The 144,179-nt window shown below is 40.6% G+C and overlaps 4 protein-coding genes across 12 annotated transcripts in view; 1 reads left to right on the top strand and 3 right to left on the bottom strand.

Moving 5' to 3' along the window:
- The window catches only part of plekha1b (pleckstrin homology domain containing, family A (phosphoinositide binding specific) member 1b), a 54,286-nt gene extending 34,481 nt beyond the window's left edge, over positions 1-19,805 (bottom strand). For 6 of the 7 annotated variants that reach the window (XM_036573175.1, XM_036573176.1, XM_036573174.1 and 3 more), the window contains exons 1-2: positions 19,681-19,805; positions 2,412-2,572 (exon numbers count right to left, since the gene is read on the bottom strand). In XM_036573175.1, coding sequence (XP_036429068.1) covers positions 2,412-2,552 — 141 coding nt within the window. In that variant the 5' untranslated portion in view covers positions 2,553-2,572; positions 19,681-19,805. Of the gene's footprint in view, positions 1-2,411; positions 2,573-19,432; positions 19,646-19,680 lie in introns of those variants that run through there. The other variant, XM_036573172.1, reaches the window with a different exon arrangement.
- A 9,132-nt stretch (positions 19,806-28,937) lies between these two features.
- On the bottom strand, positions 28,938-54,526 carry btbd16 (BTB (POZ) domain containing 16). Its single transcript, XM_036571647.1, has 15 exons — positions 54,337-54,526; positions 49,999-50,083; positions 48,786-48,859; positions 48,559-48,687; positions 43,016-43,174; positions 41,213-41,324; positions 39,542-39,611; positions 38,627-38,757; positions 37,686-37,805; positions 36,832-36,917; positions 32,730-32,812; positions 31,271-31,504; positions 31,040-31,141; positions 29,926-30,114; positions 28,938-29,020 (listed from the first exon to the last, which is right to left on the bottom strand). Exons 1-15 carry the CDS (start codon positions 54,524-54,526, stop codon positions 28,952-28,954), a joined length of 1,833 nt encoding a protein of 610 aa, XP_036427540.1. The 3' UTR covers positions 28,938-28,951.
- A 1,604-nt stretch (positions 54,527-56,130) lies between these two features.
- Positions 56,131-115,156, top strand: waplb (WAPL cohesin release factor b). 3 transcript variants are annotated; one of them, XM_036573169.1, is made up of 20 exons: positions 56,131-56,184; positions 58,154-58,650; positions 67,492-68,176; positions 72,233-72,561; positions 74,295-74,413; positions 82,916-83,011; positions 85,492-85,656; positions 87,775-87,911; positions 88,505-88,616; positions 89,298-89,525; positions 91,644-91,755; positions 94,749-94,846; positions 97,109-97,185; positions 103,530-103,696; positions 105,667-105,782; positions 107,264-107,428; positions 108,670-108,877; positions 109,081-109,169; positions 113,055-113,150; positions 113,245-115,156. In XM_036573169.1, the coding sequence occupies exons 2-20, from the start codon at positions 58,176-58,178 to the stop codon at positions 113,308-113,310; spliced, it is 3,540 nt and encodes a 1,179-aa protein (XP_036429062.1). In that variant the 5' UTR covers positions 56,131-56,184; positions 58,154-58,175; the 3' UTR covers positions 113,311-115,156. The 3 variants fall into 3 exon arrangements, with proteins under 3 accessions (XP_036429062.1, XP_036429063.1, XP_036429061.1); XM_036573170.1 differs by having other exon boundaries at positions 72,230-72,537; XM_036573168.1 differs by having other exon boundaries at positions 72,230-72,561.
- A 131-nt stretch (positions 115,157-115,287) lies between these two features.
- On the bottom strand, positions 115,288-124,207 carry atoh1c (atonal bHLH transcription factor 1c). The gene is made up of 3 exons (XM_036571646.1): positions 124,140-124,207; positions 116,154-116,219; positions 115,288-116,030 (listed from the first exon to the last, which is right to left on the bottom strand). The coding sequence occupies exons 1-3, from the start codon at positions 124,205-124,207 to the stop codon at positions 115,370-115,372; spliced, it is 795 nt and encodes a 264-aa protein (XP_036427539.1). The 3' UTR covers positions 115,288-115,369.
- Positions 124,208-144,179: the final 19,972 nt, after the last annotated feature.

Raw genomic sequence — 144,179 nt, 5'->3', positions numbered from 1 at the left:
TAGGTGGTGTATTCATAACCGGAATGAAGGGTCTATCTGCAGAGTGTTCCCCCCATGCAAAACCTCATTCTACTTTCTAGTTCCTCAGAACAGAGTAAGCCAATTGGATCAAGTAATAAAAGTGCAGGCTAAAGATATACATCTAACTCACTAGTGAATCATAATATAAAGACTAAACCCACAGCTCTATGTAAAAGATAGTGATGCACAATGCACCATAGATGAGTAGAAGCACAGATCAGTCTGATTGTTGCTCAGTAAACCATATGCAGCCCACTTCAACCCTGGGCTGTTAAAGACCATCAGAGCTTATTTAGTCTGGCTCAAGCAAGAGACAGATCTATTATCTCCACAACTATGACATCACCAACACAGCCGAGGCCTCCCTGTCTATCCATTATGGCACCAATTATCCTCTATACGCACAGAGATGAGTGGCTTGCCCTGCTCAACGCTGCACACTCACAAACCTGTGGCATGTGATAGCAAATGTTTTGACTCCTGCAGATGTCATAAATTTCCGACGACTGTCTGCCAAAAATGTAGACAAACATGATGAGCTTCTTCCAGCAAACAAAGTTCACCCGTTCAATCCAAAACAACACACCTCAGAACACAATTCCATGATGGCTAATGGCCTGTGTGTTTAACATGACCACTGAGCACTTTCAGAGAGATCTGCCAGCGGAATTTTAAAGCAGCTCTTGACTCCATACTGCAGCACCACATTTGCCCAGCTGGCTCTTCCAGTGTACTGTGGCTGTGTGAGCCAATGAGATCTGCGAGTATTCTTTCAGAATTCCCTAAAAATATCACTGACGTAATTAAACAAATAATATACAAATATTTACAAACATGGTTCAGTTAACTCTTGGAAGTCACAGTTAGTGCTTGGAAACTGGCTTTACATAGTGAAACTTTGCGAGTTGCATGCAACACATTTGATTACTATGCTATTTAGTAAAATTAGCAGCTCATTTTTTTTCAACACATTGTATCACTCGCTATACAGACTCACTTTTGATGTGTTATTTATGTTGGTGTATTTACAGCATTTTTATCATTTTTGTATAATTTTTCCAGACATCATTAGCATACTTTTTTCTATATTTATAGAGGGTACTTTATATTTGAGTTTTTAAGTTGCTCTATGCATGTTAACCTTTTGAAAATGAATGTTTATGTTGTCATTATGGTAGTACTTGATGCCTCACTCTTCTTGTCCCAGAAGCACTCCAAGTTCCTCAACAACTGCATCTTGGTCTCCTGATCTGTAATAATTTTATTTTGAATAATTCTTGAAGAACCGTTTATACAGCTGTTGCCTTTAAGCCAGCTAGTTAAGCAAGCTGTTTACAGAAATGTTAGCTTTGCAAAACTCCTGTTTGTTTGTTGTTATGGCTCAGGAAACTGGGAAAATGAAAACTACCAACTATGGGAGGGTAATATGACGATATTTTTTACTGTTAGCATAATAAATTATGCACAATACGCTTCTCTGAGCATTTTGCGAATATCGTCAGTGCTTAAAGAACACTAACTGACTTTTTCATTGTATAGTGAGCATAATTAGGCTGAACTGGATGCTAAATTGGATTTAATACAGTTCAGTTTGGAAAACATTGAATAAAAATCACTGTAGGTTTATTTTTATTATTATTACTATTATTATTATTACTATTATTATTATTATAGTATTTTTATATGTTGCACTACAGGTTCTATCATGTCTGTAGCAACTTACTAAAACTTACGAAAACTCCAGGTCTGGATGCATACTGTGTATTGTGAAAATGTCTTAAAGTTTTCTGAATACTTTTGCCATATCGCCCACCCTAGTACTATCTTGTATAAAGTCGATTTTCAATCGTCCAATAAACAATCACCTCGCATTTCTCATCCAGTGATATCAAGTGGTTGAAAGTCTATCATGCAACATAATCACATGATGCATTATCTGCATGTTGACTGGCTTATCTGACAAAGTTGAGACGATTTCGGTTTCAAGCAAGTTGTGAGAAGCTTTGCATTATGCAATTCACAGAAAACTTAGTTTCATAGAAGTTTCAAGCAAGCTGCATGCAAGTTTCTTTCGTGCAACATGATCACAATGCGTTATCTGCATTTTGACTGGCTTATTTGACCACGTCGAGACACTTTCAGTTTCAATCGAGTTGCGACAGGCTTTGCATTACGCAACTCAAGTGAAACTAAGTTTCACAGAGGTTTCAAGTAAGTTGCTCTTAGTTTAGCTTAGTCTCTTAGCTCTGAAAGAAGCTTGTGAAGTATGAAACGAGTGATGTTTTGACTCTAAGTCAACTTGACAGCAGAGCCAAAGCCCTTAGCCCTTAGCGCTTGCCGAGGCAGGTAGGGTGAGATTGTTGAGCTGTTTGCCCTCGAGGGTGAGCTACCTGAGGGTTGTCCATGTACCAGACGAGACTGCCCTCCAGTGTGTCCAGGATAAAGTAGCGGCGCAGGAACTTGCCGCTGTTCTCATTCTCCTCGATGTCCAGGAAGCCACAGATCCGGTTCTGCCGATCCACGTAAGGCATCGCTGGGCCTGGGCATCACACTGAGACAGAGAGAGGAGAGAGAGAAGAAAGGTGAGGAGAAAATTACAGTAAGCAGAAAAAGAAGTCTGCAAGTTTTATGTTAACATCAGCCAAGCATATACTTATACCAGTGGTCTCCAACCTTGGCCCTGGAGAGCTACCTTTCTGCGGAGTTTAGCTCCAACCTGTATCCAGTAAGCTGCCCCTCCCCTTTCTATACTGTAATACATCTGATCCACCCAATCAGGACTTGGGACGAGGTCGATTAGTTGGAGCAGGTGTGGCAAACTGTGGCTGGAGCTAGCCTCTACAGGACAAGAGCGCTAGAGACCACTGGCTTATACAGCCCCAATTTCCTACAACACCAAGAGCTACATATACAAAGTGACCACCACTCTCACACACTGTATACCGTACAATTGGGGTGGCCAATCCTGGTCCTGGAGATCTACCTGCGGAGTTTAGGTCCAGCCCTAACTAACACATCCACGTAATGAAGGCCTTCAGGAGCATTTCAATATTAGAACCAGGTGGTAGATCTCCAGGCCCAGATTTGAGCACCTATGCAGTGCAAACTGTGATACTGATGATTTCAACACAGTATCACAAAAAATGCAAAAAAAAAGCTAAAAAAAAATGTTTTGTCGGGTTCAATTTTCACTTTTGGGTTCTCACAGCCCACCTCTTACTTTTAACGCTCACTGTCCATTTTATCAGCTCCACTTACTATATAGGTGCACTTTGCAGTTCTACAATTACAGACTGTAGTCCATCTGTTTCTCTGCATACTTTGTTAGCCCCCTTTTACCCTGTTCTTCAGTGGTCAGGACCTCCATGGACCCTCACAGAGCAGGTACTATTTGCGTGGTGGATCATTCTCAGCACTGCAGTAACACTGATGTGGTGGTGGTGTGTTAGTGTGTGTTGTGCTGGTACGAGTGGATCAGACACAGCAGTGCTGTGGGAGTTTTTAAACACCTCAGCGTCACTGCCGGACTGAGAATAGTCCACCAACTAAAAATATCAAGCCAACAGCGTCCTGTGGGCAGCATCCTGTGACCACTGATGAAGGACTCGAGGATGACCAACACAAACTGTGCAGCAGCAGATGAGCGATCGTCTCTGACTTTACATCTACAAGGTGGACTGACAAGGTAGGAGTGTCTAATAGAGTGGACAGTGAGTGGACACAGTGTTTAAAAACTTCAGCAGCACTGCTGTGTCTGATCCTCTCAGATACAGTAAGTGGAGCTGATAAAATGGACAATGAGCGTAGAAATAAGGAGGTGGTCATAATGTTATGATCGGTGTATAATCTCTCTGTACTTCAGTTACCTTAAAACCCCCGGACCCATACACTCATGCTACTGACAGAATTCAGCACAGAAATCTAGGAAGCCTAAGCTCATGAGAAAACAGACGTGAGGTAAATAAAACAGCAAATAGATTCAGGAGAGAACAGCCAAAAGGACATTTATGTTTCATTTGTTTGAATGTTCAATCTGTCCCATACATCTGAGATGCTGTTGGTAAGCACTGCCTGATGAATATATCTGTAGCATTTGTTATTTATCTGTGATCTACTAGTGACTGTTATTGTCAGTACACAATCATTTAAGTAGCACTACCATTAAAAACATGAGGTTCTGTACTTTGGGTGGTGATGGGTCAGTCCAGGTCAATTTTGGACAGAACTGTGCTCATGTCCGCGCTCAAATGACTGAAGTCACTTCATAATAAGTCAGTTCTCCACACTCTGGGTCACATACACTCTGTCCTGCCAGCACTTCACACACAGACACACACATCAGTACAAACACAGAGATACACAATGGCACACATACTACCATTAAAATGCTTGGAACCAATGTTTTTTCATAAAATCAAACCAATACAGCTGCAGCTATGTGTATACAACGATTCAAATGAGCTTCTAGTGTTTTATAGCTCCACGTTTCATATAATTAGTAGGAAGCTGATTTGCTCAGAATGATAAAAAGAGCTGGAGATGATTCCATAATGACTGCAAAAGATGTAGAGCAACGAGAATAAACAAAATTAAGAACCAAAATATCCAGAATGACACTGAACTTCTGTATTGTTCATATCTAGAATAAAGCTTGAATACAATTTGGTCCCACTTTACAACAAGACTTCCTTTTAAAGGTTTATGAATGGTTTAGAATTAGTTCATTAACAGTTACTAATTAAGTCTTAAAAAGTCATTAATAAGCTGTTATAACACAAATAAAAAGGGAAACGGTGACCTGTTGCTTGCCAAATAGTGAGCCCTATTCAGCTTACTGCCTTCTCCATCAGCCAGAATTAAACCTCTCAGCTTCATCACATATTCATATTCACAGCTCACTGTTATATCTGCTTATTACTATTTTTAAGGTGTTTATGACCTAATTAGTTCTATTAATGAGCCAATTTTTAACATTCCAAAACCTTTTATAAGTGATACTTAAAACTATGTTGAAATAAAATTAATATCAAGAATGAACTTAAAATAAAATGTATATCCAGAATGACAGTACAATAAATTTACTAACAACACCTTGACAAAAAGGCCTAAAACTTGATTAAAAATGACTTTAAATAGATGATTTTTGTATATTATTTATCATTTAATAACTTGATGTGTCCAACAGGCTTGAAATGTTATATTTTACATATTTAATCATTTTCAATCTACACTGTAAAAGATATTGCTACATTAATTACGTATTTAACAAAGTGATTCCAAAGTTTCTTTGAGCGGCAGTGCAAGCTTAACACAGCTTCACATTAACAATTCATGCGAAACCTCTTTAACTTGTCTCAGCACTTCTGCTATAGTTAACCCACAGTCGGGAGAAGACCAACCCTGGGCTACGTAATCTTCTCCAAATGGGGCTTCATTAATTATAAAGGCAGACGGGAAGAAAGCAGGTCATGAGAATGTCACTGTGGAAGCATTCACTCCTATTACCACTACCATTACCCACCCAACCCCTTTAACAACAAGGCTGCGAGTCATGAGGCCGGCTCTTCAATACGGCTGTCTTTGTGTAAAACGCTTTGTGTAAAAAGGTAGCTGTGGTTGGGTGGATCAAGCCGGCCGGTCAGCCCTATTTGCCTGAACCACAACAGCTATTACATCCAGCATGTTCATGAGTCACAATTTCTGCCTAGCATGTTACAGTCTTTTCTACTTTTCACCATCGTTCTTCTCACTGAGCACAATTTTCTGTCATCGAGTGCGTTTACATGCACCCAATAATCCGATCATAATCGGATTTCTGCAGTTATCTGATTATTCACATGGTCATGTAAACAGCATACTCCAATTTCTTAAATCGGAGTAAGGTCTAGATATCCTATCGGGAAATCTGATAAAGAGAGCTGGATTTTAGCTCAGTAATCAGATTTCTCAGTGCATGTGAACTCTTACTCTGATTTCTTTCGGATTTCTCAGTCTGCGCATGTGCGAAAACAGACTGCGGCACCAGAAATAAGCAAGCAGCGCCGCCGCGAGATGCAGCAAAACACTTTGGAAGTGACTCTGAAACCGACAACATGCTTGACGAAATAAAGGATTTAAATATTCTTCATTTTCTAGATGATGTATGTTCATATTTTCAGGTAAAGTGCGGGGATTTTTTTAATGCCACTGTATGAAGTTTGAGTTTTACATTACATTTATGTCACGTCTTCTTCTGTGAGTTTATTGGCTGGATGTAAAGCAGAAAACTGATTACTGCCTGACATGTAGACGCAGAGTTTCCCCATTATCTGATTACTCAAGCACATACAAACGTGTTGATCGGATTACTGACAAAATCTGATTGTCTGCAGTTCTTGGATTCTTATTTGCACATAAACGCATTCATTGTAATATATTCAGTAGATGTTTAACAATTCCAGGTGCCAGTATTTGAATACTGAAATCACTATTCAGGCATTTATTGCAATTAAAATCACAGAGATGTTATTAAATATGAATAATATTAAGTGTTAAGTGCAACAGTTTCACTAACTATATTACACTTTTCTATGAGACATAGGCTTTACCGTAAGCATGTTTCAAAGCTTGTTATTAATCAAATCAACCAATCATTATTTAAAAGTTATCTTACTGGGTTTTTTAATAGATTTTTTTATTTATATCTACTTAAAAACTTGCTTCTGTTGAAAACCATTTCTGTTTTAAAATACTTAATATTGGATTTTTTTTAACCTTTTTTATTTTATCCTTTTGCTTTATTTCCCTTTGTTACACATTAGTACAGAAAGATATTTACTCTTCAATTTTTAGCTTTTGTATAATACTTGGCTACATTGTTAATGAGGGTCACCAAGTTTAAATAAAGGTGGACGAATCGATTGAATAACTGAGCCATCACCATCTACACTGCACCAGTTAGCTCTGGTGTTAGCTCATTGCTACACTGAAGGCAGCCTCTGTTACTCCAGCACAGCGAGCAAAGAATTTCTGAGTAATCATCCATGAGCTGCCATCATCCATTAGCTCACTAGCACGAGTGCACCAGTTTGTCATATTTATGTATTATGACACATAACAGCCTTTTTTTCCATTCCCTGCAACCAAATACACTTTTGCATACAACTTTTATGGACTATCAAATATCAAAATTGCTTAGGATGCACATTCCTATTTTTGATCACACCACATAGCTTATTTTGATTATATGTAACTCATAATTTTCATTAAACGTTCATCAAGCCAATTTCATTCACTTCTGCATACTAAAAATTGCCGGTCAATGACCCCCTCCCCCCATGGGAGCAGCTGAGGAGGAGGAAGACCTATCACTCTCCACTACCTGCCACGGGGAGGTGAACAGGCTTGCTCCTGTTGTTCCAGAACTTGTGCTAAACAGGTGGTCCTCTGCTTGTCCACATGAAATATGTAGCAGCAAGGGCTCTCTGTCACCACCTCATCCATCTGAGACAGGAATGCTCCTGCCCATCCAGCACTTAACCTCTGACTTTAATGGACGTGTAAAGAAACAAACATAAAGGTGGCAGCTTAACTGCTTCAGACGTGCACTTGTATATTCTCCATAGAAACAAACTGACCAACAGAACAGGACGCTCTGAGGCAGCCACACATGAGTCTAAGGTCACCAAGCCCAATGCCAAGCATGGACTAGAGAGGTATGCAGCAGTGGAACTGTGTTCTCCGGAGCTCACATTATACAACCAAATATTCAGGTAATCCGTAGAAAACTTTGTGCACAACTGAATGCCAGTGACCTTTGATCCCCTAGATTAAGAGGCATGCTTCTGTGATGGACATCATCACATGAGCTCAGGAAAACTTAAACACTGGTTGTTGCTGCCTCTACAAATGCTACCAAAGTACAATTAAGACTGGACTGAACACAGCAGAAGCCACAAGTCAACAATGTCCAGAAACGCCTCTGACTTCTCTGGGCTCAAATTTATCTGAAATGAACTGACGCACAGTGGAAATGTGTACCCTGGTCAGACGAGTCAACCTTCCAGATTGTTTTTTTAGAAATAATGGATGTTGTGTTCTTCAGGCCATAGAAGAAATCTTCCAGATTGTTACCGGTGTAAAGTTCCAAAGCCAGGGTCTCTGTCACATTAGTGGGTAACTTACAGATTTGTGAAGGCACCTTGAACACTGTATGATATGTACACCTGTCTCCCACTGAAAAACAAAGTTTAATTATGATGTATATATATATGCATATGTATATATCATTGCTGTCGAAATAAAACCTTGTACCTCTGAAATGGCAACTTTACAGAAAAAAGACAAAACTTACTTTACTTTTAATGTAAGTCAATGGAACCAGACTTTTTTCCAAGTAATTTTGGACCATTTCTTTTTATCCATTCATCATGAAATTTACACACAAGGCAAAGGGCAACATGCATTTTCAAATTATTAAACTAAACTTCTTTCTGTATTTATTTGTATTTCACATACTGTCCTTGGAATTAAGGTTTGCATTTCACTACTGGACTAATCACAGTCCCTGCCCTTCTGCTGCCTCACGCTAACAGCTGCATTCAGCAGCATGTGTCCCACAGCTCAGATCTGATCCCACGGGTGTGTTTGTCTGTCTGGGGTGGGGGAGGAGGGGTGTTCGGGCGGGTGCGCCTGAGGAGGAAATGTGCAGCAATGTATGTGTGAGCGCAGAAGGAACCGAGAGTGCAGGCTCGGCTTGAGGTTGAGCACAGGTGTAGGGAGTGTACAGTGCGTGGGTGCAGCCGTGTCTACCGCTGCAGGAGCCCTCGGCCGCTCTGCCCGTTCCAGCACAGCAAAGGAAGGAAGCGCCGCTCCGTTTGTCCCATCAGAGTCATTTCAAAACTCCTTTAAGCAAAACGCTCGTCAGCAAGAGCGCGAAAGTGTCCTACTGTCACTCGGACCTAATGGAAGACACTCCCTTCAACCTTCAACCTAAAACATGCTTTCAAAGCATGTCACAATGCTTTCATTTTTACTTTTCTAACAATGAAGGCATCACTGATTCATCGGTTTATAAAGACAAAACCAGTTTTATAAGTTTAGCTAGATCGTTTATGTAAACACATCATCTCAGCACACAATTCCTTACAGGCTTAGATGGAGAAAGCAGCCTGTACTGATCATCAGCAAGCATACGATTTAACATGAGACGGTCTACATTTCCAAAAAAGGTCTTAAGCAACTACTAAACAGGATTTTTTTTAAAGAATTCTTCATAATTACATCATTAAGATTTAAACAAAGTAGTCACTCAGGGTGGTCCGATGTGAAATGCTCTGTTTTGCAGAAACTTACCAAGTCCCTCCCTGAATGGTGGTGATAGAAACCAGACATCCACCTCTAAAAGCTCCCTCACAGCAAGTTATTACATGAAATAGTTACGGATGCACTGCATTGTGCTTGAGACGCTGTTTTATAATAGTTTTTGCCCTAAAACATGCAGTTTTCGAACACATTCATGGTGGAGGGATACATGCAAGGCATTCTAAGGCAAAATAATCCCCAAAGAAAACTTAGTTTTTCAGATTTAATACTATTTCATCATCGTCAACATTCCATATAAACACATTCAGACACGCGTAGGTTCACTGGTGGTTTTGAAATAAAATCTGTATTTGTGTTGTAGTCATGGTGACCTCTGGTTCCATTCACGACCGCTGTAAAGAAATCTGAGACTCTACAACGAACCATTTCTCATCAAATGTCTCAATGGCTATATAGAAGTTCTGAAAAATCAATCAAATTCCCTTTAAATGAAATGTAAAAACTAGTTAAAGCTAACTTGCACAAACTGGCAGTTCCTCCACCAGACCTTCTACAATCATTAAAAAAATCCCCAAAGTCAAAAACACAAAAATCAAACTGAACATCTCTAAATTCACAAACTACTTCAACAAATGCTCTTACTGCAAAACATGCTACCTTATAGGAGGTAGAAATAAATAACTTGGCGGTATGTGCTGTGAGGATCTGCACCAACAGACATCCACACCCACCTCCTTTATTAAAGCAACAAGTGCCTTGACGCATGACGCCTTCGGTCACTATAAATCTTTGTCCAATCCACTCTTACCCTCAATGCAATTTCACCTGTACAACACCGGCATACTACAGTCATCCCTCTCCAGCAAGCTGACCGCAGGTTTTTTTTTTACACAGTAAAAGAAATTTGCATATTTTCCACAAAGCAGAGGCCTGGAATTTCTGTGAATTAAAGAAAACAGTAGTTCAATAGCTCTTTTTTATTTTATACAATCATCATGCTTGTATTTAAACACTACAAGTATTGTAGTACGACTCATTCCACTGTCTGGTTGGTAACAAAAGTGTTAAAATCTACAAATAAGCCATGAAAAATGATCCAATCAGGACTGTTTTCTCTGTGGTATCTAGGTAGATACACTCATTTGAGTTGTCCTATTGGTTAGAACTACAGGAGCTGAACTGAAGGCCTTGCACGTTAGATTAGCTACCAACATAGTTAGGAAATGACAGAGGAATCAAATGACTGGGATCAAATTCAAGTAAAAGAAGTCAACTCAAGCTCCTAACGTACTAAAGCGACAACTTGACCAAAACTCAAATTGTGATACAGAGGTTCAAAGAGACAGATGGGGATCAAAACTATGAAATGTACTTTACTTACAACTGTACAGAAGCGCTTTTCTGATGTGGAACAAAGCAGCGCCACTTGATCCAAGGTAACTAATGTGGCATTGCTAGCTAATGTATTTCGTTTAAAATCAGATAGATTTGAATAATTTCAAATGAATAATTTCAAATTATTACATTGCTCTCATTTAAACTAACAACCACTTTCTAAGTAGCTTGCTCACTTTGTACTCATGCTAAAACTCGGTCTAAAAAAAAAGATACTGATATCATTTTATACAGTGTGGATGGCTGTGCCACTCGGGAACCCTGACCCTCAACAAATTTAAAAATGTGCACCCATTTCTGTCTTGTGCCCAGAGGCCCAGAGCCCTAAATCCACCCCTGACCACAGTTTAAGTCTAATGTTCATTTAAGTAATCCCTTATAGATTAGCATTCTGCTAACTGCACTCTGACACTGTATGGTACACTGGCAACCATAAAGATGGACAAAAGTCCATATTGAACATCGACCTTACGATTATCAGCATAAATATTCAGCTGCAATTGTGTTTGTACTCAGAAGCTGCCACCACAGTCGTGACTCAGCCATCGTCTCCCAAATCTCACCACGGCATCAGCACACGTCCTGCACGCAGCAGGCCTGGCTTTCTTCTCCGTCAGAGCGAGGGAACAAAGGGGACAGAGGCAGAGGAGTGGAACGAGATGGTATACAAGACCTTTCACACTGTTCTATGTGGTTAACTAAGTGCTGTATGACGTCTCCGTTGCCACCGCTGCTCTTTGCATTCAGGTGGCAGTTACAGAGCTGTCATACATCTAAAACCACATTAGCTTCCCTTAGTAAAAACTTACTTGTGATAAATCTGTGCAGCAACGTTGCCTGTGCATCAGCTATAAACGGTAACTTTTGTCCCCACTATAAAGATAACAAAATCATTTAAAAGGTATTAATAGCAAACCTTAAAGGGCCCATATCCTTTATTATTTATGTGGTTTTAAGTACCAACTGCAGTCGTAATTCATTGTTGACCCTGAGCTCTGTTCTGATTGGCTGCCCTGTGTAGTGCCTCAGTCAAAAAGTATTACAGGCTGAAACAAGCCTTACAACTGGAGCTAAACTGCTAGAGGCTGAATGGTTTGAGAGGTGTAAACGTGGCTGACATCACAAAATAACTGATTCAAAATGGGTTTGTTTCCATTCGTAGACTCCATGGGCTGGAAAGTAAGTGGTACATTAGCATAGCTTAATGAATTGGGATTCCATGACTGAGCAGCTACAAACAAGCCTAAGATCACCATGCACAATGCCAAGCGTCGGCTGGAGTGGTGTACAGCACGCCGCCACTGGACTCTAGAGCGCTACCTACCAGAAGGCATCATGCAATGGGTAAAGTTTGGTGGAGGAGGGATAATGGCTGGGGCTGTTTTGGACCCCTTAGTTCAAGTGAAGGGTGGTGTTAATGCCACGGCATACAAAGAGTGCGTTTACATGCACTCAGTAATCGGATAACTACAGAAAATCCGATTTTGTCAGTAACCCGATCAACACGTTTACATGCGCTTGAGTAATCACATAATGGGAAACTCTGCGGCTACATGAGTCAGGCAATAATCGGATTTCTGCTTTGCAACCAGCCAATAAACTCACAGAAGAAGACGTGACGTAAACATAATGTAAAACTCAAACTTCATACCGTGGCTTTTTTTTAAACATCGCGCAACTTTACCTGAAAATATGAACTTACATCATCTAGAAGATGAAGAATATTGAAATCCTTTATTTCGTGTTTGGTTTCAGTGCCACTCCAACAACAGTGTTTTGCTGCCATCTCGCGACATCCACCATCTGTTCTCGTGCATACACAGACTGAGAAATCCGAAAGAAATCAGAGTAAGAGTTCACATGCACTGAGAAATCTGATTGCTCAGCTAAAATCCAGCCTCTTTATCGGATTTCTTAATCGAATTTCTAGATTGGAGTATGGTGTTTACATGACCATGTGAATAATCAGATAACTGCAGAAATCAGATCAGATTATTGAGTGCATGTAAATGCACTCAAAGGTATTTTAGACAATTATTCAATTAGACAACTATATTCCAACTTGCGGCAGCGGTTTGGAGAAGGCCCTTTCCTGTTCCAGCATGACTGCACAAAGCAAGATTTGACGAGTCTGGTGTGGAGGAACTCTAGTGGCCTGCACGGAGCCCTGACCTCAACCCCACCGAACACTTTTGGGATGAACTGGAATGTTGATTGTGAGTGCCTGACCTCACAAATGCTCTTCTGACTGACAACGCAAATTCCCACAGACACTCCAAAAATCTGGAAAAGCTTTCCAGAAGAGCGGAGGCTGTTACAGCCACAAAGGCGGCGCAATTCCATATTAATGCCCATAGTTTCCGAATGGGATGGCCAACAGGCTCATATAGGAATATGCCATATAGTTTATATACACACACTGTTATGTAGGGATGGACGATATGTATTAAAAATAAATATCACAATATATTCAGGATAGTTTCAGGAAACATATGATATTTTGATGCACTAAATCCAATTAACCAGGATTAATCATGCTCTCTTTGTAGTGAAACATGTACTTGGTCAGTACTGATGATATCCATGATGTGCTCAGAAAAGCATGACCCTTATTATTCTCACAAAGGGGAAATTTCACCTCCGCATTTTGACCCATCCGTGCAGTGAAACACCACACTACACGCAATTGAACACACACACTAGGGGTAATGAGCACACTTGCCCAGAGTGGTGGGCAGCCCTATCCATGGTGCCCGGGGAGCAGTTGGAGGTTAGGTGCCTTGCTCACTTCAGTCACGTACCATCGGCTCTGGGGATCGAACCGGTGACCTTCCGGGCACAGGGCTGTTTCCCTAACCTCCAGCCCATGACTGCCATATTTCAAATATTATAATACAATTTTTTGGCCACACCACCCATTTATTTCTTGCTGTTACAAAAGATAATTTAGAATCTCCAATGACCATTTTCGGAGTAGTTTAGGGGTATTTTTGTCCACTATAATCTCCATTCTACGTTCATTTGAATAAGCTTGCACACTGCAGTCACTGCAGTCACAAAGCACTGACTGTACGAATGAACCAATTTTTCAAAGACAGGTCAAACTGCACATCTCGTTAAAGTGAGATCACTTTGTTTACACACATCACAGCACTACTCAGGACACGTCAAGACACACCACTGTCTAAACAGCTCTAGGCCAGCAGACGTTACGGCTGTTTTGACAGTGCAGATTCAAATCTAATTAGTCACTCAAAGGTAACAAGACAAATGTCACCAAGGCACTATCAGTGCCAACCACAGCACGAAGGACCTCGCACAGCATTCAAAGCATTACTCTGTATTAAGCAGCAACATCTGCTTAAGAGCAGCAGTATTCCCAAAATCCAGACCCAGATTTAGCCTAAGCCTAGACGGTGAACAATTTCCAATGGTGATTCACAACAAGGCCAGGCTTAGTGTTTGGAAAGAAACCAAGTTTTATACACAAACTCACATACACATACATATAGGGCTGCACAATAGATCAATTTTGTATCATTATCGCGATAAAAAACATTATTAGAGCGGCGATGACGGAACAGATCTAATTAACTCATACACGCAGCACCAGAGAGACGTTTTTACTTTACCACTTTACCGGACGCCACAATATTTAATAACTAAACAAAAAAAAAGAAACATAACATTATGACCACCCCTTGCTTCTATGCTTAATGTCCATTTTATCAGCTCCACTTACTATATAGGAGCACTTTGTAGTTCTACAGTTACAGACTGTAGTCCATCTGTTTCTCTGCATACTTTGTTAGCCCCCTTTTACCCTGTTCTTCAGTGGTCAGGACCCCCATGGACCCCCACAGACCAGGTACTATTTGGGTCGTGGATCATTCTCAGCACTACAGTCACACTGACGTGACACAGCAGTGCTGCTGGAGTTTTTAAACACTGTGTCCACTCACTGTCCACTCTATTAGACACTCCTACCTTGCCAGTCCACCTTGTTGGTGTAAAGTCAGAGACGATAGCTCATCTGCTGCTGCACAGTTTGTGTTGGTCATCCTCGAGTCCTTCATCAGTGGTCACAGGATGCTGCCCACAGGACGCTGTTGGCTGGATATTTTTGGTTGGTGGACTATTCTCAGTCCAGCAGTGACACTGAGGTGTTTAAAAATACTAGCAGCACTGCTGTGTGATCTACTCAGACCAGCACAACACACAATAACACACCACCACTACGTCAGTGTTACTGCAGTGCTGAGAATGATCCACCACTCAAATAGTACCTGCTGTGTGAGGGTCCATGGGGGTCCTGACCACTGAAGAACAGGTTTAAAATGGGCTAACAAAGTATGCAGAGAAACAGATGGACTACAGTCTGTAACTGTAGAACTACAAAGTGCACCTATATAGTAAGTGGAGCTGATAAAATGGACAATGAGCGTAGAAACAAGGAGGTGGTCATAATGTTATGCCTGATCAGTGCGTGTTTATGCAGTGAAAAAGTGGCTGGGGAATAGCCTTTCTGCACCTGCACCTCTGCGCTACTGCACATCGCTCCCTAAGAGACCGGCGTGACTACCTGTGTATGTGGAACTTTGAGAAGTGGAACAGCTTGCATGACTTAATGCATACAGTACAGAGCAAAGAGGAGACAACTGCAACACCAGTGACCCATCAAACTAGAACAGCTCAATCTAGACTAAACTGGACTGGATGTAGTTGTAGATATTAGCATAGAGATTATCTGCCTGCACTGCCACCTGATCAATACAGGAATCTAGATGTATCGTCTATGCCGTGATACTGACACACTGGGATACTGCTTTTTAGTTTTAGTGATACATTCATTGCTGGAGCCTAACCCAGCGTTCATTGGGTGGAGGCCACTAGTCCATCGCAGGGCAGACACACAGACATACACTTACACTCACACTTATCTCCAATTGGCTGACTGCATGTCTTTTGTACTGTGGGAGGAAACCCACACAGACACGGGGATAACATGCAAACTCCACATAGAAAGGTCTGCTCTGGTCGCCCGGCCGGGGAATCGAACCCAGGCCCTTCTTGCTGTGCGGCAATAATAATGTATAGTCCACAAAACAGCTAAGCAAGTTGCCAAGCAATTCGTTTTCCTGCTTTACAAGTTATTTTTCTGCTTTACTCGTGGTGTCCAGCAATGTAAAGTATTGTGCAAAAGTCAGAGACCCCTCTCCTTTCATTTGCTTCATTATTTAATTTCCAGTCAAAATGATTATTTAGTACAAGTTATTAGTCTTTTTTCTATTTACTTTTCTCAGTGAGGTTCTTCTTGGCAGCTACACATCCTTTCAGACCCATAGCGCTGAGTCGTCTTCTCACAGTGGAAGGATGGACAGAAACACCTGTGGATGTTTTCAGATCTGAAGCAGCTTGATTTTCTCCTCTCTCTCAGAGATGAAAGCTTTAAGTGCTGTTTATCTGATGGGGGCAGTTCTGGTGTCTACCAGGTCTTTCGGGTGGTTGTTAGGAGCCCCATTTTCTCTGGAGCTTTTAATTAGTTTTTGAACTTCAGGTTTGGAAACCTTTTCACTTATTTTCCTTTGGTTTTCTCCTTTCTTATACAAATGGAATAAATTACAAATAATCTCCACACAAACATCTCTTGAAAAATGACTAGCATTGCAGAACTGTTTCGACTGGAAATTAAATAAAGGTTGCTCTTTGACTTTTGCATGTTGTATCTCATTTGCTGGATGCGAAACAATTCAAAACACATAAAAGTGAAAAATAAAAAGTAAGTTTCCAATTAAACCCAAGTTATTTTCTGTAAATGTGGTTTTTGTAGTGATTGATATGAACAATACTTTGGAAGATTGGATTTGGCGTCTTTTAAGAGAAGCAGAACAAAACGGTCCAATTAAAACATCATGAATATCATCTAGGGATGCACGGGTATATAACATTTCATGTACATATTTGTGGATGCCGATACATAGATTTGTATGTAATAATATGTAATAATTAGAATCAAGTCTACCTAAATTGATTTCTATGAGTTTACAAATACAGTAAAATGATTAAAGCATGGATATTTTACTACGGTAACTCTAGTGTAGTAAAATTAATATGCCAACAAATATTAGTTTACAATATCTGTCAAATCTAAGCATCTGTCTGATGGCAATAATACCAATATCCTCATGCATCCCTAATATCTTAAATATAATCAAATACCATGACACTGTTGGGGCTGAAAGATTTTTTATCAAAATCGCAATTTGGAAGAGTGAAATTTTCAAATTGTAACAGCTATTTTAATATAATACTGATTATAGCCTACACTATGAACAAAATTGTCATGTTTAAGTTAGTGAAGCGCCTGTAGATGAGTTAGACCAATCAGAAACAACCAAACACATCCATGTGTTCAGCGTTCAAGTCTAAAAAAGACTAAAAAAGTGGCTACTCTGACCTTAATTTGTAGAAAATAATCACAGTTTAAAACGCAGTCACAATTAAAGGTGGGTGATATGGAAAAAACAGCAACACAAAGAAATTTTCACGATGCATGATATGCATCATGATAATCTGGCAGACAAAATAATATAATTAAAATAATTAAACAGGACTATGCTCTCTTTCTGATCAAAAATACAGTTGGTCAGTGCTCTTTTAAGTACTGACGATGTCCATGATATGATCAGAAAGGCATACTGTGTATCACGATAAACAAATTATTATGATACCAATAAAATATCACCATATTGCCCATAACTAGTCACAATACTGGTCTGCAAAATTCAAATGACATATTTTCCCCCAAACATTCAGCCCTAGATACAGTGGTACATTTGGTCTTCCAGGAAAACCCCAACAATTTTTCAAAATTTCTACCAAATTAAACGGTTAAGATGTGGACCAAGTCATTCAGTTTGGTTTTTTGTGAAATGCTCCATTCCAGAGAAACCTCCTGGGTCAGAACTGTTCACAGTGGTGGTGATAGGAACCAGACGTCCACCTCTAAAAGGTCACAGGTATTACCATCATCAACATTACACACAAAAACTCAGAAGACTCGTGTAGGTTCACTGGTGCTTTTGGATGGTAATAAAATGGCTATATTTGTGTTGCAGTCATGGTGACTCCTGGTTCCAATCACCACCACTGTAAAGACATCTGACTCTCTACAATGAATCATTTCATGAATGACTCTGTTTACATCTCAACGATGGAATCATGCTAACATTTAGGAAAATTGGTGGAATTCCCCTTTAATACTGCCCAGCACTGCCAACCAAATCAACACGTCAATACTAACATTCCTGAGTGAGCTGACCAATTGATTCATCTGCCAAAGAGCAACCAAACAGCAGATCAGCCTGAAAGTATGCTGACCGTCAACAGAGCTGGACATCAGACAGGACGAGCAGCATATTAGAAAGAACAGCATTAGACAAACGCAACCACACAGAGCTGTATCACTCTTGAAAAAGATGGTTCTTTAGTAAAGGCATATAGAACCTCTCCATGCTTAAATGTATATGGTTCTAGATAGTGCCAAAAAGGGTTCTGATATTTTTTACAAGCTTGAAAACAGCAGAACTCTTTTTGGTGCTACCTAGAACCATATACATTTAAGCATGAAGAGGTTCTATATAGATCAGCTAGAACCAACTTATTTTCAAAAAGGTTCTAAATAGAACAGCAGAGGCCTGCTGGTGATATACCATATAAATAATAATAATGCATGAACATGACTTGGTAAAACATGGGAATGAGATAATTAAGTTGTGGCCATGACTTAGTAAGGCGTGGGAATGAGATTCTAATGTATGACCATGGCTTAGTAAGACGTGGGAATGAGATAATTAAGCCTTAGTCACAGCTTAATAAGGCATGATCCTGTTCCCACGCCCTACTAAGTGGTGGCCACAACTTAATTATCTCATTCTCATGCTCCCAAGTTGTGGCCATGCATTATTGTTATTTATACAGTATATCTCCAGCAGGGCTCCGTAGTTCTATATAGAACATTTCTGAAAATGGTTCTGTATAGACCCAAAAAGGGTTCTGATATTTTTACAAGCTTAAAAAAAGCAGAACCCGTTTTGGTGCTATCTAGAACCATATATATTTAAGCATGAAGAGGTTCTATATAGATCAGCAAGAACCAACTAATTTTCAAAAAGGTTCTATATAGAACCGCAGAGCCCCGCAGATGACATCCTGTATAAACAATAATAATACACCGACACGACTTAGTAAAGCAAGGGAATGAGATAGTTAAGGTGTGTCCACGACTTAGTAAGGTGTGGGAATAAGATAATTAAGCCTTAGCTACAGCTTAATAAGGCATGACCATGTTCCCATGCCCTACTAAGTGGTGGCCATGACTTAATTATCTCATTCCCAGGCTTTATACGGTATGTCTCCAGCTGGGCTCCACAGTTCTATACAGACCCAAAAGGTTTTGGTGCTATCTAGAACCATATATATTTAAGTCACCAGCAGGGCTCCGTATAGAACCATAGACAACACATTCTCCATCAATCTAAAGAACCATTTCACCATGCAAAGAACCAGGTAAGCATGCAAAAGATTCTATATAGAAGTCCTGGTTCTAAAGTTATATCAGTCACAGTTCTATATTACTGACTAGTGACTAGTATTATATCATATCTATATAGTATTATTTCAATATCAGATCAATATATCGAACTAGTCCCACCTTCTCTCACTTGTAATCAGTCTTCCACACTCATGCCAGACACCCCCGCGCCTCTCCTGGCTTTACTGAATCATAACCCTGAAACTCCGCAGCAGCGGACCGAGTCCGGCGGCCAGGCCGAGTCAGAGGCGTTTTAGTCCGGCCACACAGACCCGCAGCGCCGTGCTGCTGCCGCCCCCCACCCACACACCCAGAGCACGGTCAGCGGAGAAGCTCAGCTCTCCCCACTGCCAAACTGAAGCACTTACAGAGGCAAACTCGGTGCGAACGCTGGTCCTCTCCCTCTCCACCCTCTCAGCCCATCTCCCTCAAAACTTCCTCACAACAGCTCTCTCTGGGCGGAGCGCAGAGGCCCCGGATGTAGCCGCGCACAGTACCATGGTAAATGTAGTACTGTGGAAGTCTACTCTTAAACAGCCTTCCCAATGGGATGGGATGGCGTCATGATGCACAGTGGAAACGTGTATCGAGGTCTTTCTAGTCAACCTTTCAGAGTGTTTAATGATTGTTTAATGTTTAATGACGAGGAAAAGGACCATCCAGATTGATACCTGCATAAAAAGTTCAAAAGCCAGTGTTTGTCATGGTGTGGGGGGTCATTCAAATTCTAACCCTGACCACTCATAACATTAAACCCACCTCCTTGTTTCTACACTCTTTGTCCAGCTCCACTTACAGCAAAGGAGCACTTTGTAGTTCTACAGTTACAGACTGTAGTCCATCTGTTTCTCTGCATGCTTTGTTAGCCCCTTTTACCCTGTTCTTAAGTGGCCAGGACCCCCACAGGACCACCACAGAGCAGGTACTATTTGGGTGGTGGGTCATTCTCAACACTGCAGTAACACTGACGTTGTGGTGGTGTGTTAGTGTGTGTTGCGCTGGTACAAGTGGATCAGACACAGCAGTGCTGTGGGAGTTTTTAAACACCTCAGTGTCACTGCCGGACTGAGAATAGTCCACCAACCAAAAATATCAAGCCAACAGCGTCCTGTGGGCAGCGTCCTGTGACCACTGTTGAAGGACTCAAGGATGACCAACACAAACTGTGCAGCAGCAGATGAGCTATCGTCTCTGACTTTACATCTACAAGGTGGACTGACAAGGTAGGAGTGTCTGATAGAGTGGACAGTGAGTGGACACAGTGTTTAAAAAATCCAGCAGCACTGCTGTGTCTGATCCACTCGCACCAGCACAACACACACTAACACACCACCGCCACATCAGTGTCACTGCAGTGCTGAGAATGGTGGTCTCATGGGGGTCCTGACCGTTGAAGAACAGGGTAACAAAGTATGCAGAGAAACAGATTTAATTGTAGAGCTATAAGTGCTCCTATATGGTCAGTGGAGCTGATAAAATGGACAATGAGTGAAACAAGGAGGTGATTTTAATGTTATCACTGATTAGTATATATTTACAAGGCATTTCACAAAGTAAAACATCAAATATCTTCTTTTTGTACTGTTTCAATTTGAATGCAGGTCAAACAGAGCAACTAATCACTGCTTTCTGTTTTAGCATTTCACATTCTGTCCCAACATTTTTGGAATTGAGGTTTGTAGAAGGCGAGTTGTCCTCTGTCATTTGTCATCTGTCATGGCATGAGACGTCTGCTACCTTCATTTGCTCTCAATCATTTGCTCCCTTTGCTGAAAACTTGTTAGCAAGCTAACTAAACCAGCTTTGCTGGATGAAAAGGATACCCACCAAGCCTTCTCACGGAAACTTGTTGCTTAGCTAACTTGTACTACAAATACATAATTAAAATGTAACTTTATCCAGCATTATCTGAAAGCAATTTGATCTTGCACTATCTTTCAACGTGCCATCTGTTTCATTTCCTCTGCGTAAGGTGTACTTGGTGGGACGCAGGGGCAGGAAAACCACAAATGTGTGACTATGATCAGATAAATAGTGCACCACATAGTGCATCAGCTATCTTGCAGCTGTGTTTCAATTGTGTATTACTTATCTTCCCTATATACAACATACAGGGTGATTAAAAAAAATTCATCAGATTTCAAAATGTTTTTTTTCATTTGTAAATCATTACAGAACAATGCAGTAAACTGTAAATGGTTTAAGTGAGCAGAATGTTTATTATGTAATTTTACAAGTGCTTAATATGAACCTCCTCCACGGACAACATCAACGCCATAGTCAAATTCATCCTGTACTCGATTGAGCGTGTTGAGTGTTGCTGCACTCACAGCTCTTTCAGTGTGATTTCGGAGATCCTCCACTCTGAGCTGTTGGAGGTTCACCTCCGACGAAAACAAACGTTGCACAGTTATGACGGATTCACTCTTATTGAAGTGGAGAATGCAAAGCGCTTTCTGCTCAGGGGCCTCCATCTCCTCACAGACTGAAGGGAGCCATCTTCCACTGACAGTCAGAAACTCTATGACCCCCTCTTTCAATTGGATTGTGATTGGTTCCTCGGTGCCTCACAGTTGTAAAAATATGTTGCTTTGAAATAGGATGAATCTTTTTGAATCACTCTCAGTATTTAGATGGCCCAATGCCAAGCATTGGCTAGGGGGGTATAACCCCCCTGCCCCCAGCATGGGCTTTGGAGCAGTGGAACTGTGTTCTCTGGAGTGATGGGGCTCCATCCAATACCTTTTCGATGAGTTGGAGTGATCCGGAACTGATCAGTACCTGACCTCACTAATGCTCAATCAAATCCTCACAACAATGTTTCAACATCTAGCATAAAGCCTTCCCAGAAGAGTAGAAGCTAATACTGCAGTGAAAGATGGACAATTTCAGAAAACTCTGGTTTCAGATACAGGTCAGCACTCAAAATGTTTGAACCTATGACTGAATAGGGTTTACCCCTGATTTTACCACATAAAAAGATTTATGACTAAGATATAGATGTTCTCCACCATGTACAGTCAGCCGTTGCGTCCACTGCGGCACCAAAACAAGGAAACAACCACCAAAGTACGGCCTACAAAAATGACAAAAGGAAATAACCGTGGCTGTACTGTATCATTTGAGAGCCTGGGGAAATTCCCAGACTCGCAGTCAAACTCCCCCTCATGGCCATTCTCTCTGAGACAGCATTTCCCTGTCAGAGCCTGTGAAAGCTCTTTGTGCTGAGTTCAGTGACCTTGGGTGAGCCAGCAAAGTCACTGAAGAGAATGGACCACCGCAAAGCCCATGACCTGAAAGTTGGCTAGTGCTGAAATGAGGAGACGTCAAGGAGAAGTCAGAGCGAGTGATGGCGGTCAGCCCGGTCACTTCTGTGACTGATACTTACTGTTATTTTTAGCAGCTATCCTGTTTTAGTGAGTGTCTGTGCTCATCAGGAAGCTTCCACTTGAGTTCCATTTTTCCTGAGGCAGTTTTCCTCGTTTGGGATATGGTGTAACTGTCCCTCTCAGTGGAGACCAAGAGTTAGAGCCATAAAACACTGGCATTATGTAGCATCTGCACAGCTTCTTTTCTTAGGCCACTGTCCTTCTAAATAAAGAACAGTCCTACTTCCTTGTTCTGAACTTGGAAATATGGAGATATGCAATTTAATGCACATATATTACAGTATAGTATAGAGGGGGTGTACAGAATAACTTACTAATACTAAATAACACCCCTTTTAGCAGATATTGCAGCTGGAAAATCCTTTTTAGGGCCAGCTTGGAGTCTTCCTGTTCCTGTTTTAGGAATTTTCATGCATTCTTTCTTGCAGGGCACTTCTAGTTCTGCAAAATTCTTGGGCTGTCTTGCATGCACAGCATGTTTAACATCTAACTGCAAATTTTCAATAATGTTTAACTCTGTGAGGACTGTGAGGGCCATTCCAGAAGCCTTACAGTTCATGGAAGTAGTTCTTGGGGGATTTTGAGATGTGTTTCAGCTTCATTTTCTTGACTTTGTCACATGTGTCACCAGAATTGGGCCAATTTAATGGAAACTCTTCTTCTATCTAATCATGCTGTGCCACTGGCTGCCACACGACCCAAAGCAAAACAGATCCTCCTCATGATTTACAGTTAGCACAGTGTTCCTTTCATCAAATGCTGCCACTTTTTTTTTCCAAACTACCTTTGGTGATTGTTGCAGGTTCTATTTTTACTTCATCAGATAGTCTATCTGAATGTTTTTCTACACTTCAGATGTTGACCTTTATGATGAATATGCAGGTAAGGTTTCCTTCTGATGACTCTTCCTTACAGATCATGTTTGTGCAAGCAACACTTCATGGTAGAATGGTGCACCACCATTCCTGTGTCAGCTGAAACTCCTTGTAGGTCCTTTGCTGTCATATGGGGGTTTTGCTTTGCCTTTCCAGCAAGCATACAAGCAGGTCTAGTTGAGAGTTTTTATTGGTCTTCCAGATCTTACCTTGACTTCGACTGTTCCTCTCAACGGCCATTTCTTAATAGCGTTTCATACAGAGGAAATTGTAAGACGGAAGCACTTTGATATATTTTTATAGCCTTTCCTGCTTTGTAGGCATCATTTAACTTCATTGTCAGATCTTCAGCCTGATGCTTAGAGAACCATGACCATATATGAACTGTATGAACTGGGGAGTGAATAGCATGTTTTGAAACAATGTTTATATACATGAAATTGTTTTATCTAAGAAAGTGAAGTGGTTAAAAAGTGAAGTGGTTTTCCATGATACAGGCATTTTTTACTTTATTTATATGCTTTATAACTGTATACAACTTAAGTATCTATAACGTATTGTATACAGCAGCCATTGCACATCATAAATGTCAACTATCACATGATACTACCTAGCGGGGAGGATGAAGGCACTTGTTTTTTCTGAAACACATGAAGGGCCACCACATCTTTTCAAACTGCCACTAATGCAATGTCATTGGACAGCTCAGCAAGCTTGGTGGGGAGCGTTAAGCGCTAATTTTGTTACGTTAGCTAACTGACACCTGTATTGGCTAGCATTGTGGTGAGTGATAGGAGAAGAGGGAGGGTCATTACCCACCCAGAGAGAGGGAGGTCAGTTCTGTTCTCATAGACTCCACGGATGGTTGTGTCATCACCAGGGATCGAACTTACAATCTCCTGATGGCATGGCCAACTGTAATGGTCATGATTTGATATGATGTAGTTGCCCCTCAGGCATCAAAAAGTGATGGACACACCTGATTTTCACACAGTGACCACTGAACCAGTTTAACCACCTACATATCTCCTGCTTTATGAATGCCAGGATCAGGAACAGGAATGAAGAAAGCGCTCCTGGACCTCTAAACTGGGTCAGGGGTTCTGCATATCTCGACTGTACCGGGACAGTCCAGTCTGAGGGTTGATGTGAAGCTTCCTCAGTGGCAGGCTGCCCGTGTGAAAACACACAACACAGAGTAAAAAAAAAGCGTGTTTCCTTTCCCCTCAAATTGAAAACAATGGGGATGTGGCGTAGTTAAAAAGAGGGGGAAGCAGGGCCCAGGCCTGCTGAGCCAAAGGACGTCAGAGAGCGTTTTGAAGTGGCCATCAGGCGCGCGGCTTGGATCAGGAAGGAGTTAATGTAGTGTACACCAATTACATGAACAAACAATGGTCAGGGGTTTATAATCTCATGGGTTTTTTCCACAAAGAGAAGGAGTCATATGCAATGATAACATGCTGAAACTTCCATATAAAAGTCTGTTGCAATGCTAAATGGGGAAAATCATGGTTACATTATATATTAGGAAACTCCCTAATAACAGTTTGACTGCTGTTACAGAAGCTGATATACACATGCAGACAGACCTCCTGCTAACTTCCTCAAAACGAATCTAGAAGCTGACCGTGAAAGCCACATCCAGAGAGTTTAGAAGTGTCTGGTCTGTTTGGTCTGTCTCAGGATCACAGCTGGGTCTTTCCACATCAGCTGGGGCCTGACAGGTCACCTTATTAAAAATGCAAGTTCTATTTAATTTTAAAATTTCAAACCTTCAAATATTTTAATTATGAATTTTAAACACTTGTTGTAAATCATTAAAATCATTGTTGTAAATTGTTGCAAAACATTTGTAAATTTAAAAATTTGTTGTAAAAAAATGAATCGCTAACAAATCGTTAAAAAATGAACAACACTAAAACAACATTTAAAATTATGTGAATATATAACAACAATTAGAACAATGATATATTTTAAATAAACTAGTTTCATGTTAGTATGTTCACACAACTGGTTAATTTATTGGTATAAAATAAGGAGAGTTGAAGTGGAATGACCCAGAGTGGGCAAGTATGTGGCCAACAGGGTGATGAGACAACTGCTGTGATGGCCAACACAGACATCTCAGTCAGCTTTCACTTCTTTATCTCATAGATTATTAACAACTTCCTTAGAGTTGCATTATTAATATGCACACGGTGTAATTCTTTTGCTTTGTATGATGGATCTCATTACTAACAACCTGCAGAATCTGAGAGAGGAGTCAGTCTGCTGTTATAGTTCAGTGAAAAGTCACGTTTACCGTACTTAGTTATGCTTATGTCCACATTTACAGATAACAGTGCACAATACAGTTTCAAGTCTATTAGAGACTACAACTCCACACGGTTTGAGGTGTGTGATAATTTACGCATGAGTATAAACTTTCATTACTTGTTAGCTACTTATGATGTAACAGTACAATGTATCATATTGAACTGTATTACACACTGCAACCAATGATCTTTTGGCAGATGAAATCATCTTAAATCTAGCCTAAATATCTAATATTTTTCATGTTGACATTGTTGTGAGATTATTCAACTCATTTCCAGACGTTTTAAATGGTTTAATCAGTTATTTCAAGAAATACTGCAGACAGTTTTGCTTTTTTTTATGAAAATTAAACCTCAAGTATCTGGATTGTAGATATTCTAACTAGATTTTAGATTTCACTTGCCAAGATATCATGTTTTGCATCAAAATAGCTTGTGGCTAATGTATTAACTTGAGACTGCCGTATTAGCATGTGTCTAGAGCATTAGATCAGGACACTATAAAGCTCAAATTTTAACATATTAGCATAAGCAGTGTGTAGAATACCCCTGGGATTCAGTCCCATGCTGGAGTAGCCAGCCAACATAGCTGGCTGCTAATGTACTCGCTATAACGACGCTAATGCTAGCTTCAATGGCAACAAAATGTCTGGTTTAAAAATTCTTCTTGTGGAAGTGATCTTTTCTAATTCAGTAATGCCCTCTTCCACACATTTACTCAGATCTTACACATCTTCTCTTTTGTCTTCAGTTTGAGTAATGATTCACTCTATTCACCAAACTCTTGGGGAATTGGGGACATTTTCAGGTTTGCAAATATGCTGCAACACATTGTAAATTTTTTCAGAGGTATCCCAGGCATCCCAGGCAGGTTACAGTTGCTAATCCCTGAAGGACCACATGGGTGAACCAATTTGCTACAGCACCACCCTGAGGCTGGCCAGTGCTGCACCTCTAGTTAGTTAAGAATATTAAAAACAGAAGCTCACTGATTGTAGGTGAAGCAGGTTAAACAAGCCCAGATCATCCAATGGGTATTATGGGCCACTAGGGGGCCACTGCGAGCAAATATGAGAAAATTTAGACAGTTGTTTTGACTCATAATGGGAACTTTACTAACTTCACACCAGTTAAACTTAAACTAACACAATGTCCTAACAACAAGCGATGCAAGAAACAAAACAGCAACAAAACCAAAACACCTCCTTTGCCATCAATAAAGATGGCTACACCAGTTGCGAGCAGCAGAGAGCTATGCAATGACACATCATGTCGCTCTGCAATTCCACATTAAATTGGACAAGAAGAAAGTCTTCCATGAAGTGGAAAAGAGGGGGATCTCTATGACCCTTCCAGTAAACAATTTAAAGAGATACAGCCAGAGTGCTGAAAGTTTGAGGTGAAAACCGTTTGTTTTGTGTTAGATAACTAGCTAGGTTAGCTAAGTAGAGAGTAGCTAGTAGATACCAGCATAACTGAGCTGCGGTAAAATGCTACTTAACCTGTGTTATTTTGACTACTCATGTTAAATGTGGGGATTAAACATAAACCGTTACAAAATCTATTAAAATGTCCCCTGAACCACAACTGCACAAATGTGTCAGTAAATCTTTTGAGAGTTTTGTGGTTTGTTTACATTTTAAAATGACACGCACTTGAACTTTCTGCTGTAGACATCCTGCAGGCCTCACAACGCAATGCAATACTACATTTGAACAGCAGTTTGCTGTTAGGACACAGCATAATTTTGCGTTACGGCTCTCCACGTCTTTCCTAAATGTCAGGTTATTTTTCTCCTCCAGTCACTGCTTAGTAACAGTTACACTGTCCTTCATTATCTTGCTCAAGCTTTCAGGTTTTTAGCAGTGAGCTAGCATTCCTGTGAATGTACTTTGACAATGAAGCTCCAGGTATTTAAAACATGTGCCCGAGGAATCTGTAAAAGCAAGACCTGAAACTTCGACAGAGTAGAAGATGCCTGTTTCCAAAGCCAAATACATAAATGTCAACCCCCAGAGTTGAAAAGTTGATTTGTCCTTGTCGGCAGTGATCTGCGTCATCAGAGGTAAGATATAAATGGAAAAAACTTTCCATGCCTGCTGCGGCAGGCTAGGCTGCTTGACAGTGTGGGGTTTTATGCCCATTTCAGCTGTCCGTAATTGTAAATTGTAAATTGTAATTTATATAATCTTCATTGGCGTTAATGATCTGCTTGTCAAGAACCGATGCATGCTTTATAGGAAAATCTTGCACTAGTTGTTGGGTTTATGTTAACCTGTGTTCTCATTAATGTGGTGCTGCATAGGCCTTTTTTATCTTGATGTGATATCATAACAAATTACTGACCACCCAAAAAAGATAGCCCACCAAACATTTGTGCCCAGGGGCCCATAGCTTGATAATCTGGGGATGAGGTTAAACAATGACCTTTCCCTCAATTTGTATCTGAGCGTCTGTTTTCCCAAACAGACAGCATAACGTCATAATAACTTTGTTTGCAGGGACCCCCAGAATTTTGATTTTGAGACATTCAGGGGGTCCAAAAGGTTAACTGGGTGTATTTCACACCTTCAGTGTAAGGTACATTTCCAGCCCCTCTTTGTATCGAATGTATCAAATTGAGAGACCACTGTATCTTACTGTACCAAACTGAACAATGAACTTTATGAATTGATTGGCCTCGTAGCTTTAAACATGTCTTGGCTGATCGACTACATTCATAGTAAGGGGGGGTGCTGTGTAAACTGGCTGAAATGACCCTGTAATGCTGTATAAATTCCTGAGCATAAGGTCATGTGAAGGCGTCGCTCGCACTGCTTAGATTGTCAGGTCATACTGTTTGTGAGTGGAGCATAAACAGAACACCTGAATAACTCAGTGACCCTGTGTGAGACACTCACATGCAGCAGACGGTCAGACTCTCTCAGTAAGTGGAGTTTCTTGGTTTTGTGATTATGCAATAAGCATTTTAATAAGGATGCGTAATTCATTATTTGCTAGACATGAAAACAATGGCTGTGTTTTATTATTTGAACAAGCAGGGAGGGTGCGGTCACATCGTCATGGCGATGGGAAGGCCAGAGCAAATGTCACATACAGCGGTGTGGAGAGTCCATCAACTGGAAACACCTGAAAGAAGAATTCAGCTATCAGTGCTGGGTGTGTGTGTGTGTGTGTGTGTGTGTGTGTGTGTGTGTTTGTGTGTTTTATATCCAAAATAAAATTAACATCCAGAATGAAGTTCTTATACAATGAATGTCCAAAATAAAATTATAATAAAATGAATATCTTGAATGGAATTCTAATAAAAATTAATGTCCGGAACAAAATTCTAATAGAATTAATATCTAGAATGAAATTCAAAAACAATTGCCATCCAGAATGAAATTAAAATAAAATTCAAATTCAGAATGAAATTCTAATAAAATTAATATCTAGAAAGAAACTCTAATAAAATTCTAAATTCTAATAAAATTAATATACAGAAGTTATAAAAAAATGCCCAGAATGAAATTCTAACAAAATTACTATCCAGACTGAAATTCTAATAAAAATAATGTCCAATTCCAATAAAAATTTACATCTAGAAAGAAATTCTAATAAAATTAATATTCAGAAGTTATAGTAAAATTAATGTGCAGAATGAAATTGTAACAAAATTACCATCCAGAATGAAATTGTAATAAAAATAATGCCCAGAATGAAATCATAATATAATTAATATCTAGATTTAAAACATAATATGATTAATATATAGAACAAAATTATAATACAATTCATATCTAGAATGAAATTACAATTAATATCTAGAATGAAGTTATAAAAATCATATCCTGAAAAAAAGTATAATAGAATTTATCATGAGACTTAAATTTTAGATTTAAATATTATAAGCTAGACCACAAAAAGTACTTTTAGATTGCATTCAATATTTCGGGAAAAACAGTAGGTACTAATCAACGGTGTATTCATCATTCTGGACACATCTAATCAGTTTATTCAGTTATATTCTACTGTATGTGTTTAAAGCGCACCTTGCTCCTGCAGCAGCGCTTGCTGAGGCCGAACACTTGGCTGACCACTCCGCTGCACTTCTGCTGCCATTCTCCTCTCACACAGCTCTGCACTCTGACCTGATAACACACACATCGCTCCGTCCTCACGCTGAATGGCTGAGTGGTCCTACAGCTCTCCGTCAGTGCAGGGTCCCAGTGCCTTAACCTCTACATTGGAGGGGGGGCATGTAAGGTAAGCAAATTAGGCAAATTACAAGAACTCCCGACTAACTAGACAGTGTAACATGGAGACACCTGGTGGATGCAGCTGGAACATCTGCAGCAATGCTACAATGAAGATGGAACAGCTGTATGCATTATCTTAAGCCAGTAGGCTCCAGCAGTGTAGCCAGGAACTAATGAATGTGGTTTCTTTAAAGGGCAATTCCACCAATTTTTCAAAATTTCTGCATAATTTAGTGGTTGAGATGCAAATAAAGTCATTCTGAGTGGTTTGGTGCGAAATGGCTCGTTGTAGAGTCAGTGGTGGTGATAGGAGCCAGGGGTCACCATGACTACAATACAAGCATAGTCATGTTATTTACTATCCAAAGCCACCAGTGAACCTACAAGTCTCTTCTGAATTTTTATATGTAATGATGATGATGGTAAAATAGTGGAAAACCTGAAAAAAAATGTTTTTCAGGGGACTATTTTGCCTTACAACTCCTTGCATGTACCCCTCCACCATGATTGGATTTAAGAAGTATGTCTTAGGCCAAAAACCTTCTCAAAACAATCTCAACATGAGGCAGCATTTAACCATTTCATGTAACAACGTTCACTAAGGACGCTTTTAGAGGTGGACGTCTGGTTCCTATCACCACCGCTGTGAACAATTTCGACTCTAGAAGCTCTCTAGATACACCAAACCACTCTGAATTACTTTGTTTACATCTTAACCACTGATTTGCACATTATGCGCCTGATGCCTGACCCAACCTATCAAAACAACTCTACATTTCACAGTCCATGTCCTGGACAATAGGACTGCATTCATTTGGAGGTGGAAGGCCTTCAGCCTGGCTTTGTACATGTGACATTGGTTAATATGGCGGCTGATGAAAGTGAATGAGGCTGGTAGCACACTAACCTCCATAGAGAAGTCAAACGCATCCGATTGTCCAACTCTAGAAGCCTTGAGGAGGAAGTAGAAGCCATAGAGACCAACAGCTCGAGTGTAGTGCTGCAGTCCCTATAGCACAACACATATATGCACACATGCCACTACCATCACACTTCTGCATTTTATAGGTATTTCATTGTTTCTTACGGCAAATTTCCCACGAGTGCGAATAAATCCTAATCAAAGCTGTCTGTCTGCCATGCTGTCTGCAGTTTGACAAATTAAAATAAGTTCATAGAAGCCCTGGGACTGGCCGTAAGACTGGGTGAAAGACAGGCTAAACACTTGGGTCACTTTTAGCAATATAAATGCAAATCTGGTTTGGAAAATGAAAGCAGAAAAGACAGAATACTGCACCCCCTCCACTATCATTCCGAAACGGATGCTGTGCTTGGAAAAGTCAGTCATGTGCATGTCACCCCCGCTGTGGATCTACGGGAAAAAGGAGGAAGCTGGAGTTGTGGAACTGGAATCCATGTGTTGTTTTAACAGCAGCAACATACCGACAACGATTCAGTTATGATTCGGCACAGTTACTGATTCATTACCACAGCACAGCTTAAAGGAGTCACCAATTCAGTACCACAGCACAGTTGAAATGTGTTATACTGTTAATGAATCAGTTATGATTCTGCACAGGTACTGATACATTACCACAGCCCAGTTAAAATGAGTCACTGATTCAGTACCACAGCACAGTGGAAATAAGTCATACTGACAATGATGCAATTATGATTTAGCACAGTTAAAATGAGTCACTGATTCAGTACCACAGAACAATTAAAATGAGTCACTGATTCAGTACCACAGCCCAGTTAAAATGAGTCACTGATTCAGTACCACAGCACAGTAAAAATTAGTCATACTGACAATGATGCAATTATGATTTAGCACAGTTAAAATGAGTCACCGATTCAGTACCACAGCACACTTAAAATGAGTCACTGATTCATTAACATAGTACATGACTAATTGATTCATTACCAAATGAGTCATACTGACAATGATTCAGTTAAGATTCAGCACAATACTATTCATTGCCACAACACAGTTAAAATGACTCACTGATTCAGTACCACAGCACAGTTAAAATGCATCAGTGATTCATTTACACAGTACAGTTAAAATGAGTCATACTGAAAATGAGAATCAATTATGATTCAGCACAGTTAAAACAAGTCAGTGATTTAGTACCAGAGCAGTTAAAATGACTCACTGATTCATTACCACAGCACAGTCAAAACGAGTCATACTGACACAGATTCATTACCACAGCACAATTTAAACAAGTAACTGAATCATAATCACAGCACAGTTAAAATGAATCATAATGACACTGATTCAGTATTTGGCTTAAGTGAGCCAAACTGACACTGATTATGAGTCACTGATTTATTCCCACAGTTGCACTGATACTGATTCATTACTATAGCACATTTGAAATGAGTCATACTGAGACTGATTCAGTTCCACAGCACAGTTTAAATGAGTCATACTGAGACTGATTCATGACCACAGCACAATTCAAACAGTTTCAGCACCTCAGTACAGTTAAAATGAATCATAGTGATGATACCCCAACACCCCCTTTATTTCCTCGCTAAGATTAGCCTCAATACTTTAGTAAAGCAGGCACAGATTAGCTGTGGAGACTCACAGAGTAGTAGTGGTTGGAGAAAGTGAGGAGAAGCCATGAGGGAGGAAACACATTGATCTTCTGTATCTCCTTAACGTGGTTTCCTGAATAACACAAAGAGAAACAACATTGAAGGAGCATTCTGGTACAAAACTGGTATTCAAGTGAAGTTTTTGCACCCTTCAATATTCACTCATTTCCACCATCAACATGCATTAAAACCAATACATCATACAACCACTTAGAGGCCCTGGCATCATCAACCAATCAACTAGTTCCTTATTTTGGCCGTTAAGAGACTAGTAGTGATGTAGCAATGCTAGAAGATAGCAGTGCTAATGATGAGCACTGGACTGAGCTTTGAGGTGCTGCAGGGTTTCAGCACTCTGGCAGAAGTGATGGTTAATAATCAGAGGCAGGGGCATCACTGGAGACTTATGGATGGGGGCTACGCCTTTACTAAGGGGGTCTGCAGGGAGCAACCCCAAGGAAGATGTTTTCAATGGCCCAAAAATGTTTGCTTATCATGAAACACAGAAGATCCGTTCCCTCATAGCATATTAAGAACAGATGTTTCTCGACTTAAACACTACTAATATCTGTTCTAGCTAATACTGGTGTGATTGTTTTGAAATACTTAATAGAAACATGATAAATAATCTGTGAAATTTCTCAAAATTCTTAAAACAGTTGGCTCTTCAGCTAGCTAATGTTCATGCTTTATGGCCTAACAACTTTTCTTTACCTCATGCTAACTTGAAGTTAGCTTGCTAACAAGCAACTGGCTAAAAACATGATAGCCAGCTATACTGACCACAGCCAGACTGTATATTATATATTTTGAAAAAGGCCTAATCTTTATTTTAGTATGATTTTAACTAAAACTCTGTCACAACGTTAGCGGCTGCCGACTGATGTTACTTAGCAGAGTGAGTAGGACAAGAGCCCCTCCCCCAGGTCTGATAGGATTGGCTTACAACTTACAAGGTCTGATATGATTGGCTTACAGCTTACATGGATTGATATGATTGGCTGAGCCAGTGTTCGACTTTTTCCCAACGCTAAACAGCAGAGGATCGCTGTTTAGGTTGGACAAGCCTTACTTGCGCTCAATCAATTGTCTGCAAAATAATGACTGACACTCCCCTCAGCCAATCACTATCAGCTCTAAGTGCTACTACCCACGTCAAGCTAATGGAAAACTCTGACAAAGGCCCTCGCAACAAACCTGCAGTGAGAATGGCGGTGGTTTGATTTATTAGACTAAGAAATGGTGGAAAAGTGTCCTGATGGAGGGTGGGACTGTTTTTATTTCATTCCTGAAGCTGAAAAGGTTTAGAAATAAACTCTGAGGAAGACCAAACTTACATCTCAATGACAAAAGTATTATACAGCGGAGGATCGCTGTATCCCGTTGTTATGTTAGTAAATCTCTGGTAGCACCACCCGGTTCGATCCCTGCTATCACAGTATATTGTAAGTTGAGAGATGCAATGGCACAGCTGAGTAATGAAGAACAAATCCAAAATACTGTTGATGATTTAAAGTGATAATGTACATACATTTGGGGGGGCTTGTTAATATTTAGAGGAGGCTAAAGCTACCCTAAAACTGATTTAGCGATGCCCCTGATCAGAGGAGTTGAATCAGGACTGTGATCTGTGCAGTGCTCAGGCTTCCCAGCCAGAAAGAGAAAGCAAGGGGGACAGAGGACTGGACACAGGATGTGTCACTCTGCCTTTCCCCAGAATCACTCCGCTTCCAAGAACACCACGTCACTCTGCATGTGTCCAAACGCACGTACAAAACCCTCCAAAAAAAACAAAACACAAAAAAAGGTCAGTGAGAGTGTGCGCACATGCTCTGGAGTGTGTGTTTTTATTAGCTGACAGTGTTATCAGTGTTTTACTGTGAGAGGGGAGTGTTTGCATCATTACCCACACACAGTTCAGGAGGGGGAAGACCTGGAAGATACACAGCTGTATTCACAGTAACAGTGGAAATCCATCTGTAATAAATAGTGTGCGGCCTTTGAAAGCTGTTCTAAAACTGTGGAAAAACGCTCTTCTAATGGACCTGTCTAAGTTCCGCCCACTTGTTTCATAGCTACTGTTGCTAGGTTGGACAAGCCTTACTCGCGCACAATCAATCGTCTGCAAAATAACGCCTGACACTCTCCTCAGCCAATCACAATCAGCTCTAAGTGCTACTCCTTTTGTCAAGCAAACGGAAAACTCTGACAAAGGTCCTCGCAACAAACCTGCAGTGAGAATGGCGGTGGTGAAAGACCCACATGAAGATGTACCTGAATAACCATCCACTTCAAGCATTTCGAGCAGAAGTACAAGCACAGAAAGATTTCAGAACTTCTTGGCTTCAGGAATTTGCGTGACTCAGATATGGCAACCACAAAGCAGACTATACCGTGAATTCTGTCCGAAAGCCGCCAAAGATGTAGCTGGAAAAATTGGATTTCTTAAATTCAGCACAGATTACATTATAGCACGTAAACAACTACCCTTCACCAAAGTCATCTGCCAAATCTTGTGAATGAAAAATAGCGGACTGGATGTGTCAAGAATCAGGCACGGGTGAAGGCAGAGATACTTAAAGGGGAATTCCACTGATTTTTCAAAAATTTAGAGTCATGTCTTTACAGTGAAACCAAGACTGATGTCTACAGTGCAAACATAGCCATTTTATTTACTATCCAAAACCACCAGAGAACCTACACAAGTTTTTATGTAATGCTGTTGATGGTAAAACAGTCTTAAATCTGAAAATTCTTTGGGGACTATTTTACCTTAGAATACCCTTCATGTATCCCTCCACCATGAATGGATTAAAATTAATTGATTAAAATACATTTAAACCAAAACTTTATCACAAAGTTGCTGTAAAACAATGTCTCGGACATCAGGCAGTTTATTTATAAGCATTGCACATAATAACTTTCTGGGAGGAAGCTTTTAGGGACATTTAACTCCTTGGATGTCTGATTCCTATCATCACTGTGAACAATCCTGACTCTGTAAGTCTCTCTAGACACAAAGCATTTCATACCAAACCACTCTGCACACAACACAATCCAAAAGGGGTCAGGCAAAAACAGGTGAGTCAAAATACAGAGGATAAGTCAAAACCAGAAAACACAACACAGGAAATAAACACTCAGTAGCTCTAGAAAGAAGCAATACCTCGCACTGAACTGTTCTAAAAGCCCGGGCTTTATACTAAAGCTAATGAGAGGTCACAGGTGTAGCAGATCAGAACTCAGGAGAGAGAGATCTGTGATAGGAGCATGGTGGAGGGTCAGGAGTCATGTGATCTCCCAGAGGATTCTGGGAGATGGAGTCCAGGGAAACCTCTGAGCCATAGGGATGCGTGACACTTACATACAGAGATTTCTCTTTACTGATTCTTTACCACAGCACAGCTTAAAGGAGAGCATCTTTTAATGATATTATGTACCGTAGATGATGAAAAACAAAAGTTCTTTGCTATTTTACATTGAGAAATGTTATTCTTGAATTGTTGCACTATTTGATCGTGCAGTCTTTCACAGAGTGGTGAACCCTCCTCATCTTCACTTCTGAAAGACTCCGCCTCTCTGAGATGCTCTTCAGCCACCAGGTGTTTTTGTAGCATTACACAACTTTACCAGCCTTTTGTTGCCCCCGTCCCAACTTTTTTGGAACGTGTTGTTGGCATCAAATTCAAAATGGGCAAATATTTTTCCAAAAACAATAAAATTTCTCAGTTTCAGCATTTCATATCTTGTCTTTGTACTATTACGAATGAAATATAGGGTTTAAATGATTTCCACATCATTGCATTTTGTTTTTATTTACATTTTGCATTTTGTGTCCCAACTTTTTGGAAATGAGGTTGTACTTATGACAGTTGTAAGGTTAACAGTTGGACCTTAAAACCACTGTTGTACCGTTGAAGGAAAATTCACATTGTTTGTACCTTAATGAATGAAAAACATCCCTGCACAGAACCTTTATTACTAACAGTGTAGAGTGAAAAAGACACTGAACTGGGGTGATGTGGTTTATTATCACGATAGTGTGTTTGAACAGTGCAGTATGCCTTTCTGTGGAATGTGAGTGTGACTCACGCTCGGTGATGCCATGCAGACGAAGGGCCTGGAAGAGAGGAAGGTACATTTGGCCCACAGGCTGCTCCAGAAACACCCCTGCAGGCCTGAGAGAGAGAGAGCAAACAATCATCTCATCAGTACCACCATATTCTTATAAGAAAGCATACAGTACAGTGCAGAAGTCACTTTTTTCAACATCAGAAAAAGAGCAGAAAACATATTTAACAGTAAATTACACAGAAGCCTCAACAGCTAAATATGTATTTAATGTGTATTTAAGTATTTAATGTGTCCACTCTTTATTCTTTTCAGGAGTCTTGTTTTCATTTCTCAAAGAAATCTGCAGCGATATTTTTCCACACCTAGCATTTTCTGCGTCCTATATTTAGTGATGTTGAGGTCTGGACTCTGGGGTGGTCAGTCCATTGTTCAGCTGCTTTGTTTGATGTCTCCTTTTCTCAGTGAGGTTCTTCTTGAACAGCTACACATCCTTTCAGACCCATAGCGCTGAGTCGTCTTCTCACAGTGGAAGCATGGACAGAAACACCTGTGGATGTTTTCAGATCTGAAGCAGCTTGATTTTCTCCTCTCTCTCAAAGATGAAAGCTTTAAGTGCTGTTTATCTGATGGGGGCAGTTTTGGTGTCTACCAGGTCTTCCAGGTGGTTGTTAGGAATCCAGTTTTCTCTGAAGCTTCCAGTTTTGGAAGCTTATGTTCTCAAAACTCATCTCCTCAGAAATATCTCCTGACAAATGAATAACTTGGACTTGTTGGCTGTTTTTACTGGAAGATAAATTCATAAAGGATGGTCTGAGACTTGTGAAGGACTGGGCGTACTGGTGTGAATGTTGAAGGTGCAGTGAGGTGTATACCTGCAGAAGAAGCTGCTGACTGCACTATGTGAAGGTGGAGTCTGTTCTGTGGTGTTTAACTGCAGGTACGTCCAGTTCAGGACCGTCTTCAGTAGATCGTATTCATTGACCGCAAACACTCTACGCAGAGAAATGGACCTGATTCTCAAAGCGCAAACTACAGCTTAATAATCCATTCCTAATGTTTTAACTTTAATTATGTACTGCTTTATTCTATCAGTCAAAAGTTTGGACAACATCTGATTGTACACTACTGTTCAAACAGCCATGTCATTTTATTTGATATATTTTTAAATGTATGTACAATGATAACATAAATAACATACATTTAATTATAATATATTAGACACCAAAAAGTATTTTTGTTGACAGAACCAACATATTAGATTTATTTTATACATTTTATCTGCAGATTGGTGTATTATTACTGACGTTTGACCAAATGTTTGAACAGTAGTGTATTTTTATAACGCTAAAGAATTTAAATAGCAAAATTGACACATGAACCAATTTCCAACACAAACTAAAGGTTTTTTACTATAGAACTTTTACTTTAGAACTGAAATTCTGAATCATTCCATATCTATCTATCTATCTATCTCTGTGCATATATATGTGCATGTATATATGCACATGTAATATATTTATATTTGTATATATATATATATATATATATATAGAGAGAGAGAGAGAGAGAGAGAGAGGGAGAGAGAGAGAGAGAGAGAGAGAGAGAGATCCTTTACACTGTAAGTTAAAAAAAGTTTTTTTAAGGGTTTTTAATAGTACAAATCAGGAGAAATCTTTCTATGAGGAGGTGCGTCTAAACTTTTGACTGGTACTATATACATTTCGGTACTGTAGCTATATTAGCAGCAGTCAATAACCGATCATTAATCATATTAATGCAGTTAGGCACGATAGCACTCGTACACTGAGCTGACCTGGGGCATCGCAGGGTTTTGAGCAGGAGGTCAAAGGGCAAGTCCCTGAGGCCAATCTGATGTGAAAGTTCAGTGACCAGAAACAGCTCCAGCCAGCGCTCACACGCACTCTGGAGAGTCGTCTGATTGTGCTAACACACACACACACACACACACACACACACACAGAGGTTTGTTTTTATACATACGTCCCATGTTCATTATATACATGTATACCTACATGCAATAATAAAATTTCCCATTTGTATTATATTTTGTCACTGTCAGAACAAACTATCTAAACAAATACTTTACAGGATGAAGAAAACATGTTCTTAACTGTCAGTGTCAATGAAACAAGATTTTAACTTCTATAATGGTGGAGCTTTTCTGTTGGCCAGTTCGTCATGAAATTTGTCTTTGCAAAATTTATAAAAATGAAAAAACACAAATGGCGATACGAGGTTTTGCTCAACAGCGACAATATGCTAATGGCTATGCATGATATGTCTTATATGCATTATGTAAGTACTTATATGAAATGATGATATTCACATATATATTTCGTTGCTGTCAGAGCAAAACCTAGTACCTCTGTTTTTGTTGTTTTTTAGTGTGACATAATTTGAAAATATCTTCTGTCCTTTATATTGTGTGTAAATCTCATGAGAAATGGACCAAAATAAGTTGACTTACATTAAAAGTATGCTTTTAAAGTATGCTCCCCCCCCCCCCAACACACACACACACACAGATGAAAAGAGAGAGAGAGTGATGCAATCCAGGCGGGAAATGAGAGAACTGCTTCCCCCTGCTGGTCATTTGGGGAAATGACTCCCAACATTAATGTGTGTTTGTGATGTGGGTGAGATTTCAGTCATAGTGGTCAGATCAGTGTGGGGTTACGTTAGGTTGTTATACTCTCGTGTGTCTTACCTTGCAAGCAACTCGATGGAAGTCACACACCGTCGAAGAAGTGATATTAACCATCATCTCATTCAAACACCTGCCAATCAAAATGCATCTGTCAGTAACTCAAGACAGAAAGCCATTATTTCCTTTGTGACCAAAAATGGGAGCAACTGTTCCTGCAAAAGAGCTTAAATATTCATCTCTGGTGCGTTGACTTCAAGTGAAATGATAAGAATCAAGTAAAGAGGAATCTGAACTCATAGATCAGGATTTATTTCTCACATTTAGCAACGGGCAAGATCACAAAGAGTTGACAAAATTTTCACCCGCCTGGCCATTGATTGCACCGGTTGTACCTTCCTGTTATACTTCTGTAGCAATTCTACCTCCCCCCCACTAGGGGCAATATACAGGTAATACATCTGATTGCCAATAAAACATACTAATATAGAATACAGTCTACAATTATTTCAACCTCATTTGAACCTCCTACTTGTGTCTGATGTTTCCATACAGAGATAGTAAACTATTTATTGACAAATAAAGTGAGTCAGGCCTTACAATGACGGCGGCTACTGTTTTTAGCTACGCAATGTACTTTTGTCCACGTTTATAGATAACAGTGTGTCATACAGTGTCAGAAACCACATGATCAAGTCTAGTAGAGATTACTGAACATCTCCACATGATTTGATGCAAGCTTGTGATGATTTAGGATCATTGGTTGGCTTTAAGCTTCCATTACTTATTAGCAACATTAGCCTGGTAGCTCCAAACCAGAAACAAACCTCAGACACCGAACAGGTCTTGGCTGCTCCACTACATTTGGGGAAACCGTGCAAATCTGATTTTTGGCCCTGCCGTAACTTTAAGGGCAGTGAAAAATGTCAATGTATTTGTGCTTTAGTTTTACAGGCCGAACCCAGCTGGGTGGACCGCTGAAGACGTCAATCACGATGAGTTCACAGAACAGACAAGCTTACGACACATTTCGTGACTGAATGTAGAGAACTGAGGCCAAAACCGCTCCCCAAGCCCACCTAGGCAGGACTCTGTGAGTCAGCGTGTGGGACTGGACTGCACTCTGTTCTCGTGAGACCCAGGCGTGGACTTAATGAAGCAGGGGCGTTGGTTAGTTAACATGATGTAGTTAACACGCACACACACGCACGCACACACACACACACACACATATATATATATATGTATATATATATACATATATATATATGTATACACATATATATATATATATATATATATATATATATATGTATGTGTGTGTGTGTTTGTGTGTGTGTGTGTGTGTGTTGTATATTTACATAATAGTACTTGTGAGGAGCTAAATTCTTAATTAGATCAATTTAATCATTGGTGTGATCCAGACGTGCTTAACTCTAAGCATTCTCTGACCCCATGCCTAAACCTGGCCTAAATCAAAATCACCCCACAATTATTACTGTGACATTACAGATTCACACTGGATTTAAATCACTTGATATTTATGACTGTCAGACTGTGGAAATTACACACACTGCAGATTCATACTGGATTAAAATCGCTCCACAATTATTACTGTCAGACTGTAAACACTACATTCATACTGGAACATACATAAAACTAAGCAACACCAGGGCTTCAGATGAGGAGCTGATCCTTGATGAGAGCATAAGGCAGCACTGTCTGTGCACTCACCTCTGGTAGAGCTGTGACATGCCCAGCATGGTGGCAACAGAGAGCAAGGCCCCCTCCCACCGCTCCGGACACTCCGCTGGCCTATATAGGGTCCGCAGGGCAAAGGACAGAGCTGGGCCAGAGGGCAGGGAGAACAAAAGAAGCAAGGAGAGTGAGGGTCACTGCTCCCATGCAAATACAACATCTTGACCTTAAACTAGTTTCACAAAAATGTTTTGGCCTAAAACATATTTTAAATCCATTCATGGTGGAGGAGAACATGCAGGCAAAATAGTTTCAGATTTTCCACTATTTTACCATCATCAACATTCCATATAAAACTCAGGAGACGCGTGTAGGTTCACTGGTGGTTTTGGATAGCAAATAAAATGTCTATATTTGTGTTGTAGTCATGGCGACCCCTGGTTCCTATCAGCACCACTGTAAAGAAATCTGAGTCTGTAAGTTTCTCTACAATGAACCATTTCACATCAAATCTGAGTTGCTTTATTTACATGACAATGATTAAATTTTGCAGATGCTTTGAAAGTTATTGGATTATTCCCTTTTAACGTGGCCATCTTCTGAATGCTGAGCTATGCATCCCGCTTAGTGTCTTGATTGTATCCATTGCATCTGTGTTTATAGCAGGACACAGTTACAATGGCTTTTTGTACAAGAAAAATAACCAAGAATGAGTCTCACATGAACATAAGGTGCAAAAACAAGCACATTTCAATCATAGAAATGTGCGATTGCCATTAACTCCTATATAACATCGTCGCTGTCCAATGAAAAACATGCATCTCCATTTTTGCGCTTTTTACTTTTCTGCATCATTTGAGCTCAGCAGCTGTCCTTTACATTATGTAAAAATTCATGATGATTGGACCAATAGAAATGCTCCAAAATTGCTTAGAATAACACCTCTTTCCATTGACTTACATTGAAAGCAAAGAATATTTTTGCCCTCTACTGTAAGTTTAGACTTTTGGGGATACTTGTTTTCCTTTGGACAGTGATGATATATTAGTTCCACCTGATAAAACCAGATAGTTCTGGTTCTAAAATCTGATTGGCTGAGCTGCATTCAAAGCCATTGTAAAATCCACAATATACGCACACCTACGACTGCCTCACAACAACTGAATTGTATATTACTAGGCCACGGCATGAAAAACCCTTGTGTTGTTAATGGAATACTCTAAGACTTTCATGGACCACAGAGTATAGTGATGAAGTAAGTACATTTTCTGTTTATACTGAGGGGCTGGCGACTTATGTTCTTAACTAGAACTAGGCTAAACAACCCAATCATTAATAACTCAAACTTGAATTACAGTACTTATGATACGATTAACTGTAAAACGGCAGTATAAAAGATATAAAAAATATCACTTGAATGTCTCACATGCTTCACATGTTCGCATTTCAGTCAGAAGTCGTGTCAAACCCAGGCTGAATCCCAAATGGCTCTGTACTCCCTAAATATTGTTCTAGCTATGAAAGTTTAGATATTCTAGCCTCTCCAGCCAAATAGTGCATCATTTATCGAGTGTGGATGTGTCTGAATCCCAAATGACTGTTTATTAGCTGTATTTTGCTCTGTTGGGCTGCAGGATCCAGTATTTTAATACCTATGTAGTGCACTATGTAGGGAGCAGGGAGCCATTTGAGATTCAGTCCCAGTAGTAACACACAACCAACTGGCATATTGCTTTATTTGATACTGAGTCTAAAAATTAATAACGGATCCATAAGCTTAGGGTTCAATAGATGAATAGTGTATAAATTCAGTATCATAGTGGTGGATCTGAATGTTACCCTCTTTAGTGATGGAGGGGTCGCGTACAGGCAGCTGGAGCAGGATGGGGCGTCTGAGGCTTCCTCTGCTCATCCCCATCCCTCCATCCTCTCTCAGCATCCGCCCCCAACGTCCAGCGCTGCCACACCACCCGCTGGACGGCGCTGTCCGGCTGCTGCCTGTGAAACCACCACAACGCCACAGCCAGTTACGTCCTGCTCTCAACTTTACTTTCACAAACAAGCGAGGCCTGTTTTTTGGAACTGTATTTCAATTCATCTTAATGGGATAGTTAGAAACAGAAACCATAAGCAAGTCAATTAGACACTATTTAACAACTTCACAGGGTTTGAAGCGATTCAGGCAGGCAGTTAGCGGCATGCTAATTGGTGGGGAATAGGGGTCCATCACTTGCTAGCTGCATTAGCTTCGTAGTGCCATCTTAAAAAGAGGCAGACACCAAAAGGGTCTAGGCTTATCAACCACGTCTGGGATTAGAGGGAAAACAGTTTTTTGATTTTTGGCTGAACTATTGCTTTTAAAGGGGAATTGCACCAACTTTTCAAAATTTTGCATAATTCAGTGGTTAAAATGTAAAGGAACATATTCAGAGTGGATTGATGTGAAATGGTTAATTGTGGAGAAACGTACAGACTCAGATTTCTTTACAGTGGTGGTGAATGGAACCAGGCGTCACGATATCTACAACACAAAGCCATTTTATTTACTATCAGTGAACCTACACATGTCTTCTGAGAAATGTAATGCTAATGATGGTAAAATAATGATAAATCTGAAAAAGTAAGGTTTCTTTAGGGACTATATTGCCCCATAGTGCCCTGCATGTATCCCTCCACCACGAAACACATGAAAAAAAAAAACATTTTTCAGGCCAGAACCTTCTTAAACCTACCAGAAAGCAAAGTCTCAGACATCAGTCAGTGAATTCATAACCACTTCATGTAATAGCTTTCTGTGAGGGAGCTTTTAGAGGTGGACTTCAGTGAACAACACTGACTATGACTTCGTTTACAGCTTAACCACTTAATTATGCAGAATTTCTGAAAATTGGTGGAATTCCTCCTTAATACTTCTGATTTCTAGGAGCTGGGAAATACATATATGTCCATCCATCCATCATCTAAACCGCTTATCCTTCTGGGTCATGGTGGGGTGCTGGAACCTATCCCAGCTGTCATTGAGCGGAAGGCAGGATACACCCTGGACAGGTCGCCAGTCAATACATATATGTATTTTATTTTTACTTAATAGAATCATCATGCTTGTTGCATTCAAACTCTGTAAGTATTGCAGTAATACTCTTATTTCTATTAGGTTTGGTTATAAACAAAGGGGATCAAATCTTGAAAGGCCCAACAGAAAGTTATCCAATCAGTTGTTTCCTCTGTGGTGTCTGGGTAGATAGGTCAGGACTTCAGGAGCTGAACTAAAGGCCTAACAAGTTAGATAAACTACCAACATAAGTGGAAAGTGACAGAGGAATCAACCAACCATGTTTTGATTTCCAATTTCCAAATGGGACTAATTTTGTTTCAAGAACATCACTCTAGGCCTTCTCGAAGTTCTAGATACATCACTGACTGTGAATATGAGGCATAGTCTGAACAGGTAATACGTTCAACATGGCGTTTTAACATGAATTGCACGATATATGAAACAGAATCGTAGATTATAGGTGATTTAAATATTGTGCCTCACAGAAACAGTCACTCATCTGTTTCAGTGAAACAGCCAAATTAAGGTGGAGCAATATATGGAAATATTTCAACAATAAGGATGATAGATTTGTTAACAGTACGATTTGTTTGAGTTTAGACATGTGTAAACAAACCGTGATGTTCAGAAATCAAGCTTTGCTTCCCAGAAAACAAAAAAAACGGGACACTGAGACTAAAAGCTCTTAGACTAAAACATAATAATTAATAATAATTAATCTGTGTAGAATGATCCTGTACATAGGATCAATGCAGTATAGTTAAAAAGGTAACACTTTACTGTAGGGTGCTGTTCATAAGGTTACATGACACCTACAAAAGGTTGTCATTACAACTGACATAACCCTTCATAACTGTTTATAAATGCTTGTTCCAATAAGCGCCATTTGCTATAAAGGTTACATTTGCCAATTTTGATCAAAGTCAGCTAAAGTAGCCTTTATGACAGATGACTATAAGCATTTATAAACAGTTATGTAGGGCTATGTCAGTTGAAATGACAACCTTATGTAGGTGTCATGTAGCCTCATGAACAGCACCCTACAGTAAAGTGTTACCGTTAAAAACTATAAATCTTCCTTATTTGCCTTATTTGTTAAAAATCTGTTGTTTTTTATGCCAAAGTTAAAAGATTAAGCTGGTAGAAATCTTGTGTTGAGATTCCTCAACAATAATCATAAATATCAATAATAGGTCATCCTAAAAACTCTAACTGGCCACCTTTTGTGTTCTACACATTTAAAAATAATGGTTCTTCAAGGGTTCTTTAGTAAAGAAAATGACTATATATACATCCATGAACACTCAAAGAATCCTTTGCATGATTTGCATTGTGAAATGGTTCTTCAGATTGATGGAGAATGTGCTGTAGATGGTTCTACATAGCACCAAAAAGGTTCTTCTATTGTAACAATCCTGACATCATTATAATAGAATTACTGTTTTTGGTGCTATATAAATCAAGAGTTCTTCAAGTAAAGAAAATGGTTCTGTATAGAACCATTAACATACATAGAACCCTTTGCATGATTACAGGGTTCCTTGCATCATGAAAGGATTCTTCAGATTGATGGAGAATGTGCTGTAGATGGTTCTCTATACAATCTTTTTGTACAAGGTTCTATGTAGTACCAAAAAAGGTTCTTTTATTCTAACGATGTCAGGTTTGACACAATAGAAAAACCTTTTTAGGTGCTATATAATTCAAGAGTTTTTCAGTTAAGAAAGTGGTTCTATATAGAACAATGAACACTCAAAGAACCCTTTGTATGATTAAAGGGTTCTTTGCATTGTGAAAGGGTTCTTCAGGTTGATGGAGAATGTGCTATAGATGGTTCTATAAAGAATCTTTCTGAAAAGGGTTCTACACTCTTAAAAGTGATGGTTCCTCAAGGCCTCTTTGACAAAGAAAATGGTTGTACATAGAACCATGAACATTCAAAGAACATTTTAGTGTCATTAAAGGATTCTTTGCATCGTGAAAGCGTTCTTCAAAATGATGGAGGATGTGCCATAGATGGTTCTATACAGAACCTTTTTGAAAAGTGTTCCATACAGCACCAAAAAGGGTTCTATTGTTATAATGTCAAGCTTGACACAATAGAAGAACACTTTTTGGTGTTACATAGAACCCTTTTCAACAAGGTCTTATATAAAACCATCTACAGCACGTTCTCCATCAGTCTGAAGAACGCTTTCACAAGACAAAGAACCTTTAAATCATGCAAAGGGTTCTTTGAGTGTTCATGAATCTACATAGACCATTTTCTTCACCAAGGAACGCTTGAAGAACCATCTTTCTAAGAGTGTATATAGCACCAAAGTGGGTTCCACTACTACTACAAGCTAAAGAACTCTTTTTTGGTACTACATAGAAACCTTTTTGCTAAGAGTGTAAAAGAGTGTAAAATAAATGGCTCTTCAAGGGCTCTTTAGTCATGTAGGACCATGAACACTCAAAGAACCCTTTGCATGATTTAAGAGTTCTTTGCATTGTGAAAGTGTTCTTCAGATCGATGGAAAATGTGCTCTAGATGGTTCTATATAGAATCTTTTTGAAAAGATTTCCATGTAGTACCAAAAAGGGTTCTTCTATTGTTATTATGTCAAGCTTGACACAATCGAAGAACGCTTTTTGGTGCTATATAGAACCCTTTTCAACAAGGTCTTATATAAAACCATCTACAGCACGTTCTCCATCAGTCTGAAGAACGCTTTCACAACACAAAGAACCCTTAAATCGTGCAAAGGGTTCTTTGAGTGTTCATGAATCTACATAGACCATTTTCTTGACTAAAGAATCCTTGAAGAACCATGATGTCTATGCTAAACCTGTGCATCACCAGATGAGCTGCGTCTCTAACTGTACGCCGGCGAGTGCAGGCGGCTCCTCGTATGCAGGGAGGATTATGTTCAGTAATGTGATTTTGTAGGATTAGTTATCGTATTCACAGCCCGAGCTGTGAAAATGTGCTTTTTTAATATGATTATCTTGTTTTTGTATTCTTAGACGCTCCCAGTAAATGAGCTCCCTTGAGCACTTCGAGTCTGGAGAGCTTAATAATTCATGGGAACGTCTGCGGCTCTGCGTGCTGCAGCTTACAGGGAGAGCGAATGTTGGGCTGCGCTGGTTTGAAGGGTGGAGATGGGGAGCTGAATCAAACGTCTGATTCAGTGATCCACTGATTCACAAGTCAGTTGAACTTAATTCTCCTGCTCTGCGATGAGAGTCAAGTCAGCGCGGGGGTCTAATGGAGTTCCAAACTCATAAAACAGTTTATCGAGGAAACATTTGGAACGGCAAGATGGTTCTTCCTTAACGTGTTACAGCGTGTTCGTTCATGTTGTGATTTTGTGAGGTTACATTGTGAAAGATTTCAATTTTGTTGCATCTACTGTCTAATATTTCTCATACTCATTTTAACTAAAATGTTTAGAAATAAGTTAAATAATCAGTACCCCTTTAGAATAAGACTACCTTTATAAAGCGTTTATAAATGGTTTAAAACTAGTTTATCAATGGTTATTAAGCAGTTATAACACACAACTAAAAGGGCAACAGTGATCTGTTATATGCCTAATAGTGAAGCCACATTCATTTATATACACACTTAAAATGATGGCTCTTCAAGGGTCCTTTAGTAAATAAAATGGTTCTATATAGAACCATAAACACTCAAAGTACCCTTTGCATGATTCAAGGGTTCTTTGCACCGTGAAAGGGTTTTTCAGATTTATGGAAAATATGCTGTAGATGGTTCTGTGTAGAACCTTTTTGAAAAATGGTTCTATATAGCACCAAAAAGGGTTCTTCTATTGTCACAATGTCAGTGGCGTTTTTAATAAAGTGGACAGAGAGTGGAAGCACAAGGTGGGTGTTGCTAATAAAGTGGCCAATTAGTGGAAGCACAAGGAAGGTGTTTCTAATAAAGTGGCCAGTAAGTGGAAGCACAAGGAAGGTGTTTCTAATAAAGTGGCCAGTGAGTGGAAGAACAAGGAAGGTATTTCTAATAAAGTGGCCAGTAAGTGGAAACACAAGGAAGATGTTTCTTATAAAGTGGCCAGTGCGTGGAAACACAAGGAAGGTGTTTCTAATAAAGTGGCCAGTTAGTGGAAGCACAAGGAAGGTGTTTCTAATAAAGTGGCCAGTGAGTGGAAGCACAAGGAAGGTGTTTCTTATAAAGTGGCCAGTGCATGGAAACACAAGGTGGGTGATTCTAATGAAGTGGCCAGTTAGTGGAAGCACAAAGTGGGCGTTTCTGATAAAGTGGCCAGTTTGTTTGTAGGTAATAGGTGGATCTGTGTATTGCCCGGATAGACAGGATCACCTGCTCTGCTCTGCAGCAGTATGTTCCTTTGCTTCTTGCAGTTCGCGTAAAGCTCAGCCAGCGTCTCGGATCTGGCCAGGAATGGGCCATGTAGCTCCCAGATGCTGCCCAAACACTCCAGCACTGCGTCTGAGGATGAACATGTGGCATGAGCGTTTGCTTGGGAGCTCGGCTCTGATCAGTGGTAAATGGAGTAAATAATCAGTGTTTGTTCTCTGTGCTGCTACCTGGTTTAGCGTTCTGGGTCACTTCCTGAGAGAGCAAATAGAATGAGTGCTCTGGAGAGGAGTGGACACCTGAACTGTGAATGACGAGGACAAAAAAACAGTATTATGTAAAGCATTTAAAAGTCATACACACACACACACATGTGTATATGTATATATGCATGCATATAAGTATAGAACAGGTGTTAAATATATTCAACTGTACCATTTTAGGATACATAAATACATGCTTAAATATGCACATAAAGGTCAGTATATTGAAAACTATGCCTATATGTAGATGATATATGTGCAATAGCATTCTTTGTATTAACTATTAATATAATATATTCAAAGGTTTGAACACCCCTGATAATATTACCTGTTGTGGTGCATATTTTTGCAAATGTTAGTGCTCAATTTCTTTTTTTTTTATATTAACATATTAGAACATAAAACATTAATAGGTGCCAAAACTTTTGCACAGGCCACATTTCATGCATTTTTTGTGTTAAAAACATGTGTTAAAATAAGCAAATAAACATTAACTATACATTAAAATGTGCAGAACTGTGTTCTCTGTAGAGGACATGTTCACTTATTTTCACTTAGAAAAACACCAAAACATGTCATTTGACCAGGGGCGCCTAAACCTTTGCATTTCTCTCATCCATCAAGCCTTTTGGTAAGAGTGTAAGGTGTAACTCAGTTTGAGTATGAAGTGTAGCGTTTTGATTTTTGAGATATTTAGGGTGAAGAACTACATATTATCTCTTACTTCAAGCACACTTTGCATTCACTCTCATTATATCATCTCCAGTTTTAGTGAATGGCTTTTCTGCAGAGTGAGCAGATCCAGACTCAAAATAACAGACTAACAGGCCCAGCTGGACTTCATCTGCACTCTCCCTCTTCTTTTGCTCTCTTTTGTCTCTCTCTCTGTTTTCTGACCGCAGCTTGTCTGGCCCCGGACCCTGCCACCCCCCCCACCCCTTCACTGAGCTCATTATCTTCAGAGGCCCTTCAAATTACAGATCATCCCCCTCTACTGTGGCACACAGCCCACTGCAGGCTGATAGCGTGTGGCCTGGCAGGCGGCCCACTTTTGCCCCCCCCCGGATGCTCAAACGCCCATGGCCCAGAAGGCAGGGAGCTCTGGCTGCAAGCCAGTAAATAATAACAACAATAATAATAATAATAATAATAATAATAAAAATAATAATAATAATAATACCAAAGTCCAGTGGTTTGGGGCATGTCAGTCAGCATGAGGGGTGGATTCAGGCTGGATGTGACATCACGTGTCCGAAGTGTCCCAGCTAGAACACACACAGTTTATAGTAAGTTTCTTTTCAAATAACCTAAATAAGCAAAGTACTTTCACCATTTTTGAACACAGATGATCATAAACATTACGTAATAAGTAAAACAATGAATACAGTTGAAAATAGTACTGTCCACAAGTCAGAGACCACTCTTCATTCATTTAATTTGCAGTCAAATGACCATTAAGTACAAATTATTCATTTTTCAGAAGATATTTCAAGGTAATCCACTTGCATAAGGAAGCAGAAAGTCAAAGTGAAAAACAGGAGTTTCCAAAACTGGAGTTCAAAAACTGATTAAAAGCTACTGAGAAAACTGGATTCCTAACAATCACCTGGAAGACCTGGTCGACCCCAAAACTGCCCCCATCAGATAAACAGCACTTAAAGCTTTCATCTCTGAGAGAGAGGAGAAAATCAAGCTGCTTCAGATCTGAAAACATCCACGGGTGTTTCTGTCCATCCTTCCACTGTGAGGAGACGACTCAGCGCTGTGGGTCTGAAAGGATGTGTAGCTGTCAAGAAGAACCTCACTGAGAAAAGGAGACATCAAACAAAGCAGCTGAACAATGGAGTGACCACCCCAAAGTCCAGACCTCAACACCACTGAATGTGTTTGATTACTTCAGAAAATGATCAACCAGCTTCTAAGACTGAACTTTGGAGGTGTGTCTGCAGATTCTTTGAGAAGCTGAAAGTGAGTCTCCTGAAAAGAACGAATGCTGTGATAAAGGTAAAGAGTGACACAGTAAACACTGAAAATTGTAATATTATATTTCGTTGTTGTGTAATTTTCTGTTAAACATATGTTGTTGCTGAAAAATGAATAATTTGTACTTAACGTCTGCTTTGAAATTTAAATAAATGAGGGGTGGTCTCTGACTTCTGTAATGTAATCACATGGTCATTTTGCCACTTTTCTATGCGTGTGGACACACACACACACACACACACACACACACACACACACACACAAACACACACACATGCAAACACATAAACACACTTGGCAGTGCTATCAAAAGCCAAACTGTCTGTTTTTCCTCCCTCTTTTGGCGCGGGTGAGTTTTTGTGTGATTATTCGGGCCCCTTAAACTCCGCATGCCTCGCCAGGCCTCTCCAGGTGCCCATCTCAGCCTGCTGCCAGCCTCATGGCACCAGGTTGGCAGGGCTGGCACTGATACGGCAGGGCCCAATGCCAGGCATGGACCCGCTGCCCTGCCAGCTTCTTCGCACACCACGGGACGTCAGACGGACAAAAACCAACATGGAGCAGGTTTACTGCTGGTGGTGTGGAGTGATGCTGCTATGAAGACTTTCACGATGAAGCCTATTCGAAGTTACTATTAAAGAAATGATTCCACTTAAAAAAGAAAGCAACCAGACTACCTTTAAGGGCAACTCCAGTGATTTTTGAAAATTTCTACATAATACAGTCATTAAGATGTAAATAAAGTTGTTCAGAGTTGGTGTGAAACGCTTTATTCTGGAGTCACATACTGTTCACAGTGCTAGTGATGGGAACCAGATATCTGAAGTGTTTAATGTCTCTAAAAGCTACATTACAGGCATTGGTTATGAATATACTGTTTGGTGTACATTATTTTCAGATAGAAACTAATAAACTCATGGTGGAGGGGAGCATGCAAGGTGTCAAAATAGTAATACATTATTTTTTTTCAGATTTTCCACTATTTTACCATCATCATCAGTGGCTTTAGATCGTAAATAAAATGGCTATATTTGTGTTGTGGTCATGGTGACCCCTGGTTCCATTCACCACCGCTGTAAAGAACTCTGAGTCCGTATGTTTCTCCACAATAAACCATTTCACATCAATCTAATGTAAATGATTGCATTCATTTCAATTTCAATGACTTTAATTATTCTGAAACTTTGAGTTATCAGTGGAATTTCCCTTTAATTACAACCAGGGATGTTTCCTTCTATTAGCAGCATAAGCGCAGGAAGCCAATGCTCATTTCTGAGGTTCAAATTTAAGTGGCTATCCAGCTAGTATAAAAGATAAGGCAAGGCAAGGCAAGTCAAGTTCATGTATACAGCACCTTTCATACACTGCAGTGCTAGGCTAACCTATTTTAAGTTGCTAACCAGCTAGCTAGTGTACACTCATCTATGAAAACAGTAGCCTAAAGGTCTAATATGTCGTAGGCTATGAACGCATATTCATTTTTTTGAATGGTAAAATACATTTTCTTTTCACTTTGAGACACAAGTGAACTGTGTACTTGCTTTCAAAGTGTATCTTAGACTTTTTGGATGTTTCACTGAGTTGAAGCATTTATTAAACTACTTCCTGATCAAAAAGAATGAAGTATTAAATTAACTCTTTCTCCTTTATGACTACTGAAAACAGCACAGGACAGCATGAAGTCTGTGGTCTGAGCTGGTCTGATGCTGGTTTAGCTGGTCTAGCCGGTCAGTGAGAAGCATGACCAGCATATCAGCATCCAACACACAACATACGCTGGTTTTGCTGGTGACCAGCCATGCTGGTCTAATCCATGCTGGTTTTTCTAGCAGGGTTGCTTATGAAATAATACAGCTATAGTCAGGAACCTACAAATAGAATAGTTAACTAGTTGGGGCTCCCAAATGTTCAGAAACTGCCCAAAGTACAACATTGATGGATTTGTAATTTCCAAAAGATTCTGAAATGATAATTTGACTAATTTTCTCTCTTTTACCTTTAATCCTTCACATTTAAGCCCACATTTTAGGGTTTTAATTTCATTCTCCTGTGTTTTTACAGGTACTGGACTGCTTTGTTGTGTTGCTAACAGCTCTTACTTTGGAACTTTAGCATTTTACTTCAAACCAAAAAGATCCCAAAAAGCGAAGAACAGAGCTGTACAAACCTCACTGTCTGTGCTGATAGTGCTAAGCATTCAGTTTGGACCATAAATATCAAAATGCACCCACAAAAGACAAAACAATACCTCTACTGTATTGCTAATTCCTGCTATCTAGTAGTATGTTAGCGCTAAGCTAATGACGATTCATATGAACATTTTTGGCCGTTATAGATTGAACATGTGTAACAGACATTATATGTATGTTATTTGGAAGTTGTAACAGAGATTAACATATATTTTACCTTTTAATAGTTTTACAGTGACTCCGTGAGTAAAGAGTCCAGCTGCTGCATTTTTAACAACTGACCGAAACCTGGTTAGGCTACAGCTCGTATTCACAGTCAGTGACATATGAAGAACTTTCAGAAGTGATGCATTTTCTCCTGAAATAGGTCTCAATAAGTATGTTTATATGCACTCAATAATCTAATCATAATCAGATTTCTGCAGTTATTCATTTATTCAAATGGTCACATAAACAGCACACTCTGATTTCTTAGATCAGAGTAAGGTCAGTAATCAGATTTGTCAGTGCATGTGAACTCTTACTCTGATTTCTTTCGCATTTCTCAGTCTGCGCATGTGGGAAAACAGACGGAAATAGGCAGCGATGTCGTGAAACACAGCAAAACACTTTGGGAGCGATGCTGAAACCAAATACATGCTTGACGAAATTAAGAGCTTAAATATTCTTCATCTTCTAGATGATGTATGTTCATATTTTCAGGTAAAGTGGCGCAATGTTTTAAAAAAAAAAGCCACGGTATGAAGTTAGAGTTTTACGTTAAGTTTACGTCACGGCTTCTTGCAAAGCAGAAATCCGATTACTGTCTGACTCGTGTAGACCAGGTGTTTCTCCATTATCTGATCACTCAGGTTCATTTAAACGCGATGATCGGATTACTGATAAAATCTGATTTTCTGTGATTATTAAGTGAATGTAAATGCACTCATTGTAAACTTGATTGATTTCTCTGTCACTTCCTAATTATGTTCGTAGTTAATCTACCGTGTAAGTCCAGCTCCTGAAGTCCTAACCAACGAGATCCTGATTTGGACAATTTTCTGTTGGGCATTTCAAGAATCTAACTTTTTATTTCCAACCAAAACTTGTATTGTATAAAGTATAGTACTTACAGAGTTAACATACAACAAGGATTATGTTTTTAAAAAGTGACAGAAATGTATGTTTGTACTTCACAGAAATCATTCAGTGTTCTCTGAAGGCCTAAAAAGCCTTGAGCGTTCCTCACTGCTGGAGGGGCTAAGAAGCTCTGCAGCACTTCTTTACTCAGTACTGGAGGAGTTGGGTTACTAGCTGAGTTATCAATCGTTTGAACTAACTAGGGGGAGGGATTTAGGCTCCTCTACCTGATCTCGTGGTCCGGTGGGTCAGGCTGACCGCTCTCTGCACCTGGGCCTGGCCGAGCAGGTCGCCAGCCAAGGGTCGCTCCAGCCTCCAGCGGTTGGTGCACCCTGTCTGTGTGCGCTGCCGGCTGGGCGGACCAGGTGTCACCTGCTGAGGACATGGTCCAGTAAAACCACTGTGAAACAGGGTCATCTATGAAAGAGAGTCTGGTTGGACTTACGTAGCATTGTCCCTCACTGCGTGGGTTGAGGCAGGCGCTTGGCATGGTCCTGCAGCAACTTACAATGGCCCAAACGAGAGCTGAAAGTTGGTTACCATGGCAACAGGCCTAAATACTGACTTATCCCATATTTAGAACAACAAGTCCAGCCTTCCTACGCTAGGATAGGCTGAAGTACGAGTTACCAACCAATCGTAGCACAGGAGGCGGGTAACTAGGAGCCAGTCTCATTCTTAATGCATGAAGGCTCAACTTTAAGGCTATAAACTCCTAAATTAGAGTGAGAAACATTTTAAATTGCCAAGAAAGCCAAAGCAGTGAACAGCTTGAAGGAGTTAGCACTGTTTCATTTTAGAAGAAAGACTCACCTGTTTAATGCTCAGTGCAGGCTTGTTTAGCCTCAAGCAACCTGGTTGCTAGGAGACAAGAAAGCACTTTATAAACACAGCTTGTGCATCGGTCCAGAGGTACTATGTAGTTGTGTAATAACTGTGTAATTATAGAAGCTGGCTGGATTATTGCCTGAGCCTAAAGCACATTAACTTAATGAAGCAATTAATATTTTATCTCAATTGTGAAAAACTTGTAAAGAGACTAGCTGTTAGCGTGAGTCGCTACAGCACGAGGAGCCTGAAACCGAACGTGTAAATTCTTATCATATGATTAGTATAATCCCACATTTTTTACACTATAGAATTTTGATATTTCTTTTTTTTTCCCAAGATATTTTATTTGGTTTCATCATAAAAATCAACAAACACTGTGACAATAGCCTACAATGTGACAAAACTCAGAATTCAAGAAACTTGTATTATAATATCATATATACATACTTATGTTTTTGTCCAAGTCTAAATACAACATGTCAGTTAGGATGTAAACATTTAAAGGGCAATTCTACTAATTTTTCTACATCATTACATGGTTAAGATGTTAATCATTCAGAGTGGTTTTTAGAGAAAAGTCAGAATTGTTCACAGTGGTGGTGATAGGAGCCAGACATCCACCTCTAAAAGCTCCCTCACAGAGAGCTATTAGATGAGATGGTTATTAATATGTTGTCTGACGTAAGAGACATTGTTTTACAATGATTTTGATAAAAGAGTTTGACCTAAAACAAATTTTTAAACCCTTTTATGGAAGAGGGGTACATACAGGGTAAAACAGTACCCGAGGAAAGCACTTTTTTCCAGATTTACCACCATTTTAGTATTATAAATATTACATAAAATCTCAGACATTTGAAGGTTAAACAAAATGACTATATTTGCGTTGTAGCCTTTCCTTGCTCTAATCACCACCACTGTAAAGACATCAGAGTCAGTAAGTTACTCTACAATGCACCGTTTTACATTAAACCACTCTGAATATACTTTGTTTACATCTCAACGACTGAATAGTACGGAAATTTTGGGGGAAAACGGTGGAGTTTCCCTTCGGACTACAATTATCATCAACATGGACAACATTTCCCAGCATGAACAATGAGAGACGTTCCCCAATGCCAGCGTTTGTAGGCCTGAGCGCGGTCTCTGATTGGTCAGAGTCGACCAGCGTGGGTGACGTAGTGAGTGAGAGGGCGCGGGAGGGGGGAGCGCGGATGGAGGCCGAAACAATCGGAGATAAAAATGTAGGTGGAAAGAAGAAACAGCGCGGTTTTAATTGATAACGTCCCGGGTCGGAGCGGCGGCTCAAACCGAGCTAGCGCTGCAGTTCGGTTCGCGGAGTTTGTGTTAAATCTCCGGAGGGAATAAATCCCGCCGTTTGTGCGGCGGGGCAGGCGCGCGCTGGCGGAGCGGCCCGGTCACGCGCTGCGAGAGGCTAATGCTAACAGCGCTGAAATCAGTCAGAGATTAAAGACTCAAATAAAACGGTATAATGGCCCAAAATTTGCCCTCAGACGTGAAGATTGGTGTCATCTGTGTCGTGTGTTAGTGATTAGTGTATGTATTTGATATATAAAACACGTTTATGTCATATTCGAGCCGGTGTGTTGTGAAGCTGATCGCTAAGCTAATGCTAAAGCTAACGCTGCTTTAAACAGCTAGATTAGCGACTGAAAATACCAATAAATGATCAGAATCTACGTTAAACGTTGAGATTTGATCCCGATTGTGGTCCGTTCGTGAACATTTTACGCGTGTCTCCTAAACGTCCCGGTTTGTTGTGCTAATCCCGAGGCTGAGGTTGGCTTCTTATACGAATTTCCCGTTCCACCTTAAACGGTGCGGCGCTCGCATTTTAGCGCCCGAGGCGCCAGAATGGAAGTGCTGCGGCGTTTAAGGTGGAACGGGAAATTGGGATAAGAAGCTAACTTCGGCTTCGTACGCTTGCTAATCGTTAGCAAATCAAAGTTGTGCTAAGTTGAGGGCCACAGCTGTTTTGTTTTCTCTTTTATTTTCGTTAAGTATTTGTCCAGGGTTTGGTCAATAAAGCTTTAGTGTTTCCTCAGCAGTATGAATGTAAGCAAGATCTGCGGACAACAAGCTAACGAGCTACAAACAAAAACAGGCTAAGGTGGTGGCTGTGCTAAGCTAAGCTAACGTTGTCTTCTCTGTGTTGCACTATTCGAAAACATGAGCCATAGAAATGACTGGAGTAAATGGGCGTCCATTGAGTGTTAGAACTTATTGTTGATGCTTTTAAAACCACAACAGTGTTAGAGATTTGCTATCACCTTCCTTGCTGGAGTTTAACCAAGCTGTTTCAGAACAGTTAGATAATTGTGATGTTTATTACTTTAGATGCGTGGAGTTGTGTGCTGGTATTGGGAGATGGGTGCTTCAGCAAGGGAAAAACAGTGACATTTGCTTTTTGTGATCGTCCTCTTATGTTTTATGTTGTATTTATGAGGTTATTTCATTTGTTTCTGTGATACATTTGAGATTTGGGCCTTATATGCTGCTTGAAATGAGCACAGTTTCTATAATTTTTTAATGAATTGTATTATATCAGTGCTCCTCAAAACTGGTCCCGGAGGCCCTGCACTTTTTAGTGATTTTCCTGCTTTAACACCCTCTCTTTAACTCTTTAACTAATTTATAATGGGCTGGTTTATCGTATCAGCTGTTGGATGCAAGGAAAACATTACAAAGTGCAGGCCACTGGGCCTTCAGTGCCAGGGTTGAGCTCAGTCTTATAACAAATTAGACCAATTCCTCTTTATTTGTATGTGTAATTAGTTTGGCATCCACTTTTACATTGTTATGCCAAGAAAGTTAAACTCTTTTAAAAGCTAAGGGTTGGCATATGACCTGGTAAAGGTCAAGGATAAAGCCCAGTCCTGGACTGTGTAGCCTTTCAGTTGAAAATCTCAAGTCAGAATTCTCTATAGCTTAGGACCAGCTATAGTCCCTCTGGGAAACCATCCCTCAAAGTTGCTAAATGATGTACTGAGTATAGTCTGTGACAGTGTAGATCAGTGGTCACTAACCTTCCTACTGGATATCTACATTCCTAAAGTTCTCATCCAACCCAAATCTAACACATCTCATTCAGCTAATCAAGAACTGATTAGATGCATGAGATGGGACCGATAACGGTTGGTGACCACTAGTGTAAATAGGCACATGTTCACATTCCCTGTTTTTCCTTCACAGAGAATATGAAACGGATGCCACAATGACGTCGAGATTTGGAAAAACCTACAGCCGTAAGGCAGGGGATGGGTCCTCCAAGTTTGATGAGGTTCTTTCCAACAAAAGGGCCACGCTCAGCACCAAATGGGGTGAGACTACCTACAAAGCCCAGCTGGGCTCCAAAAGACCTGGCCTGAAGGTGGATCAGGCTGATCGGACCAAGAGGCCCAAGCTCATCGAGGATGACGGCTCAGAAGACCCGTTTGGGTTTGACAGCGATGAAGAGTCGAAGCCGGTCACCTCTCGCAATGTGGCGCAGTCCAAAGTGTCCTCGGTTAGGCCGACCTCCACGGAAACATCCAGGGCCAGCCTGACTCTGGAGCCCAATAGCAGAGTCAGCCAACCGGCCAGCGTCGAAGCCGTGGCACCTAGCAGGACGTCGTCTGCCCTCAGCGGTGACAGGAGTGCCCATCGGGTGCCTGAGGATGCTGGGAGGTTTTTCAGCAGCTCCACAGGAGGTAAGCTCGACCTTGTGGCTAGCCATTTGGCAGACAAGATTTGTTGGTATCACTTCCCCTTTTGTTTTTACCACATTTGTCAGATTTTGCTTCATCCCCAGCACCCACTCCCATGGGATAGAGTACTGTTTTTTTCATGCTGTCAATAGGGCTTGGACTTGCTTCGTTGAATAACAAAGTGCTTTGTCTTATTTTACTCTGAGGACTCCTTGCGTACACCTGACTTGGTGGTTGAAACTGATTAAATGTCGCCCAAACTGGAGCGATTGAGAGGCTGACTGTTAAATAGGCTTTATTCTATGATCCCATTCTCAGTTTCTTGTCATAGCTTCATTTTTAAGACAGATTTCTAAACAAGATCCATCTTACAACTTTTCAAACCCAAACTCTGAATATTTGTACGCTGGATTATGTCCTCATGTGCTAGATAGTTTAACAGTGCGATGAACAGGTGTCTGTGTCATTTCTTATGTCACGTTGTACTTTGTTTTAAAAGTAACAGCTCTGCGCAGACACATCTAGCAAAGATAAGCCAGCTGTATAGGCAAGCTCAAGGCCCCACAAATCCTCGTCTTGTCTTTAAACCCGCCTGACACAGAATATCTGTCAGGCTCGGCTCAGAAACCTTGGAACGGCAGCAGTCTCCTCAGTGGCTCTTCAGGCGGTTGAGGAGGCACTCCTGTCTGTCACTGGTTTGTGTACCTGCTGGGAAAAGGGCTCTGTTGGAGTGACAGGTGGCTCGTGCATCACGGCCGAACACGGCCGTCGGGGAGCAACCGATGCATATGAGAACTCTCGGTGGCTCACGGTGACATTTCCCTGACAGGAAGTGGCATGTTTGGCAGCGTCACACTGGTTTGCCATAGAGTGAAACTCCAGCTTGAAGCGGCAGGTGTTTTTGATAAGCTTTCAGTCTTCGTTTCTGAAGATGGAACAAGAGTTTATGCCCAAAGTGTTGCTGCCTGATTGCTGTTACACATAAGGATTAGACCCCACTGCACTGTCCAGTTAAACAGTGCTGTAGGAGCTTCAGGTTTCTTTTTAGCAACTTGGTTCAAACTGGTCACAAAGTTGTAAGTCTTCATTGCAAATTTTGGGCTCAGATCGTTCTTAAACCGCAGAACTGTTCACACCTTTATGCTCTTGATTGTGTGCAGATTCTGTTCTTACCTAAAAAAAAAAATCTCAAATTAGGAAACATTGGTAAGGTTGTCAGAATCTTAATGAAAGCTGCATAAGTGGGTTTTAAGAGGAGTGGTTGGTGAATGAGGCCCTTTGTTGTTCAGTAGTAACATAGTGCAAATGTAATGCTGCACAGTCTTAATATTTCCCTGTTAAACATATTAAAGTGGGTTGACTGTTCAAAATGCTTGACAGATTTTATGTTGCGGAAATTCATTTTGAACAAGTAGTCAGTCATCTCTGTGCTGAGACAATCAACATTTAAGGAGCTGCATCTCATTTTTTTGGAAGACTTGTAGCCGTTCTGTTTCCAGGCTGGTGGTTTTAAAGTGCCAGAATCGCAAATCCTTGGAAACCCAGTAGACCTAGAAATGGGTCTCTCATGGCCTTATTTTACATTTCCACTCCATAACTGGAATATCTGTCAGGTCCCCCTCTGGAGTCTGAGATAATTATGCGGCTGATTGAGTCATCAATTAGCTGAAGCCCGGTTTGAGAATACTGATGGAAGCATTGTTAATAGTAGGAGAACATTTAGGAGCCAGTCAAGCTTAAATTCAGGCCTGTGTGTGACTTGTCAGCTCAAGACTTATGGCTAACCTTTTGGTCAGGGCTGTACAGGCCAGCTATAGATTACATATATATCAGTATGATGTCAAATTTAGATGGTTAATGGTATCACTGTGTTGTTGAGGGTTAACTCTTGGTTCTTGCAGTCTAGATCAGTAAAAAGTTTGTATTGTTAGGGTTCAACTACATTGATTATAAGAAAAGTGATTTATGAGTGCTTTGTCAGACACCTATATTCTTAAAACCTTTATAGTGCAGAACTAATTTGATGAGTAAGTAACTGAGACACTGGCTGTAGAGTGGAAATGTAACATCAAAATGATTTAGTCTAATTAAAAACCTTAAATCTAGATCATAAATGTGCCAGTATAAATGCTATTTGAATATTTTTAAGTAACCATGTAGATTTTGGAAGGAAAATGCCTACAGTGCTGTAGTACTGTAGTAGATTACAGTTAAGTAGCAAACCAAGCATGATCTTGTGGTTTGTGGAGTAATATTTACATGATAAACAAGAAAGCAAAGGGCCTCATTCACCAGCCATTCTTAGGAAGACATGTTCTTATTTGGGTTTTTTGTTGGTAAGAACAGCATCTACGCACACTTAAGAGCACAAAGGTGTGAACAGTTCTGTGGTTTAAGAACACGTCATGAGCCTGACAGACTTTTTCTTAGGACTTTACTCAAGAAGAAATTTAGAAAAAGATATTGGTGAATGAGGCCCAATGTTTTAGTAGTATTGAATGCTATCAGTATAAATATTATGGTTGAATACAGGTCCAGTTTGATATATTATTCCTCAGTGACAAGACAGCGCTAAGATACATAGCTTCCTACAAGAGATTGAAACTAGGGATGCATTGTTATGGGAATATCACTGATTGTCCCCAACCCCCATGTACGTATCTGCTGCTGTTGATACATAAACATTTTACAAAATGCAGAATTCACTTGGATTAGCATTATAGAGGAATGTAACCCTGTGCTCACCCCAGTACCGACTTTTCGCCCCTTGTCGCCCAAATTGCTAATCGCTCATTGCCTGCGGCCGTAGCTGAACTGAAACTGATCGTTGGTTTTCATGGTTTCACTGAGGCCAACCACAAATCAGATGGGTATCCAAATAAAAATCCTGGTGTGCTTATTTTTATTTAATCCCTGTGTTCAACATTTGGTCTTTGCGGTAACTGTCTATTTGCGGCGAAAGTACCGCTGCTGTTATTCCGTCTCATAGGAACAGTTATCTATGAACCAAAAAAGGAGCGCACCTTTTCACGGTGCCGGAGATAAAGTGCTGGCTCAGTGCTCAATTCCTAATGGTAATCGCCATGTTGCTTCACTCCTCATTTGCATAAAGTTAAACTCCGCCCAACTTTGTTTGCGCCGCCTCCTGTTGCCGGAAATCGCAAGCTCTCATTGAACATGAATGACCTCTGGCCGCCTTGTCGCGTGACTGCTGTGTGTACGCAGGGCAACACAAAAGCTATGTTCACATTACAAGCCTCGTTGCTCAAATTCGATTTTTTACTCAAATCTGATCTCTCTGACGCGATGGTTCACACTCGTTTAGGTAAGTGTTTCAAATCTGTCATTAATGTGAACGAACCGGCATCCTGAAATGACCCTCATGAACACATCCTACTCAGTAACGTCACGTGAATGAATCACGAGCATCATCAGCACAAACTAACGAGCAGAACGAGCTTCGCTGAGAAGATAATTAACTCTGATCAGCTCTCAGCTTCATTATTAGAGCGAGACGAAGGAGAAAAAGGTGAGATGAGCTGCTTTTCCACCGTTTACAGGCTTTAACTTCTGTTCGGCGCTGCTGCCATGGTAACGCTGAATGATGGCGCACGCGCAGTGAAAAAAAAAAGCACATGAATTCCGATCTGAGCATCACATTAAGGTCACATGGCCTGGAATCGGATATGTATCAGATCTAGGACCACATCCGAAAGTGGCTCAGGTCGGATTTGAAAAAGATCAGATTTGTGTGTCCACACAGCTCCGAAAACATCAGATCTGTGTCACATTAGGGCAAAAATCAGATTTGTGCCACTTCAGTCTGGTAATGTGAACGTAGCCTTATTTGTAGAGGGCTACAGATGCACTATAAAGCCTACGTTTTAGACATTTTAGCGCCTTAACCCAGAATCACCTAAACAATGTGCTCTTTGGCAGTAAATCATCAATAAAGTGTCATCAGTATTGGTTTGAAATATCAGTCAAATCTAAACATCTGTCCAGTGGCAATTTTTTTAAATTTTATTTTAAGCACGTTTGTGAATACTGTTATGATTCCAATGTCGTTGTGCATCCTTAATTGAAACCTTAACCTTATTGGAGGAATCAGCAGCGCAGAGTTCTTCACTTCTGTGGACTCTTCATGGTGTCTTTCATTATCTGATACTAAACACATACTATTTGCACTATCATGAAGGAACCCACAAACCAAATAACATGCTCTGGTGGTTGATAAAAATCTATGCAGTGCATTCCAGTTTATGCTTTTTGTTAGAAATGAAACACATTCAAAAACATTCTTATCTGAGCGTGATCAGTTTATGGACTGTGCAGAGAATCTTTAGGCAAAATGAACTGCTGAACAGTAATTGCAAAACCCTCTTATCATTTGCTGAACTTAACTGTTGGTGAACCTTCTTTGTTTTTTTGGAGGCACTGAGCATTTCCTGCATCGCAAGATACACAGAATTTTTCAGAAGCTGGAAAGGGTGACCTGAGAGTAATGATACACCAATACAATTCACTGGTTCGGTATGAGCACTGATATTTAACGGATAAGGTATCAGTGAGATGACTGGTCCACGTTTGCTACTGTTTCTTAGTCATGTTTGTTATGTAATTAGTATGTTACCAAAATGGCAAGGTAGTTAAAATCAACGGTATATTATTTATGTTTAAGTACCATGTATTTGTACTAAGATATGCTAGTCCCTTCATGAAGCACTGGTATTGACTGTACTCAGTATTTAATGAAACAGTAAGTTGGAGAAATTCTCAGTAATTGATTATTTAAAAAAGGAAATAAGTCTTACTTGGGGGTGTAATGATTTCAACACGGTATCAAAAAAGTCCAGTCTGTGTGAAAGTAACACTATAGCCAATATGTCCCTCGCCCTCTTCTGAGTGTCTCTTTTTAACTGTCTTTAGTGGAAACTACTATCAGTGATAATGAGAAAACTAAGCGCTTGCGTGCAGCCTATCAGAGGCGGCTCAGATCAAAGGGCTCTTTCTGAAGTTGCTTATAAATTATAGAGCAGAGGTCTTCAAATCCAGACATTGATTCTAGTTTCTGGTTTTGCATTAATTTTACATTCTGTTGATGTAACCAATTAGACACCAAAGTGTAACCTACTGGTGACTGCTTAATCACATTGCAGAAATATCTTAGAAAATAGTTCAAAATGTCGTCATCAGATTAATCAAATTTATATTTCCTCAGCATGTACTTCTCAATCCGCATTATTCATTAATCCACCCATACCTGCCATACTGTAACATAATTTGGGCTATGACTTTCAAAAGTGATCTTACAGGCTTAACATGTTCTTCCAAAGAAAGAATGAACGACTTCCCTTTCATGTTTGTTCTCATCGATTGTTTTTAAACTTTAATTTAAATGTGTATGAAATTAACCTTTTTTTCAAATTCGCCAGTTTATCTTTTTATTCAAACAAAACTTCCTCCCAGACTGTTTCCAAAACGTTTTTCAATGTAACTCCGAATTGGCTTCATTAAGCCAATTTACAGTTTCACGCAGAGGGCTTTGTATCTGGACCCGTCTTCCACTCATCCTGAGAAACAGTCTGAATACCTTCAAAAGTCTAGCCACAGTTCACTTCCTGTCACAATAGTTTTTGACTGCTGTCCTAATTAACCCCAAACACCTTTCTTTGTATCCACCTCTCATGTTCTGTTTTTTACTTTATCTTTCATCTCTTTCTTTCCATTTAAGCACTGAACTTGTCTAGATATTAGCTAATCACAAGCTTTTGGGGCTTTTTTGTACTTTCCCTGCCCTGCTGTGTTTATTTTTATTGTGTTTTTTTATATTCAGATATTCACTGTGTTTGGTCTGTTCTGCACAATCCCAGGCTGGAGACGAAATTCAAGATAGGATTGATGACCTCTTTTTTCTTCTTGAAGTTGTGATTTTTGGGGTTTATTTTGTTAGAGGACATTGCAGCAGGTGTCAAGTTATATTTGAGAGCCAAATCAGTCTGTATATGTTATTAGAGCTCCGTTGAATCAAGAAATTTTAACACAAGATTAAATTAAATCCTGACCTTAGATATTTAAATCATTGTTAATTAACTGAACTCTTGATATTAAAGATTGGCCACCAAGTGTCTCACCTTTGTGATTACAAAACCTTGACTGTAAACGGGATTCAAAGCCCAGATTTGAAGACATCTGTTCTAGAGTTTGTGAATTTTGGGCTTTGTTTTTTTTTTAGATGGCAGCACAGCAGGCGTTTAAAGTTATATGTAAGAGCCGAGTCAGTATGTAGAATGAAAAATTCAATTGGATCTTTACCTGACAGTCAAACTTGAAAATGTGTATCGTTGCGATACTGTTAACAAAATGCTGTACTATCCTAATTTACAAATGCAACACATCAGATATTGACGATTTGAACAGTCATCTCCTTCAGTGTTTCTCACACGTCTCACCAAGTTCTGAATCTCAAAACGGTTGATATAACCTTTAAATTGTGAAAGTGGTGTTTTGCAACAGACCTTTGGTCTCAACAGCTTTAACGGTAAATTCACCATCCTTCACTTCAGTGGTGCTTTGCGTGGCAGAGGTTTTGTTAGGGCTGTCATTAGCTTATACTGTTCTTATGTACTTTGCGTTTCCGCCCAGCTTTTAGTTAATGCTGCGGGGAATGGGCACGATTGCAGTTTGTGCTGTGGTGGGCGACTGACATGGTACCAGCAGAGACTAATGTTGTTAGTCAGACTGCCGACCCAGCAGGCCTCGTCTTGTCTTCCAGGCGATAATTGTTGTTTTGGGTTTGTCTGGGGACAGGGAGAATTTAGCTGGGGTTGACCTCTGAGCTGTAATACTCAGTCCTTGAAGGCAAAGGGCAAAAGGTTTTCAGGAGGAGGATCAGAAGCTTGTTGAAAGATGTACTGCACTATGTAGTGCCCTCCAGCTCTCCAACAAAGCTCAATCCTTTTAGTCAGCCAAGTCTGTTACCAAACACTGATGAATTGTTTTGACAGGCTGGTCTAATAATCATTATCCTTAACAGCTCTTGGGACTTTTAATAGTGCAGTCTGAATAAACCTTCAGTGTCTAAGCTTTCTGTGTTAAATTCTGGCTTGTTAAAAAAACAGTTTGTCTTTCAAAAGTGAAGATTAATTCACGGTAATGTCCAGAAGTGAATGTGTTCCATATGCCATTTGCAGGAGAGATGACCAGTATGTAAATGACGAGACTGCTAACTGATTTTAGCCAATGATAATTTGCATCAAGAGTTTTTGCTTTAGTACCACTAGTACTTCCTTGTTTCTAAAAAGATGTAATATGGTTATGTAAATGTTTGCATATAGCTATGTTTAAAATCATTATAGAGCTTAGCTTGGACTGATCTGTTGACAGTAAAAGCCAATATTTGTTTTAAAAGGTGTTTTTCGTGTTAGATTTTCCACTCACAAACACTGGGTGACTGTAAGCGGGTCAAAAGTCATTTAATAACAGCAATGAACGTCTGTCTGCCTCTTTATTGCCAAAATACTGAAGTACAAAAGCAAATACAGATGCAGAGAAGTGTGATAAGTAAACGTATTTGTCTTGTGTCGAAGCCTATCGTATGTTACTGTGCTTATGAGCTTCATTACTTTTTGCAGAGTGTCACAAGTGGTCGGCTAACGATCAGTCTGTTTTTGTTTGTGGGTAGTTTGTAAAATAAACACTGGCTGTTCTAAAGTTACTATATCTACAGACGACACTTGTGCATGTTTAATGCCTTTCTCACACACATGCAAACGTTTTGCCGTTCATTTTCTGGGGGCTGCAGTGGTGATTTGGCTGCTTGGCTTGTGGTCTGCATTTCAACCAATACAGTTATACAGCTGGAAGGACGCTGGGCATACTACAAAACTGTACAGTTTAGCAAGTCGAAATCGAAAGAGTGTCCAACACAAGAGATGTTTCTCTCTCTCTCTTTTAAATACTTTCTTTCTTTCTTTTTTTAATACTGGCAAGGATAATGGCCAAAATAATCCTGCTTATCAAAAAATGACCAATATAAGACCAATAATCACTATTCTTCTCTTTTTGGAGTGGTCAGTGAAGTAGTGTTCATTACAGAGCAACTTAAAGGAAATACTATTGATTTTGATACAGTACTGTAGAACTGTACAGTTGTTGAGATGTAAATAGTCATTCAAAGTGGTTTGATGCGAAATGGTTCATTGTTGAGAAACTTACCAAATCAGAATTCTTTACAGTGCTGGTGATAGGAACCTTTACAGTGCTGGTGATAGGAACCAGGCTTTTTGGGATCTACAATGCAAATTTAACAGTTTTATTAACTAAACAAAATATCCGCCGAACCTACTTGTGTCTTTGGAGTATTTACTTTTCCTTACAACGCTCTGAATATGCCTCTAGGTCATGAATTAATTTAAAAAAATGTGTTTTAGGCCATAGGCTTGTTTAAAAAATATAGTAAAACAGTGTCTCAAACATTTGGCGTGGTATTCTTAACCATTTAATGTAATGGCTTTTTGTGAGTGAGCTTTTGGAGGCATTTAAAACTGCAGATGTCTGGTTCCTGTCACCACCACTGAATAATTCTGACTTGGTAAGTTCCTCTAAAATGGAGCATTTCACATCAAACCTCTGAATGACGTTGTTTACATCTTAACAACTGAATTATGTAGACGTTTTGGAAAGAATTGATGGAGTTCCTGTTTAACAAAACATGTTGCAGTCATTTTCTATTAATTGTTGAAATTATGATTTTTTTTTTGTTGTTTTTTTTTTTATTTGTGTGCATCTCTAGTAATCTACTGTTGTCACCATCCAATCTGACTGCCTGTTTTCTCCTCTTAGGTAAGACCTACAGTTGGTCCAGTGAAAACATGGACCGCCATAGCTACTCATGGTACAAAAACGCCTCGGAGAGTGACCGCAGACCCCTGGCCCAGACAACAACTCTGAAGTCAGAGAAATCTGAGGACAAGGACACTTTCGATGCCTGGAGCGCTGTGGTTGGGTTAGGGGCCCGCTCCACGTCCCCTCTCCCTGTGTCCAGAGACCTTCCGTCCAGCACGTGGACCTCTGGAGGATATGGACGCAGCAGCCACCTCCATTCTAAGCCCCCTGCAGAGACCCACATTGAGGAGGTGGGCCAGGGGGACTCTGAGGTCCCTGTGGAGCCTTCAGAATCGGAAGACCACTCTCAGTCACTCCTTAGGGCTTCCAACTGCAGGACGTACTGCAGATCCAACAAAGGCAAGCAGCTCGGGGGGGCGGATGGCTTCGGAAGCGCGTTCGACAGTAGCTCAGAAGCGTCTTTGAAGAGCAGTAGTGGGGACAGTGCGGGTAAGACAGCAGTGCGAAGCAGGACGAGAGACTACACAGTCCTGCACCCGTCCTCCGTGTCCGTATGCAACGTTACCATCCAAGATTCCATGGACCGAGGCATGGAGGAGTTCACTGCCAGTGCTTCAGCGGCTGATCCTGGAGAAGCTGGAAGACTGAGGAAAAAAGTGGAAACAGAGACCAAACCTGTCAGGTAACCAGCCTCCTCCTCGCTTCGAGAATCATTTTCTTGTCTAATATGCTTCAAACTGAAGTTTTCAGGGTGATCTTTAACTACAGTGCTGTGAAATTGGTTCAAACCTGTACCTTTCATTGTTAAGAAACATTGACACTCAGATAGGTTTCAACTGGTTCCTTCTCATTAGAGAGGTTAAAGTTCACACTTACATTTTAATTGCAATGGTAAATAAGGAGACCAGTCTGTTAATACATATTGTTAAAATGACAGTCATCATTTGTTCACTTGTATCGCAGCAATACTGGCTGGAACCACCATCATGGTTAAAATAACATGTTAAATGCAGTCCTATCTAACTTGAAGCATGAGGATATGTCAGTCTCAACACCAAATTTATTTATAGAGCACATTTAAGTGCTGTATGCTCGAGGTAATAAAACCCATAAACAGGCAATAAAACAAGTATTATAATAAAAAACACAAATATAAACAGTAAGAATGTTTAAGAATAAAAATGTGTTATAAGACGGAGTTTAAAAACAAAGTGCAGTGGCCGGTGTGATGTGCAAAGGCAGCTTGTTTCAGAGTTTGGGGCCTATAACTGAAAGAGCACCCCTCTCCTCTGTGCTTTAACCTTGATTTAGGGACAGTTACAAGGAACTGATCGGAAGACCTAAGTGCCTTTGATGGGACATATGGTTGTAATAGGTCAGGTTGGTTGGAGCTAGCCCATTTAACGATTTAAAAGCAAACGATATAATCTTAAAATCAATCCTGAAATGTACAGGGAGCCAATGAAAAGAGGCCAGGGGAAATTTGCTCACACTTGTGTGTTCCTGTTAGAAGATGAGCTGCAATGTTTTGGACCAGCTGTAAGTGTGAAAAGGAGGCCTGAATCACACCAACATAAAGAGCACTGGAGTAGACAAGTCTGGACAAAATAAAAGCCTGTATAACTTTCAAAATTCTTGAAAGATTAAAAAAAAGAGTTTTACCTTAGATAAGAGCCTCAGTTGAAAAAAGCTACATTTAACCATAGAGTTAATCTGTTTGCCTAATTTAAGATCACTGTCCATTATCACACCTAGATTTTTTTACAGTAGGTTTTGCATACGTGTCCAGAGAACGTAGGTCCACATGAGGGGTATCACAGGAACCACTGGGTCCAGAAATCAACATTTCAGTTTTGTTCTCTTTAAAGTTAAAAAAATTTAAGACCATCCAGGCTTCAGTGTCCTCAATACAGTCTGGCAGTATTTTTAAAGAGTTTGTGTTTTTCCGTTTTCAAGGGCAGGTAAATTTGGGTATCATCTGTGTGACAATGACTGGAAATGCCATATTTTCTGAGGATGGAACCCAAAGGGAGAATATATATATATATATAGGAAAAAATAGAAAAAATTTGGCCTGAGGATAGAACCCTGGGGCACCCCACAAGAGAGAGACGCTGAGGAGGATACAAAATCGCCAAGGCTGACAGAAAAACTTCTGTCAGCCAAGTGAGATCGGAATCACTCCAAAGCAGTACCTGTAATACTGACACAGTGCTCCAAGCGAGAGATGAGGATACTGTGGTCTACTGTGTCGAAAGCAGCCATGAGGTCTAGAAGCATAAGAATGGCAGAATACCCTGAGTCAGTGGCTAATAAGAGATCATTAAAACTTGCAAAAGTGCAGATTCAGTGCTTTAAACCCAGACTGGAACACCTCAAAAATACCATGTATATCTAAAAGATTGCAGTTATACAACTTTCTCCAAAATTTTGGTGAGAAATGGAAGTTTGGAAATTGGTCTAAAATTAGAGAGGACTGATGTCCAGATTAGGCTTTTTGATCCTTGGTTGCACTACTATATGCTTAAGATGTGCTGGTATAATGGCTGAGGCAAGACTACTGTTTAGATTGTTTGGATATTTGGTCCAGTAGTCTCAAACTCTTTAAACAGGTGAGTGGGGACTTCGGTGGGAAAAGCTGAAGAATAATGCATGGGTCATAAATAAGCGGATTAGATGAGAGCTTTAATATTAGCCATCTTGTCCAAAACTGTAGAATTTTTTCACAGGTTTCTGAGGAAACGTCAAAACGAGCAAATTAAGGGGGTGTTAAGAGCAGCGTTAATGGTATTAAAAAGAATGTGACTTGTGATGGTTTTAATGTTTTTTTTTCAATCAGAAAAATATTTTGGCTTTTCAGCTTTAACAATTTTCTGATATTTGCACCATCTGTCCTTTAAAATATCAAGACAGCTTTTCCTTTTGCCTTTTTCCCACTTGCTTTCCGCTTTCCTGCGTTTTTGTCTAGCTGCATGAGTAGTGTCATTCAGCCATGGTTCAGATTTAGGTTAGAACACATGATTTTAAATGGAGCGACGATGTCCAGGATATTTTGGCAGATGGAATAACATGGTGAGGTTAACTTCTCAGTATCAACATAAAGGGAGACCTTGAATGAGTTTCAGCAATGTTTTTAAAAAGAGCAGAGAACTGTACAGCAGTAGAGGGACTGAGCTGGAGCACACAGTTTATACAACAGGCGTGTGATCAGAGAAGTGTAAGGTCGTCCAGGCTTGAATGTCCTCAAGACAGTCCAGCAGTATTTTTAGAGTTTGTATTTTTCCGTTTCAAGGGCAGGTAAATTTTGGTATCATCTGCCTAACAATGAAAGAAAACGCCATATTTTGTAAGGATAGAACTTGAAGGGAGAATATTTAGGGAAAATAGGACTGTACAGCTGTACAAGATGAGGAGTCAACAGCAGCTTAGCTGGACAGCAAACGTGTATATTAAAATCTCTGCTGATCATCCGTTGATAATGCTTGTCATATTTTGGTGGTTGGTAAATCACAGTACACAATATTGGATAGGATCGATCCAACTCAAACATATTCTGCTCAGAGCTGGAATAAAAAAACCAATGGTTGCTACAGACTTTTAAAACAGTCGCTGCCCTTGGTTCCTCCACCCCGTCTGGTAGTCCCTGGAGAGTTAAAATATGTGCAATCCAAAGGTAAAAGTTCTGAAAATGAGCTTGACTTAACGACACTCAGCCAGGTTTCAGCCACACACAACAGATCCAATACAGGGAAAGTGGAAAAATAATGTTATTTGTTAGGGATCTAGCATTTACCAGGGCTGCCCTGGTTGAAGCTGGGCCATTTGCCGTCCGGGGTTCCTGACCCAGTGGCCGAAGGTTTTGGGGATTCACCCTTCTATCTATAATTACTATATATATATATATATATATATATATATATATATATATATATATATATATATATATATATATATAACACAAAATGCAGCCTTTTAAATGATCATATCATTTATTGAAGATAAAGACTTATTCAAAGCCCATATCACCCATGTGAAAAAGTAATTGCCCCCTAAATCTAACAACTGATTGTGCTACCCTTGGCAGTAACAACTGCTGTCAGATGTTTTTGATAACTTGGGGTGAGTCTTTTACATTACTGTGGAGGAATTCAGGCCCACTCGTCTTTGCAGCATTGTTTTAATTCGGCTACATTAGAGGGTTTTCGAGTGTTAACTGTCCATTTAAGGTTTGACTTCACCACTCGAACAGCTTGATGTTGTTTCTTTTGAGCCATTCAGAGGTGGACTTTCTTGTTTGCTTCAGATCATTGTCCTGCTGTGTAACCCAACTCCACTTGAGTTTAGGTCACAAACTGTTGGGCGGACTGTGTGTACTTGGGTTATCTCTGTCTAATATTAAAAGTAGGTTGATGATCTGAACCATTTATATATGTGTATACACATACGCAATTTCATTTTACAGTAAAAATGAAAAACATTTGGCAAATCATGCTAAATTGGTCAGTTCTTTTTCCCAAAATGACATTCATTTGTAAAGCTTTGTCACTGGCTTCTTCACAATCTTTACGTAAGTTGCCCTGTCACACAGGCCTACATACAGTGTTGGCAGGTATGGAAATATTTAGGTCTTTAAAATCTGTATTGGTCACTACAGCATACTGACAGATGTGTTCTTGTTTAAGTTGCATTATTTCTAACTGTACCTCTTGAATGTGAATTTGCCTTGTGCTGACAGTAGGTTCAGACCCACTCAGAGCAAATCCAAGAAGGACAGTAAGCTGGAGCTGTTTGGCTTTGATGACGGAGAGACTCTTGCTGAGGAAGGCGACCTGGCCTCCTCGGGCAGATCTAACTACAAGATCAAATACTTCGGCTTCGATGACCTGAGCGAAAGCGACAGCGATGAAGAGGAGAGCTCTGCTGAGAGGAGGAGGGCAAAGAGGAAGGCCATGGCCGCGGCTGCACCGGAGGAGGTTTCTATAGAGACCAGCGTAGACAGCCCTCAGCCTAGATTGTCTCAGGAGAGCCAGAGCAGCAGCACAGGTCAGAGACTCGGCCTCAAGCGAGGTCAGTATGAGCTCTAAATACACAGACACGCACGCTCACAGTCAGGAGTTATATTTGTTTTGAGCACTGTGGGGAAATTAAAGCTCTTCCAATATATGTTCGAAACAGGTGTGTACAGAATTAGTTTTCTGTCCTGCTTCTATAGCTGGTATCTGTTCTTTCTGGCCTCGTTGCTTTCTTTCTCCGTCTTTGTATTAAGCACCATTTAGGACCCTTTACATTTTCACTCTAGTGCTCTTAATGTTTTCTACTTAAATACAACAACATTTTCTTTTGATATCAAGGGTATTAAGAGGGAGTTTGCACTCTTCTGGAAAGGCTTAGTACTAGATGTTGGAACATGCCTTAGGGTTTTGTTTGCATTCAGCCACAAGAGCATTAATGAGGTCAGGTACTCATGATGATCACTCAAAACTCACCCCAGAGATAGTGGATGGAGCTCCATCACTCCAGAGAACCCAGTTTCACTGCTCCACAGCCAAATACTGGGGTCATGATATCCTTCTAGCCCACGCTTGGCATTGGGCATGGTGACCTTAAGCTCATGTACAGCTGATCCAGAGTGTCCCATTCTATTGATTAATGAATGCGTTTACATATAGTCAATAATCCGATAACTGCAGAAATCAGATTTTGTCAGTAATACGATTATCGCGTTTACACCCACTTAAGTAATCAGATAATGGGAAACACTGTGTCTACATGAGTCAGGCAGTAATCAGATTTCTGCTTTGCAACCAGCCAATAAACTCATAGAAGAAGACGTGATGTAACTTTACCTGAAAATATGAACATACATCATCTAGAACATGAAGAATATTTACATCCTTAGTTTCGTCAAGCATGTATTTGATTTCAGCGTCGCTCCAAAAGTGTTTTGCTGTGTCTTGCGGCAACGCTGCTTACTTATTTCCGGCACTGCAGTCTGTTTTCACACATGCGCAGACTGAGAAATCCGAAAGATAGAGGGAGTGTTTACTTGCACAGAGATATCTGATTACTGAGCTTAAAATCCAGTTCTCTTTATCAGATTTCTTAATCGGATTGCTAGACCTTATTCCGATCTAAGAAATCAGAGTATGCTGTTTACATGACCATTAGAATAATCAGATAACTAACTATTTTTCTGTGGAGCCCATACAGTAGTCTTAAAGTAGCTGAATTCACTAATTAGAAGGGCTGTCTGGATACGTTAGGACATGTTGTGAAAGTCAAGAATAATAAAAAAATTATTAGTATAGCACTTTTCATGCCAGTGGCAGCTCAGAGTGCTTTACAGACAGGTGATAAAACAGTTATACAAGAAATCATTAGTATTTATTTAGAATCAAAAGAAAGTAAGAAGTAAATTGATGTTTTAGTTTGACGTGTATGTAGTATTTTTGAGGTATAGATAGGATGTTCTTTTTGCAGTTAGACTTTATGTTGTAGAAGTATATGTGAAGGACATACTGACATATTGAAATGGTTCAAAATTGTTCTGTTTAACAAAGAATTTCCTGGAAGAGACAACCACAAAAGTAAGGAAGAATAACTCCCTGCGTGCTCCCTGTTGCTGTTCTGTTAGGGACTATGTACTTTTAGTAAAATAATGAAAGCAAGCTGAATGTTGGCATTCTTTTTTACCTCTGTATCAAAAATGTATGGTGTTGAGAAATTTGTGTGTTGTTACACCCCTTTTGAGAACTCGGTTGGGTTTTGCTGGCATTCTTAAAGTATCTATATTCTCTCAGATCCTCTGGAGGCACCCGAGGCGAACTCTCGCACCATGTCTGAGGCACTGAAGAAGCCTCAGGTCAAACCTCAGGAGAAAGTGAAGGAGAGCAGAAAAATCTTCAGCGGACCCAAACGGGTAAGACAGTCAACTAGTTATCTTTTGCTCAACCAATTCTCAGAAAATTTGTTCATCCAGTGTTTAGATAAGGAACTGGAGCGTCTCGCGCTCCAAAGACAGTGATGGAAAAAAGACAGAGTCAGGCTGGTTTTTGCACACAGAAAAACAAATATTCAGCGTGTCCTAAACTGCAAATTGTAATCAGACTTGACTTCTTGTTGGATTATTCATCCTGTGAGGGCTGAATGGTGGACCCAGTGGGGTGGCATTGTCATCTTTCATCCTCTGTCTTCCATAATGTTAATGTTCTGGAGTCACTCTTCACTCTTGGTCTGTCAGAAGTGCTTTGGTGATTGATGTTATTCTGCTACTGCACAGAGCCCTGGATTTGGTTAGTGGTCATGCAATACTCCAAACATTAGAAGTATTGCTGAGATCTTGGTAATGCTGTTGTAAAAGCATTTTGCTGCACTGTGAGGGAAAAGAGTCTCAGTGCTAGTTTGGACTGTCTGTGCATTTAGATCTTCTGTGAGTGATCAGGCGTTGTCGGGGTTTTTTGGTTTGTTTTTGTTCGTTTTCGTCCCAGCTAAAAGAGTTTCATCTTTTGAGAAGTGATACTTTTTAGTTAACCTCTTATTCTCCAGGGTATATTGTGCTTTGTCCATCTGAATTTACATGACCAAATCGAAAGGCAGCAAATTATTCAGTAACTGCATGAAATAAATGTAAATTTCTTATTTTATTTATTTGTTTTTTTTTTTTGTAAAAGTTCCCCTCAGATTAACAGAACGTGTGTTTTATGATTATAAGCATATAGCAATATGTGTATGATTTACTGCTGAAAGCCAAAAATCTTAGACGCTCTTTGTATTATTTTATAAAAATAATGTTTACAGAGCAGATCACTGAAGAGACGCCATCTGTTTATAGTTTGTAGCCCAGATTTGTGGAAAAATAGGTCAATTTTCAGTAGACAAAAAAACTGAGTTCAGCTTCTTTTATTATAATGGTTTAATATTACATTACCCATCTATTTGACTGGAAAGAAGACAGTTACAGCTCTCATACGACCCCCACCTTTTGAACGTAGCTTATGAAATATAAAAGTTATGAAGAATATGATGAAGTGTGTTTTGGAGCCACCGGTGGTCTCAAGGAGTTGAGTGTGTGTTGGATAGCCAGAGCGTTGAAAGCAAGCGCTTAGCTAGTGGCATTTTCCTTTCAGTAAAGGGTGTCAGCATACCGAGCCTCAGAAATGTCTTAAGGAAGGCATTATGTTATGCATTATGAAGGATCAGAACTTTTCAAACCATCTGTTTTGTTTAATTTGTATTCATAATCTGTGTCCTGGTTCAGGTCATACATGAGGCATTTTAAAATGTTTGTTGTTTATCTCTGAAGTGTTAGCTCTGTTGGAGAAAGATGAACGTTCTTAATCTTAATTTATGTTAACATAACAAGCTTTTGTTTTGAATAATTTTGGGCAATTTCTGACAGCTGGCAGTTTCAAATTGCGCTGGGGAAAAATGTAATAGAGGTTTTATCACTAACGATAGCTTTTTTGTGTTAGTTATTCTATAATTAAAAAAATGAATGTTCTGCAATTGTCTTTGTGCTTTTAAAGGTAGGTCTTGTTTTCAGTTGTGAAAACTGATGCGAGGCTTTCTACGCAGCTGACAATTGTGCGGCAGACCTCCAATTACATAAGATTTTGCCAGCGGAACGTGGTTCTGTGGCCTGCTGTATCGTTGCAGTTGAGAACCTAGCGCCACTGTATCAAAGCTCCTGCAGTTTCCTTATTCGATGTGATACCACCAGGCAAAAGTGTTTGAAGTCTTCAGGGTTGGTATCTCACCCTGACAGTTTGGCATTGAACCATAAAGAAAATCCTTCACTATATTGCGATTTTAGCATGGAAACGTTGGACTTGCAATTTCCTTAGCTTGTTGTGAAGTGCGGGATCGAACACATGAGGTCAGCTGAAGGTGCAATGCAGTGTGGCACAACATGGTTACACATAATCCATAATCATGCCTTTTGCCTTCATTGCTGTGAGTTACCTGAGTTTCTGTGTTGAGTTCTGTTACCCTCCCTGTCAGGATACCAAGTGTTCTGAACAGGGACATGTGAATGGAGGCAGAAGCATTGCAGAGCGTTGATTGGTCAAACACAGTCATCACAGAAGTGTCACACACTGCTCTGGCTACCTGGATTAACGTTTAGATCGCTGTGTCGAGCTTCACACATTTGTAATAGAGTTAATAATAAACATATTGGCCTTTGGCCCTTTGTTATTTTGAGATCAGAATAATTTGTTCGGCTTTCAACGTTCTGCTGCCTTTTTTTAAATTTGGGTGTTTGGTTACTCACTCTGCCCTTTATCAGTTTGTGCTTGTTGGGTTTAATGAATCAACGTGTTCAATTAATCTGACAAACGAAAACAGCACTGGTCAAAATAATGCTGACCAATCTTTAAACATGTCACATTAGCGAACAGATGTCTTTACTATGCAAAGCTAATTGCAGTTGAAATACTAGTGTGTGTGTGTGTGTGTGTGTGTGTGTGTGTGTGTATATAATATAAAATATGTATTAGAATCATTTGTCATTTTAGTTAGTAACAACTTATACAGTGAATGTTGAAATACTGTAAGCGAGACACTACACTGATGTTTTCAGTGTTTCAGGTTCAAGCTCAGCAGCTTTTAGAGATTTCCTTTCCTCCAAACACAGCACTGGAGCTGTTCATGGTCATGATTTGGCCATTCTTTCATCAGTTTCTTTCTTTAAGAACAAAAAAGGTTAAAATACGTTAATATAAGGTTAATATCATTGTCTGCAACCAAGACAATTAGCTGCAACTTTGTGTTTGTCTAAAATTGATTTTGTCAATTTCAGTGTGTGCTTATCAACCGTCTACAAATTACATCACGGATAGCAATGTAATGTGCCATTTTGGAGCCAGTAGAACATAAATGATGGGCAAAGTGGCTTCTATTCGTAATAGATGTTTAATTTGAAAAGATATTGTCTGCCAAATGTCAAAACCCATTGGCCAAAAAACCCTTTCGACCTTGTTAACAAATAAGCCAGAATGCTTAGGAAACAGTATGGCGATGTATTTGCAGTTTTTAAACTCAGTCACTGATTTTCATGTTAAAATCACTACAGTTTTTCCCTAGAAATGCCAGAGTCCTGTTACCTTTTTTGCTGCTTTTGAGTTTTCGTGTCTAATTACCAGCTTGTTATTTCTCAAGTTTTGATCACCTCTTCTCAAATCTGAGGCATACTGGCTGTTAATTTAGTATAACTTGTACTACAGCCTTCTCAGTCAGCATCATCTACAGCTCTGTTCATCATTCTGGGCAGGTTTAACATTTCTTAATGAGTGGCCTATGAACCTGTTAATGTGAGTTGTCAGTAAACAAGAGCACAGCTTTGTTATTGTGGACAAACCAGAGGCAAAACTGCTTCGTGTTTTCTGTCCACACATACACTGCATTGCTGTCAGACCATGCTGCCCTTTTCACTAATGCACCAAGGGAGTCAGGGCTTAAGTGAATCATACATGTAGGAGCATCTATTTCTCCTCCACCATTTCTTTTTCTTTGCCAGCCATCCAATGTCTCACCTTGTTCCATCCTTCTGCAGTATTTGATCGTTTACTGCCCTGCTGTGGTCCTTCTCAGTCAGGTCTATGGCACTGGTCTCTGTCCATAACTCTCCGCTCTTCACGCCCTCCCAGCGTTTTTCCCCCACTCAGTCTTGGTAATTGTGTCCTGCTGCTTGTGTATATCGTTGTCTTCTCTCAAACGGAGGCAGAGCTATGACTTTTTCCATTATCTCTCTCACACCCTGTTCTTTGTTTTATGTTTCCAGAGGCCGTGCTGGCTGTAGGGCGGTTTTTTATCATTATAATTTTTTCTTTCATACTGTGGGTTCGTCCTGGCCTTTTTTCCCCAATTCCTCAGTAGGTGGTTAGTATTGAGAGCTGGTGGCTCTGTGCAGGCGACACAAAGGTGGATAAATTACACTTTCTTGCGCGTTTTTTTCCATCTTTTTTTTTTTTCCCCAAAGCATAGTTTTACGACTGCTGTTTTATGGCTTTTAGTAATGACTCATTTTCAGTTCTTAAAGGTGATTTAGACTTTCGCATGCAGCATTATTTGCTGGGACTGTGCCAGCGTTTTCCTCTGGTTCTAGCTGCCCAGGTGTTGCCTGTTGTCAACTTTTTAACTTTTAATCACCGTCATTTACAGCTTGGCTGAATTACCAGGACAGCTATCAAAGGTTTGCAGCATAACATTTCATCGCAAAAGCCCCATCAGTCTCTACGAATACAAACAGAGCATTTGACAGTGTTTATAATTTCGCTCCACATGACTCAGCAGTTTCATTCACCCGTCGCACTGATAGATTATTCTGTTTTTATGTTTGTGTTGGTTTGTTTCTCAAAGGAAGAGTGAATCATGGGGAGTCGTGACACTAAGTGATTTTATGTTTATCTGTTCACTTATTTATTTTTGGTCATGTCAGAAGATTTGGCACCAGTATTGTGTCAGAGCTTCAAATGTATTTTTATAAATCTGATCTTATTCTAAATCATTCAGTTCAGTTGTTTCAACATACATTAAGCTGATCACAAAATAAACTGGCCATTTGGCTGGTTTGCAGCCACGGTCTAATAAACTATGTCAGGGCCTGAGTTTCAGAGCGGGATTGTGGGTATTGCGCATAATTTCATTGATTCCTGCAAATCTAACGCTTACAATGTGGGAATTTCCAGCAGACATTTATGGTAATGTTTAATAATATTCAGCCAACGTTTGCACCGGTGTGGAATGCGGGATGACTGGCCGAACGGACCGACTTCTGCTCTGGACAACACACTTGGCGCTCTCTCTCTCCCATCTACAAGCTTACGAGCGCCCTCTGCTGCTGCTGCAGCTCCTCTCATTAAAATTTACAGACAGGTTCCAATGATGTGAACTTTAAGGCCTGCAAACATGGACCTAAAACGTAAATCTCCATCGTCTGAAGCGGAACCCGCTTAGAAAAAACACCGGAACCCAAAAGAGCTAGCGATGTCAGCATTAACAATATTAATCCTCAGGATCCTCAGTCAGGTAACAGTAACGTTAGCAAGGTTAAGCAGCGGCACAAAGACAAGTTTTAGACTAACTGGCTCAGAATATGTCCGTGGTGAAATGAGCTGCTCGACTTGTAAAATCAGCTGATTTTACAAAAACGTCAACTTTAAGGCGCCCCTCAGAGGTCGTTTCTCATACCACAGCCTTGAAAAGAAAGTGTGAGGCAGATTTGGTAAGGAATGTGATGGCTAATGCTACTGAAGTTGCGCAGTTGCAGTGTTAGGACGAAACGAAGGGGTTTCTCAGAACCGCCTACTTTATAGCATAAAACCAGTTGGCTAATTCAAAATTTGGTCATCTGGTTAAATTCAGGAAAGAGATGGAGTGGCCTTCTTTCAAAAAGCTTTCAAAATGAACGGGACGAGGTGAGACCTGTAGTTAAGCTCGTAAGTAGTACACCTTTAAGGGGGGGGGGTTCTCCCCATTTTGAAAAATTAATTTCAGGCCCTGTGTGTTTCCTGGTGGAAGAATTGTTGAGGCTTGTTATTAATAATAAATATTTGGTAAATGTGTACTAAATTTTGTCTCAGTCATCTGCTCAAGGCCGTCTGCTTCGTATTGCACCTAACAGAATCCCTTAAACGGTAGAATCTGTAATGTATTTCCTCTGTTGACTTATTGCTTTAACCTCTGAAAACACTTTGTTGTAATAGTAGACGTTTTACATGATACTTGCAGTGTTTGTGCAGAATACTGTTACTGTTTGCAACTGTATCTCAGCCAGCCTACTTGAGAAGCTCTTGTAGTTCTGTCAAGGCCTTTCTTGGCATGACCAGGCTGAGATTATAGCGGCATGTTCCAAGTCATTGCAGCCCATGAAAGACACTTGAGCTGCTCCTTCGCTCCCTGCTAGCCAGAGGAACGCTAGTTAATTACTGTAAATGAAAACCAGCCTCCTGCGGACCAGAATTTCGGAGCCAAGCCCATGCCCTTCTCCTGCTCTCTTTTTCTTTTCATTCTTATTAATAACCCAGCTGCAGGTCTACCCACTTTACTGGGCTTATATCCCGGGTTCGGTTGCCAGGTTGAGCCTTATTCCCCCTGCCGACTCCTCTCTGTGCAACTTGGCTGCCCGTCTCCAGTCGCGTCCTGCTGTTTGAGTAGCTTTGGCATCGTCTGCAGATTTTAATCCGTGTTTCTACCGACCCCGTGTCCTGCAGCGGTTCCTGAATGCTCTCCCGCGGAGACTAACGACCTGTGCTCCAGTCCGCGCTCGGCCCATGAAAACAAGGGGAAGGACACGGTCGGCCTTAATGAGTTTTAATTAGTCTCGTTAAGAGTTTGGATTGGAGAGAAGTGGACTCAGAGCAGTGGTGGCTAATGCCACTGCGGTGTTCGGAATATAGAGTAGCAGCATCTCTGTTGCCAAACAGTTTGTTTTTAATATTTTCTATTTTAATAAGTTCTATTTTGTGCTGTTTAGACAAAGCATACAGGACAGTTAATTGCAGTGAATATCATTTGCAGTGTGCTGCAAATTGTTTTGAAAAGACAGTTCAAAGTACAGAAAAAATGAAATGGGGGGGGGGAAAAATTCCAGAAATTTTTTTTTCTTTGGTCTGGTTACTGTTTCCTTTGGTGGAATGACCATATTCCAGTATCTCTTTATCGCTTAGAGTTAAACAGGCAGTTTAAGTGCTTTTAAGTGCATTGTATGTAAATGACTTATTCTTTGTGGTTGCCCTGTTTTGTGCCTCATTCTAAAAGCAGTTTGGGCTGAAACACTCCTCTTAAGTTCAGTTTGATTGGGTGGTTTTAAACTGCTGTAGGCTGAATAAGCTTATGTCAAAACGGACAGCTTTTTTTTTCATATATGGGCTATATAAACTGGTGCGGTTTGAAACTAACAGTGTTTACACCCTAGGTCCAGCTCTTATTTAAACTGAGGGAAAATTCAGTTTGGAATAAGGAGCCTTTAAGAAAGGAGAGCAGAACTTTAGGAATTCAACTCTGTCGGGTTTGTACGCAATAGAGTAGCAGTACTTGGGAACCATGGGTTCATTAACTTTATTAAAAGTACCATGGAATGTATTTATTTAGAATTTTATATTGTTCTCTGATGTCTACGTAGAAGGTATGTGACTTTGGTTGGGGCAAAAAATGCCCAGGTGCAGTTTTACATGCCCCCCTTTCCAGCCCTATGATTTGACTCTAGAATGATCCAAGCTGTTTTCCCTTTTTTGGTGGGCTCTGATGATCTGTGGTTAGCAGGTTTACAGCGAGGCTCTGCGATGGCTCACACAGAAGCAACATGTCGAAATAGACAAGGCAGGAAAATAAAATGAACCTCCATGTAAATAAACCATGTTGTCATACTATATAGTTAGCTATGCTAGTAACTTGGAGCTTGCTTGTAGCTAACATTACCTGTGCTACCTACTTACTTTCGATCTCAGCAACAACACAAAGTGAATTAAAGTTGTTAGCTCACTATGAAACTTATAATTAAAGATGATCTGGTGGACAAAATCACACAGCATGGCTAGCTGCTTACAGGTTGCGGTTGGGGTTGTGATGCTAATAAAGTTGGAATTGCCCCTTTCGTCAGTGTCAAACGCTGAGCGAAGCGAGGTTTGAGAAGCTGTCTGGAGTGAAATGTGCAGAGCTAAATAACTACTTCAAATCAAACTTATCCAGGATGCTGTTACAGATGTGGGAGCTGAAGTTGGCTTCCTATTCACCAGCTTTTTTTGTGAATTTTCTTTTCCACCTTAAATCGTGCTGCAGTTGCATTCTAGCACCTGTACAAGCTGTAGCGTTTAAGGTAGTATGGAACATTCGGCTAAGAAGCTAGTGAACAGGAAGCCATGTCCACTGACAGTTTGGTTCTTTTAGAGGGGGGTATGAAAAGTGCGGTCGTCCCCTTCACAACGTAGAAAGGTACATTTTTGTGCATAGCCCACCATTTTCATTGCTGTTGCTCTGTTGTCGTCGTTTCGTTCTTCACAATACCTGCTGGGCTAGAACGTGGGCTGGTGTCTGCAAATTTTGGGAGTATAAATATTAAAGAGTCAAGACTGTTACGCTAACAGTTTAGGATTTTGGAATCAGCCCGTTTTACCGCTCTCTTTTTCAAATATGTGAATTACATTTGAAGTAAGACGTGTTTGAGGTTCACAGTATGTCAGTTCTATGTACTGAGCTCTCCTTAGTGAACAGTGCCAGTGTAAATAGTTTTCCATTCTGTGGCACCTTTACATGAAATATCATCTGAGAAATATCAGAATAACCATTTTGTCAATACTACCCAGCACTAGTTTGCTAACTTTTTAGTTTGTTGACTTTCATTCAGTGTTTTGCTTGTTTACCTGTGTTTGGTGTGCTTTGCTTTCTTGTTTTCATTTACCGATTTGTGTTTGTATGTCTACAGTCTCCAACGAAAGCTGTATATAATGCAAGACACTGGAACCAACCAGAGGCTGAAGAGCTGCCGCTTCCTCCTCCCTCTGCATCACAGGCCACTCCGGTAAGTGCCACAACCCCTACGCTCACGCAAGCACAAGTCACTCCAGAGGACTCTAGAACAACTACTCCTGACCTTCGTTGCTCTTCAGTGTTTATTTGTTGCTGTTATATAAATGCCCTCCCCTATTTATGTCTGTTCTCCTCCAGTTCTTTCTGCTGTATTTGTCCCAGTGGCTCTGCTAGTGGCTTGTGCTAGTTCAGCACCAAACACTAACTGCACCATTCAGCACCATTATATCTCCCCCCCTCTCTCTCGCTCTCTCTCTATGCCAGCACAGCAGAACCGGCTCACGCCAGAGTTACTGCCTACAGCTGCTGTGCCCAGTGAAGCCTGGAGAAACTTTTATGATATCACACTAACACATTTAACTTCACTGCTTTTTAAACACACATACACAACCCCACCAGCACTTCCAGCTTCTCTCAAATCATATTTAACCATGTTCAGTCAGGCTGGACATTAAACGACCTTTATAATGAATAGGGGTGCTCAATATCTGAACTCATGTATATTTTACATGATACACACAAATTAATTAATAAATACGGGAACAATACCAATAAAACTACTGATTATTTTCCTCTTCGTGTTCCTCAGCAGGTATTGTTATATCTGTTGTGATAAAGCATCGCAATTACCGCTTTTAGTCTAAAACATCCATCCATCCATCCATCCATCCATCATCTAAACCGCTTATCCTTCTGGGTCGCGGTGGGGTGCTGGAGCCTATCCCAGCTGTCATTGGACGGAAGGCAGGATACACCCTGGACAGGTCGCCAGTCCATCGCAGGGCAGACAGACAGACATACACATTCACACACAGTCTAAAACAGAACTGCCCAAAATGTGGCCTGTGAGGACTTTTGAATTGGCCTACCAGAATGTAACCCCAACGCCACCCCACTCACCCAATACACCACTGAAGTGGTGTCGTCAGTCTGCAGTTGACATCACGCCCCTATTAGGAACTCTGCACACTTAAAAAAGAAGGTTCTTCAGGGGTTCTTTAGTAAAGAAAATGGTTCTATATAGAACCATGAACATTCCTTCTTGTGCATGGGTTCTTTGCCTTGTGAAAGTGTTCTTCAGATTCATGGGGAATGTGCTGTAGACAGTGCTATATAGAACCGTTTTGAAAGGGCTGTATATAGCACCAAAAAGAGTTCTTCTATTTTTTCAAAGCTTTTAACAGAAGAACACTTTTTTGCGCTATTTAGAACCCTTTTCAAAAAGGTGCTGTATAGAACCATATACAACACATTCTCTGTCAATCTGAAGAACACTTTCGTAATGTTAATGGTATCACTCTAGTGCACAGGAGTAGAAGTTTGCTATTTGCACTGATGTAGCAATGTTCATATTTCAACTCCCTAACGGCCGTATGATTCATAGGATCCATTGACATTAAAAATCGGAGGAAAAATGTACTTGGAAGAAAACATATCGTGTTTTGGAACAATTTTGTTTGCCACAGGGTGATGAATCATGTTGATTTATAGTTATATTTTCTAAGTATTAGTAACAAAATAAAGTATAAAATATAAGCTCCCCCCATGAAGGATAAGTGGCTTAGAAGATGTGTGATAATTATATATATTTAAAATAAATTCATTTAAAATCTACTTTCATTTGTATATTATTTTGGCCCTCAACTAAATGCACAAGCATTGCACTTCAGACACCCCAGTCTAAAATGTGCCTTTTATTTGTTGCTTTGATGCAAATTTTTTAAGCTGTAAAAGCTTTTAATTCATTTATCTTGGCATTCTGATCTTTAATGATAGTTATACTTATTTATTCATATTTATGCTTGTAAACCTTTCACCCAAAAAATATGTATGTAGACACTTGTTTGTATTTGTTCCCTTTATTTGATGTGTGATGTCTTTTAGTCTATTGTTGCTGAGTAATTAATTGCGCCTTGGGCATAAATAAAGTTTATTCAGTTCACTTATGTTCAGCTTCCACATTACACACACACAACCCCACTAACAGCACTTGTTACCCAAAGAATCCCCCCTAGTGTGCGACTTCACTTTCGCACAAAAAAACCCTTCTAACTCTTATCAGCTGTAATCCTTTTTCTTAATTATACATGCTTTAAATTTAGACGTCTCAGAAGCTGTGATAGTCATTGTACTCAGTGGTCACCTTAGCAGGATTAATACTTCAAGTTATTTATTTATTTTTTTACATGTAACTGACTGAATGGTCCTTGAAGGCATGAATAGGCATACGTAATACAGAAGGCCTTCGTTAGACACACATAATCAGCACTGTAGCTTTTCTTTTCTCCTCAGACGTGTTTGATCAGGAAGAGCCCTTTCACAGCAGCTGTGTAAGGTGGGCACCAGGGAGATTGACGTGGCACAAGACAGGCTTTAGATTCAAATGATCTCAAATCAGAAATGGTACTTGTTTGGCCCTGAATAGGTTTTTCCTGTTTTTCACTGAATATCTTTCTCTCATTCCTCCTGCAGGCTGGTTCATCCGGAGGCAGTAAGGAGTCAAACTTGCACAAGGGAGACGAAGGAGTGTTCAAAACTCCTCCCTTACCCCCCAAAGTCATCAAGTCGGTCACCATCCCCACACAGCCTTATCAGGACATCGTCACGGCACTGAAATGTAGGAAGGAGCACAAGGAGGTGAGACACAGCAGACGAGGCAGCAATAAGACCGCAGTTAGTGAAGCTGCTTTAAGTTAATAGCTAAGATCAGATATTTTGTGGCATGCATGGTGGTGGTTGTTTGGTTTAGGTTTTTTTCCCCTAAGTCATGTTATGTATTTGATGTAATTGTATTGAAGGGTAAAGGCTGTCTCTGCAGTGTCTAGCTGCTATTAGTCGCATTCAAATTTACAGCTTAGTGTACTTGATAAGCTAAGACACATTTGGCAAAACTTAATTTTGCTTTGTTAGTTTTGCACTGGAGCTACAAGGCGAATGTCGTAACCAGTAATGGGAGCTTACAGCCCTCCACTTAACACTGTACAACTCCGTTCCGATATCATTGCTTATTTGCCTCAAACTGGTTCAAGTTGTGAAGGAATCTCAGATCGTGAATCTCAGATCGTGTAGCGGTAGATGACCTCGACCACCGCACTGTTAGTCAGTAAATACAGTTTTTTGACACATTCCCACAACTCCTATCAAAACTTTGTGTTTTAGTCAGTGTAGAGCTGCATGCTGAAAGACAGTTTTTTTTTTTAATGAGAGAATGCGGTCATGCGCATGATGGGATTTTACTACAGCAAAACCTCTGTCACCTTTGTAAAAAAAAAAAAAAAAACCTTAGCGTTTTCCTTTAGCTAAAAGAAATGTCTGAGAGATTTTATGTACCACCCTTAACAGATTCCCTTTGGTACACTTAAGGGAAAAGCCTGTGGTGTTTTATGCAACCAGGCACAGGAGTTCAGTTGATCTCAGTTTGCATATTTAGGATGATTGAACGTAGTCATGCGCTTTTTAGTCTGCCTGCTTGTCCTGCTGGCTGGGATTTCAGTACTGCCAACAATTAGAGTGTTGTCTGATTACAAAATGCTTTTATTTACTTGTAAATCATTACAGAACAGTGTAGTAAACTAAATGGTTTAAATGAGCATAAAGTTTGTTATGTAAACCTCCAGCTGTATGGACATTAACGCCATAGTCAAATTCGAAGTCAATTGCACAGTTATGACGGATCCACTCTTATTGAAGTGAGAACGCAAATCGCTTTCTGCTCAGGGGTCGCATCTCCTCTCAGACTGAAGGGAGCCGTCTTCCGGTGACAGTCAGAAACACTATGACCCCCTCTTTCAATTGCTGTGTGATTGGTTCCTCGGCACCTAACGGTTATGAAAAATATAGTGCTTTGAAATCGGATGAATCTTTTTGAATCACCTTGTATTTCATTTTGCATTAATAAAGCTAGCAAGCTCATGCATCCTAAATGCTGCTGCTCTATGCTAAAATGTATTACCAACCTGACAGCTTGTTTTAGTCAGCAACCTGACTGCTTTGTTCTGTTTCCTTCTCTTAAAATGAAACTAAAAGAAACCTTGCATGGTATTGTAAAGGTAAAAAAAAAAGCTTAGAATTTATTTTTCTTTTATATATTTTGAGCTCTTCTTTCAAAATAATCTGAAATACAAGCAAATGATATACATTGCTGTTAATTAAGTTTATCCTTTAAAACACCAGCTCCTGTATAGATGATGTGCCACCCAGCCTAAGTAGCATTACACTAAAGTACAGTGGCATTGAGAAAAGCTCAGTGACTCTACCGCACACAAATAGAAGAGAACTAAACCAAAGCATTCCAATCGTGTAGGCAGAGAGAAACAGAGAGAGAGATAGGAGAGCGCTCTGCATCATTAAGCTACACCTACTGCTGCCTTCGCCTGCTTTATGTTGGCATGAGAGCTGTGGACGCTGGGCCTCAGCCAACAGCCGGGAATAGCCCATTTCTCTGCACTCTGATATTGGCATGTTATCACAAACTGAGTGTTATGTAAGCATTTAGCTCGGAAAATGCCTTTTGTCTTGTTGTAGGTCCACATATCTGTTTTGCGCAGCATCATTAACGCAGTGTTGGGCTTAATTGCCAGATTTGCTGCAGTGTGTCGCAATATTGAGCCCCTTTTTCCTCACTATCCAATGGGGGAACGTATGTGTGTGTCAGTCCGAGATAAGAAGAACATAGCTGGCTACTCCCTCTGATGGCAGAAGGGCATATGCATATGGATAACTCTGTCTCTTCCTTTTCCTAATCTCTGCCTGCAGTTATACACGGTAGTCCAGCATGTGAAACACTTCAACGACGTGGTGGAGTTTGGCGAGAACCAGGAGTTCACAGATGACTTTGAGTACCTGGCCACTGGCCTCAAGAGTGGCCAACCTCTTAATACTCGCTGCCTTAGGTAGGACCGAAACCTGCACACCTTGTGACGTCAGTTTATTGATTTAACATACAGGACCCAGTTTCCCAAACGTATCTTAGTGTTAAGATCATCTTAGCTGTAAGAGAGTGTTAAGTGTGATACTTGCTGTACCGTTTAAGAATTGTCTTTGTGCTAAGATGCTTTTGGGAAACTTGAGGTCGAATCCAAGTTAATGACCGAGTAAAACAGGTGGGCAGAGTGAGAATATCTAAACAATATGATGTGTTATGTGAAAGTACTCTCTTTGGTTTATATCATGGGTATTATTGATACTTGTAGACCACTGAACAGCAGCATGAATCAAGACAGATTTTGTTAGTAAATAGTGCATTTAAATGCTATAGAAGTAGCTGTTTAGATGTCATTGTCTCTCTTAACAGTTCTTTGACTTTTTCCACTGTATTTCTGTTAAAAGTTTATTTTTGCAATTAAAAGTGGTACATATAATGAAAATACCTTAGTGTTGTTATATTTTTACCATATTGCCCAGCCTTAAGAGCAATAGTAAATGCTGATTGCTGTTATATGTGATAAATTTTTCTCTCAATCTGTGTTCCCCTCTCTCTCTGCAGTATTATCAGCCTGGCCACACGCTGTGCTCTGCCCAGTTTCAGGATGCACCTGAGGGCAAGAGGAAAAGTGGCTCAGGTCTTTAAAACCCTCAATGATGCCCCCCAGCATCCTGTAAGCCAACTGTCTTTGCATGCAGACTCACACATTCACTCTCAAGCCAGTTGTTATGCTCTACAGGTGTATAACAGCTGGGTTCTGTGTTTATTTCTGAGGCTGCATTCACAGTGCAGGTGAAAGTGGCTCAAGTCTGATATTTTTCTGCATGTGTGACACGGATTTGCCTTTGTTACTGTAGTTACAGTTGGGTTGATGTCTTTCGTTTTGGAAGGCACACGTAAAAGGAGTCTGGGTCATTTTACTGTATATGGTAGCAGTAAAAGAGTAGCAAAGCCCGTTTTGATGTCTCATGAAATCTTAATGTTAAGAAGGACAGCTGAGTTTGTTTAATGAGTGTTTCAGGTGGATCAGAGTTCTGTTACTTATGTGGGTCAGTTCAGGAGTGGGATTAGGCTGATGTCATATATAGGCCACATTAAAAAGATGTGAACGACAGATTTGGGCTGTAAATCGGATTTGGGCCACTTTTAGCTGCAATCTGAATGTAGCCTAAGACTGCACTCCATAAGGCCCAAGCCTTCTGCAACTCTTCGGACGTCTTAGCTATTTCAGCCTTCACAGTTACATTTAGATGGCAAATAATTGTTTGACATAACACAATGAACAAGAAATCCTAATCAAGCTCTCTCTCTCTCTCTCTCTCTCTCTCCCTCTCCCTCTCCCTCACTCTCTCAGAATCTAGCTCTATGCGCGGCGTCACTGATGTACATTTTGAGCCGAGATCGGTTAAACATGGACTTGGACCGGGCCAGCCTTGAGCTGATGATCCGGTTGCTGGAAATGGAGCAGGACAAGTCCGCTGACAGCCAACTCACGGCAAAAGAGATGAACAAAGTGAAAGAGAAGATCCGCAAGCTCTGCGAGACTGTCCATAATAAGCACTTGGATCTGGAGAACATCACGGTACTGATTGCTGCTCATCTTAAGTTAAACGGTTCGATTAAGAATTGCTGATTTTGAAACTATTCAAAGAAGAAAAATTGCATCCGATTCGGACGATACCAAAGTTATGCTGTCTTCATTTGCTACTTAGCGCAGATAGCTGTTATCGAGACCTTTTTGGACAGAATCGTAGAAGCGGTTAGTGATTCTTCTTGATCCTTTATTTCAAGCACAAGTATTAGTCGAAGCTTACAGAAAACACTAAGCTTATTTGCATTAACGTGCTTTATGGGAGGATTGTACATGGATGTATTTTGGCCTTATTTAATTTACGCTAATTTACGGTGCCTCTGACAAGGTGTGACACAAGTACAGACTTTTTTTTAGTGTGTAAACAGAAACCTAACTAATGTCTCCTTTAAGTAAACACCAAAATACAAAATTACGAAAGCACCATTCACTGTTGAGCAAAATAAAGAGTAATACTAACAGCTGTCTACATCAGAACTGCAGGCACGTTTTTGTATGCTGAAAGACTGAGGAACAGTCAGCATTACCTCAACAGCTTTTTCTGTACAGGCTGCAAAATCAAATACACATAAGCACACATTAGGCCTCTAATGGCTTGTGCCAGCAATTAAGTGATGTTTTTCTGGTACTGCCTTTATAAGGCAATGCAATGACAGGACAGATTGAATTGCCTGTATAAGGCAATTCAATCTGTCCTGTTATTGCAGCTCTTAATGAGTTTATTATGTGTGTTTATGGGCATATATAGAAAATGGGCATTTGCAGAAACTCATATTGCAGTAATGATAAAAATGTTTTTTATTTATTTATTTTCTTTGTTTATTTGACATGGACAATACAGATAAACATTGTTACATAGAATGCAACTCATATAATGTCTATAAGAGATGCAATAACATCTGGCTAATTTGTAGCTCCAGTCCCTGGTTAGGCCTTTATATTAAAAAACAAAAAGAGAGAGAGAAATTAAAAGCATGTGGAGTAAATACATAAAATGCATAAAACATGCGTACCTATTTGTATGATTTCATTTGTCATTAATTCATTTACGTCTGTATTTCAACTAAAACTTGCTAAATGTTCTCAAGTTTGTTTGTATTTAAGCCAAGGTTTCACTTTTACTTAAAGAACTTTTTGATTTTGTGTTTTGATTTCTAATGGTAATACAGTCCACAGCTGTACGCCTTAAACAGTAAAAGATTGACTGCCCGTAAGTTGTTCTGTGCACTGGCTTTCTACAGTTGCCACTTACTGCTCATCTGGTTGTCACTCCACTGTTTTCCTGCTTTGTAATAAACTGGCAAAGTATTTCTGAGGCAAGATTATTTATGCGCCTAAAAAAAGAAAGGTTTATAAAATTCTCAAAACTTTCAAAAAATTTTCAAAACCTGTTCGTATAACGACATTACAGGTTTAGTTGCTGATTGAGAGACTTGACTCCAAACAGTTAATCAGTATAACACATGCAAAACAATCATGGCATGCACATACATCTGTGCAGCCTTGAGTGGAATGCAAGCACTTATCAAAAATAGTTTAAATTAGTTAATCTAGCTGCACTTTTCACTGTGTCCCCATGTAACCAGATGAGGTCTCATTTAACTTTTATACATAAAAACCAAATCAACACATGCGTCATTTCTGTTTTCGTTTTGTTCTAGTTTTGTTTGTTTTCATTACCATGACTTCACAAGCTGGCTGGGGCACTTTTATTAGCCCAGAGTGCAGGAAGGCTCTTGATTTGGGGAACTCCAGCCTCGCATGTTATGTTTTCTTGTTTCCTTTCACCTGCTAGTCAGCACTCTGCAAACATGTTTCCGCTTACTATACACAGTCAGAGGAAATGCATTAAACTTACACTTACAAAGATCCGTCTCTGACCATCTCAGAAATGAAGTGTGAGTGAGCTGTTGGTAATCTGATCACAGTACTTCCTGTGTGTGTTCACTGCTGGCTTTTGTTGCAGTCAAGTGAAATCCAAATGTGAGCCGATCACTGGAAATGCTCATTGATGCAGGGTGTAAACATTCAGAATGTGTGACTGTGTGGGCCTTGATCTGAATGTTTCTAACTATTTTTTTTTTGTCATGATGTTTGTGATTTGTGCAGACGGGGCATCTTGCTATGGAGACGCTGTTATCGCTAACCTCGAAGAGGGCAGGAGACTGGTTCAAAGAGGAGCTCCGTTTACTGGGAGGCCTTGATCACATTGTAGATAAAGGTCTGTCTGCATGTATTTTCATCTGCTTTTGTGTGTCCTCTCTGTTGCTTGTCTCATATTTCAGCCTTTAAATGACTTCAGCTAGGGACGAAAACGTTGGCATATATAAGTGACCAGCATTCGTCAGCAATTAACTGTTAAATGACAAGCCTAAAATCAAGAACCAGTCCTAAAGCTCTGAAATCTAACTGGCCGAGTCACGCTTGTATCCATTCTGCAATAAAGCAATAAACCATGAGAGGCCGTGGGTTACTGGAATCTTATCACAGAGAAGGGTGTTTTTTGGGCACCTAAAGTGCCTAAAACTCCGTTCCCTGTAATAAAATCGCAGTAACGCAGTCTCTCGTGGCTTTTTACTTTCATAAAATGGCAGCCAACATAAAATATATTAAAATACACAATGTTTTAGATAATCAGGTTATTAATAATAACTGACAAAAACAAGTATTTAACCAAGAAACATAGCTCCTTTAGAGTACGGTATCATTGATAAGCAACCAGGAGAATGAATGAGGAGAAGAACGTTTGGTCGCCAATCACTGTAAAATGCAGACATTTCATGATTTTTTTTAAAAACTTTTTTTCGTGTAACAGTGAACATATGATGACACAGCACTATTTAATGCAAACACTTTCAGTTTCTAAGTACTTTTTGGTCACCAAATTAACACAGCGAGTCTTCTGCCAGTCTGACGACGCCACTTTTCTCACGCTAGGGCTGAATCTCAAATGGCACCCTGCACCCCACGTAGTGCACAACGTAGGAATTCAAATACTCTTCTGCAGCCCAACAATGCAGACTATTGCTAAAAATGCTCGTTTGGGATTGATCCACATTCATACTCGACAAGCAGTGCACTATTTGACAGCAGAAGCTAGAATTTCTAAACTTAATGTTACACAGCACACTAGAGAGTATGGAGCCATTTGGGATTCAGCCTGGGTTTGACGCTACTTCTGACTGAAAGACGGACATTTGAAGCATGTAAGACATTCGAGTTAAGGACATACGTTTTCAGCCCCTCAGTTAAAACAAAAAATGGGTTTTTACCTCATCAGTACATTCAGTGCTCCATACGATCAACATTAGAGTCAAAGATTAATCCATTAACAGCAGAAGGGTTTTCCGTGCCGTGGCGCAGTGATACAGAGGCGGTCATAGCTGTGGTATATCTTGGATTTTACGAAGACTTCGAGCGCGGCTCAGCCAATCAGGTATCTGTTTTATAATTCTTGATATACACACACTTATGAGTGCATCAGATAAATTCTGTATTATGCACTGAGAGATTAAAAAGTGCTCCTTGTATAGGCAGTGGAATGCAGTACTGATAGATGGATATATAAAGGGTGTGTGTGTGTATATATATATATATATATATATATATATATATATATATATATATATATATATATATATATATATATATATATGTGTATGTATATATATGTGTATATATAAAGTAAAAACCCCGAAACTGTATCAAACACACCCTTCGCAAGAACCCGCTTCTATTTAAAACGAGAGCTGACGGATATGTTCATGATCAAGTCCAATTTATAGTCTAGGCGACAAGAACTGTGGTCGACGGGTGTTACGGCGCTGTAGGCTTTCATAGTCCTGCGTCAGCGACAAAACATCAGAATAGAACATCTGTAGCTTCTATGAAAACTTGTATAACGATGCAGCTACTGAAACCTCACAGAACAGTCTGAAAACAGCTGCTGCAGTGAAACTGCATTATCAGTACAATTTTAAGCTGCAGGGTTGCTATGGCAACCAGAAATATTACTTGTTTCCACATGTATGTTTCACTCATGAGTTCTTGGTCACGCAGGGTTGCCAGATTTGCTGTTTTCTCAAAAACTCCAGTTAGTCTAGAAGTGCGGTCTGGCGGAGAATTACACTGTTGCGGAGTGCATTTTCTGCATGCACTACTTTTTAACATAATCACCGTCACGGAAAAAGGTTTGAAAATGAAAACACATTGTCTTGTAAGCATATTGATCCCAGTTCTGAATAGCTGACAACCTGTTCTGTTTCTGAAAGCAGCGGAACAGCAAGACAGTAAACTCAGCCGTACACCGTGACCATGGCAACAATCCAAAACATAGAACTTTGAGTTTCTGTCCAATCAGAGTGCGTGACAGCGCCTGCGCCTTTTCAGTTTTTTTGATGTACGTGACGAGGTCTGCGACACCCTAGCAGACAAAAATTTTGTTTCTTTTACGGCATTTTTTATTTATTTATTTATTTTTTTTTTTGGAGCGATGCTTGCTGCCTGGACTATAAACTGGACTTCATTTTACCAAAGTGACTGGAATGTATAATGATGTGCTACTAAAAAGTCTGTATTCTAAAGTTCTGAAGCTACATTTCCACCCAAGTAAGAACAGTTGGATAGCTTTGGCTCAGTGTAGCTTAGTAGCTCTCGAAAGCTGTTGCTGTTCACTATGTCCTATGCCCCGTGTAGTTACCTCACACCGCTGTGCATCACATGTTCTCTTGGAGAACATGGATGAAACAGTTGTCTGTCCATCACAGATGTTTGTTTCGATATGCTATGTCACTGTAGTTGTGCTGTCGTCCTCTCAAAGTGCTCCCGAACTGCACTATTTTTTACATGCGCACTTCATTTTTTTAGTTGGCCTGTTGTTTGTTGCGCCCTCATGCATACAGTTCAAATATGCTATATCTGCTTATTGACACAGGAATGCTTATTTATTGGAAATGAACTAAAATATGTACAAATGAGCTACAATATGTACAATTTTTTTGTTGAAATTGAAAGAGTTGCATTGCTGAATGGCCTATAATTGATTAATCGGTTAATCATTCAACAGCAGCTCGTGGATAATTATAGCAACTTTTACCTAAGTTGCCACATAACTGGTATAATTCCTGTTTTGTAAGAAATACAGAACTGAAAACAGCAGAGTGAGAGAGTGTGAGTTTGTGTGTGTATGTGACAGCTGCGTCCTCTCCCCTGCAGTGAAAGAGTGTGTGGAGAATCTGAGCCGAGAGGATGATAAGGAGAACCTGGTGGCCTCGCTGTGGGGGGCTGAGAGATGTCTACGCGTTCTGGAGAGTGTGAGTATCTTTCACTCAAACAAACACACACACGCTCCTACATGCTGTCAGAAAACTGCCAAACACTTTTAACTTCACATTACGTGTCACACAGACATTTCAAGCTTGTCAGAAACGCATCAAAGTGGGGTCAGCAGAGTAATGCCAGTTCACTCGCTTCGCTGCCTCAGTTTTAAAGGCCCGTATGCTACGTTGTTCTTGTATTTTATTTTTTTCCCCCTGTTGTAGACTCATGATTAAAATGGACAATTCCTTTTTATGTGACTATTTTCCAACCTCTCTATCTCTTACACTTATAAAGTCTGTTGATGTAACTGTGCCTTTAAGACTGATAAGGAAATATGCTCTGTTCTGATTGGCTGTGCTGTATTGCGCTGTGTTCAAAAAGCCGTCCAGACTGAAACACACCTTATAAATTCAGTGTGAATTGGCAGGGCCAAACTGATATAGGCCGCGGAGGCAGATAGATGCGAATGCTTTGGTTTTTCATAATATCATGAAAACATTGAATTCAAAACGGGCTGTTTTTATAGCTTAGTTTCTGTGTAAGGAGAGTGACTCATTGTTTTAGAACTTTATTTAATATTTCAGAAAGTGAGAGCAACTTGTTTTTCCATAAAACAGGCCTTTTAATAGCAAATCTCCATTGATAGTGCAGTGATGCGCAGAATATCGAGTCTGCAGGATACTTTCCTGCACACTTAAAACCCAGTAGGCTGCTGCAGGCCAGAGATGTAATTGTGTAGTTTACCATGGGTGACTGCTGTAAACCTCCGTGACTTCCTCTTTAGCCTGTACTTGTAGTCTTAATTCTTTAGTGCAGGGAGAGCCGAGTGCAGCTCAGAGTGTGTGTTCGTAATGAAGTGAGAGCAGCCTGCTTTAACTCTGGCATCCAGCCACTCCGTATCGATCAGCACAATGAGTGGAGCCAGCGGGGCACGCAAGAGCTACACCAGCTTACACTGCCGCCAGAACTAGGATTTAGACCTTTTGCTTTAGTAAAGGCTGTACAATGCATTGTTTGTTGATCATTCGTCTTCTGCGAAATCAAGTATTCACTGAAGTCAGTACGCAAAAGAATCCTTCAACCAGTCACTTTTTGTTGTGTGCTGTGAGCGTCCTGATTATGTGAATGTTAGGATAAAACTAGACATTTACATCATCTAAAAAAACTCATAAATTATGGTAGAGTAACTAGGGGGAAGAAGCCTCCCCACTTTATTTTCCCTCATATCACATCATGACACATCTACTGAATGACTACGGTGTACTTCTGAAATTTTATCTGGATCGTAGCAGTTATTGAAAATATTTAGGGTCAATTTATCAATTTACATATACAAATATATGTATTTATTATTGCCACAGAAATATTATGTATATATTATCGTATACATATTACGATGTAAATATTATTGTATTTTCATCGCAAAGGCTGGAGTTTCCCTGGCTAGCATTAGCGTTACACACTCATTATTGCGAACACGAGCTACAAGTAGGCACCATTTTAAGCCATCATGGAGATCAGTTTGTATGTGACCTTGACAGGCAGAATATATAATAATAAGAAGAATCATCGTCATTAATTTACAAAATTTCATTGTGTAGTTAATGTAATTGCAACATCTGTGTAATTAATTAATAAAATTGATTTAGTGTTGTGCTTCTATTAACACAATTTTTTTGCAAAAATGCAAAGACTAGTAATTATCTGACATAAATTATACATTTAATAAATCTTAGACAAATTGGTGCAAAATTTGCTCACTATTAAAACAGAATTGCTGTCCCTTTTTGTCTGTCCTCTTAAGTTTGTGTTTGTTACATCTTGTAAACTGATGATTTAGCTTTACAATAAATGTATATTGTTTATAAATGGAGCATTTCTCCCAATTATGCAAGTCTTCTGAAGGCACATCACAAAGTATTCCCTAGTGTGTTTATGCTGGTAAGTATATTGCAGTTATACACTGCTATAATTGGGATTACTGTATCTATGCTGTGTAGCCGTGACCAGGATATTGTAATGCTGCGTTAATTCCCTCTGTAAACTCACCCTTTTCACTGTTGAAGTGATAATTAATTCCCTTTGGGAATAGTGTATTTCAGTAAATTTACCTTTTCCCCCCAATTATTGCAGTGTTTATCTCAGAGACCTAAAAAAGTGTGATCCTCAATTTCAGTGCTGTATTTAATAGTTTTCTTTTTCTTTTTTTTCCTTTTTTGCTTGCTCTCTTTCTGTCCCTCCCATTCTGATTCTAGGTCACCGTTCACAACCCGGAAAACCAGGCCTACCTGATCGCCTACAAGGACTCTCAGCTCATTGTGTCTTCTGCGAAGTAAGATCACACGCAAACACATCCCATAAATACATAAGCACACCCAGGTTTGGCTGCTGTTCTGGTACGGTTTTGCTTTCGACCTTCTTTTGGCTCTAATGTAGTTTTATCTAAAGTTACACTCCTTGGTCAGTCAGCAGCAAGTTTGCCTGCTGTCCTCCACTAGCTCTTCTGGCTGCCCCATGGTAACGGTCCACAAAACACTGCTTAACGGTGAGCCAAGGCTGCGCAGGGCCAAAATAATTCAACTCCCAGTTGAGATTTGGCTAGTGAAGATGGAATAGATTCTGGTGGTTTCTCATGTTGCACATCCAGTCTGTAGCATCCAAGGTTGATTTAATTTTTTTTTTTAAATGGTCAAAAGAATTTTAGTGAATGTGAAACGATTGCACAAGATCTAGTGGAAAAACGTGATGCCTGTTATCAGGTCAACGTCAACAAACACGAAGCTCCAAGAAAAGATGCAGGCAGAGTCTGGCATTGACCTGCAGATCCATGAAAAGAAACCGTTGCCTTCGGATCAGATGAATTTCAGATGTTGCCATGCTTGGTTTTCACATTCACAGAGTAAATATCCACATATTTTCAGCAACATTTATATGCCCAGTGTGCATCTAGCCTCAGAGTTCAGCAGTGACCTTCTATTAGAATTTTTTAGTGCATAACATAGCATTTGTGGATTTCTTGTTTTTTTTTCTTAATTCATTTTTTCGTGTTTAGTTTTGTTATGGATTTATAGGAGCCGTATAGTTGTAAGAGTATGTGAACCCTTTGGAATTACCTAGTTTTTTGCATTACTTGGTAATTAAATGTGATCATCTAAGTCCTAAGTATGGACAAACAAATGTGCTGAAGCTGGTAACACACAATATCTTTATTGTGCACACCAATGAAAACATTTACATGGAAAAAGTAAGTGAACCCTTGAATTTGAATAACTGTTTGAACCTCTTTAGCCACAATGACCTCAAACAGGTGCTTTTCTTACAGAAGTGCTTGAGCTCAGCCAGAATCTTTAGCAATCTGGTGTGAGCGCCTCTCCTTAGGTCATTCCACGGCATCTGATTTGGGTTAAAGGCTCTGTCTGGGCCACTCTGAAAGGCGAATTTATTTATTTATTTATTTTTTGTTATTGTCCTGCTGCATCACCCAACCCTGATCTTTAGCCAACAGACAGAACCCTCTGACATGATCCCCAGTGGTGTCCTGCTATGTCTGTTCAATGTTTTTCATATGGTAGACTAATGAACAGAGATGTTAACCTATTCCAGTGATGCCTTCAAACCTTTAGCTCATACTCACAATTTCTTTTTTGTGCCTTTGGAGTGATCTTGGCTTGGCACCCACTTCTAGGAAGAGTAGAGACAGTACTAAACCATCTCCGTTTATAGACAATTTGTCTAACTGTAGACTGATGAATACCTAAACTCTTTGAGGTTACTTTGTAACCTTTTCCAGCTGTATGCATATCAACAATTACTGATTGTAGGTCTTCTGAGATCTTTTCGCAAGGCATGGCTCACATCCACAGATGCGTCTTGTGAATAGCAAACTCCAAATGTTCGAATGGTTTTTATAAGTCAAAGTAGCTCTAACCCACACCTCCAATCTGGGATCATTGATTGGACTCCAGGTTTGCTAACTCCTGATTCCAGTTAGCTTTTGTTGTCATTAACCTAGGGGTTAACGTACGTTTTCCAACCTACAGTGTGGTTGAGTGATGTATTCAATTTGGACCAGAACAATACATTATTTCTGTGTTATTAAACAGATTGTGTTTGCCCTTAATTGCAACTTGAAGACCAAACCACACTTTAAGATGACTTTATACATAAATGCAGGTCGTTCCAAAGATTTCACATACTTCGTCTTGCCATTGTAAATGCAGTGTTAGTAAACATGAGTTGGGGTTTGTTTCTCAAATGATCAAACTTTTTCCTCTTTTACAGACTCACTATCATTCTGTGTAAAAAGGCCTTTTGAATTTAGGTCTTCAGCTGTTGACTTATGTTTCAGAGACGTACTGATTTCCATATGAGGTTGATGTTGAAGTCATGGAGCCCCCCCCCCCGTTCTCGTCTATCTGTGAAACTTCATTCACACAGCATTTGGAGCAGTCTGGCTGCTCTTCCGCCTCTAATGCAATTAACCACTGGCTTCCCTGCTCCATAGCGGGGTCAGACTGCTGCTCGGTGCCCTGTGAACTGACCTCTCACTGCCTGTGCACATACGCCAGACTACTGAGAGGGGAGGGGGGCAGGATTAGTCAACAAAGCCTTTACACTCGCGCACACAGCTGCTTCTTATTCGGTTAGAGCGTAAGGCAGGGGTGTTTTGTATGTAGTGGTGGGCAGTACTGATACAAAATATTACGGTATGTCATGAATATCAGATGATAAGTTAGTTTACATTAATAAAGTTATTGAACTTTTTGAGCGCTGCTACTCTACACTAAAAGTGTATGTTAAGCTTGATTCGGGATTCAATTTACATGTAGTCCTGAGAATTATTTCCTTTTTTATAAGTGCTGTGCCGGGATTTTGTTAGTCAAGAGTGGCAATCTCTGTGTTTTTTCTCCCTCCTCTCCAAACTCAGCAGACGTCTTAATTTTAGTCCTGTTAAGTCTAATTTAGTCAGTCTGTCAGTCAGTCAAGGGCAAATGTCATTTTATGTTTGACAACATATTTAGTCTCGTAACACGTATCCATATTAAACACTTGCCAATATGCCAAATGACGGATGCTTTGGAAGACTTTCTCAATCATTTACTTGGTGTGGGTGGTAGAACTTTGTCTCCATCGCCTTTAGACTGGGAGAGCATTCGAAGGTGGAGAAAGTAAAGCAAATAAGAAAAGCGAAATCCTGTAAAGGGGCAGCTGTTACAGGAATAAACCATTGATTTATATGCACCATATCTGTTTTTCATTTTTGTGTTTTTGTGATTGCCAGTTTTTAATTTAGGAGACATAAGACAAAAAAACGGAATGAAAAACAGCATTACTACCTTCCTGCACAGACCTACATAATTAACCAAAGTCCCAACAATAAAACTAATTTGTAAGTCATCCAGTAGCTTACCCATGACATTGTTAGCTGGTCTCTTCAAGGCTGGTCAGATTATACATTATACACCAATCAGGCATAACATTATGATCACCTCCTTGTTTCTGAGGCTCATTGTCCATTTTATCAGCTCCACTTACTATATAGGTGCACTTTGTAGTTCTACAGTTACAGACTGTAGTCCATCTGTTTCTCTGCATACTTTGTTAGCCCCCTTTTACCCTGTTCTTCAGTGGTCAGGACCCCCATGGACCCTCACAGAGCAGGTACTATTCGGGTGGTGGATCATTCTCAGCACTGCAGTGACACTGACCGCAAAGGGCACCTATATAGTAAGGGGAGCTGATAAAATCGACAATGAGCGTAGAAACAAGGAGGTGGTCGTAACGTTATGCCTGATCGGTATATATTCAGGTATAGGGGGTTTTACATATACGTACATACATACATACATAAATACATCAAGAAAGGGGTGTGGAAAATGCACCAAGGATTAACAATAATACTACTAATAATAATGTAAATAAAAATTTAGTTGGAGATTTTCTGAAATATGCTTTATATGATCTTAAGATCACAGGTTTATACTGTCATCTGGGTTTGTAGAAAATACAACCCAGTAGAAGCTCACTTGTCTTGTCTTGCTGTAATTATATTGCTGTCCAAAACTTGTTAAAAAGTTATTACAAGTGCACTGTTGTCAGACAAATCCAATTGGAATGTGACTTGGCACAGCCAATTTTAATTGGCCTGTTTAATTGTTTTAAGAATTATACCCAAAGGGAATTACATTAAATTGCAGCAGCTTTCTAGAATGAAAACTGAAAAATTTGAAGCACCCAGCAAATTGTGTGCTTTTAAAAATGGTTCACTAAATTAATCCGTCAGTAAATTGTTGACAGCAAATGGTGATCTAGACAGCATATGACCCAACGCTACTTTGGTGCCCCAAATACGCAGTTCACCAACACACATCCACGCGAACCCAGCCTCCGCTTCCCTGTTCCATAACTAACAAGGCTTCGTTATGCTAATCACATTATTTAGAGGCATCTAACATGAAGCTGAGCCTCCGATACTGGCTGCACTGTTGATGCTCTCACAGGCCGCCTGTGTGTTAGACAGCACGTGGCCTTTAGTTCACACACGTACACAGGCGTTTCAATAATGACTTGGGGTCTGATAGAGGACAAGCTTTGTTTCTTTCTCTCTCGGCCTCCGTGCTCTGCTCCTAATGCAGCTTGCTTTGTCTGAGGGCCCTGGATAAGCCGCTAATGTTCTCCATTTGTCAGTGTGCTTGGTCCATATGCTATAAAGTGCTACTTTACTGATTGGTGTTCTTTAGCTGTACGTTATTATAGACAGTTCTGTGTCTACGGGGTCCTTGTGGAGTGTTTGACTGTGGATTTGCTGGCGTTCATACATGGTGTACGTGATCGTAAGCACTTTGTGTGAAACGCTGTTCGCCAGCGGCCTGTCAGCTTCACAAAATTCATAAAAAGTTTGGAAAGTTTTAGCTTCACTCGCTTTACGGTGGCGGTTAACAACTTACTCTATTAATCCAGGTTTAGATACCAGAGCTGTGACTAATCCTGCAAGTGTGGTGTGTTTTTGTTTTGCTTTTTGCTTTTATAATGGCTTTATATTTTTTAGATTTGTTGTAATGTTTTGTTTAAAGTTTACTAGCTAAGCAAGAAATCCTGCTTCGTCAGACAGACCACAGGGATATGCAGTATGGATGTGTTGAACATTTTACTTAAGAATCTCCTGGAAGGCTTTTGTCATTTACAGTTATCATCTATGCATCACTCAGTTTGGTCATCTGAAGCTCAGGTCTCCTGCTAATAACGCTGGACTTTCAGATTGTTGAAGATACTCTGTTTATGCTCGTGGCCATTGGCTACCCGTCACAGTTCCAGTGTACTGCTGAGATATCTTAAGTGTTAGATTGTAGTGCAGATATCAGCTAATATGCTGGATGTTCTCCTATAGTGCTGGACGATATGACCTCAAATCAGTGTCACGATTAATTGAATATTTTACCTTGATTGAAATTAATGAACGATTATTTTGTTTGTTTTTTTTTGTTTGTTTTTTTTGCCCTCATGGTTCAGTAAGTGCTGTAAATATGCTCTGCATATTTTAATAGAAATTGTCTCAACAGCCAGATCGTAATTCACACGGCTTTTACGTCAATCCAACTTGACATTCGTCATAGTTTTGCCCTGCTGAGACCTCATAAACATTTGGGGTGATATTTCTGTACAAAAATTAGAAGAGACTCATCCAAAACCCTCCGCGTTTGAAGAGATTTTGAAAGAAATGGCCAAACCCGGCCGTAGGAGAACGAGGCTGCAGCGTCAGAGAACAGTCAAAAGTCTGAAAGCAAAGGACACAAACCAAAGAAGTGACCACACCCTTTTTACGGCTCGAACACGTTCTGGGTGATGAGCCCAGCTGTCAGTCAGTGAAGCTTCATTATGAAACTGAAAGCTTCAGGAGTGACTGGTGTTCGTTCATAGTCATGATTGTTTACCTCTGGATGTGCTGCGTGAAACAGTGTGATACGTTGTTCTTTTGTGCATGCGGCTCAGTTTAGGAGCTGATCTGTTCAGACTGATGTTGCATACAGATCACATTTAAAAGACATTGTCAACAGCCAAACAGAAAATCAGGTTTGGTGAGAAAATTAGATTTGGGCCACTTTTACCTGCTGCGTGAACGTAGCTTTAGCTTCCATGTCGCAGAGTGGACGTGGTGGAGTCAAGTGACTACACGCGTGGTAGTAAGTTTTGACGGGACAGTACATGAACACACAGTGAAGAAAGGATTAACAGAATTAAAAAAAATCTAAATAACCGACATTGGCAAGATCACGTCAGTTAGAGGTTCTGAATGTCGGTTTCGATTAGTTTTTGATTAATTGCCAAGCCCTGTTTTCCTATCAGATGTGTTCACAAGTATACAGTGCTGTACCAAAATCTGAGACCTCCCATTCATTTGTTTACTTTTCGGTCAAAAACACAATTACACAGAATGTTATGTGTTTAGTGTCCATCCTTTGCCTTTACTATAGCTTCCATTCTTTTCGTGAGATTCAGCTTTTCAAAGAAATCTGTATCTATCTTAAAAAAAACAATTTTGTATTTAGTTGCACCCAGCTATCATCTACTTGCATTTAGTTTGTTGCCTAAAAAAATTAAAAAAGAACTGCTGTCACCTACTGAGTGTCTACGATTTCACAAATTTACTAATACATAATGTGTTTGTTTTTCTCCCAGGGCTCTGCGTCACTGTGAGGAGATGATTCAGAGGTACAGCAGAGAGGTGAGCATGAGCTCGTGTGGGACGCCGCTGCCCTACTGCAGCAACAGCAGCGTGGGTAAAGCAGTGGAGGACTGCATGAGAGCCGTAATAGGCGTCCTGCTCAACCTCACGCACGACAACGGTGAGTCAGCCTTTACAAGTCAAAGACAACAAACAAACCGAAGACAAGCAAGTTTACTGAGAGAGTTTGAGAAGTAAGAAAGGCGGAAAAGGATCCAGCTTTGACAAAATCTGTCCACGTCAGCATTTTTTTTTTTATTTGAAATTCAAGAAGCGGTCAGTGATTTTTGAAAACAGTTTTATTTTGGACCATTTCATATCTTTCTCTTCTCTCCCAGCAGAAGCAAAGCAGTTTTGATTTGTTTGTACCAAAAAGGCCAGCTCATAATTTTTTCTCCAGCTTGCTATTTGTTTTGCCTTTGCGAACCTTGTTTTATTGATAGCATATAAAATAAGTATTTGGTTTGTGCACACTGTTATAATGGAAAATCTGTGTTGTGGCCTTGAATAGTAATCATACTTAGAATATGAAATTTATGAGCTATTCCCACGATGTGGTACTGTTGAGAATTAGTAGCACTTTCTTGTTTCTCAGCCGCTGGGTTGCCATGGCAACGCAGCTCTTGTAATTCACTTAGCTCGTGCCGAAACTCCGTAACGTGTTTTTGAAGCTTGTTATGGTGCAGCCTGGTGTACTGCAAGAGATTCAACTCTCTAAATCTACAAAGAGATTTTTGTTTTTAGAGCTTTGTGTAGGAAAACTGCTTAGGCTGACTTTGTGGTAGCCATTTATCGGTCACTGTAAAGGGATACAAGGACCAAGAGGCTTCCCACAGTCTTGAAAATCATTAAGAAATAATGGGTTTTCGATGTAGGACCACTGAGACACAAGTCAGGATACGAGCAGCTTTGTTGTGCCTTAGGTTAAGTGAAATTGAAATGGAGCTCTGTATGAAAACTAAACTTGTGACAAGTTGGTACAATTCAGTGTCACTGCTCTGTAATTCTAGTAGTGATTTAAATCAAATAACAAAAAATAAAGTTTACTATATCATCCAAATAATCAGGAACAGATGCTCTTGTGTGTATGCAGTAAACAAATGTTAAGCCTTCCGTTTTTTTTGTTTTTTGTTTTTTTATTTATAGCAATATCAAATACTTTCTTGTTGGAATCTCTAAATATTCATTTGGATATTCAGTTTTAAAAATGGTTAAAATGCCCATCTCTATTATAGAAAATTATATTTTGCTTTCCAGATCTGGATAATTTTTAAAGCTTTGATTTTGACACAAAGCTATCATGGCTCTATAAAATAATTTTGTTCATAGCTATGAGTCTTTTTGAAGATGCCCTGGTAAACATTAAGGTATCATATGTTGGCTTTATGTTGCCCAAAAAGATGGCCTACAGTTACGTGAAATGTAAAATACGCATAGAATAAAACATCAAACAGGCTTAAAGAGAAACTATTGGACTATTGCCTTTTTTTTTAACTGCTCTACAGTTAAAAGTGAATCTTAGCCCAATTGCCTCCAGCAGTGAGACTGCCAAGCGAAAACAAATCAGTGTCCAACACTGATGTACTGTCTGCTGACGTTTTGTGGGCTGTAAATGTAAATGATTCACATTATTCTTATCACAAAATGTGAACCAGTGTGGGGCGGCTGATTAAAGCTGTGTTACCTGACAGCAAAATCACAGCAGCCTTTTTTTGTGGTGAAATGAAATCTGCGTACTTGACCACTTTCGGAACGGCTCCCTGTTTTTAAATCACTGCTTGTCAGAGAAGCCGGTGCGCTGTGCATTCTGAAGAGTCTCTCCATTGCACTGTGCAGGCAGGGCTAGAGTAATGAATGCGATACCACTGCACTAAATCCCACAGAAAGCGCACATTTGCATTATTGCAGTAGCAGTTTCAAGGCCAACTTATTCATGAAAGTGCAGAGATACAGTCATGTAAATTAATATTGGAAGACTTTTGCTAGTGAAAATGAGTTGGAAGCCTGGTGGTTAGGCCAGCTGTTCAAAACTGTAAAATGTAGGAGGAAATCTATAAGCTAACCAGCTTTTGTTTGTGTGCATGTGTACAGAATGGGGAAGCACAAAGACGGGTGAACAGGAGGATCTGATTATTACAGCGCTCAACTGTGTGCTGAAGGTTCCTCAGTACCTGCCTCAGGAGCAGCGCTTTGACATCAGAGTTCTGGTGAGTCCTTCAATCTTTCCTTTAACAGTTGTACTCTGTGTACCAAAATTTGTGCTCTCATATTCTCCTTGACCATCTAGTACTCACATTTGTGATTGTGCCGGACTTGTCCAGTACATTTCTGTGGCTTGAATTAAATCAGTTCATATCGGCTCAAAAGCAGCAAACCAGCAGCTCCTCTTTCTTAGAAAGCGTGTAGCACTTCAGAAGGTGTTTCTTCTCTCATCTCAGCTTGTATGGAAAAAATTGTTTGGAAATTGGGGTACAGAGTGGCTCAACCGTCTATGTGTCTGGTGTTGGCGTCAAACTCTCAATCTCCTGGTGATGCCACAGACATCTGAGAGCATAATTAGCCTCGTTTTCTCTCGGTCAGTGATGGCCCTCCTTCTTCGCTCACCCACCATGATGCAAGCCAACATGGGTGTCTGTTAGTTGACATAATTAGCTGTTAGTGTTCTCCAAGCTTGTTGAGCTGTACAGTGACATTGCATTAGGGGCTGTTGTGGTTCTTCACTTGTCCTGGAGGAAGCACGTACTAGCCTCAGGGTGGGTGACATTTTCACAGTACACAATAAATATCATGAAATTTTGACAAACATAGTGCACTCTTAGTGCCACTTTTTAAAAACTGCCAACAAAAACTCAGGATACAGTGACTTATTCAGTTTTGCACGTCTTGTGCTGCGCAAAATCCAATGAAACAGGACTGATTATGTTCAGTCTTTAATGAAACGTGCACTGAATAATGTTCTTTAAGCACTGACAATATTCAGTGTTTTATCACAGTGACAAATGTTATCAGAATAACGCTAAAATATCATATTGACCACCCTAGCTAGTCTTTGCCCCCTCAACTTGGTGTGCATCATGTGATGGGGAGACCAAGCCATCTAGTGGGATTAGCCATGACTAATAGCTGAATAGCACATTATCAGGCTGAAGTGGGATGTGATCTGATGTGACACAGACCTGGTGCTTCCAGAGCTGTGTGGATGCACAAATCTGATCTTGATTTGGGCTTAGATCAGATACATACTCAATTTCTGAGCTCAGTGAGAACGGTTAACCCTTGTGTGGTGTTTTTGTTACTCAGTGGTCTGGTGGACCCACCGCATTATTGTATAATTAGTAAATTAATACAGCCATAACAATTTATGTAAAAATACTAGATGTTTAAAATATCACAAGTGGCTTATGTAGGGTTCTCCTTTAGCAGCTGTAGGGGACTAAGGTTTCATGCACATTGTCTTGAGTAATCTCACTGTTGTAAACTAGTAGAGTGCAATAGCTTTGTCTCAGTAAGTAGCCTGACCAAGTTGCCAAGTGTTTTGAAACAGGAATTTCCTGAAGTGAACAGCCAGCGTTAGTTCAGGTTTATTAAATCAGTATTTTATGAATAAAATATTTGCCTTTTTAAGTATGTGCTTGCATGTTTCTCCACAATTATGTTTGTGTGCTAATTTTTTTGTGTCCACTTGTAGGGTCTGGGCCTGCTGATTAACTTGGTGGAGTATAGTGCAAGGAACAGGCACTGTCTGGTGGAGATGGAGATGGACGATGGAGAAGTGTGGGAGTCAATGTGCGTGTCTAACCAGGAGGAGCTCAACACTGAGGGATCCCACAGTGCCATTGCTGCACTTGTGAAGGTGGGTTGTATACAGAACAGTACATAAATACACCACAAATCGATGCTTCTAATTTTTCTCAGGCTCTATGGCAGCGCTCCATGTATTCATAGAGGCTGATAAATGAAACAAACATCCCAACCTGCTATACAGGGACTGTAGATGTAAGAAATGATGCTTTAGTGTAGTAAAGGGTAACACACTCTTAGAGTATGCATGAAATTGTGCTGAAGTATTAAAATCTTGTAAGTAGGGCTTGTAAAGATGCTGGTAGTTGATGTCAACATTCACTGGTGCTGTTTACAGATTGGCTTTAGAGATCTGCTACATTATCTTGCTCATCTGTCTCAAATTCAGAGCGTTCTACAGGCACTTGATGTCTTTTTTCCTACCAGATGGCATCTCAAACTCTGTAAAAACAAAAAGCAAAACTGTACCACTGCTGAAATTTGTGTCAAAATTAAATGACTGGGCCTCCATTCAGTGCTGCAAGCAGCCATATGATGTTCGGACCAGTCATGGTCCAGATGTCTCAGGTGGTGCACTATTTAGGGGTTCTAGTTGGCAGCACCAGTTTTATGGCTCAAAATAACTTTTGTAATATTAGTTTGCTATAGTACTATTCACTCCCCAGTCGGTACAGTCCGTATATGGAAATGAAGCTTCTAAAACAACCCGTTCGGAATTCAGCAGTTTAGTCCCAACTATTTACATTGAAGTTATAAACAGTGCCCGGACTGCATTCTGAATGAGGCATAATACAGGGCAGACAATCAGAACAGAGCTAGTTTACATACACCAGTCTTAGACACAGTAACAGAAACAGTCTGTTTGATGCTGAATAAGAAGGAGAGTTTGAAAAATGCTTATGTAAAAATGCATTTTGACTATTTTTGGTAGGTAAAACTAGACAAATGTCAATTTGGAAATTGATTTTTGTTCATCTTATCAATTTGGTACTGAAGTACCAATACTGTTGACACTCCTACTTGTAACTTGTATTTATTTACATTACATTTGTTAAATTGCATGTATTTATTTTATCCAAAGCGATTTACAGTAGAGAGAAGGTATGCATTTTTAAATCAGTGTGCGCTCCAATGAAACCCATGACCTTGGCTTGACTGATTTTACTTGTTAAGCTACAGGAACTTGAACAAGAAGTTGTAGACGTACTGGCTGAAGGCCTGTTGGTTGTTGGAATGCCAGTCTTTCGTAGATTACAGACCTCAGTGTAATTGAATGCGTATGTGTGTCTGTAGCTGTTCCTCCAGCGGGAGCACGCGGCGGTGCTGGCCGAAACGGAGACTGATGACTTCATCAACGACGTGCCGAAGACCAATCTGGACCAGAGTGGAGAGTGGCAGGAGACATCATCGGGGGAGATCCAGTGGGTTGCCTCGGAAAACAACCCCACCGATGACCAGAAGAAGAAAGAGGACGATGAAGAGGAGCTGGACCTCAACAAAGGTGAAGAGCGAACACACGTCTTTCTTCACGTTGATCAGTGCAAATTGGCCAAAGGGCAGGTTTAGCTCTCATTCTTTAAAAGGAACATCACCATTTTTGGAGTAATGACTCTTCTAGTGTTTTGTAGAGTGTCTCATCCTCACCTCATCTTCTTCTGTTATCACGGTTTGATCGTCTTTAATCGTGTCTTTGTCTCTTTGTAGCTCTCCAGCATGCAGGGAAGCACATGGAGGACAGCATTGTGGCCTCCTACACTGCACTGCTTTTGGGCTGCCTCTGCCAGGGAAGCCCTGTAAGTTTGTACAAACACGCGCTCTTTATGTAATTAGTATATTTGAGGGCTTATTATTCTAGTTATGTGGTGCTAATATATAATATATATAATATAACCAGCATTGAAGAGAAGAAAAAATTCTATAAAGTCAGGACAGCGAACGCTAAAATGAGTTAAAAGCTGTTATATTCCATCCAGGAAAAATCTGTTTCTTTGGGTTGATTTTTACTGATGCATACTGGAGACCTTTCTCAGAGTTTGTAGCTGTTAACCTAAAAAGTCAGGCGCAAAACAGGACTGGGTCCGTTCCAATTCAACATCTTAAGCGCAGAGTGAAAATGATCAGAAAGTAATAAATAAACAGACAAATTATAATGAATAAACAAATAAAAATTCAGCTTTATATTTCAGTTTCCTTTGATTTCAGATATTGTAACCAGCTGATGGTAAATATCCAAGTCAGAAGAATCTGAAATTTTTTTTTTCTGAAGTGCTTATCTTGGCCCTGAATAAAATTCCAAGGCCTGCCTTGCTGTCTGAGTTTTAGCAACTCAACATGGATCCAAGAGAAGAGAAAATCAATTTAAAAACAATTTTTTTTTAATCAGCCACAAAATGAACCATCATAATTTATACATTTTCATGTGACACTTTTCTGAAAAGATGTCTGAGCTTTTTTTTTTTCCCTTCTAAATGCAGAAGTTTTTAAGAAATGGGAGGCCCGAAGTAAATGTTTAATTTAAAAATGGTCAAATTCAAAAAGATTCCAAAATCTTTTAGCATTTACATGTCGAAAAATGACCTATCTGAGTAGCCCAGGGTCTTAGGAAAATAAAACATGACAGGTGTGACATGTTTCACATTATATGTGAATGCTTTGTAATTGTAATTGACAAATTCCAAAAAATCATGCAGAAATCTTATAACCCTGGGGTTATAAGAGTTAACAGTAAACTTTCGCAAACGGGGTATCCGGGCAGAGTTAAAGACGACTCGGTGAGGATTAGCCAAAAGCCCTTCACAAGTTTATTTATCTGTGTATAGTTCTGTCCCAGAAGTCATACTCAATCAAGAAAATTGAAAGTTTAAAACTATTTATCTTGGCAGTAACTGTGTTTTGTTTGTAGTAAATAAAGAAATAAATAAATAAGTAAAAGTTAGTTAGTCAGAAGCACAGATTTGGTTCCTCACTTCTCGCTGCACTCCAGCTTATTGTATGGATTCGTTAAATTCCATCAGGAGCCACTGATTTCATTTAATGAAAGATTGATTAGATAAAGTAAGTATTGGATGTACTTTGGAAATGGATAAACCAACACATTCAATCTCAGCAAATCGCTGTTTTTTTTATTTGTTTATATGCATTTATTAGTTTGTTTTTTTAACAAATAAATGTTTATTAAATGTAAATAGTTAGATATTATTTTCTTAATGTGTAAAACTTTTGCACAGCACTGTTTTTTCTATGGATATTGCTGTACTGGTTGCAAGAATAGGAATGTAAGTACACACAGACATCAGTAGCTGCCCTTCAGTTCCTCTTAATTCAGAGACATTGTTCTCTAGGAACTAGCGTGCTTGTAGAACTGCAAGAAACATCACAAAAAACAAAAGTAGTTCTTAACTGCTCTAGGGCACTTTGCGTTCCTGCAGCTCTTATCGGATCATGTTGTGCGTGGACGTGTTCTCCAAAGCTGCCAAGTTCTGTACCCCACGATATCTATTTTGACAGTCGTTAAAGTTAGACTCTGAAGAACAAAGGTGCCTTGAAGCCTGTGACAGATAACCATTATTGAGAGGCTCTTGTTTTCCTTTGTAGCCGAGTGTTGGGGGAGTATTGTTGGGTCTTAATTGCGGTCTTAAGAAGGCAGGTCCATTAGAGCAGAGTCAGACTGGGATGTGTCTGACAGTGCCAGCATTTGCAGTGGACGTTAATTTCAGGGTCACGGCACTTGAGGCAGGCATCTCTTTCTCTCTCTCCCTCCCTCTCTCACTTTTTGCGCCCACACTTCTCTGTGTGTGGCTGACATCTGGAGCCGGTATCATCCCGATGGGTTTTGGAAACAGACCTGTTTTTATTGGGCCTTTCGCTTCTGTTGGCTTAAGTGCCAGTGCATTAGAATGGCCTCCGCCTGGTTTTTATAGCAGTGATGGCCACAGTCCAGGCTTGAGTCTCTCTTTGAGAGCCTCAGTGAGGAATTGCTACAACTGGCAGTTGAGGATAGTGAGAACAAAAACAAACCAGTTTTGAGTAGAGTTGTTAAAGTTAGCATGTTCATAACTTGTTAAAACGCTAAATTGTTAACATCACAATCATTTAACCTTTTTTTTTTTCCCCTCGTTTGACCCGTCATGCCATCCAACATTCTAGCCGTTTAATTCAGATACACCTTTTAAATGAGTTTAAAGTGATACACTGGACTGTGCTTGTGGAAGAGCTATGCGTAAATTATCAAGCAGCACACCAACAAAAGCACCAGTAAAGTGGACAGTAGCTCTAGTTACTCTTGAGAGCCTCCGCTATAACAAGACTCTATGAGCTGTATGAATGAGAACAAGAGGCTGCAATTACAGAGCAGTTGAACCATAGACTGTATATATGGCATGTATGATATATACACTCAGTGGTTGGAACATGCAGCCACATGCTGTTCCTAGACATCCGTGATGACAATAGGAAACTGTGTTTACTCTGGAATGTGATTTTCATGTTCAGATTCATATTAATGCTGAGTTTTTGTTCGTTTATGTATCTATAAATAAACTGCACCGTTTTTGAAGTGTACAAACTTTTTTTTTAGGGTCAGCAACTAAGACAAATGTGACTAATCACAGTTAATTATTAGCTAATTTTTGACAGGCTTTGTAGTGACCATGGTCTTAAAATGGGATATTTACAAGACTTCAGCTAAGTTTCCATCAGTGTGTTTTATAGTGAGTCAGTACTTGGAAACAGCAGATATTGAATAGATTTTCCAAATTTTGCGTAATAGTTTATATGCTCCCTTGGGGTGGATAAACCTTCTGCTGGTGAAAAATAAATGCAATAAATTGCTAAAATTTGCTGAGTAGAAAAATTCTTATAACTGATTGTGTTTTTGCTTTCGTGTCCAGTTAACAGCAGGTACTAGTTTAATTAAAAAAAATAGATTTCAGATGATAAACAGATAAAGGATGCTTGCTGCAGATCTTGAGTCATTATTTTTGCCTCTAAACACTTTCCGTATTTCTTGGTGGTTTTACTAAAGTGATGTAGAGAATGAGTGCGTTTACATGCACTCAATAATCCGATAACTGCAGATCATCAGATTTTGGCAGTAATCCAGTCAACACTTTTACATGCACTTGAGTAATCAGATAAATGGAAAATATGAGTCAGTCAGTAATCAGATTTCTGCTTTGCAACCAGCCAATAAACTCACAGAAATCTGAAAGAAATCAGAGTAAGAGTTTACATGCACTGAGAAATCTGATTACTGAGCTAAAATCCAGCTCTTTTTATCAGATTTCTTAATCAGATTTCTAGATTGGAGTATGATGTTTGCATGACCATTTGAATTATTGGATAACTGAATTGAATTATTGGAAATCCGATTATGAACGGATTATTGAGTGCATGTACACACACTGTGTTTTGTTGTACAGCACTGGAAGAAAAGTATTATTTGTATATATTTGTGACATTTGAATTATTTGCATGGCTTGTGTTTGCTAACATACAATTTCTACAGAGTTCAGAGTTCAGCCTGCATCAGCTATGACCATGTTTCTTCAATTTATTGAAACAACAGTTCAGAGTTTGTGAAGTGTAAATTAGTATAATCTGCTGGCTGTGCAGTCCTAGCTGTATTTTGTGTTGATACTGCTGTAGACTGATGTGTTATTGGTGTCTTTCTCTCTTAGATGAATGTTAGTACTGTGCGGGAAAACCTTCCAAAAGGGGATTTCTCCATAATGACGGAAATGCTGAAGAAGTTCCTGAATTTCATGAACCTCACAGTAAGTATGGTGTTAGTGTTTGTGTGTTTGCAGTTGTAGTGTTGTGGTATTTGCGAATATGTAATGGCTGATTTTGAATTTGTTTTACTTGCAGTGTGACATTGGCACGACGGGGCAGAAGTCCATCTCTCGGGTCATCGATTATCTGGAGCACTGCTAATGCATCAGCAGAGCGCACCTTTTCTCACATAAACACGGACACACATACACGCCTTGCAGAACGCGATGCAGAGAGCAACCCCTGAGACCACCAGCACCATGACGTCTTTAGTCACCTCTTTCCCGGTCCTCCTCCTAAAGACCCCTTGCTGCGCTTTGAGATGGCGGTCATGTCCCACCGGTACTGTGGGGTGAAACATTTTGAATCAATCTCAGAGGAACATTTGTTTGTTGTTTCTTAGCAGTTTTTCAGCGCGGGTCAAACGGGCTTCTGTTCCTTCAGTTTTTTTTTTCTTTTTTCATTTTTATGTTTTGCTTTTTAATCATAAATTGACAGCAGTACAGCAGGGAAAGACTATCAGAATTCTCTCCTCGCTTCTCAAAAAATCCCATTTTCTCATTGTGCCCTGCAAGAATGCTACTGTGCTATGCTGGGTCGCTTTAGTAAAGATCTGTTTTTCTTTAACCCCCACGATCAATAACTTTCACTGTCAGTGCACCGTGGCGCCACAGACGATGGATGGCTTTGATCGAGCACCGCTCAGACTTGCGAATAGCGGAGGTTTTGCCCCATTTTCCCTCTTTGAATTTTAAAAGCGGAGGGCGCCAACCTGGTTGGTTCCGAGACTGAATCTGAGATTTTTTATGTAATGCTGAATGCTGTGGCCTTCAAGTCCACACTGATTTTTCCTCTGTGATCCCACCCTGTTTAGGGATTCTGATGTCTCACGGTGAATAAATTATTTCTCTGCTCGTTGAGTGGGCTAAACAGAGGGAAGGGATGGGCTTTTTTAACAGCCTTACAATGTGGAAATGGGCTAAAAGACGTCATTCCTAATCTTGGACATTTTAATCTTCGGAAAGTCACTGAGAAACTGACTCTAGCAGTTAAATCATGCAGCGTACTGCCATGACAGACCTGATCCAAGCTAAGCATGGTTACCTTAACCCTCCAGCTTTCTGTATTCTCATGTAGTTCAGTGAACACAAGCCCACGTCAGTCTTGCAACGTGCTCAGCTGAAGTTTTTGTTGGTATACCTTTTTTTGTTTCTTAATTAATAATTTATTCTGACAGGGCTAAGCATGCTTTATGAAATGTTGTCATAAAGCTGTTTGTGTCCTCTTTTCATAGGCCAGTTTTTTAAACACATCTGAAATGTAAATGCGTACTTTTTGGGTTTTTTACATCGTATTCAGAGTTAGCTCCTACAAAGATATCCTTCAAAGATAAGCTTCATTGATGCCATTTTCAACAAGCTATGAGTTCACCGTAACTTTTATTTAAAATTTTGCTCTTCTTTGTTAGCCATACCCACAATGCATATTCCTCATCCATTAAAGTGTCCCTTTTGATGAAATTTGAAATTGATGTACAGTAAGGCATTCAAAATCTTTATTTCTAATTTACCTTCTTTTGATGTGTTTTTCCAAAATATCTTTTTGTTGTTTTTCTGTTTGTCGCCTGCTGCAGACTGTTCCGTTGGTCCACGGGCTGTGTCCAGAAACAATGTCATTGTGCATATGTGCGTGTATGTTTCCTGTCAGGGCTGTATCAAACATGCTAAACATCCCAATGGTTTTTCAAACTCACAAGTTCTGGAAATGAATGGAACCACACAAATGTACATATTCCTGTAAATATTGGCTATTGGAAATCTAGAACGATAGACTACTTTTCAGAATCCGATCTTATTTTTATTTTATACAGCATTTTTCTCAGTTGTGTTTGAGGTGAAATTTAAAGAGGCATCTGCAGGAACCTGAACTTTGTACCAATTTCAGAAATGATGTCTTTGGTTACTTGTACATAATTTTAACTCAAATAAAAATTGCTACTTTCAATACATCTCACTGCCGTTTGCTCGTTTTCTCGGAAATCACTGCGGCGAGTTCAACACGAGTCATCTAGTTTTCTTTGTTTTTTTTTTTGTTTTTAAAAAACATTTTATTTAGTCTTTATGATTCATGGCTTGATCATTTCACCATCATTAAATTATCACTAACAAAGTGCAAAAATATAGCCTACATTTAAACAAAAATAGCATATGCTCTGGACTTGTTACTTGGCACCGTTGCTCCTTTCCCAGCAGTGCATGATGGCTTTCCTGTCCGTGTTCAGCCGGACAGTACCTGCAGCGTGTTCCCGCAGACTGTCCTGGTGTGCGGCGTCCTGTTCGGTGCTCTGCTCTGTTTTCGGACCTGGTACCGCTGTGGCCTGCCGCTGTCCTGCATGCTCCCTTTGTGCTGTGATGCGCCAGTGTCCATGCTCCTCACCTTGCAGCAGCTCACTCAGCGTGCTAATGTAGATCTGCGCCATCTGGAGTGTCTCCGACTTGGACAGCTTCCTGGCGCTCTCCACGTTGGGGATGACACTCCTGAGCCTGTCGAAAGCCACGTTCAGGCCCAGCATCCTCCTGCGCTCCCGTGCATTGGCCGCCAGCCTCCGCCGCCTGCGTGCCCTGGCCAAGGCGCACTGGTCCTGCTCGGCAGCCTCGCATCGAGCCCTAACCTCCAGCCCATCCTCCGTCCAACCACTGCACAACAGCGTCTGGTCCTCCTCACGTTCCCACCGGTGCTGAGGGTCACCGTCCCTCAGCAAGAGCGTCCCGTAAGAGCTGTTATGAGGCATCACGCTTTCCCCAGAGGCTTTCAACATCTCTTCTTGAGCTCTTTTGGGTGCAGAGGCGGTATTTATTGCCAAGCCCCGTCCATGTGTGGGGCTGCAAGGGGGGCGTGGTGCCGAGGGTCGTGTGCGGGCAGATGTGAATAGAGATGAAGAGTCCCTTTGATAATGACTGCGGGGAGTGCATGAACCGAGCTCATCAAAAGTGGATTAGGTGCACCTCAGCGAGCACTGGACGCGGCCAAACGCTGCGGTCCCCCGCGGCTGAGGGTGGAAACCTCGCAACCTGAAAGAAGTTAAAACCTTAAAACAAGTCAGGGGTTAAGAGAATGGACTGGTAAGTGACCAAATGAATGGTACAAAATTGTTTGCCCGCTCTGCGGAAGACAATGCAGTCTTGCATCGAAGGCAGTCCCGAAAGAAGAGTTCATTCAGTCGCAGTGGACAGGCAGCAGTGTGCTTGGCCTAATCCAATTATGCACTCCGCACACTTTCATCCAATTACATCAAGAGCATCCCCACTCCACAGTCTCTAATACGCCCGATAAACAAAAGAATATTTGATTCTGGCATGTGGGGCGAAGGTGGGGGGAGGGAGCCTTTACCACGTGTTGCGCCTGGACAGCGCTGGCACACTTCGCTTATTAAACCTAATGAACCGTCTCTTGGGGCAAAGGGCCCGGATGGCTAGATGAGGGGTGGATGTGTGCCTGTCAGAGCGAAACCAGCCGAAATGAAACCAAATTTTCACTCGCCGGAGGATTAGTGACAGGGGATGAAGTGGAGAAAGTGCTTCCTTTCAAAGCATGCCAGCAAGACCGCAGTGCGCTGCGAGCCCGGGCCAAACCCACCGGGCATAGTTATTGTTATCATGCACGATGACAGAGCCTGACTTGCTGTCATGATTTAATGTGTCTGAACTTGGTTGTAGTTTGCGAGAAATCAAATTTATGCATTTTTCCCCTTAGCCTGGATGCTTTGCTGCTTTAGTTCCTAACACATAATGACCTTAGCCTGTGTGTTCTAGTGCTAGAACAAACTTAAGATGCAAAACATTTGGGGTAAGGGGAAAGGTGCGGAAGTGATTATTTTTGCCGAACTATGGCTTTAAGAATAAAAAAGGAATCAGCAACAGGTGGAAGCAGCATTGGGCTCCAAGATTGCGCCAGTTTTTGAGTTCAAAAGTGCGTTGATTTAGAGTGGCATGGTAGAGCAAGTTTACTAGAGATGGCAGTGTCCTAAAGGACCAAACAACTACTAAGAAGTGAAGTGATGCTCAGTTGTTCAGTAGTAGTAGTAGTTGGAACTACTCTGAAATACTGGGCCCACTTTGAACCTACAGGTATCTGATTTGAGTTCCCATAGTTCTCTTTGTTTAACACATTGCTAATCTTGCTTTGAAGGAAAACAGTCTATAGGTACTTTACATCAACTATACTATAGGGTGTACCTCATTTGGAGAAGACCTACCCAAGCTTTTCTTTAGTTTGGTCCATTTTGACAGGTGTGAACCCATAGAACCAGGGTCTGCGAAAAAGTTCCAGGTGAACCCTGTTTCAGTGTGCTGCTGGTGGTAATCTTAAAAAATAAAGTTTTTACGATGTTGCACACCAAATGAGGGAATTCAACATCAGAGCAAAGCAGGTCAGTAAATATCCTGTTTTGACATCTGACTTTTATGGGCAATAAAATAACAGCGAAGAAATGCGACACATGGAACTCAGAATTTATTTTTGGCCAAGCATCAGCGACCTGCTTGGCTAAAGTTGGACTTTCAAATCAGTAAATCATAACAGAAGCAGTTATCAAGTAATGTTTATTGTTATTGCTTTGTGATACAAAGACGTTAAGCATCTCTATTTTCTATTTTTATGGTGGCGAGAAAAGTGCGGCGGATGCTATTTGCACCCTGTTGTAAATAGTAATGTATACCATTTACACCCATCTGTAACTTTCAGGGGTGTAGCGGAGGCCTACAGTTGTTCATCTTTTTAAGGTGTCTGTACTTCTTGGCTACTGCAGGAATGTGCCAGATGTCTTCATTTTGGGAGAATTTCATATGTAGTTCTTGACTTTTCCTGATAAATTATTCCACACTACCAAAATCCATATTGCCTGCTAGAAAAACCAGCATCATCACTGTCCAGAAAGAAAACATCTTTCATCATCAACCATTTTTTTCAATTTTTCTACATCCTTTGAGCACAGAAGCTGCCCTTTAGTTAAGTGACCCTTTTAGTCCCACAACTGGGAAATTTCACCTCCGCATTTAACCCATCTGTGCAGTGAAACACCACATACACACTAGTGAATGCACACACACTAGGGGGCAGTGAGCACACTTGCCCTAAGCAGTAGGCAGCCCTATCCACGGCGCCCCAGGAAGCAGTTGGGGGTTAGGTGCCTTACTCAAGGGCACTTCAGTCATGTACTGTCGACTCAGTGTATTGAATCGGCGACCTTCCAGTCCCAGGGCTGGCTCCCTAACCTCCAGCCCATGACTGCCCCCTTTACATTGATTGGAAAAAGTTCATGAGGAAAGAACCAATAGAAATGCTCCAATTGCTTCGAATAAAATCTCCTTACATGAACTTACATTAACAGGAAAGAACGTTTTTGCTTTGTCCTGTAAAGTTTCCATTTTGGAGAGACTTTTTGTTTGTTTGTTTTTTTGGACAGCAACAATATGTTGTGGTTGGATGCTGATATACTGGTCAACCATCATGACCATGCTGGGTGTCCAGCTAAACCAGCATATAACAGCTTAGACTAGCATAGCATACATGGTGGACTAAGCTGTTTTTTCCATGCAATTTGGCAAAACTGTCGAGTTAATAATCAGCTGCTAATCGAAAGCCAAGTTCCCATTCATTAGCCTAAATTTGTCAGATTGCATAAGGTGTGTAGCTCAGTTTGCTAGGACCACCGCTGCAAAGACATGACCAGCAAGCTATTAACTACATTAGCTAACGATTGAATCCAGGTGTCTTACAGCTACACACTTATAAAAGGTGGCTCTTCAAGGGTTCTTTAGTAAAGGCAGTCCTTCCATTCAGAACCACAAGTTCTGTATTGGACCATTTCATACTTAAAGAAGAATGAAAAATGGTTCTTTGCATGGTGAAATGGTTCTTCAGATTGATGTATATGATTCTATATAGAAAATAGAACCCTTTTTGTTGCTATATAGAAACAAATATAACACATTCTCCATTGAACTATTTCACCATGCAAAGAACCATTTAGGCATGAAATGGTTCTATATAGAACTCAAAACTCTTGCCAGGCAGCTGCTGGTAGACATGCCTACTTTTGTTTTTGTTGTTTTGTTATTTTAACCCCTTAAAATCCCAGGCTTATTACATACTATGGCTTAATATTCAGTAAATACACTGTTACAAATAAAGATACTGTGCAGGTACATTTTTCATTTATCAAGGTACAAACAATGTAAATGTTCCCTCAAAGGTACAGCAGTGGTTTTAAGGTCTAATCATGTACCTCAAATAAGTTTTTCCCAGAGGAAAGGTGCATATTTGTACTTTTCATAATCTATTATTTTAAAACAGAACAGTAAAATAAAAGCCTGGAGACGAGACGGGGTGTGTGGAGTCAATACAACTTAGAAAATATGATTTCAGTGGATTATGGTTCAGTTATGTTCCCTGACTAAAGGTACTGAGATGTACCCTTGAGGGTACCACCCCAGTGACAAGAGGGGGACTGCCCCAGTGACAGTTTAGAGAGTGTACAGGGACTTCAGTGCAAACTAGTTGAGCTATTCTTAGGTGGTAGATGTGTGTAATAAAACTTTGGGCCATCCAGCAGGCCCAGGCCTTTTAAGGGGTTAACACCATAAAGTTTGGTCAGTAGCACTCACTGCTCGACCTCAAACTCCATCTACGAGCACATCCGTTGGCTCACGAGCCGCTTAATGCTGCAGTTTTTTGCATGGATTATGTAAATGATAGGTAAATGAGGTGCTGGTAGGCTGGAGCTTTAACACTGACGCTGATTCATCATTTGAGCTCAAATCTGCTTGTTTCCACATCATACGGAAGTGTGAAGAACCAAATGCAGAGTCAGTCGTATGGCATTAGTCTGTCAAATCTCTGTTTATTTGTAGGCTTTAAACCAAGGGTGTCTAAGACCCAATCCCATTTCACCCCTCGCCCCTACCACTGAGCCCTTAGCCCTCTGTTTTGCGCATTCATGTCTAGGGTTAGGGTGTCCCAATTTTAGTTGAGATAGAGGGGTAGGGTGAAGTATTAGGGCTACATGGCCCTCCAAACGGAGGTTTTCAGAGACTCCAAACAGAGTGTTATGAGAAAAAAAGAAAAACCGGCAAGACGGCTGCGCTAGCGACCAAATAAACCCACAAAAGTGAGAATTTTCTCAGTTAAAAAATACGATAACCACTGTATTATCTTAGTTTAATGTCATTCCAATGTATTATGGTCCTTTTCTTCATAACAAGCATTAAAAATCGCTAATAGCATGCTAATTTCTCAGTAGCTAGCTAGCTAACTTTCCCGTTCCACCTTAAATAGTCCATTAGTTCTGACGCCTGAAGTGCCAGAATGTAACTGCTGCTCCATTTAAGGTGGAACGGGAAAATTCAAACAAGAATCTGGTGAATATCTAACTTCAGCTTCATTCACTGAAGAATTAGTGGTGGGTGATAATAAATAATTGCCCCCCTCTTTGAAATCATATGATGCCCTAAATGTAAACTAAAGCCCAGCAGTGAGGAGCTGAACTTTACCCTCCTCTGCTGTTACTGCAGATTGGCAGGGTCGCCTACAGAGCAGCGCTAGTAGCTGTTAATGAAGTGATGCTCTTTTTATTTAAGGGTCCAATTTCATAGAGGAAGATTTCAACCACTACACCTGTAACTCAGTTCCAAGGGGTTAGGGTGACACTCAAAAACAGGGGTAGGGGTAAAAATAATAAATGGGATAGGGCCTATCTCTGGTCCTTGAGGACTGGTGTCCAGCATTTCGGTGATTCCCCAGCTCACACGCACCTGATTCGGCTCATTTGCTGTTTGTTATTTGTCCAGGACTGGAGCTAGAACCCTTCTGGCATGCTCTGCCTGCTCTCATTCTTCTGTCCACCTCACCAGTGAGAACAAAACAGCCTGGCATTTGTGAACCTTTCGAACACTTGCTCTTTATTGCCTCATTTTCTTTCTAGTGCCTGATCCCTGAGTGACCTATTATAGAGCTCAGGGTCCCTTGGTGCTTTTCCCCCGAAGTTTCAGTCCCAGTGGGGTTGACACGGGAGAAGTTTTAGTATGTTTAATGTTCCAACACACTTCAGTTCAGCCGCCTGCTGTTTACTTTACCAGCTCTGGTTTCATCCATTTGCCAATGTGATGCAAATGAAGACGCTGACAATAAATCTCTACAAATAGCGGTAAACAAACAATTCCAGCAAGTACAAAAGCTATTACTGAATTTGAATTACTTTTTGGCGTGTCTTTCATTTTTGAGAAGAGCGTGTAATTAAACGGATCTCAGACTTTTACAAATAGATTAAAATAGATCAAATAAGGAATAATCCGATTTGTGCCGCTTTTCTCTAACTCATAGCATTTTGTTTCTTACAGTTTTGCCTTAATCGTTTTTTTGTTTTTTTTTCACCAGTCTTCCTTTTTTGTTTTGTTTTTTTTTCCTCTTTCTCTCTTCCAACTGATTGCAAATCGACATGCTGCTGCACTTGTTTTATCCACTGGTCCGTAATCATTCAAGCTTGTTACAGATCAGAGGGTCTCCAAAGCCCTAGCTCAGTGCACAGGTGGGCTTGACTTTTCTGACCTTTGCCTACCTCTCCGCTGGTCCTCATTTGTCTTACCCGGTGGGTGTGTTGTCATTGCTTGGTGCTCCCTGCAAGTCATCAATTGACTTTGCAAAATTTGAGAAAGTCAAGGCTCCCTTAGATTTGTTGTTGCAAAGTCCGTCAAGCTTTCAGCTCAGGCTGCCTGATAGTGGAAAAACTTAGAAGCACACTGAGAGCATATGAAATACTGTTCTTCTCTTAGTCTTGGCACTCTAACACTGTGCTCTTTGTTGTGCTCTAATTAACAAGCTCATTGTTGGCTGGGTCAGATTAGGGGAAACACACGAACGTACAGAGCATGGGGTCACCAGGACTGGGATTGGGAACCTATGTATTATAGAATATGGAAAGAATGACTACTAGAAACACCTATGTTGTTCCTCCACTCACTGGCCACTTTATTAGAAACACCTACCCTGTGCATCTGCTCACTGGCCACTTTATTAGAAACACCTACCTTGTACTTCATCTCACTGGCCACTTTATTAGAAGCACCTACCTTGTGCCTTCAATCACTGGCCACTTTATAAGAAACATCCACCTTGTGCTTAATCTCACTGGCCACTTTATTAGAAACACCTGCCTGGTGCATCTGCTCACTGGCCACTTTATTAGAAACACCTACCTTGTACTTCACCTCACTGGCCACTTTATTAGAAACACCCACCTTGTGCATCTGCTCACTGGCCACTTTATAAGAAACATCCACCTTGTGCTTCTATTCACTGGCCACTTTATTAGAAACACCTGCCTGGTGCATCTGCTCACTGGCCACTTTATTAGAAACACCTACCTTGTACTTCACCTCACTGGCCACTTTATTAGAAACACCCACCTTGTGCATCTGCTCACTGGCCACTTTATAAGAAACATCCACCTTGTGCTTCTATTCACTGGCCACTTTATTAGAAACACCTGCCTGGTGCATCTGCTCACTGGCCACTTTATTAGAAACACCCACCTTGTGCATCTGCTCACTGGCCACTTTATTAGAAACACCTACCTTGTACTTCATCTCACTGGCCACTTTATTAGAAACACCTACCTTGTGTATCTGCTCACTGGCCACTTTATAAGGAACATCCACCTTGTGCTTTCAATAACTGGCCACTTTATTAGAAACACCCACCTTGTGCATCTGCTCACAGGCCACTTTATAAGGAACATCCACCTTGTACTTCATCTCACTGGCCTCTTTATTAGAAACTCCTACTTTGTACTTCTACTAAATGGCCACTTTATTAGAAACACCCACCTTGTACTTCATCTCACTGGCCACTTTATTAGAAACACCCTTACTTTCACACAAAAGGTGGATGGAAAACCCTCTACTCAAATGCCATTTGGGGAAAAAAATGTGATTCTGAATAAATGTCTAGAGAAGCTGTGATGTGGATTAGCTAATGAATCCCGGCACTAATGCTGGGCTTACATGTTGGCCGTAGGCATTCAGTGGCTAACTATATATCCATTGTTTTCAATTGAGCAGGGATGGAAAATTCTGCCAGCACCAGCAGCGATTGCAGCGTACTGCACCAGTAAGCGGAGCGATCCCTAGAGTTAAATTTTCCAAACTTTTGTCGTCAACAGTGTGCGTGGGAAAAAAACAGATGACTTTTTTGAGGGCTATGCATGCCAAATGTGTCATTGTTGAAGTCCAGGCACATCCACTGTTATACAGCTAAAAATACGAGAGTACAGAACATCCTCCTGCCCCTTTCCACCTTAAATAAGCAGCTGACACTGCTAAAGCTCTTCTCTGCTAATCACCGGTTTTTACCGGTAATGCTGTCAACATGCCAAGGTTTGCGTGGCCTCATGTCGCTGTCAGTCGCAGACCACCGTGATTCACAGAACGTTTTTTTTCCAACACCGCCATGGAAATGCAGCATATTTCCTGAAGCATTCCTTTTCCTGGAAGGGTTGGTTAGTGAAGTAAAACAAGTCATTAAGTGAAGAGCAGGATATTCCTCATCTGTATCCACTAACCCTGCGTCACGGTCTGCTTTTCCAGACACAGATTAAGCCTAATCCTACACTAGATCAATCTATTAATGGTGAAAAATGATCCACAGTCTAGGACTGTGCCCTTCGTCTCTAAACGAGTCTGACCCGCGCGTGTGTCCGCTCCAGCTCTCTGTTCTTAAGCACCCTGTGGAGTCCATCATTGTTTCATTCTTCTCGCCCTAATTTATTCCTGATTGATCTCCTCTTTGTGCCTGAGTGATCAGGAGACGAAAGGCGTGGTTCACTCCATCCTTCTTTCTCCCCCTGCCGTTCCCCCCCGGGAAGATAATTACTTTCCCTTCATGAAGCCATGGCCCTTTTAGGGTCCGACGTGGGTCAGTCGTTCGTAACTACCTACCTCCTTGGCTTCCTCTGAGGCGCCGCTTCCTTATAATCGCTGGCTTGCTCTTCCACTAATAGCTGCATCGCTTGAGAAGTGCTTTCATTTCATGTTGTCACCGGTTAATTGGCATTTTGGATGTTTATCCGTTGTTTTTTTTTTTTCACCGTGAATTTATCGGCAGCGATCAGCAGGTTCAAAAAAAACCCAAGCTATCATTTTCAAGGGTCCATTTGCAGGGATGGGAAATGGCGTTTGAAGCAGGACTCCCACCTTTAGCAGACAATTACACAGGATGAAATGGTAGGAGAGCTGCAGAAACGCTGGTTTCTGTTTAAGGACACTTCAGATGCACTTCTCATCAGCCGAGCCAGTCTAAACTCGGAGTTATTATAGCCACAGTGGCCACAGAAGTAGGTGGTCTGAGCTAAGCAGTTTCATGGAAACCCTTTGTTGTGTCCGTTGGCCTTCCCACTCCTTCTCGTTTTCCAACAAGGGACCGTTAATTGGCTGATATTTTGTTCACAGCCACCAAATAAGCCACTTCACATGAAAAGGCTCATGTTGCTAATGAAGAATGGAAGCTAGTTGGCAACAATTAGTATTATATTCATGAGATCATTCTAATTTGGTGGATCTTGTAGTTCCCCATTGATGGTGTAGACTGACTTTGCCTGCTGGCCCACCCTGTTTTGTAGCTTAGCCATTGTTAAATGTGCACTATAGGTCCAAAAGTTTGTAGACACTTCCACAACCAGTCGTTCTTCTAAAATTAAGGGTATTAATAGTCTCCTGCTGCAGTAACAGCCTCTGCTCTTCTGGCAAGGCTTTACCCTAGATGTTGGAACATTGCTCTGAGGCTTGGATTGCATTCAGCCACAATTAGTGAGCAGTAGTGAGGTCAGGCACCGATGTTGGATGGTCAGTTCTGGATCACTCCAACTCCTCCCAAAAGTAATGGATGGAGCTCCATCACAGTTTCACTGCTCCACATCCCAATGCTGGGGGGGATTTATACCCATCTAGCCCACGCTTTGCATTGGGCATGGTGACTCATGCTGCTGCTGCTGCAGAGCATCCCGTTCTATTGGTCAGTGCTTTTCTGTGGAGGTTACATAAGCTGTCAATGTGCAGTTGAATGCCTGTGTCAGCAATGGGTGCACCTTAAACTAGTTAAATGCACTAGTGTGTCTGAACACTTTTGGACATATAGTGTAGCTTTATAAATTAAGTGTTAGTGATACACATGAATTTATATAGGTGTCTTTTGTGTTAATATTGGAGTTTACCAGTTACAGTCACTTGGAACGTTTAACGTTAACATTAGCATAATGAGTAGCAACACAGCTGGATTTGATGGTGCATTTGATGTGTGGGCTCAAATATGTGTTGATTTAGCTAAATGGATGAATTGCTGCGAACAAAAATGCAAACAGGCTAAACCCGACAGCAAATCAAATTAATTTGACACACCCTCAATTATGTGTTTGTCTAAATTTAAAAAAAATAGCAGTAATTTAATACTTTATCAACCTTTGTATGGATAACTGTAAAAAAATAATATTTGAGATTCAAATCTGCCTTCTGACACCCACCAAAACCACTAATTAATATGCTGTGCATATCTCTGTCAACAGGAGGCCTGTGGTCAGAAAATGACCAGTGATGAGTGGGGAAGAAGGGGCTGACAAATTGTGCATGAGAACTGGTCTGCAGTTTCTATTTGTACACCTATATAGAGGACCTGTAAGGAAAGTGGAGCTGATGAAGTGGACAGTGAGTGGAGGCACAGGGTGGGTGTTTCTAATAAAGTGGTCAGTGAGTGGAAGCACAAGGTGGGTGTTTCTAATAAAGTGGACAGTGAGTGGAGGCACAAGGTGGGTGTTTCTAATAAAGTGGACAGTGAGCAGAGGCACAAGGTGGGTGTTTCTAATAAAGTGGCCAGTGGGTGGAAGCACAAGGTGGGTGTTTCTAATAAAGCGGACAGTGAGTGGAGGCACAAGGTGGGTGTTTCTAATAAAGTGGCCAGTGGGTGGAAACACAAGGTGGGTGTTTCTAATAAAGTGGCCAGTGGGTGGAAGCACAAGGTGGGTGTTTCTAATAAAGTGGCCAGTGGGTGCAAGCACAAGGTGGGTATTTCTAATAAAGTGGCCAGTGATTGAAGGCACAAGGTAAGTGTTTCTAATAAAGTGTCCAGTGGGCGGAAGCACAATATAGGTGTTTCTCATAAAGTGGCCAGGGAGTGGAATAAAAGGGAATGGGTTTCCTATAAAGTGGACAGAGATTGTATACATGCTGCACTGTGGCAGTCGTGTAAAAGATTACAGACATTGACGTCATACTAATAAAGATCCACCACTTTTGTTGAGCAGTTGTAAAGCCTTGCTCGCATGTACACGATATTAATAGACACATCCAAAGAATGTGTTTGAAGTGTCAAATATTCAATTGCATAAGCAAGCAAGGCTGTTAAAAAAAATACTTATTTAACTTAATTAATACTGACCTTGGAAAGATTAGATGTGTTTTATTTTTAAAATTATTCGCTCGCTCTGTCTTCCTCTTGTCTGTGTAAAAAGCAAACAGGCTTTGAATAGATGGTGGAGCGGAGAGAGAAACATGGCTGCTTCGGCGCTGCCTTTGATAAATGTATTCACAAAGAAATATCAAGGCCGTTTTGGAAATGAATGTCATCCCCGGAGCTGAAAGACAGGGCACTTTGCTGGTTTCTCTGAAAATAACTGGCAGCATTATAAATGCAGGAGGTTGATACTGAGAGGTCTGGACTTCATGGATGATACAGGTTTATTTATCCATGCGTGTAGTTATCTGGGCAGAGCTGGGAGCCAATTAAAGTCATGATCAATATTGGCTCGTCCTCAGGCTTATCACTGTTTCTTACATAGCCTCTCGCTCTCTCTTTCTCTCCTTCTCTCTCCTGCCCTCTGGCTCACCACAGCCCTATCTCACTTACATTCCCCTTGAGACTGTCAGCATTTCTTTATTAGTCCGGCTCCTTGATGCGTTTCATTTGTGAACGCAGACTTTGTTGTCGTGTTCATGGGTCCTGCCGTATGTGATTAATTAAACCTTAGATTTCACCTGAAATCCTGAGTTGGTAACAGTGAACATCAATTCTGCTTTTTAAAAGCAGGTTACGAAGGTGGACGCCCAGGAAAAAGCAGATTAATGGATGGTTTGGTTTAACCACATATGTATACTCTCTGTACTCTTCCTTAAAAATCCCTACCTTGTACATCCATTTACTTATAGGCCTGACAGAATTCTGTCTGTACCCGACTGTAGTCAACAAAATTGTCAGAATCCAACTGTAGTCAAGATTCTGTTTAAACTTGACTGTAGCCAGCAAAATTCTGTCTGAACTCGACTGTAGTCGACAAGATTCTGTTTGAACTGAACTGTAGCCAACAAAATTCTGTCTGAACTCGACTGTAGTCGACAAGATTCTGTTTGAACTGAACTGTAGCCAACAAAATTCTGTCTGAACCCGACTGTAGCTGATGAAATTCTGTCTTAACCTGACTGGGGCTGACGAAATTCTGTCTGAACCCGACTGTAGCTGATGAAATTCTGTCTTAACCTGACTGTGGCCTGTCAAAATTGTCTGAACTCAACTGTAGCCAAACAAATTCTGTCAGAACCCGACTGTAGCTGACGAAATTCTGTCAGAACCCGACTGGGGCTGATGAAATTCTGTCTTAACCTGACTGTGGCCCGTCAAAATTGTCTGAACTCAACTGTAGCCAAACAAATTCTGTCAGAACCTGACTGGGGCTGACGAAATTCTGCCTGAACCCAACTGTAGCTGGCGAAATTTTGTCTTAACCTGACTGTGGCCCGACAAAATTGTCTGAACTCAACTGTAGCCAGACGAAATTCTGTCAGAACCCGACTGTAGATGACAAAATTCTGTCAGAACTCGACTGAACCTGATCTTAACCATCATGCAACTAAATAAAACTTGCATCCTTGGGTGTCTGGTGCCTAAGTTACCTTGAAGTAACAATGAACGGCAACATCCGATCGCTGATCAACAAAACTGCATTGTCCACCTTAACAAATGTATCCAAGAAATTAATACCTGAACATTTTTAGTCCAGATTAACATCACATAATCTTTTGTTCTCATGCTGTAAAATCAGTTTTACTGTATGTCTACTTAAGATATGAGCCTTAAACTTTTTTTCCATTGAGAAATGGGCTGTGAGAAAGCTGAACATGAAAATATTTGACTAGTAATGTCTGATACTCCCCAACATATATATATATTAAGCCTTCCTCACCACAAAGCTTCTGTCTGACTCTGAGGACCCCCTGTTCTTTCTCACTTAAAGACTCTGTGGGTGCGTGCAGTGCTCAGAATGTCCCACTGCCAGTGCTGTACACTGGTGGTCCATAGACTAGGTGATTGCAGAGAGCCAGTTGAAGTTACTCTCGTGGCTGTTAGGATGACGTATTTGGCCAAAGAGTTTATCTTGTGTGGGAAATGGAAGGGCTTCGCCGTAGGTGTCCCGAGACGGCTGAAAAATTAATGAAGAGCCATTTCGTCCACAAGGTCCTTTTATCGTTCCACGCTACGTTGGTGATTTTTATTTGGAGTCTGTCGAGAGTGTGTTCAGTTCTCACTCACACACATACGTCTATCCTCGGTCTCTGTGTAGTGCTACGTGTCGCCATGCAAGGAGCTGGAGGGATCTGTCAAGATGAAAGAGCTTTTGGTCTCCCTCTCTCTGCTCTCGCCCCAATCCATTAAAAATGCATTACTACGTAGTGTATGAAAGTGATGCAAAACTACCTGTCAACAAACTGCAGCAAACAAGCAGCAGACAGTCATACCAGGGAGTGCTGTACTACTAGAGGAGTTCATATTCACCCAGAGCCTGAAATATAATACATGCATCACGACAAGATCTCAGGGCTTTGGGTTTGCTAAGGCCTGCATATCTGAAATGAAATGATTCACAAAACAAGTCGTTTTCACAGTTGTCTTCTTACCACAAAGGTAGTCCATCAACCAAAGTGTCTAAGGTTTGTCTCTCTACTTTTGCACTGGAGCTACACCGATCAGGCATAACCTTATGACCACCTCCTTGTTTCTACGCTCATTGTCCATTTGATCAGCTCCACTTACTATATAGGTGCACTTTGTAGTTCTACAGTTACAGACTGTAGTCCATCTGTTTCTCTGAATACTTGGTTAGACCCCTTTCACCCTGTTCTTCAGTGGTCAGGACCTCCATGGACCCTCACAGAGCAGGTACTGATGTGATGGTGGCGTATTAGTGTGTGTTGTGCTGGTACGAGTGGATCAGACACAGCAGTGCTGCTGAAGTTTTTAAACACCGTGTCCACTCACTGTCCACTCTATTAGACACTCCTACCTTGTCAGTCCACCTTGTAGATGTAAAGTCAGAGATGATAGCTCATCTGCTGCTGCACAGTTTGTGTTGGTCATCCTCTAGTCCTTCATCAGTGGTCACAGGACGCTGTCCACAGGACGCTGTTGGCTGGATGTTTTTGGTAGGTGGACTATTCTCAGTCCAGCAGTGACCCTGAGGTGTTTAAAAACTCCAGCAGCACTGCTGTGTCTGATCCACTCAGACCAGCACAACACACACTAACACACCACCACCACGTCAGTGTTACTGCAGTGCTGAGAATGATCCACCACCCAAATAGTACCTGCTCTGTGAGGGTCCATGGGGGTCCTGACCACTGAAGAACAGGGTAAAAGGGGGCTAAAAAAGTATGCAGAGAAACAGATGGACTACAGTCTGTAACTGTAGAACTACAAAGTGCACCTATATGGTAAGTGGAGCTGATAAAGTGGACAATGAGCCTCAGAAACAAGGAGGTGGTCATAAGGTTATGCCTGATCGGTGTAGGTCAGTGCAGCGTTCTTTATCTTCCTTGGGATATGGGAGCAGAAGACCCACCAGAGGACCTCTGTTAACATCATGACACGGGACACAACACCTCACCTGGGCTTGTGAGGTTGCTAACTGTATCCTAGAGGACTGGCAACATGTGGTGTTGTCCGAAGAGTCACGGTGCCAGTTGTTTCGGGCTGATTTTAGGGTTTGTGTGTGGCGCAGACCCCATGGACCCCAGTTGTCTACAAGTCACTGTGCAGGCTAGTGGTGGTTCCATATTGGTGTGGGGTGTGTTCTCACGGCATGGGTTGGTCCACTGGTCTGCCTTAACACGTCATTGACCAGTGGCCGCTATGTCACTGCTTCACTGCTTGGTGACCATTTGCAGCCCTTCAGGGACTTCATGTACCCCGACAATGATGGGATATTTCAGCAGGACAATACACCACAGTAGGCCTGTTTACAGCAATGTAGTGGTGGTTACTTTCTTTTTGGCCCAAGATTTGCTTAATCTCAAATAGATTGCTAATCTGGTTTCTAAGGTTGTAATCTGAAAAATGGACAAAATATGTCATGTTGGAACAGTGCTAAATAGTGGCTATAGGCTTCCATTATTTATTAGCAATATTTGCCTTGTAGCTTCAGTTCAAACCAAAGAAGCAAACTCCAGACACCAAACATGTCTTGGCTGATCGACTACATTTGGGATAAAGGGGCGAACTGTGCAAAGGGACCTCTTAGCAAATGAATATTAAGCAGAAGTGCAGCTGTCTTTCCAGCCTTTTTCATTTCCTTTCTCTTCTCCTCCTACCTTCTTGTATTCTCGTCCTCCTTTTTGTCCACCCTAATCAATACATTCTGAAGCTCCCTCCTCTTCCTCTGAAGAGTGAGTGCTATCATTCCATCAGGAGCTGGTCCCTGGTCACTTGGTCACATGAGGGCACAGCTTGAGCCTTTCTCCTCCTCCTCCTCCTCCTCCTCCACCTCCACTGTCACCAGGATGTCCACGTGGTAACGAACGGCCAGCTGGTCAGCAGCGCTCCAGGGAGCCGATCGATTTCCACTGGATCAGTGCACAGTAGAGTCGCGCATGGACCACACAGCGAGTGCCGGATGACCGCTTTCCACTGCCCACCCGCCACAAACCAACTGTTTTCTTGTTCTTATTGTGTTAGTGTTTAATAACACAGGTCAAGTGCTTGACTTTGTGGGCAGTACCTCTTCCCAGAGGTTTATGTCCTCTTTGTTTGACAAAGTTTTGATAGAGTTGATGGAGTTTTGATGGAGTTGATGGAGTTTTGATGGAGTTGATGGAGTTAGGGGGACATTACAGAAAGTCTAGAAGGCAGAATGTAAGAACAGCATTGATTTCTAGCATTGATTTTACTTTCCCTGTACCAGCATGCCCTATATTTTAATTGAAACCTTAGTTTATCAACATACAGTTGCCTCAAAAAGTATTTGGACATTTGGGCAGTACTTAAAAATGTATTGTGTCATATCAAGTGGCATTTATCAAGACAGTCATTTTCTTTCGGCAAGGTATTCTTTCAAGTATGTTTTGCTTTGGGCTATTTCTTTGCAAACGTCTGAAGGTTTGCATCTAGAACTCCTTTGTACATTTCTTAGGTTGTGATCCATCAGTGAACACAAGCTCACTGACAGCACTGTAAGAAAAACAGCCCCAGACTTTGACGTTTCCACCTCTGTGCTTTACAGTAGCCTTACTGCAGTCTGTTTGAAAGTCTTCTCCCGGCTTTCTCCAGCTTCTCAACCCTGGTCAGTTTCTGAGCCTAGGAGCTCAGCTGATTATCTGTTCTGTATGGGCCTTGCAGAGAGTCAGATCAATCGGCTCTGCTCACCAATAACTCTTTCGACTCCCAACTGACTTCATTCAACAGCCTTCATTCATCCGTTTTTTTTTTTTTTATTTGCCAAGCCAGCAATATTATCTATCATTTGTTATTCAATAAAACCTTAATTTTCTTTCAAATTAACAAAAATTGCTTTACATTTGCATAAAGCAAAAACGTTAGATAAGTAGTTTGACTGCATGAATGAGAGAGGCGGGACTCACAAGACAAGCAGACGATCAAAATAGATCAAAAATAACTAACCAGGCACACTTGGAAACACGGCCAAGAACTAACTAACACAAAAGCAGGAAAGTAAGTGTTGGGAATAATAAGGGGGCGGAACTATTTGTTTTGTCTTAATTAAAAAAGTCTCCAGCGTTCACCTAAAAGAGCTGAGTCGTTTGCGAATGACGCATCACTTCTATTGAGTACACAAAAAGCGGAGGTGATTCATGGGCCCTGCAAAACACAGGCCTGTATGCAAGTGCATTCCCTGCATGCCCAGACGCTACGTCACAGGGCAGTGCATCAACAATCTCAGTCTCCAGCAAAGTGGAGTTATAACAGATGACTTTCTAATAATAGATGGTGACTGTGTTTTTGTACCATAATGCAATTTAAAGCATATTGTGTGGATCAGACTGAAAGAGACAGCAAATGTAACTAGAACATGTAGGAGAAATAAGACCAAAAGAAGAACACCAGCCCACAATGTGCCTCTGAGCTTTGTTATGACAGCTCCACTACGCCGTCTTGACACCAGCCCACTCATGAAAGACAATTTCTGCAAGTGTCTTTAGTGGGGGGAGTGGACAGGGAGAACTCATCTGTGGTCACCGGACTCCAACTGTTCTGAGGAGTGAGAGAGAGAGAGAGAGAGGTGGGACCCCGGCAGACCTGTATTAGCATATGCATGCATAATGCAGTCAGTTAGTCCACTAGTGGAATAAATCTGTATCCATCATTGAGAGAGAGAGAGAGAGAGAGAGAGAGAGAGAGAGCAGACTCTCAGGCTGTACCTTACAGATTCATATTACATTCTTTACAAGCTATGGAACTACTAATGGTACGTGAAGTGGGTTTGACATTTTGGCCATTTTTCTACAAATGAAACCACAGTTAGTCATCAAGAAGGTTAAAGTTATATGTTACTGATCCCATTTACAATCATATTTGGATTTTTACTGCCTAGTGTTGCCCAAACTGAGAGCAACACAGATTTGCCAAGCAAAGCAGCATGGCCTTGAGCAACACTCTAGTAATGTTCAGTTCAGTGCAGTTCTATCCCAATTCATTTGTGCAGTACTTTCTACAACAAAAACTGTCATGAAGAAGCTTTCTAGAAAGGTAAGTCACTGTCAGGAGCGACTAACCCTAAGGACTGGTTCTCACCACCGCTTTAGAAACCTCTACTTTAGGGAACCAAAACAGTTTTTCTATCACATCATGCAAATAACCCATCCTGGCATCTTTATTTTTAAGAGGGAACCACTGTCAGGAGCCAAGACTCGAAAGGGAAAGCTCCCTCAGAACATGAGGGCAAACACTGAGAGGAACCAAGGCTCAAAAGAAAGAACATCTTAGGAACATGAGGAAGAACGAATAAGAGAACTTAAAATTTTAAGGCTCCCTAAAAGAGTGAAGAAGAAAACTCAAACAAAAAGCTGCCACAAAGGGTTCTTTGAATGATGTCATAAAAGAACCTTTTTAGTTCCCTAAAGAAACATGATTTTTAAATGTGTGACTATGAAATTCAAGGATTCTTTACCTATTCAAGGATACTTTCTAGAACCTTTATATTATGTGGAATTTTTTTAAATTCTCCAAAGAACCATCCATTGAAAGGTTCTTTAGGGCAGTGGCTCTCAAACCAGCCCTCAGGGCCCCCCAGATGGTCCACATTTTTTGCCCCAGCATAACTCACAATGCCTAGAGAGTGCAGAAATGTGGACCACCTGGAGCGCTCCGGGGACTCGTTTGAGAACCACTGCTTTAGGAACCAGCTTTACTTTTTAAGAGGGAACCAAAGTGAGGATTCAAGATTAAAACAGAAAAAGCTCCCTCAGAGAATGATGAAGAAACTCTAAAAGGAACCAAGACTCAAAGATCACCCAGAGGACAGATCCAGGAGATACACCAGTGGCTGATCATAAAGACTGTAAAGATCTGGAAGACACATGAAGGATGGTAGATATGAGTATGTAGTAGGAAAGATGCTCAATCTGAGTGTAAGACAGGATTCCAATTTCGAGACACAGGTCTTTCTAAGATGGGGGATTCAACCTACAACCCTCTCACTTGCTTCCCTTACCATTCTTCCAGAAATTGATTATGCAAACAGAACTTTAATTAACCAGAAAAACTAGAGCAAAAGGTAAAAAGTTTGCAAAGCATTTTTATATAAAAATGTACCGACCTTGTGGTAACTTTGGCCTTCGTTGTTCAATTAAGACTCTGTCCCGAAGGCTTAATAAGTTTCAGACTTTATTGTGGAAATGATTCTTGATCCACACCTCATTTTCAAGGTCCTGCTCAGTTTTGTCAGATGCAGAGTGATAATAGAATGCCCACAATGGAATTTTATTACTTAGCACTGAGTGATAGTGTGCCAAGCTGATCTGAACCTGACAGTCAAGGCTGCTTATTCACATGCTTTTTATTCTTCCTCCACATTTTTCCATCCCATTTTCTTGCTTGTGAATAGGTGCCTAGCAAATTTCTCAGAGATCAAGAGGTTAACATTTAGATTTCCTTTGAAGCTTGGTGTTTACGGAGCCCACCCCAGTACTTGTGTGGCCTGCCTCCGTCTCTGGGCTCGGAGCTCTTCATTAAACATGAAGCTGGAGTTTAGGAGTCGGAAAGTTCAGACATGTCATGTCTAATGCAAAACCTTGGCCACAGGGATTCTTCCTAAACCCTCTTTCATAACACATTATTGTGTCTGTCTGCTAAGCCCTCTTGGTCCTCGAGTCCTCATTAACCACATTCGGTTTCCTCCGACTCTGTGAACCTGGCATAAAGGTTCAGCATAAGTTCACCTTTAGCCAAGAGGAGTAGGCTAACAGGACAAGATCTATATTTAGTATTAAAAAATACAACATGTGCACTGCCTTTCAAACAGGTTATTCAAAAGGTTGCAATGACTTATCAGAGTGGTTTTAATTACAGGAAAGAAAAGCAGCCCTCCAGCGGTTTGGAATAAGTGGCACGTTCGCCACATGCGGCAGCACAGGGTGCTAATGTTACCGTGACTAGCATGGCATGCTAAAATTCCCTGTTGACTGCAAATCAAAAGCAGACCCTCAGGTGAAGCTTTTTTCTCTCCGTAGCCTCTTTAAGGAACATGTCGCTGCTTTTGTTTCTACACCAAGCTGTTTTATATTGGCTCTGTTATACATACGGAATATCAGATGCACTGTTCCAGGCATGGAAATGCTGTATTAACCTCTAGTGAGTGCTTTCAAATCAGTGATAGCTCAGCAGGTAGAACCAGAGAAGTTGATTCTGGATCAGCCGCAGGCCTTCATATTTCCAAACGGAAGGTGAAACAACAGGGGGTGTCTCTCGCCCCCACCAACAAAAAGAAGGAGGGATGAAAGAGGAGCTATAGCCTAGAGATTTGGAGCCTCATCCACCTTCCCACCCCTTCTCTCTCCCTCACTTGTCCTCATGCAGTATTTACCACACTCTTTCGTGGGCTAATCACCCTCTCCATCATGGCACTGCCCCGGCGCGGACTCCCTGCTGCGGGCCGGAAGCCTCTTTGGCACCCTGTGAACTGAAGAACTAAATTTAACTCCACTGCGTCACCAGTGCCAGCCAAGAGCGATGACGAGTAAGCGCAAGCTGGACCAGGCTCAACCGTCCACTCTGCTGTGGATAGAAGGGGGAGCGCTTCATCAATTAGCCATTGGATGGTGCTGTGTCCCTTGGAGAGAGCCTGTACAGAGAGCTGGCTGAGAAATCTACCCCCCTCAGGCAGAGAGAGAGAAAGAGAGCGTGAGAGAGATGGTTACAAATCAGGGAAGCCTCGGTGTAAGACAGAGCTGCTGAATCTCATTAAGAAAACGCCATGCAGTGACCAAATGCATACAGAGATTTCATTTTGTTTGAGAGGTACTGTATTTTTTAGGTTGGTATTCTCACTGTCCACTTATTATATGTATTATAAACTCCTATGTTGGTGCACAATTTGTGTTAGTCATCTTCTAATCTTTCTTAAATAGTGACATTATAGTCTCTTTCGAAGGATATTTTCAGGTTGCTGGTCACTCTCGGTGTAGCGTGGTCAACAGCAGTTCTGTGGTCAGATATGGGTCAGAGGGCAGATAACTAGCAATTTGGAATTGTACATGTATATAGTGGTCCTTTAGGGAAAGTGATTTTAATAAAGTGACCAGTGAGTGGAAGTACATAGTAGGTGTTTCTAATAAAGAGGCCAGTGTGTGGAAGTAAAAAGTTGGCGTTTCTAATAAAATGGCCAGTAAGTACAAGCACAAGGTAGGTGTTTCCAATAAAGGGGCCAGTTAATGGAATTGCAGGGCAGGTGTTTCTAATAAAGTGACCAGTGAGTGGAAGTACAATGTAGGAGTTTCTAATAAAGTGACCAGTGAGTGGAAGTACAATGTAGGAGTTTCTAATAAAGTGACCAGTGAGTGGAAGTACAATGTAGGTGTTTCTAATAAAGTGACCAGTGAGTGGAAGTACAATGTAGGAGTTTCTAATAAAGTGACCAGTGAGTGGAAGCCCAAGGTAGGTGTTTCCATTAAAGGGGCCAGTTAATGGAACTGCAGGGCAGGTGTTTCTAATAACGTAGTCAGTGAGTGGAAGCACAAGGTAGGTGTTTCTAATAAAGTGACCAGTTAGTGGAAGTGCATAGTACATGTTTCTAATAAAGTGACCAGACAGCGTACACTGAGGTACTCTGCCAAGCTCCTAGTGATCCGGTACCCTGCAGAGTTCTGGCTCTTACCTTGCTTGCTTGATCTCACTGTTCAGGTGCTCCTGAACATTGGAACCAAGTGTGTTAGACTGACTTAGAGCCAAGCTCAACAGGCACCACTGTAGTATATTACAGCTCCTGCCTTTTCATTTTCTTCTATAGCTGTAAAGTTTTTCACCTTTACAGTCTTTCACCTCTACCTTTCTATTCATTCCTGTGTTTTATTTTTGGAGAAGCACTGCTGAGTCTGCATACCAGGCCATTATTATTATATGAGCTGAAAGAACAACTCATTCTCTGTGGTTTGCTCAATTATATGCATCACTGAGGTGGGCTACAAAAAGAAGCAACGTCAGAGTGGCTCAGTCCAGCTGCCCCTTTTCAGCTTGACCATTACCAAGTGAATACGTGGCCTATATATTTAGCAAGAGAACCCTAAACAAGAGTGGCTTGTTGTTTAATTTTTGACCACTAGAGGCTACTGTTTCCCCCAAAGGGATGAGTTGCCCTGTAGGCATCATTAATATTACATGGTCGGGAGAAGATGGAAACTGTCTTTGTGATTGATTGAAAAAGCTTCTGAGGATGGAAACATCTGTCCGGTCTAGATGCCTCTACAACACAAGGGCTCGAACTTTGTGAGTTGTGCTGCTGCTAACATTACCAGATACATTTTAATTATATGTAAATTCACTGTAGTAGAAACATCTACCTTGTGTTTCCACTCTCTGGTCACTTTTTAACCTACCTTATAGATCCACTATATATGTGTACCCATCTGTTTTTTTTTTGCACAATTTATCAGCTCCCCCCTAACCAATTTAACAATGGTCAGTTTCTGATCAAAGGACTGCTGTTGACCAGACATTGTTTGGGTCGTGGACTATTCTCAGCTTAGCAGTGATTCCACTGAAGCAAGGGCAGATGATTTTTTTGTGCTTTAGCATTTGGTGGTCCTGGTCTGTGAGCTTGTGTGGTCTACCACTTTCTTCTAAACGTTTCCGCTTCATAATAACAGCACTTGCGGCCGACCAGGGCAGCACTTGCTCTCTTCTTGCAGTGCTTTGACGTGATGGCATCTTAAGCAGTGCCTCAACTCTTCAGCATCTCATTCTACTGGTATGGAGGTTGCATGGCTACACCTGTTACAAATGGGTGTGGTTTAGAAGTCTGTAAGGGCCTGGTTATTAATGGCCACACCCGCCTGATTTAACCACTAATTATGTCTGCCTGCACCCACAAAATGTAGTGTGATTCCTGCCTGTTTCTGAATGTAAAACCTGGCACCATTTTTGCCCTCACCCTTCCTCTTCAATTGCACTCCATGCCCCCTGCACTCACCTACTTTGGGCTGTGTTTGTGGACCTCGTCAACTCCCGCTGTGTTTGCTGTGATCAGCTCTATTGATGTAGCACCTCCACACACACCCAGCAGCCAAAATAAACATTTCAATGCTGCAAAATAAAAGTAGCTGAATATTTTGCGTGCTTTTAGGCTAATTGAGACCAAGAGAACTTGCATATGGCACCAAACATCATGTCACGTTTGTGTTTTGCTGTTTGTGGTTACTGTAGTGTTTTTCTCTGCAGCCCACTTGCAGCTCATTTGTTGCTTGCCTGTTTGGTTCTACAAGCAGCGAATAACTGTCCAAGACCACCTGACCCAGCCAGCTATGATACCCGCTCACACAGCCTGCAACCCTGTTGGCTGTTACAATGACCGCAGCGCCTCAAAATGAATATGTCTGGGAGCTGAGTCAACCAGTCCAGCACGTACTGAAGAAATGTCTGCTCTCCTCTCCTGTTCTTCCTGCTCTGTACAATGTTCTTCTCAAACCCCAGTGTCCTCCGTCAGCTCCTATAAGTGTCCCCTCGCCCCAGTGCTGCATATGCCAGATCGGCCCAGAGAGTCAGGGGTGACGAGCTGACATGGGCAGCCATTAGAGTCTGAGGATTGATGTGCAGGCTACGACGGCTGTTCGGGAGGTGTGACGTGAATCTGTAAGGAAGAGTGGCATAGCGTCAGTGGTGCAAGTCTACAAGAGAAGCTTGAGCATCATTGTAAGGATGGCTGTGGTAACCAAAAATAAATGCTCAAAGATGCTAAGCAACAACTCTAACATGATGGCAGGACAAACGTTTTGATTGTTCATGGTAAATGTCATTTATAAAAGGAAAAGTGATCTCAGAAGAGGAGCCTTTTTGGCACTGTTAATATATCTTCGGAAAATAGAAAAAATGATTAAATTAGCCAGTGCGAAATAGTGAAAAATGTGCTTCTAATTGATTGAAAAAATTGTCCCATCATCTAGTGGAGATAGAATTCTAATTCAAGAAAAAAGCAAAATTATGTCATCTAACCATCAAGTTTTGATTCTTTACATCAAACTGGTTGGGATTCTCAAACTAGTCTAGGGATCCCAGATGGTCCATATTTTTGCTCTGTCCCTTTGCTGTGTAAATTGGGATTGCACAAAAAATGTGGACCATCTTGGGGTCCCTGATGACCAATTTAAGAGCTGCTGCTTTGTGTAATGTTATAGAAGGAACACTTTTGGTTCCTTTCAATATATGTTTCTTTGGAGAACCATTGTTGTGAATGAGATCTGTATGAAAAATCTTTGTGATGTTTAATGAACCCTTTTATAATGTAAATATTCTTGGAAGAACCCTTAAATCCCTGTACGCACAAGGTACCACAAAGGGTTCTTTGACCAATACCATAGAAGAACCACTTTTAGTTCCCTAACCAAAATCTCTCTTTTTAAAACATTGCTCTTTTGGGAACCAAACATGGTACTTCTACGATATTATTTATTTACATTAATTTTTTATGTAAAAAGTATAGAGTCTTTACATTATAGGGACATTCTTTAAACCTTACAAGGGGTTTTCACACTCATACCTTTTCAATTATCGTTCTTTAGGGAACTAAATCTGATCCCTCTCAAAGAACCCCTTTTTGTTAAGAGTGAGGCAAGTCAAATTCACCCATGAGCAGAGCAGTAGTTTTTTCAGGTTGCTGTAGACATTCCTGCAGCTGTTGCTGAAATTCCCTGCGGTCTCTCCAGTTCGTTTGCTCTCTGTCTCCCATTTTTTTTTCTCTGCACACCTTGCAAGCTATGGCCCATGCCAGCTCTCCATCCTATAATGTAATTTCATAATGTGCAATCAGGCCTGGAGACCAGGCACCAGCTTGCTTAGCCACACTGCTAATTACTTGTGCTAATTTAGGGTGCTAATTGACTCATTAGACCTGGATCCGTGGCAGTGGGGGTGGCATTCCCAGAATATTTCTGCCACCCTGGGAAGCAGCACCCAGTGTGCGAGAGGGCTTTCCCTTTGCCAAGTACTGATGTAATTATCCACAGCTTTCCAGGATTGTGTTTGTGTTAGCTGTGAGCTCTAACTCCGCAAGATGAGTCAGACAAAAAGAGGCTGCATGAGGGAAGACGAAATGATGAAGATAGATATGTGAGATGATCTGAAGTCTAAGGAAGGGATGGAGATGATCCTGGTAGTGGGCTGGAAAATGGACAATCTGTCAGAAGGAGGATTGATCTGGGTAGAGGGACATATGATAAAAAAAATGGAAGATGAAGGGGGAAGGTCAAAGAATAGCAGCTGTCTGAAGGCTGAGACAGGGAGAGTTTGATCCCATGCCAACATGAAGCATCTCAGAGCAAGGCCTGGATTGCATCAGTTATGCATAAATATGTAATTATGTTTCCTTTAATTAACATTATTTTTATTAAACAAGCTCACACCACCAATCCATTATCATGTCACAGCAAGTAAAAACTGGTGACTGTCAAGTTGCCATGCAGTCAACTTGCATGGGTTGCATGAATTCAATGCAAAAATGAAGCAATATTGGACAGAACCATGTGTGTACGCCTAGGTGCCCAAAAGTGAACTGAATACAATTAAATATCATGGACTTCTTTGTTTGTTTACATTGATATTTCTTTCCAACAGCTCAATGTGCTACAGAATTAAATTCACAGTTTCTGGCAAAACAACACAAAGGCAGCTTCATGCAGTTTCTGCATCAGCACTTGGTCTTATAGATTAATGTTACAACCTTTTAAACTGGATGTTATGGCAACTTTATGTTAGCAGAAATAGTTGAGACTGAAACACACAGGTAATGAAATGTAATGGTAGCAATTATTCTTTTCTAAATATGCATTTTGAGGTTTGCACACAACTTGGGTTTAGGTGAAGTGTAACACCTTGTCCTAACAGCAAGTGGCACAAACGACGATGGCATCAGCTGCAAGTGGTATATATTGTTTATATTTCTTAAAGAAATGTGTATATATGTATATATATATATATATATATATATATATATATATATATATATATATATATATACCTTACCTCAACAGCAGAATCTGTTTAGGTTAAACCCTTCATATCTTTAATTTCTTTTCTATTTATTTAAAAAAATGCAGAATTAAAGCAGAAGAAATTGATACCAACCATTTTAATTACACACACGCATGAAAATTTGAATAAGAAGGCATAATTGTCCTTTATCTCCACTTCTTTTTGACACTAGTTAAATGTATGTCCAGTTGGGTCAAACAGCCCTTGAATCCTGTTTCTACCCTTTCTGAGAAGCCAGATCAACCCACCATTTCCACCAGCCACAACTGCTGCCTTTGTGCCTGCATTTCACTCTTTCACCTCGACAAAGCTCCTGCATTCCCACAACACCTTTCTGTTCAACGCCGGCCTGGCTTGTCCTCCGCCCAGCTTTTGTTACACGCACAATAAAGCTGTTCTACTGGGCCCATTCTGTGAGTGTTGATCTGCTGAGGTGTGGACAGTGCTCTAATGAAACCTGTGCTTGTGTGTATTTATGTCTGTGAGCACCAAATGTCCCCAGAATGATATGTTTTGATGTTTTGGGGAAATTTGTCTGCTGTCCACAAGGAAAAATGCTTTTTTTCACCCAACACTGCAGCCACTGTTAGAAAATAAGAGACCAAAGCTTGTCTTTTGTTGCTGAAGTTAAGGTTAGGGTTGGTTTACTCTCACAAGTCTGTCTATCATCAGAATGTATTTTGTCAATGAAAGGGACATTTGACTGATGCAAAATAATCAACCACAGACTATTCTGTGGTTAGTTATTATGCATGCCATTCAAACGGCCCTATCCGGTTAAAACAGCTCTTGGCTACCTTAAGGGATGAAACGCACCAGAAATGAACCTGCCTGTCTGACGATAGACAGAAGTCTGACTTGAGAGACTGCCTATCAGACAGATTTAACCCACACACACACACACTCACACACTTTCTAAACCACTTATCCTTCTGGGTCGCAGGTGGAGCTGGAGCCTATCCCAGCGGTCATTGGGTGGAAGGCAGGATACACCCTGGACATGTCGCCAGTCCATTGCAGCAGATTAAACCCATTAAACGGAAGTGCGTTCACATGTACTTGCAGGTAGTCAATCAGAATGCAGTTGACAAAATCCCAATACTTGTGACTAGCTTAGTGTGCAATAGATATGAGACTGACTGTGCATGTGGACCTTCTAGGGGTAACATGGTACGAAGGAATGTGTTACAGTCATGTACAAATTCTTCTAATCCCTCTAAAGCTACTGACTTGAGAGTTATGTTACTTTGCATTATTGATATGTCTCTAAGAGAACAATATTAAATACACAATAATAGATTTTAAAAACAAATTTCCTCTCTATGTATTATCAAAGCTGGTGCTTGTATGATTTTTTAATTTAATGACTCTGAAATTGGCCATAATATAATGACAGCAAAGTGCTGACATCATATTATGACCCAACAATTTCATTATGCCCTCTGTACCATTTCAACTGACTAATCCCAAGCTGGTTATTTTCTCAGCCCTCCAGTCAGTGCTTAGCAAGCACTGTTATCTGCCATTGCCTCAAGCCTTCGGTTCTTTATCAGTGCACCTGTGTTTGAATTTGAAGCTCCAGTTGTGGTCAAAAGATGTACCTTAGGGACATGCAAAGGTGAGATAGAGTAAAGTAGGGCATTTTCTACTGAATACTTGAGCCAAAAACAGTTTAAAAGATGTCAGTGTTATCACTGGTCTGGAATTTGATATTTACAATACTCTACTAATACAAAAACTAAAATGTGCTGTGTCAAAATGTCAAGGAAATTTTGTAATTCATTGAATCGCATCGTCAAAGGTAAGATATAAATGGTCCATGAACATATTTTATGCCTGCTGTGGCAGTGTACTTTAGCATAGGATGATCAGGTTTAGGTTTTTAAGGTTGCTGTGTTGTTTTTCAGCATCTTTGTACATCTCAGCTGTCTGATTTTAAATGCAGTTCTGTCGCCTTCATTGGCCAAAGTTGTGCCTGTGCACATTATAGTGAAGGGTGCTGCAGTGTTGGTTGTGTTTACAAGAATCCAGGATTCTGGTTTATGTATTCACAGTCTTGATATTATTTTGTATCACTATTAGGAGGAAATTTTGGAATAGGGTGATGATGGCACTGCAGTTAGCTGTAGGTTTATATAGGTCTATGATATTATGATGTTTAAAAATTGTATCTATCAAGGATGCCTACCCTCGGTGGAGCAAAGTAGCATTTTTACACACTCATTCAAAAGAACAGAGAACCAGCACACACCAGTGTGTGCTTTGGTGAGGTGTGGAGACACTGACAGCATGCTAATTCCATGCACACGGAAGCTGAGTGCTAAAATATGGAGGCGCTTCATTCATTACAGAGAGAATCAGTTCTCCAAAGAGAAAAACACGCTCTGATCTGAGCAGGCAGGGGGAAAAAAATAAAACGTGTATACAGCCTGCAGTCTGGGGTCAGACAGCCTGCTGCTTTAGGCAAAGTGATAGGTAGGTGGCAAACAGCGGCCTTGGACCTTTAGTTACATTACGTGACTTAATTGACAACCCACCCATCGAAACCCACCAGATGGCAGCGTGGCTGAAGGATAATGAGAGGAAATGAGATGTGAGCTTAGATGATGTGATAGAGGGATGCGAGTGACTGGGTGGAGGTTAATAGAGTGCGGCTGGCACTGATACCCATGGCTAACCGTGACCTTGTGTGGAGGGAATGGTGTGTGTTTTTACAGGAGGCGAACGCAGATTTTTAGAGGGATCATCCTGTTTCACAGCGACCAGACCAGCGTTGTGTGCATGAGTGAGATGAAATGGGCAGAATCACTGTTTTAGTTCATGTTGCATTTCTGCTAATCCAACATGACCTGCGCAATATGAGCAATTAGCACAATTACACCATCTCTGATATTCTCCAGAGACTTCAGTGCTGTACTGGAGATCTGTACACACATAAACAACGTTTTCTGTGAGCCCACGCTGGAATTAGT

Source organism: Colossoma macropomum, unplaced genomic scaffold (genome assembly GCF_904425465.1).
Source record: "Colossoma macropomum unplaced genomic scaffold, Colossoma_macropomum, whole genome shotgun sequence".
In the NCBI taxonomy this organism is placed as follows: domain Eukaryota; kingdom Metazoa; phylum Chordata; class Actinopteri; order Characiformes; family Serrasalmidae; genus Colossoma; species Colossoma macropomum.
This window is presented reverse-complemented; position numbering and strand designations above follow the sequence as displayed.

What these genes read in the sequence shown, in the direction of transcription:
- waplb (XM_036573168.1), top strand. Translation starts at nt 58,176, where the DNA reads ATGACGTCGAGATTTGGAAAAACCTACAGCCGTAAGGCAGGGGATGGG. An exon ending in GCTTTGACATCAGAGTTCTG is followed by an intron (nt 105,783 to 107,263) that starts GTGAGTCCTTCA and finishes GTCCACTTGTAG; the next exon opens with GGTCTGGGCCTGCTGATTAA. An exon ending in GCCTCTGCCAGGGAAGCCCT is followed by an intron (nt 109,170 to 113,054) that starts GTAAGTTTGTAC and finishes TTTCTCTCTTAG; the next exon opens with ATGAATGTTAGTACTGTGCG.
- atoh1c (XM_036571646.1), bottom strand. Translation starts at nt 124,207, where the DNA reads ATGCAGCTATTAGTGGAAGAGCAAGCCAGCGATTATAAGGAAGCGGCG. An exon ending in CCTCAGAGGAAGCCAAGGAG is followed by an intron (nt 116,220 to 124,139) that starts GTAGGTAGTTAC and finishes AACTTCTTTCAG; the next exon opens with GTTGCGAGGTTTCCACCCTC. An exon ending in CGCGTCCAGTGCTCGCTGAG is followed by an intron (nt 116,031 to 116,153) that starts GTGCACCTAATC and finishes CCCCCCTTGCAG; the next exon opens with CCCCACACATGGACGGGGCT.
- btbd16 (XM_036571647.1), bottom strand. Translation starts at nt 54,526, where the DNA reads ATGACCCTGTTTCACAGTGGTTTTACTGGACCATGTCCTCAGCAGGTG. An exon ending in CCACCGGACCACGAGATCAG is followed by an intron (nt 50,084 to 54,336) that starts GTAGAGGAGCCT and finishes TGTGTGTTCTAG; the next exon opens with CTGGGACACTTCGGACACGT. An exon ending in ATGTCACAGCTCTACCAGAG is followed by an intron (nt 39,612 to 41,212) that starts GTGAGTGCACAG and finishes TTTGATTGGCAG; the next exon opens with GTGTTTGAATGAGATGATGG.